Genomic DNA, 144,179 nt, shown 5'->3' on the forward strand with positions numbered 1-144,179 from the left:
GAGAATATCAATGTCAAGGGTTTGGATGGTCAACCTCTGGGCACCAGCAAAATCCATCTTTCCACAAAACCCCTCCAACTTGCGCTAGAAGACAACAATAGGGAACAGCACTCCTTCTGTCTTGCTGATTCACTTGAACTGCTGCTGGTGCTTGGCCTTCCCTACCTATCTCAACACGACCCATGGATCGATTGGTCCCTAAAGGTGCTCCAAACGTGGCTGTCAAATATCTGTGTGGGTCCAGCTCAAACCCCTGTCAGTGTCTCCCCTCCTGTGTCTGCTGCTAGTGCGGACCTGTGTGGCATGCTCCAGCTGAATATGTTGAACTTCTAGAGGTCTCCAATAAGAAAAAGGACACCTCCCTGCTGCTGGACAGTTGGTGCAACACTGCAAACTTCTCTGCTGTGCACTCGGACACAATATGACCAGTAGGCCTCTCAAACCAGGGGTTAAGTTCTGCCTGGCATCTGAAAATCTTCCTTTGAAAGTTGAGAGCTGCAAGTTAGCTCTATGCTATGCTCTATTCATTCGGAACTTCCAGCGTGCACAGGTCTCTGGTGCCTCAGGAGCTGTGCACAGGGAGGAGGGCCCTGTCACAACCACAGACTCTGCCGCAGAGCCTGGGTGCCCTACAGGTGGGCAGCTGAAAGGGATCAGCAATCATACTCATGAGTACGCTTGTTCCAGCCTATTAGGGTTTCTTCACGCTTGTATTTAACTCCCCTCCTTTCATTTCAGACTTGTCAAGTCCTGACTGAAGCACATTAACAGCAACAGTCCCTGCTTACCTTAGTCCTTGTTCCAGGGAGGAAGACTACAGTTCAGATTGACACTGTAATTAATTTAGTTTGAAGGCACTGCTTCTGAGCTGCAGTGCTCGTGTTACCTTTTAGTTTGAGAGATTTAGTTATGGCGCTAGTAACCTAACATTTATTAATTTCCTTTGTTTTGGACAATTCTTATTAAAATCCAGTGAATTGTTCAATTCACTTCAGTGTCTATCCCTCTGCACTAGGGCCATTACAACACAGTATGCCATGGGCACAACAGGTTTTTCAATCAGAGGGAGGATATCTGACCATTTCCTTATGAATGGGCTTCCCATCATCATTGTCTTCATGAATTGCCCACACATTGAGGGCTGTGTGCTTCTTTATTTAGAGCCTTACATTTAATTTTTTTTCTTTTCCATATTCAAGTTTTCTTTAATCCTGACCCGGATCTGGGCCGTACCCTCCAAATATCCAGACCCGCCTCTCGTTTTTTTTGCATTACCTTACTTCACATTTTTCTATTTTCTATTTATGATTTATAATTTAATTTTTTAATATTTACTAATTTTAACTGTTTTTAATATTTAATATTTGTAATCCAGGGAGTGTGAAGCGCAGGATCAAATATCGCTGTGTTGATTGTACGTTCTAGTACCAATTATTTGACAACAATAAAATATAAAGTATATTTTATGAATTGAATGGCAGTTTTTAGTTCCTTCAAAAGACGTTCACGTGCCTGTGGTTGACACGCAGTTATAATTAATAAATCCTTTAGTTGCTAAATAGAGATTACACATGAGTATTGTATTTAGCTGTGAGCTTGCATGCCTGCGTCATCAAAATGCTGCAGTCAGAGGTGAGGCATTGAAGTTTGATCGAGGGTGAAGCTAGGGGTATGAGTAGCAGAGGTGATGCTGAAGCATAAGTCTGAGTGTGGGTCACAGTCTAGAAAGCTTAGAGGAGAGGGAGGGCGACAGACTATTGACTTGAAAGATAGGAAGTCTTGTGACAGGACTGAAATGGGGGAAGGGGTGGATGGGCAAGATTTTTTGGAGCTGGTAATGTTAGTTTTCTGATCCGAGGAGTTTAATGAAAAATGGCATCTGGAGAAGGGTGAGTAATTTATAAGAAAACTAAGTGAAAATAGCAATGGAATAGAAAATCTGAGAGAGAGTCTACTGGTACAGTCGTGCTGTTGTCATTTTGATTTGGATACAGTGCAGGGCTAAACATATAGGTAATCAAACAGGACAATGGATCTACACTGGTGGTATGTCCATGGACATATCAAAGCAAAGTTATCCTGCTCCAGATTTAAACTGATAGTTTGTCTTTGCTTCAGTTCCATGAATTCCTTTAAAAAGCTCCTCAACTACGTGAAGAGGGAAGGTGCATTTGTCCAAACATATTCCAGGAGTAAAAATACTTCTTTCAGCTTCATCAGGTTCTTGAAGGGTGGTTTAATTAAATGCATTCTAGTAAACCATATGGAAACAATAAATACAGTAAAGGAATTTTTCATGTTTTAGTTTTGCTGCCCAAAGCAATGAGAAACTTTTCTCTCCTCCTAAAACTCCCACATTCATCACACCATCTGCTCCACCTCTCCTGCTGCTTTGTGCACACGAACACACACACACACACACAATATGGGCACGTTGTTGTGTATCAGATGTCAGTTGCTTCAAAACTGGATAACAGCACATTCAAAGTCCAGTTTATTGTCACATGCACAAGTACATACATGCGTAGGTCAATGAAAATTTACTTGTGGCAGCAGCACAGGCACATTCACAAGAAACCCATAAGTTAAATATACATTATACACAATTTTCCAAGAAATTACGCACAAATAGAATTTAAAAATTCCATTTTAGTGCAAAGTGGTCAAAGTGTCATAGCGTCTCTAAACCGTAGTAATTAAGATTAATAAACTGTAGTAATTTACTGTGTCTGGTGCTCCCGGTGCCTCCTGTATATCGGTGATCCAACATAGATTGGGAGACCACCTTGCGGAGCACCTACACTCCATTCTCCAGAAGAAGCTGGTGGCCACCCATTTTAATTCCACTTCCCTTTCCCATTCTGACATGTCAATCCCTGGTCTCCCCTACTGTCGTGATGAGGCCACACTCAAGTTGGAGGAACAACACCTTATATTACCTTTGGGTAGCCTCCAACCTGATGGTATGAGCAGCGATTTCTCAAACTTTCGGTAATGCCCCCCACCCCCCTTCATTATTCCCCATCCCGTTTTCCCTCTCACACTTCATCTGCTTTGTCTGCCCACTGCCTCCCTCTGGTGTTCCCCCCCTCCCCCTTTCTTTCTCCCTAGGTCTCCTGTCCCATGATCCTCTCGTATCCCATTTGCCAATCACCTGTCTAGCTCTTGGCTCCATCCCTACCCCTCCTGTCTTCTCCTATCATTTTGGATCTCCCCCTCCCCATCCCACTTTCAAACTCTTATTATCTCTTCTTCCAGTTAGTCCTGACGAAGGGTCTTGGCCCAAAATGTCGACTGTACCTCTTCCTAGAGATGCTGCCTGGCCTGTTGCGTTCACCAGCAACTTAAAAATGAGAGGACATAGTTTTAAGGTGCCTGGAAGTAGGTACAGAGGGGCTATCAGGGGTACAATTTTCACACAGAGAGTGGTGGATGCGTGGAATGCACTGCCGGCAACGGTGGTAGAGGTGGATACAATAGAGTCTTTTAAGAGATTCTTAGATAGGTACATGGAGCTTAGAAAATAGAAGACTATACGGTAGGGAAATTCTACACAGTTTCTAGAATAGGTTACATGATCGGCACAACATTGTGGGCAGAAGGGCCTGTAATGTGCTGTAGATTTCTATGTTCTATGTTCTATGATTTCAATGTTCTAGGCAAGGAAGTTAATAAATCCATGTCCATGCCTAGTTTAAATGACTAATATTCATGATTAATCAAAAATAATGGCTGCCATACTTTGGGGATTCAACACTAGTGTTTCCCATCCTGTTGTGGGGTTTGCTCCTTGCTCCTTGCAAACAGCAATGCAGTTTCTGTAAGCTAGCTGAGCTGGTCACTTTAATGAGGCTATAGAGGGGACCTGTGTCACTGACAACAGCAGCATTGGAGTCATAGATTTATACAGCAGGGAAACAGGCCTGACAGTGCAAATTATTCATGCTGAACTATTTTTCTGCCTGATCTAGTTTCATTTGCCCACATCCCACTAAATATTTCCTCTCCCTATATACTTGCTTAAAGCCATTCTTCTGATGAATACTCTTGGTATTACCCCAACCCCAAACTTTAATAACATTTTGTTTATGATTGAGCCCAATGGATAAAGAATACTACATCTCCAGCTGCATCATCATTGTTTGAAATACAGGTGAACACTGTCACGTTCTTCAAGAATGAAGAGCTTCACAGTGCTACTATGCATAGCTGAAGTCTTTCACTCACTTTCAGTGGTGGCAGTGAAGTTAACATTCTAGAGTGCTTCTCTACCCCTCTTTAGCTGGAATTGAGTCACCTCCACCCTAAGATCAATTAAATTAATAACTTCATGGAAGCAAAAATTGTAGCAGAAGATGTTGAGAAAATAATGTAGCACTTTGGCCTGATTATCGTTTCAAGACCTTAATCAGTTTTGAGCACTAACCAAGAGGCCAGCATGAAGTTCAAAGTTCAAAATTCAAAGTAAAGCTCTTGTCTGAGTATGTATATGTCACTATATACAGAACTACCTTGAGGTTCATTTTCTTGAAGGCATTTACAGCAAATAAAGAAATACAATAGAATTTATGAAAAACCATACATAACAAAGACTGTCAAACAACCAATGTACAGGAGAAGACAAATTGTGCAAATAATAAATAAAATAAAAATAAATAAACAATATTTACTTGAGCACATGTACAGAGTCCTTGAAAGTGAGACTGTGGAGTCAGTTCAGTGTTGAGGTTAAGTGAAGTTATCCATGCTGGTTCAGGAATCTGATGCTTTTATGGTAATAACTGCTTCAGAATGCATGGGACCCAAGGCTCTTTTACTTCCTGACCAAAGGTAATAGTGAGAACAGTGCATGTCCTGGGATGAGGGTGGTCCTTGATGATGGATTTTGCTATCTTGTGGCAGCACTCCTTGTAAATGTGCTCAATTATGGGGAGGATTTTTCCTGTGATGAACAGGGCTGGGCATCGGTGTTTCCATACCAGGTTCGCAAGAACAATACAAAGGAGTGCCACACTGATAAAGCTGACATCTTTTGAATCAGTCATGAAACTGATCTTAAACCATTTGCTCCTCAGATGGATGTAGAAGTTCCATTGAAATTATTCCAAAGAAGCCCAGCAGAAGTACGAATGATACCCTGGCTGATGTCAATCTGCATTCAAAATAGCTAAAACCTATCCAGTAAAATCAATATTCTTTGTAAAAGCTTATTAGATACAAATTGGCTGTACATTTAGAAAATTGTAATAGTGATGGCATATCAATAGAAGTACTTTAGATACCTTAAGTTCATTAACATTGATATATAAAAGTGTCATAATGGGGGTGCTAGTGGTGGACCCAAATGCAAGGCACAGACACTGAAGTACTAGGAACAGGACAAGGTGTGTCAAGAAAGCAAGGGAAGTGGGGAAGAAACGACGCTGGACAAGACACAGGCCCTGGACGAAACTAGGATACAGGACCTGGGCTAGGACTAGACTAGGAAAGCGGGACCTGGACAAGGAACAAAGAACTTGGAACCTGGACAAGGGCTCGGAGCCAGAGACTGGACAGGGACCCGGAACCTGGGTCTTAACTCGGGCTTGGACTCCGGATCCAGGCAAGGACAAGACGTGGCAAGGCAGCAGGACTAGACATGGCGGCAGGACACGGGACTCTTGGGCAGGACGTGGGACCAGAACTGGATGAGGACTTGAAGCTAAGACTTGGACTTTGGGGACTGGAACACAGAGTCTTGGTCTTGGGAGACAGGAACACAGAACACAGAGCCTTGGTAATCTTGGGAGGCAGGAACGCAGAACACAGAGCCTTGGTAATCTTGGGAGACAGGAATGCAGAACACAGAACCTTGGTAATCTTGGGAGACAGGGATGCAGAACACAGAGCCAGGACCTCTCATTGGGAACAGGATATAGGGCCGGGACTCATACACAGAACACTGAACACACAAGACAGTTCCCAACACTAGGTAGCGGCAAACGGCTGGACCTACCTAACGAAGGCGTGGACACAGAGACAGTTCCCAACAACAAAAGACTGTTTCTTATCTAGACACAGCAAGGCTTCAGTCTTGCTCCAGCAGTAGAACTTGATACAGATGAGGATGCAGGCAAGGTTGCAGGCAAGTCTGCAGGCCAAGGCTTCAGGCAAAGGCTTCAGAAGGAAGGGGAAGGGAAGGGAACAGTCCAGCACCTGAAGCTGAACCCAGGAGCTATTTATGTAGCCAGCCCAAAATGAGAATCATGTGCCTCAATTAAGGCACACAACTGGACAAGGGAAAACTGGAAACCCTGGAATATGGATCAATGGACCGGACCATGAACCGGAATGTGGACTTTATGGACCAGACCATGACAAAAAGTCTATAAAATGTGATATGCATACCTGCTTGGAATGGCAACTGAGCTCTGACTGTGATTGCAAAAATCTGCAGAAAGTTGTGGACACAGCTCAGCACATCAAGGGAACTAGCCTCCCCTCTATGGACCCTGCCTATACCTCACTGTCTCAGTAAAGCAGCCTCCATAATCAAAGACACCACACCTGGTATTCTCTCTTCTCCATGGTCCCATCAGGAAGACAATACAAAAGTCTGGAAGTATGTATCATCATGCTCAAGACCAGATTCTATCCTGCTGTTATCAGTCTCGTGAATGGACCTCTTGTATGATAAATTGGACTCTTAACCTCACAAATATCTTGTTACAAACTTGAACTTTATTGTTTACCTGCACTGCACTTTCTCTAGAGCTGTTACACTTTTTTCTGCATTGTTATTGTTTTACCTTGTTCCACCTCAATGCACTGTGATTTGATCTGCATGAATAGAATGCAAGACAAGCAATTCATTGTATCTTGGTAAATGTGACAATAATAAAACAATACCAATACATAATGCTGACACGTGGGAAGATAGTAGAATTTTAAAGTATATTTAAATCAGATTTCATTTAGTTTAGTATCCACCACATTTCATGAACGATCTCCTGGCCCCTAGAAAGGAAATGAAATGGGAAATAAGGAAACTTGGCAACACTAGAAGCTGGCAGGTTTCTCCCAGAGCAACTTACAGTGACTATAGAACTCATTGTCTGAAAGGTTGATAGAAAAGTATCAAAAGTAACTTTAGTAATAAGTTTTGCCTCTGCTATACATTTGAAAGTGAAAAGGGTTTCCAATAACTCTCTCCAGTGCCTAGCACATCAGTCAGTTAGGCTGGGTTGTTCGTTGAAACGACAAGAAAATACCGTAGTTGTCACATTATACTGAAGCTAAAGTACATCAGGAAATTGGTTGATGCTGAAAACACCAACAAACAGGTGTAACACCCTGGGAATGGGAAAGGTTTCACAGCAAACGTAATGGTGTTTATGTGCTTTCTAGCTGCTCTGTTCGCTAAATATTCCAAAAATGCTTCTTTAAAAGCCTCCAGTTGTTGAACCAATAAAGACCACCACATTCGTTAGGAATTTGTTAGGATTTATTTTGGGGGCCACAAGACACATTTTCCCTCTTATTTTGTTCACTTAAGCCCCACCGACTTTTAATTGTTTCTTTTAGTTGTTGGAACCCATTATACTGCAAAATTAGCCCCGGTTCTTCCCTAATGTGCCTAAATTGCGAAGTTCTAAATGAGAACGGCGCGTATTTACGGCTCTGAACTGTCGTGGCGCATTCAGCAGCTCAGTGTCCGAATTAGCAGCAGCTAACCATCGGGGGGAGCCGTCGGCCAACTTTATTTATGTTTATTCCTTGATTGCGGTTAATACAGTAATTTACAGTAAGCGTACACAATCCGTATGAACGCAATTCGTACCGGGGTCATTTCTGTGACATTGTCTGAGGCTCTTTCTTTTCAATCCACCTTACATATGTGTGGAAAACGAAGTTAAAGCAAACCTCCAACATTTGTGACAAAGTGAGAGAGAATCAGCAAACAACCGAAGTAGTTTTTGCATAAAACTTCTGTAAAAAAAAACGACTTCAGCAAATGGAACATAAAATAGTACAGCACAGTACAGGCCCTTCGGCCCACAATGCTGTGCCGACCCTTAAACCCTGCCTCCCATATAACCCCCCACCTTAAATTCCTCCATATACCTGTAAAAGCTGGGTCGACAGAAATAAAGGAACAACAGTACACCCTTTACCCTGTACATCCACACTAGGAGGGTTGTGCAGCTTTGGGACTACTCGGCTAAACGAGATAGTTCACAGTGAACATTCACCTTGCAGACTAACCGCTCCTCCTCCTCCTCACTTCTGGTCACGCTTGTTCAACCTGACCAGTTGGCCGCGATGACACACGGCAGAACTGGTAGAACTGACCTTTTAGATCTGTATACACTCCGTGTACCAAAGTTATTGGCCGTTTACAAGGAACAAAGAGCCATTTGTAAAGCAGGACTGGAAAAACCAGTACAAGATCACAAAAAAATGGTAAATTTAAACCAGTCACTTAAATTAGATCGGACGCTCAGGAGTTAATATCCCATCTTTGCCCCATCTTCCGACCCCACTTGCATTGAGTTTGGAAGCGACTTTGCAGGCAAAAAAGCTCAGATTATTGAATATTTGTATTTATTTCCAATATTAATTAGATTATATTGAGGATTGCGAGAGTTACGACTGACTGGGGTAAATTAACGTTATCTTGTTGGAGCTGTGGCCTTAGTGTCGAATATGAACATGAATGTATCACCTGGGCCCTCAGTTTGCCCCGCCATTCGATATGATCGAGGCTCATATTCATTCTGCGCTCGGCGGCACGTTAGAGCTATTTGCTGGGAAACGTTCTGTCGGAGACTGTCTCACACCCTTTGGATGGGTAGGGTGTAATTATAGTTATATAATGAAGCTTGGCTGACAAGTTGCTTCCAAGATCTTAAACATTGATTTTACTTGTTTTCGAATGTGAACCCCGAACTCTACTAATATTGCATATTCGGCCAAAAAGTAAAGAGAGATCCGCAGATGCAGGAATTCTGAAATAGAAATGCCGGAAGTATTTAAGACGGCATCTGCGGTGAGAGAAAAAGTCAGTGTATCAGGTCGCTGACCTTTCACCGCTTGGCTCTACTACAGATAAAGCCACTCTTATACAGATCTCCTCAGACAGAGCAAAAGTGGCAGCCTGCAGTATGACTCTCATTTTTCGCAGGAGTTGCACATTCTACAAATAATGCTCCTAAAGCCCTCTCCGTTGGTTGGGGTCGGCCATGGATGTTGCGTTCTAGCTGTTTTGCGTCGAAGTCAATGCGCAAGCCCGACGATATGGAGGGCAAGCCGTTGTCCACGAAGCGGACTCCCCCTCTTCACGCCGCTGATGAATCCAAAGGAACGGCAGTGACTGATACAGTTCGGGCGTCGCAGGTGCTGCCAGTTCGCGTTGAACTCAAAGTAGGGGCACCAGCTCCGGATTTTTCCTTGGGGTTTACTCCCGTAGCCTTCCGCATGAGTGGGTATAACCGCAAGGCAGCGGAGTTTTGAGATCAGAGTTTTCCTTTTCCAAGTAATGCTTCACACAGAAGCAAGATGCAACAACGGCCTTTGATGGCGAAAGGAAGCTCCCACCCCCAATCAAAATTGACTGAACTGCGATCGAAACGGTCAATAAACTGAGTGCTATTTTTGTTTATTGTTGTCTGCTAAAACCACGCGGTGATGTAGGATCGCCACAGAGCCCGCAGGCGGTGCATATACAGAGAGAAAAAAAATCAACTAATCCGGCCTCCAATAAAGTCATGTTTTGGGAGACTCTTTTGTGTTTAAGTTAGTAGATGCGTTAAACTTCTGTTGATAAACATACGCACGTGGAATTTATTCAATGTACAAATATTACCTGATTATACTGCAAGTAACCAAATAATACAATAATTGAACAGCATAATGACTATATTTGTCATATAATAATTGAATATATAGTATGCGTGTGCGCGCGTGCGCAAAGTAGTTGAGTTACTGAAGGTTTAACGCTGCAAGCTTTACTTAGTAAGTCACCGTTTTACCAGCATTTCTGCGGCAGTTTAGACCATGTCTGAATTTAGCGAGGAATGTTGGCCCGTGTTATAACGTTGTGTATTCTTGTATTAAGTCTTATTACGCAAAACCATCCCGCAGACAAACTAAGCCAATCCTTGGCCCAGGACAACATGTGTGAACTTTAATTTTCTATCGAATTTCTTTACCTTTTCTTCCCTCCCCCCGGCCCAATGTTTGTTTGCTTTCCTTTCCTCGAAATCTAACGTTTTCTCCTTATGTTAGCTTGTAAGAGACCAAACTGAACACTGGCCTATCGCCAGGGCTGGTTAGAACAGACACTCTGAATTTAGTTGGACAGTGAGGTAACATTAGTCTGCTCAGACCTGTTTTGTTAACCAACAATTAAGTTTTCGTTCCCATATGACTAGACACAACTACACATGACAGCGATTGAACTCGGCTCAAAAATAAAACGTCCTCTCGATCCATAAATTAACACTTAGTCAATAATATCCCACTATGTGTTGGATAGTGCGGTTAATCAAACAAAAACAGTCTTGTAAAAGAAGTAACTTTGAAATAGTTTTTTTTAAATTCTGCTATTAAAGGAACAAATCGGATTAAGGTTTAATGAATCTATTCAAACGTTGCCTTTTGATGCTGTTGGCAGGTGTACAATGGAGGGGCAGAATCGAATGCACTCACGCCTAGGTGTGAGATGATTATTCAAATAGGCTGCAAAGAAATTGGGATTGGAGGTTGGTGTGGCGCGCACACAGCTATATCACAGTTCACCGCCAGCCACCCACGTCACTTCAAGCCACTGTCATCACGAGCTGCCTCTGGATCGCTTTGGGCGGCAGTAAACCAGGAGCCAGCACTTTTCAAATAACCTATTCCGCAATCCGACACAGGGGGTGATCCGTCGCCCAGAATCTTCTTTTAGCAGAAGCGCAGACGCTTCTCTCTCTCTCTCTCTCTCTCTATCTCTCTCTCTCTCTCCCTCTCTCTCTTTCTCTCTCTCCCTCTCTATCCCTCTTTCCCCCTCTCCCTCTCTCCCTCCTCTCCCTCTCTCCCTTCTCTCTCTCTCTGTCTCTGTCACTCTCTTCTCTCTCTCTCTCTCTCTCTCTCTCTCTCTCTCTCTCTCTCTCTCTCTCTCTCTCTCTATCTCTATCTCTCTCACCCTCTCTATCTGCTCCCGATCCCTAATGCATTCTACCTCCAACATGCTGGGTGCAGTGAAAATGGAAGGACATGAACACACAGACTGGAGCTCCTACTATGGAGAGCCCGAGGTAGGTTTCGGCACAAAAAGCAATCCTCTTTATGTACAAGATAATATTAGCCTTAAGATAATATTAACTTTGTGATCAAATATTGACTTGCGGCGCCTCCAATTCCTCCTCGATTTGCACGCAATAGTCTTTAAACAAAGTTCTATTTGGCTAAAATAAAGTTTCAGTTGTGCATTTAAATACTTATAAAGCGCAGGAGACATAACTGATTCGACTTTCCTCCTCACTTCGATATATTAATCGAAGTTTATTAACTACGCGGCGGCTTTTTATTTTTTTTCTTTATCCTCCTCTGGGCTTTACGGTGTATACTTTTGCTGAAATCGCTTATGATAAATTGGCATCATAATATAGTAATCTTTTATTTTGTTTTAAAACAAACCCTTCTGATTATTCGAGAGGTTAAGATAAAAATTGTAAAAAGAATCAATATAATTCATAAAAAAGGATTGTCATTAGTTAGTCAGCAGATGAATGCCTCATTAGTAGAATTATTAGGACGATGGATGAATTGTTATTTCCAAGGAAAAAAAGAATCAATTCAACAAAGGTGCCCCTTTGATGATTATAAATACTGTTAATAGAGTAAAGGATATTTTACATCGGATATCAAAGTAGACTAAGATTAGTGATGAGTTTAACGCCTTGAGTCGTTCCATATTATTAATCCTGTTTTATTTTATTTCTATCAAGGGGTATACCTCAGTGAGCAACATGAATGCGGGGATTGGAATGAACAGCATGAACACTTACATGAGTATGTCTGCAATGGGTACCACAGCCAACATGACAGCGGGATCCATGAACATGTCTTATGTGGGCACCGGCATGAGCCCGGCAATGACTGGCATGTCTCCTGGAGCAGGGGCAATGAACGGCATGGGAGCCGGGATGGCGGCCCTTAGCCCAAGCATGAGTCCAATAAGCGCTCAGGCCGGATCTATGAACGCCCTGACTTCTTACACCAATATGAGCATGAGCCCGATATATGGTCAATCCAATCTTAACAGATCCAGGGACCCCAAGACCTACCGCCGTAGTTATACCCACGCAAAACCGCCTTACTCTTACATCTCCCTCATTACCATGGCCATCCAGCAATCTCCCAGCAAGATGTTGACCCTGAGTGAAATCTATCAGTGGATAATGGATCTTTTCCCTTTCTACCGTCAGAACCAGCAGCGCTGGCAGAACTCCATCCGTCACTCTCTGTCCTTCAACGATTGCTTCCTTAAGGTGCCTAGGTCCCCGGACAAGCCGGGCAAGGGCTCATTCTGGACCCTGCACCCCGACTCTGGCAATATGTTCGAGAATGGTTGCTACCTGCGGAGGCAGAAGCGCTTCAAGTGCGAGAAGAAGCAAGCGCTTAAAAACTCCCAGGATCCCAACAGGAAAACATCGGAGACGGGCTCCACTGGTAGTGGCGGCAGCAGCTCGGAGAGCAGTACCGGCAATGAATCCCCGCATTCAAGCGGCTCTCCGGGCAGCGAGCAGAAGAGGTCCATGATGGATCTGAAGCCAAGCTCGGCTCTCAGCCCGGAGCACACTCATGCCAGCAACGCGGTGTCGCAAGCTCAGCAACACTTGATGCACCACCAGCACCACTCGGTTCTGTCTCACATCCCTTCGGAAGCCCAGGGTCACCTTAAGGCGGATCACCACTACTCGTTCAACCACCCGTTCTCAATCAACAACTTAATGTCTTCCGAGCAACAGCACCACAAAATGGACTTGAAGGCTTACGAACAGGTGATGCATTATTCGAATTATAACTCCCCAATGTCCGCCAATCTACCAATGACCTCCAAATCGGTCCTAGACTCCTCGGCTATAGCGAGCGACACGTCCTACTACCAAGGTGTGTATTCAAGACCTATTATGAACTCCTCTTAAAAATATTTCCACGCACATAAGGACTTTGCCAACTGTGTATATTTGTAATAATAATTAAAAAAAACATCGTTTGTGGCCAAGCATTCGAAAAATATTTTTTATGTTTTCAACCTGTTAGATGTCAAGTTGTTTAGCGATATTTTTTTGTGAAGGGAGGGGACGAGTTGGATTGTATTGTGCGGGGAGCACCGGTTTAAATGTTTTGTTTTAAGTGCAGAGGGGTTCGGAATAAAGGCAACGTAACCATGATATTTCTGTGTACAGTTTTAAATGCACCGTGCAACTTTCCATTGACAAAACGTTTCCTTTTCAACAAAAAAAACCCTTCGAAGGAAGGTAGCTGCCATTTTAACAAAAAAAAGAATCTACAAGTAATTTATGGTTTGTGTATGCTTTATTTATGGCTTGTAAACGTCTGTTTTGGTAGTAGACTACCGAAGTTTCAGAATATATATTCGAAAGAAGTGTTAAGTGTTAGATGTACACAACTAATTCTGTCAACTGCAGTGATAAGACTTCTCGCTGACCCGTTAGCTCCCTTAAGCGAAAAGTTTTAATTGTTCACAAATTGTTGCACTTTTGGTAATTTCCCGTGATCCTGGGAGCCGGCGACTTCATAATTCCCATTTTTGCTACACGACCTGAAAGTGACTTAATTTATTGTTAAAACTGTAGATTTTAGTACGGAGGATTTTTTTTCTTCTGTTTTCCCTTGTAAGAAATTTTAAAAAAACTTTTCTCTTTCGCGTTGCAATGTTAACATTTTATAAAGACAAGTGTAATAAAAACACACAAATAAACGAACATATTTTCCTCCGATATAACAATCTGTGATGCTTTTTTAAAGATTTGTTCGCACATTGTTCATACTATTCAATCCCATCTCATCAGGCGATGAAAACAAGATTTAAAAGGGATTTCCTTATCAATAAAACAACGTGGTTTCAATGCTCCAACGTTACGTACCAAAGAATTTGGCTCTCAAAAGTTACTTTCAGCACTCAAATCGGATGTAAAAGTACGTTCGATGTTTCCTAATTTCATTTTTTCTTGTAAATCATACTGTCAGACGGTGCTAACCGGTTGATACCAGACCAAATAATCCCAGTTTTCGGGGTGACTGATGGAACCGCGTATCTTGCACTAAAAATGGACGGGGTCACCTCAATAGTCTGATGCCGAGAATTTTTGGTCGAATAACCTTGTGTTGTTCCATAGGTAAGAGGTTTTGTGTGGGTTTTTTTTGGAATTAGTGTTACAAGGGTTTTCTGTGTCGATCCTTATTTTTCCTGTCACGGTGCTGTTGCAACTAAGCAGTTTGGCGCCAGGTAAAGGGTTGGTCAGTCTGCTCTCTCTTGTCTTTGGTTCTGTTTTTTTAATGGCGAAGGTTTCCCAATCAGAGAAAGCGTTACCCCTCTTTCAGTGTAAAGGACATTTAAAAGGAATGTTTAACTTGCATAAATATAGAGAGCCAGTTAGTGTTGACTGACAGTTATGCTCCGTATTAATTCACGGCTAAATTTATATAAGCACGGTTTAACATTTGCTCTCCCAAGAAGCTACGCAATTGATACGCTACATCTGCTAATATTTTCATGCTTGCATGAGTGGAAATATGAAAAGCATATTAATGCTATTCCACCGCATTTAGAAAAGATGGTTATATTGGAATGAAAATCTTTATATTTTGGTACACGCACAGTATCTGAACCTTTGAGATTCAGGTGATAATCGGGTTAGTTTCTATGGGCCTGATTGAATTCCCTACATCAGCTGAATGAGATCAGATATAATTGCTTCATTAAATAGGGCCACTTAACCACAATGGACGTTCAAAAAACATAGCCGCAATTGAAAATGTTAACACAATATGCTGGATCTCGAAATCCCATTATAATGTTGCTATTGTAGTCCCTATTAATTTAATTACGAAATGTTCGACTAATCTGGCAACTTTCTTATTTAAACTTGCTTTTTCCGTAATTCGGTAACGTATCTTATGAGAGTGGGAGGCGTGAAATAATTTCAATTGTTAAAATTAAAATTACCTTTCCCGACATATCAAACAGCTTAAAATAAAGCTGCTAAATGGGTGATGGTTATCAATTTTGACCTCATGAAGTTCAGCTACATTAACTTAACTTGGGCTGCGCTTAATTAATATAGTTGTACTCCTATTAGGTAGAATTCTGGAGCTGGTATGAAATTCTAACTGAGGGACAGTCCTCTCTTATCTGTTTCATTCAATCTCTCGGCTGGCATCATTGTTGAGTAAGATATACGTTTGTCAGCTCGCGTCTTGATCTGCACTTATTTAGGCTGACGTGTAAATATGGTAGAAATGAAAACACCAAAGACTCAATTCATTTAAAAAAATGAAAATAAAGATTTGAATTACATCATCCGCAAATCCGGTGCTGGAAGCGAATATCCCATTTACGTCATCCTAGGCACCGTTCAAGATACAAATTGTATGGAATTGTATGATAGTATATCAATGTTAATATATCAGTGTTTTGAACAAAACTGATGTCAGTTTGCAAAGCATCCAACAATTAGGTGGCATTACAAAAGTTTTTTTTTGCCCCGATGAAGGGTCTCAGCCCGAAACGTCGATTATTTATTCCTTTCCATAGGTGCTGCGTGACCTGCTGAGTTGCTCCAGCATTTTGTGTTTGATGTTATTTTTTAATTTTACAGCATTTTGCACGAGCTTATCCGTCGTGCCTCCTGAAGATTGGGGACAAAGCATAATATCAATTTAAGAAGCTAAAACATGTATATTTTAACAAACGCACCTGATTTGGTTGGGGCCTTCCAACATAACACAAATTTTAGAGCAAAGATTTTAACGAACGCATCTAATTGGATTGGGGCCTTGCAATTTAACTCAAATTTCAATGCAACGATACAAGATCCAGGTCTACAGCAAGCTTCAGGAGGTCGCCTTAATCTCCCGGTTATTTCTACATGTTCAGTCTGTTCACCAAATAAACGCATCTCAACCCCAAAGAACAAGACCTCGATCGGTGACGGCTACGTTTTATGCAAAGAGTAGAAGTCATGCCACAATACGCCTCGCAGTTGTTTCAACCAACCCTAATTTCCCCAGTGAGACATTGCAAGCATTTTAAGGATATTAGACCTGTGATAATCGATGACTAGCTGCACACTTCCTTAGTAGACACTGCGATGAATTTAAAAGGCACATCCTACAGCATTTGCCCTCGAAAGACCATCAAGAGAAAGCTCGGAAAATTCCTACTTTCCAGTGTATTAGGATTAGGTTTCAGAACCTTGCGTAAACTTAAGAAGTGGAATTAACAGTGGCGAATCTCAAAACTAAACAGTGAAAATGCAATGTTTTTTTAAAAAAAAGGTACTGGGTTAGATTGCTGTCATTTTCCAATTCCGGATATGCTTTCCCACGCGCCAACGAAGTGTATGGCGTTCTATTCGACCAAAAATAACAACATTAAATCCCCTTCTAATTCCACATTGTTCCAACACACCGTTGCAACTGCAATCGCCTAGGAACAACTTGTATCTCGCTCCAAGGACACACACGTCGCGAACCAACCATGAAATTTGTTTCATTATCACATAAAGGCCTCCCGGAGCGAGAAAGAATACGGCTAGAAATGAGCCAACACCGGCGACAAAGACATGTGAATGCGATGCTCTAACCTGCATGTTCCACATCACAGGACCATTGTCAGGGGGTCGTTTTTAAACTACTTAAAAATGTCTCTCACTTCAATGATCCAGCAAGATAAGTTGCCGTATTACATCGAACTCTGACGCTGAACGATATAATTACACAGTGGGCAAGCTCAATAATTATAGGAGCAATATATACATACCCACGTATCATTTTAAATGGAGAAACGTTAGTAAAACACAACCACGCACACATTTTCACAAGTCAAAAGTACGCGCGCGCGCGCGCGCGCGCACACACACACACACACACACACACACACACACACACACACACACACACAGATATACACATACACAGGCGTGTTCATTTACAAGAACCCATGCGCTGCCATTTATCATAGGTTCCAATATTAAAGACTTTCAGTGTTTTCGATTCTGTTCTATCCACGTTCTGTTCATTATATGCTGATTTTAATAATCATATTAATAATCATGTTACATGTGGTCGGTAAATACATCGGTTAAAGTAAATACGAAAACCTACTTTCTACTGCACGTCACACTTCAATCAGTTTCCACAGGTATCCGTTATTTTCTAATTTTTCGTGCAATGTGTTTAAAGGAATTTTATGACACCGATCAATATCTTAGTAAAATAATCATTTTGGTCCTAGACGGGCAGTGAAATCTTTGCTTTGTGCTAAAGTCAACACTGGCTGTGTTGAGCTCAAATAATCCAGCATTGCTTCGACTTCTTTACAGTCAGAACGCAGCTCCATGAGTTGGACTGTCGTCGTGGTTGGATCCACAAGTTCCAGGTACGTTATCTGCAAAATGCACGTTCATTTAAGGTTTTAAAAATATCCCAGCTAATATCGAATAAACTGATCCTAAATCTCTCTCGGCATTGTCAGCTATTCGAACGAACTATTATTGCTGAAATTTATGTAGATTGTGAGTGGAAAGCGATATGATGGGTCTAGCTATTGAATTAAGATCGTAACTGAAAATAACATTTTCTATTTTATTCTGCTTTTTTGTTTGTTTTAATAGGATTTGTGATCAAATTGAAATCAAATGCAACGAACCATTCAATGTGCATTCAATAAACGTGTTCGCATCTTCGCTTGCAACACGATGCTTTCAATTTGATGGCAGCCAAGTATTACATTTGTCTGTGAGTCATGTAAATCAACTAAGTTACTTATTTTCGAAAGGAGTGCTATTCTCCTTTAATATGCTATTTGGGTCCCTAGTGCTTTTAAATAAAAATGAGCATACAATACTTCCATTGACATCTATAAATAGACAAACTTAATAACGAAAGGATGCCCCTTTTAATTGGATTTAATAACTGAACAATGTTCACTCCTGAGAGTTAATGTTATCGAATTGAATCAAAAATAGACCCGGAATATATCAGGCAGACATAAAACTGTTAATGGAGGTCAGATAAATATATATAACGTTGGGTAGACAATTGGAATGAGATATATGGGTACAACTATTAGAAACAATGGAGATAGGATGGATGCATAGATAATTGAAGATAACAGATTTTCAAGACATCCATCTTTTGGTGAATCGGCCAGTGATGCGAAATGCATTGTTTCAAGTAAGTGGCGCTCGGGGAATTGAAGATTGCTTTATCTGCGAACAATGCTCCGAGAATCATTTTAAAACCGATAAGGCAACTGTAGTTAGATAATGGTGAAGCAGAAAGCAACCCAGGAAGAGTATAGTAAAGATTGGGAAGACGGCTCCTGTTTGCCGATATGCGAGCGATATGGAGAGAACTTCAAATAACAAACAAATCGAATTTGTCTACTGCGTGATCGTCAGAGAAAACACGAGATCTAACTCTGACATCCCAAATCTTAAAATGCCGTTCCTTGACGAATGTATATTTTACGGCTGCATTTGAAAATACAGACTCGAGAGTCTGGTGTCTCGCAGCGAAAACATAATAATCCGAAACGTCTGAATGTTTCTAATCCCCATTGTACTTCCGTTATTTATTCGCCGTTAAAGATGGTTTAAAATCTAGGAAGGAAATTAATTTGTTTGCTGGTGTACAGTGATTACAAAAGCTTTATTACAATGATTTATCAACATTGTTGGCTAATCAATCCGTTGTTATCATGCACGGTTTCCATTTACTGCTTTGGGATAACAATATATTCGCTGCGATTACAATGCGAGCGCTAAAGTACGCTGTGTTTAATTTCTACGTTGCAATATTGTTAGTCTGGAGTTTCTAAACAAAATTCGACAAGTTAGCCTCCAGGATGTTTGAACAGCCATCTCATTATTCACCGTTCTCTGAGATATCGTTTTGATTTATGTTTTTTAAAGTGATTAAAACGGCCGGTAGAATATAAAACTAATGTTTTCACCTGGAAAGCGCATGTAAACAGCGGCGTTGTCACAGCAGGATTAAACATATATGGAAACCCATCAAACCAGAGTGAGATCCGTGGAAATCAATCCATACACAATAGGTCTGACCATATTAATCACACCAAAGCAACGACACGGGCGCAAATGAAACCAACGGCATTCTCTTCCCTAAAATATTATCACTGCGCCACATTTTAATTTCTATAATGTTGCGTTGTCCGGTTGGAAGTAAATAAATGATAACGACAAGCGCGTTTACGTTATAACCATCTTGTAATAATATTGACAGTGGGTTCTCAAATGACGGATAAATAGGCAAATTTGCCTTTTAGTAATATATTACAGTACTTTATATTCGGAAACGAAACACACAGTTTATTTTAATGAGGCATTTTGGAACTTTGGTCAAGTATTCCCAAAAATCTAGAATCAAATTTTATTTCAGTCAATCTAACGTTATAACAGGAATCCGGAACAGGGACAATAACCAGAACAAGATCCAACCAATCAGGGTGTTAGTTCTTCCACAAGCAAAACATTGCTTGTTCGCTTAATTACAGGATCGATTGAGATTGCACAGTTAAAGTTATCACAGGGTATGGGGTCGGAGCGAGCGGATTCAGGATACCTTTAAACACTGTCTCATTGGTGTTTAAGACAACAGGCCCACTCCTGTTCCCTAACAGCTGTTTACTGATATTTTGAGCATGGCAGTAGGCTCCTGGTCTACCGGGCAGCAATGATCGCTATGCTCCTGCACGTTTCTGATACCGATTGCCACAGGCATCGAAGAGATGCCTCAATAATCGCCTCGCAAGTACCCTTCCCCTTTTCGCTAGAAAGCCTGCATCTAGCGTTTATTTATTTATCTATCTGCCGATTTATTTAGCGATAGAGCGCAGAGTAGACCCTTCCGGCGCTTCAACATACGCTTCCCCAGCGTCCCCACAACCCCGATTAACCCTAAGCTAAACAGGGGCAATTTACAATGACCAATTAACCTACCGATACATCCTTAGACTGTGGGAGAAAACCGGAGCACCCGGGGAAAACCCAAGCATTCCACGGGGAGGACATGGAGACTCCATACAGATCGGCACCGGAATTGAACTCCGAACTCCGGAACGCCCTACCCCACCATTGGCTCCAATAGCTGCTTCCGATAAAACGGCCACATAGTTGGTATGACCAACATCAGATTACGGGAGCAAGCAACCCCGTTCTGAGCTTCGGCGACACTGAGAAAAATCACTAATGTTCTCAGAGTCTCCTTAAAAAGTGTGGATTTCCCCACGGACATTTCAGGGAATCCCTGGTACCCAAACACGATCAAAATGGAAGAGGGGCATTCGAGACCACAGTTCCATTGATTGGGCACAAAGAAGCCCACAGTAAATGTCGGAAAGAGCCCCTGCATCTCCCAAACCGCCATATCGTCCGTTCTGCCGGTCATTTCCTGTCCTACTTGTTTCGTAGTCTGTGAATCCCGCATGGGCCTCATCAGTCAGTTCAGAACCCACAGAACCAGAATCAGCCTAGGTCTCTAGGAAACCTCCCACATCTAGGAGGTCTGTCTACTTGGCTGTCTGTCTCTCTCTTAGTCTTTCTAAAAAAAAACTCCATATTCCAGCACCTACTGTTTCTTGTCTCTATGTCTGTCTGTCTATCTAAACATCTATCTCTCTATCGCCATTTGTAGCTATACTAGAATGCTATATGACATTTTCAAACTTCCAGAGGGTGAATTTACGCCAGGAAACATATAATTAGTTTCTAAACCTCCGGCGGTATCGGACGACAGTAGAAATCTTGCCGTGTTTTCCCTCTCGTTTTCTATGGCACCCAAGTGTGATTTAACATGTCATATTTTTAATACATGACCACTTCTGTGCAGGACACGCTGAAAGGGTAATCGTTGTTAAATAATTAATACAGTTCTATTCCTCTAGTAATGCGAGTCTTCGGATTTGTCAATTACTTGTCATTAAATGAGTGTATGCCCACGTACTTCATTTCACATCCTTTGACGGAGAATAACCTTTTGTGAAGCCCACTCCAGCTTTGAATTAAACACAACTGGCCTTTTGATATCTAAGTTCAAAGCAACCCGTTTTTCCACATTTAATAACGCACCCACCCTCCGTTAACGTCGCAAATTTAACAGTAATATTTTGTGAGAACGGGGCGATTTAATTTTAAAACGATCTCCGATAATGAACAAAAGGTCAATCGAATTTCGAAATAAATCTGGATAGAATCAAACACCGATCTTCTGAAGGAGGAACATATCTGATAGTGTAAAACTGCAGCAGTGAACTTGGGGTTCTACTGAACAATTAACGTTACATTGTGTTTAACGTTGATAATATATATATTACGATTTTATTGGCCAAGCTTCTTTTCGGCCTAGGACCAAAGAACTTCTAATACCTTTTGATGGGGATTGCATTAATTAGTCCAAAAGAAGAAAACAGAGGTAGTTCCCGGACAACGAAAAGAACAAAGTAATACCTTCAAAAGCAGAGTTATTTCTTTTTTTAACCCTTCAATGCACTAAACAGAGAATTTCTGTCCAGACATATCTTGCAACCATGGTGCTAAGTGGAACAGAAAACGGGCTCTACGAAGAGCGGGTGTTTTTTTTTCCCTCTCTTTCGCGGAGAAGGGGTGGAGGAGTTTAATTAGGTTATAATGTGGCGGTATTTGTATCGGAGAGCAAATCCATTGGGGGCGGGGGAGGTGGAGCGCATTGTGAATCCCCATCCGATCCACAACATCAAATCTGCAGAGATTCTCACAGAAAGACTTGAAATGTCAGACGAGGCTCCAAAATGCCTTCGTTTAAGACTTGGTACATTATAGACGGTAAGCTCGGACGGTTTACTGTTGTCGTGGCAACACGACACAGCTACCGCCTATAATAGGGCCTGCTTGATCCGTTTACTTCTGCAGGGCAATTTAATTACATTTTGCACTAGTTACTTTATCTACATATAATTTGCAAATGTCGCAGCACATCTTTTTCTCTCTCACTTTCTCGCCTGGGTTCAAAGGCGTGAAATAGCAGCGACTTCAGTAAGAGGCCAAAACATTGAGACTCAATCTGTAAGTGTCTGCATCGGTATTATGGCCGGAGCTGCCTCATATCTTGCCCGCTCCAAACATTAAAGACTACAGAGCTAAAACTTAGTTTATTACCACTTTTAAAATCGCCCTTTGTGAAATTCAGAACAATCGATGGTCAATGGAGAGACAGGTTAAAAACAACATTTTACTGCCTTTTTTTTTCTACTACGGACGTCCAGTTTAAACCCGCTCCTCATAATTAATTACAAATAAACGAGGAAATACAAGATCTTTGGAGGCTTTGCTCTCTTCTGCATGGTTATAAACAATTTTCTTCCACAACAATTTACAATGCTAAACTCGACGTCAATAAAGTACTTCTGGTCTGTGAGCTTTGGAAGTTGGAACCAAGTTTGTAAAGTCGAATGGGTGATCTCGAATTTTAACTGGATAACCGTGCTCGGGAACACCCAAGTTGTGCAGTCTCCCGGGAGACTGAGGGGAGACGAATCATACAAGCTGTAATTCCGCTTTAGCCTATTGCAGGGGTGGGGCAGTTCACACTATACCGCATTAACTGGTCTTTCTTTTGAAATATTGCTAATCCTCTATCTGCTCAGCGGGAGCAGTCGTTAGTACACAGTACATTAAAACCGCGGCGAGGAAGCGGGACCTGCATTAGAACATCCAGCATTTTACATGCATTCTTCCCATTTTACACCCTTCACCATCCAGGAGGTTATCAGTCCACCACTTCCATTCGCCGCTGCGAAATTATGCATTTCTAATATCAATATCAATGAATTCTACAGTTACAACTTGGAGACACGCGTTAACGATGAAATGGCACCAGTTTCATTTCTCTTTTACTGTTTTAAAAATGCGTTTTTGTGTTTCAAAATAAAAAAACCTCGTTGATAATATTATCAATTACTTGATACATTTTTGTTTAATCGTAGCAGTTGACGCCGCTTTAAAATAGACTTATGGCCTTGTTTTGAGCATATCGAGCTTCAAATGCGCTTCGAATGCACCAGTGCATCGTGCCCCGCTAACTATACTTGACCTTTTGGTAATAAGGTAATTAAAGAGTAATTTTTTTGTGCAGAACGATAAATAGAACTATTAACGTCCTGACGACTTTAAAGAGAATCGTATAACAAAGGCGAGAAGGAAGAGAATGGAATTGAAAAAGAGAGTGCTTTAAATTAAAAATATTGAAATATTTCTTGTTTGTTTTAAACGCACCACAGTCTGAGATAGCGAAAATGTGGCCTGTAGCCTCAATGTGGGTGAAATGGGAATTGTTTAAAGAGTACTTCTAGTGATGAAAATTACAGTGAGATATCAATAGGCAGCACTTATACAGATTCTGCACTGAACTCAACACACACTCTACATTGCTTTTTCTAAGTAATGATTACAATTTGCTTGTAGAGCGGCGGAATATGGCACAGCGCTAATTTGTATATCTTATCTTCCTTTTAAGTTATGGCTTTTAATTGATAAGGTGGAAATAGGAACAGTTACATCTAAGTATTTATTGCTGCAGATATACAAAGAGCGACTGTTGCGATATTCTGCATATTGCAAATTTATAAGCTATGGTTTAACGGATGAAACCATAATTAAATGAATGAAACAATAACTATTTAAATACACTGTATTATTAACATTAAGGTGGACATTATTACCCCCTCCCCCACTATCACCGCCAATTTAAAAGACGATGGAAATACATATCACATGTGTTTTAGGTAAGCATCATTACACCGATATCCAACGAAATTCCCCTTTTTTGGTTAAAGACCAAAGGATATTAGAAAGTGCTCGTTTCCATTTGCTGTGAGGGAGTTGATGGATTATTTCGAGACCAGTTTATTGACCGTTTATTTCTGAGTTACTGGCGTTTGATTTGTCGCGGTTGCAGTCGGCCAGGGTAGCGGTGACGCCTCTGCTAGAAATTGATAAAGAGAAATCAGCTTCACTCAACACTTCACTGCTAAACTGTATTCCTGACCAGCCACGTAACATCGTTTCCACGGGAAAATAATTGCAAGGCATTTGATGGGTGGTGGTGGAGGGGGGTGGGGGGAGAGGAGGTTAGCGGCGTGTGTTAGGGATGCTCCTGGATGGTTTGAGAATTCAAGAATACTGTGCAGATGCACTCTATTTTTAAGAACGGTATTACATGCAATTATTTCCATTCTTAACTTGGGAGTAATTCGTAAAACTTCACTGGTAATCTCACTTTCTCGGGTCTCCCTTCGATTTTGCGCTAATAGTTTATTTCGTTGTGGTGACGAAGCCCAGACTTGTGTACCATCAAACGTTTGCAATTAGGGATGGAATGGTTCATATTCATTACTCTTATTTAACCGATTGGTCACGTTTTGGACGTGGTTTGTGTAAGCTTCTTAGAAATAATTTAATTTGCATGAGATACTAAATCTGAGCTCGGGTTTTGATACACTGTGCTGAGGATAAGAGCCTAGTAACGAACAGGTGGTGCGTTTGGCATGTGAATTCCTTTTGATATTTCTGCTTTTCTGGTGTGCAAAGCTTGGCTGCTGTTCAGTTTCGATGTTGCCACATTAAAACTGCACCATGCAAATAGTGTCACGATTAGATACAGATACACGCTGATGTAGACTGTGTTTGGGAGTGCGTGAACTAGTCCTGCGTTGGGGTGCATATTGTGTCAGGGACTATTGTCCCTCTGTTTAATTGTATTAATGCGTGAGTTTTCATATATGTGTTAGTATCAGTTTTATATTTTCATATATGTGTTAGTATCAGTTTTATATTTTCATATATGCGTTAGTATCAGTTTTCTGTGTGTGTGTGTGTGTGTGTGTGTGCATGCGAGTGTGTGTGTGTGTGTGTGTGTGCATGCGAGTGTACGCGTGTGTGTGCATGTGAGTCTATGTGTGTGTGCATGTGAGTGTATGTGTGTGTGTGCATGCGAGTGTATGCGTGTGTGTGCATGCGAGTATGTGTGTGTGTGCATGCGAGTGTATGCGTGTGTGTGCGCATGTGAGTCTATGTGTGTGTGCATGTGAGTGTATGTGTGTGTGTGTGCATGCGAGTGCATGTGTGTGTGCGCGCGCACGCTCTTTGCGACACTACATGCTGCGTATATATCCTTGCGCAGATGTATTTGTGATTATGAACAAATATTTGTAAGAGTTTGCATCAATTTTTGCGCCATGTGGGAATTTGTGAATGATTTATCATGCCGGTACCGTGAAATTCCATGTTAATTAAGTATACCTGTACAGCTTTCCTCCCTATCTGAGCACTAATGCATGTGCTTCATTTTGTGTGCCTAAGTGTTTGCGCTTTTTGTGAGCGTTTATATGATCTGACTGTATATGTATTGTGTACTATGTAAGTCTAACCTTGATGCATTTGCTTGCGTGCTTGAGCGGATATTTTCTGTTGAGTACGTGCGAGTTTGTGTCGTTTGGTTGAATATGCGTTTGTGTTCACATATGAATGGGAGATCCGCGCTTTGCGAAAATACTTGTGTAGATGTACGCCAGTGTTGATATGTGTGTGTGTGTGTGTGTGTGTGTGTGTGTGTGTGTGTGTGTGTGTTGTGTGTATGTGTTGTGTGTGTGTGTGTGTGTTGTGTGTATGTGTTGTGTGTGTGTGTTGTGTGTGTGTGTGTTGTGTTGTGTGTGTGTATGTGTTGTGTGTGTATGTGTGTGTGTGTGTGTGTGTGTGTGTGTGTTGTGTGTGTATGTGTGTGTGTGTGTGTGTTTGTGTGTTGTGTGTGTGTGTGTGTGTGTGTGTGTGTGTGTGTGTGTGTGTGTGTGTACGCGCGCGCCAGTGTGTATTAAGTATTCTGTGCTTCACAGGTCTATATGTTAACGAAAGAAAACCGGATAGCAGTACAATTCTGCGGACTCCGTAAGGATGCGAGCAATGTGAGGGGTGAATCTATGCTTAACAACAGTTTCAGGATGTATAATTTTGGTGTAACATTTCTGTCCATTTATTCAAGTAAAATGAGACGTAACGAGCCTGCATTTGACCCTCCAGCGACCTTACCTGAGATTTTGTAAACTGTTGACTCGCCTCCCATCAGCGACGCTAACAATTTATAGCATCATCCTCGTTTTGCCTCAACTTGCATCTCTTTTGTCATTTCATTTTTATTACATGACAAGAATAACGTACAAAAAACAAAATACGCAAACCACCCAAGAATGTTTAGGATTGACCTTAAAATGCAGTGATCTGCTAAGTACTCGGGTCGGTCCACAGTGATGTATAGGAAAGATATTTCAAGTAGCTTTACTGTTGATTTTCTGAATTTCAGTCAAATGCTACCCGTATAACTTTCTTCCTGTATGTATTGCATTATATTTAATGTAAAGTCAGTGGACGGTCTGGGTTAATTTGGAAGTTTCAAACTTAAAACTAATATTTTTCTTCAGTTGGTACAAAATTTAAATTTGTCTTTCCATTCCCTGCAATAAAACTCGCACTCAATGCAAATTAACTTTATATCCCTTGCCGTTGTTCCAAGCAACGCCAGCTAGCCATCGAATTATTTCTGGTCTTTGTTGTATCCCCCAACAACAATATCTAAATCCATGCTAATACAACGGTATTTGCCCGCCGCATAGGTGTGCCCGCGTCGGGATGATGATAAGGGTGGGGAGAATCGTTTGTGCTGTTTTAATTGTATAGTTGATTCCAGTTACGAAAACGACTAAAGTGGCTGCTCTCTCTTAACTGTGAAAAAAAACCCGTAAATTCTACTTTACAAATTGCATTACTTTTATTCATATATACGCACGAAAAAATCATAGTTTGACAAATAATTACTGATACATGCAGTTTGTTTCACGCTGCGGTGCGGTATTATATTTAAACCTGTCACCTTAATCAAATCGTTGGAATGTCTGAAAAAAAAGTGAAGACTAAATAAGATCCCGTGATAGTATTTGGAGATGGGGAGGGAAGGAAATCAAACCTGGAAAAATGCCCTCTCAGCACCTTACACGACGATGTGTTAATGTTATGGCATTAAAATAGATTATTATTCTGTACTTTAACATTTTCTGAAATACTCACTGTAGGACAATCGTCATTGTAAAAATAGATGAACTATCTCTGGCGGTCAAGTAACATGAAACGTCCCCTTTAGTGCATGAGGCTACACCGATGATCCACAAACGAGTCCTTCTCTAATTCCATCTTATTCTCTTTACACTATCATCGATGCCAAAACTACATTCACAGAGTCAGAATCAGAATTAGATTTATTATCACTGACATATGTCGTTAATTTTTCATGTTCTACGGCAGCGATAAAGTGCAATACAATGATAGATAGATAGACAGACAGACAGATAGATAGATAGCAAAAAGAGAGGCAGTGTTCGTGGGTTCATAGGCTCTTCAGAAATATGATGGCGTGGAAGCTGTACCTAAAACATTGTGTGCGCGTCCTCTGGCTCGGATACCTTGGAACAAGAATGGGAACACTTTTATTGTTTTTGAAGAGGAAATACTTGATGGCGGATAAATCAGAGCCACGTGGGGAGGAGCGAGGAGAATAACATTGGAACTAGTTGCACAACACTGTCAAATTACCGCACAAGAATAGTCATAGAGTCGCATTGGATAGAAACAGGCCCTTCAGCCCATTGCATCATGCCAATTATCAAGCTATATCCCATTTGTCTCCAGCCAATTGGCCCAATTTTCTGCTGCATCGCTGTATAATTCGACGAAATTAGTTCTTGGGTATAACTGCCAGGTAGATCCGAGACGAAGGTATTCACACTGCTTATGTTTTTTTTTCCGTTTCCCAGACAGAGGGAATTTTACACTGACATTTCAGCTTCCGCACTTGGAAAACGAAGGGCAAGCAGGTTCAAGTTATTCTGATGCTGTGCGCAGCCATCAGTTGCAATCGAATCTTGGAAGAGTCAACAGAGCGATGGAACGCGAACCCCTCGAGGCGTGTTTAATGCTGAGCAAACGCTCCAGCTCGGCCAACATGCTCCTCACAGTATTTCTGCACCTCCCTCAAGCTGCAACAGCTGGGCAGGTTCATATTATTCAATCATTTTGGGTGCGGATACTGCGGTACACATGTATTGCCTTTCCACGATAGGATTAAACAATTAATTTTTAAATTAAGCAGTTCTTCCCTGCGCAAAAACATAAAGAGCGTTAACTATTAGGTACCAGAATCTACCTAGTCAATTATTTGGGGGAAATGTTTTGGCAATTCAATCTTGATTCATGCTTGTACCGTAAAGCTATACCAGATTTTTTGCTTGCCTCAACGATAAATTTCACAAAGTATAATCATTGAAAACGTTTCACTTGTAATTTAGGAAAAATTATTACAGTACGAGAGGATCATAAAACATTGCAATATATATTTACGTAGCTGCTTATAATCCGTAGTGTAAAATCAGTTAAATCTTCCTGTTTCAAACCGAGTTGATATTGGTGTTGTTTCTGAATATAAAAAAAAATCAAATTCATTTGCATGTAAGATTAGGTCTGTTAGTGTCATCCTCACTTTATCTAAAAATCCTATTTTAGAATACAGCCAAACTAATCCAGTCGATTTATGCAGTCGATCAATCCGTTTCCCTCTTTAACAGATGCCGCCAGATTTATACTGGGAATACTTTCATTTTTCGTTGTGATTGTTGTGTGTGCTTTCTAGCAGGCTTCTTTGTTCTCTCGTCACGATGTTGAACAACGGCACTTAACTCCGAGAAAATTTCCAGTTGTCAAAGCGAAGGATAAAATTTACCAGCTATAAATACAATAATTTCTACCCAATCATATAAATAGAGAAGTCTTATTGTTGTGGTTGATCGTTTAGTTCCTAATTCACCAACTCTATCATCTCATTCCATCACCTCCATCATAACAAAATACATCACAGCTCAACAAACTTCACTTCACTCAACCCAACTTTCCAAAGCACTCAGTAACATTGTTGTGGACTCCGTAAATATGGTTGCCTGATTGCCGCCATAGATCCAATGGACCAAAGAACCTAATTTCTGTGCAATTTGTCTGTGGGTGTTTTGCATGTAAATTTTTCAAATATCTTGGGTTCACCGGCACCCAGTATTTTCCATCTCAGTCCCACATAGAGAGAGAGAGAGAGAGAGAGAGAGAGAGAGAGAGAGAGAGAGAGAGAGAGAGAGAGAGAGAGAGAGAGAGAGAGAGAGAGAGAGAGAGAGAGAGACAGAGACAGAGAGACTTTCATCACATCCCCAGGATTGGCACAGGTAAAATTCACCCACTGGCCCTGTTTTACTGCACAATGTTGTTCACCCTCTATTACCTCTATAAAGCTGGCTGTCACATAATTGAAAGGGTACCAAACCAATCACAGTTCTCTCTGAATCTCAATCCATCTCTTGACACATAATATAAGATTTTTGCTTTTACTTTCTGCCCTGTATTAGAATATCTTGTTGCATTGCTATGTAAGCATTGGTTGTGACATAACTGTACCAAATCAATCATAATTCTCTTTGAATATCAACCCATCTTTAGCTACATAAGACTTCTGTTTTTGCTTTCTGCTTTTTGTTAAGATACCTTGTTGCCATGCTATGTAATAAGTAGAAAGATGTCTTACATTTATATCATTATAAATTATTACAATGTTTGAAGGTATTGCAATTATATGTTTAAATTCCATAATCTGATGCAATATGTTTAATGATGAATGATCAGAATAATATATACAATGATACTGAACAAATGTATAATTTCTTTATTAATTTGTTTTAAACATGTATTTGCTGTTTGCCTTTAATAATGTATTTTGTTATGCAGTTAGCTAATTTGCTATATGTGCACTATACAGTGGCATGCAAAAGTTTGGGCACCCCTGGTCAAAATTTCTGTTACTGTGAATAGTTAAGTGAATAGAAGATGAACTGATCTCCAAAAGTCATAAAGTTAAAGATGAAACATTCTTTTCAACATTTTAAGCAAGATTAGTGTATTATTTTTGTTTTGTACAATTTTAGAGTGAAAAAAAGAAAGGAGCACCATGCAAGAGTTTGGGCACCCCAAGAGACTTGAGCTCTCAGATAACTTTTACCAAGGTCTCAGACCTTAAATAGCTTGTTAGGGCTATGGCTTGTTCACAATCATCATTAGGAAAGGCCAGGTGATGCAAATTTCAAATTTTTATAAATACCCTCACTCCTCAAATCTTGTCCCAACAATCAGCAGCCATGGGCTCCTCTAAGCAGCTGGCTAGCACTCTGAAAATTAAAATAAATGATGCCCACAAAGCAGGAGAAGGCTATAAGAAGATAACAAAGCGTTTTCAGGTAGCCGTTTCCTCAGTTCGTAATGCAATTAAGAAATAGCAGTTAACAGGAATGGTGGCGGTCAATTTGAGGTCTGGAAGACTAAGAAAACTTTCTGAAAGAACTGCTCATAGGATTGCTAGAAAGGCAAACCGAAACCCCCGTTTGACAGCAAAAGACCTTCAGGAAGATTTAGCAGGCTATGGAGTGGTGGTGCACTGTTCTACTGTGCAGCGACACCTACACAAATATGACCTTCATGGAAAAGTCATCAGAAGAAAACCTTTCCTGCGTCCTCACCACAAAATTCAGCATCAGAAGTTTGCAAAGGAATATCTAAACAAGCCTGATGCATTTTGGAAACAAGTCCTGTGGACTGATGTAGATAAAATAGAACTTTTTGGCTGCAATGAGCAAAGGTATGTTTGGACAAAAAAGGGTGCAGAATTTCATGAAAAGAACCCCTCTCCAACTGTTAAGCACGGGGGTGGATTGATCATGCTTTGGGCTTGTGTTGCAGCCAGTGGCACGGGGAACATTTCACTGGTAGAGGGAAGAATGAATTCAATTAAATACCAGCAAATTCTGGAATAAAACATCACACCATCTGTAAAAAAGCTGAAGATGAAAAGAGGATGGCTTCTACAACAGGTTAATGATCCTAAACACATCTCAAAATCCTCAATGGACTACCTCAAGAGGCGCAAGCTGAAGGCTTTGCCATGGCCCTCACAGTCCCCTGACCTAAACATCATTGAAAATCTGTGGATAGACCTCAAAAGAGCAGTGCATGCAAGACGGCCCAAGAATCTCACAGAACTGGAAGACTTTTGCAAGGAAGAATGGGCGAAAGTCCCCCAAACAAGAATTGAAAGACTCTTAGCTGGCTACAGAAAGCGTTTACAAGCTGTGATACTTGCCAAGGGGGTGTTACTAAGTACTGACCATGCAGGGTGCCAAAACTTTTGCTTCAGGCCCTTTTCCTTTTTTGTTATTTTGAAATTGTAAAAGATGGAAATAACAAAGCAATCTTGCTTAAAATATTAAAGAAATGTGTCATCTTTAACTTTATGCCTTTTGGAAATCAGTTCATCTTTTACTTGCTTAGCTATTCACAGTAACAGAAATTTTGAGCAGGGGTGCCCAAAATTTGCATGCCACTGTATGTGCACTATTTAACATATATTAAACTTTAATATACTTGTAATTATACATGCCTCTAAAATGTACTAATAACTAGTTTATTATGTAAAGGATTATGATGCTGATTTGTTCTGTTTTCTGATAATTTATTAAGTATGGTATATTGAGCAATTTTTCTATCAGCTTCTGGTTATTTCATCCACCTTTGTTTCTTTGAGATTCTGACTTGCCTTTTATAGTTCTTTTTCTATTTTTGTTTCAGATTTCTAGTATTTATAATATTTCTTTATGTACTCTTTCCAGCATTCTAATGGAAAACGCTCAAAGTTTGCTCCCAAGTTATGTCTTCAGCCTGTCAATTAGACAACTGACTTGTCTTTAGTTAGATGACTGATGATTCCAACTGATATCTGTCATACATTTATGCATTTGTCTGTGCAATATTCAATTATCAGTATTCTTGTGGCAGATTATTTCTATTTGCATCTCCACATTCTGTTTACAAAAAGGAATAAAAACGAAGCTGCCACGTTGTATCTGAAACACCTTGCAAAGAACCATCTAAGAAATAGTGTTTAAAGATGGAGAGACATTAATAGCTGCAGTGCATTTAGTCATTGTTTCCAAATGAACAGTTTTAGTTCACTTCTGAATCAGCAAAGATGAGGAACAGAACAGTAACACTTTATGCAAAGGATTTCCAATATAGTTTAACGTTGGAAATAGACTCTTCATGTTACTTTCCAGGAACATTTGTTAACTCAAATTTAATGATCTCATACAGTTAAAATGTATATTTTATGTATTCTATAGCCCCCTTTTACATCAACACTATAGCAAGTATAGTTACAACACTGAACCTGCAGAATGACATTATGTTCTGCCCAAACAGTGAACCCTTCCAATGGAAGGTATTGCTTACTTGCAATCTGACTTAAATCATTATATTTGTAAGCTGATTTTCTCTTTACTTTGGAATAAACTGCTAATTTTGGAAGACATGATTAGATAACTGACTCTGTGGATAGGTTTCATGCTTGAATCATGCAAAGAATTTGTAGCCTTCTTTAGCTTAACACCGATTTTATTAATCCAATCAAGGAAAGATTACCATGGCAACTAACAACAGAAAAGTTGCAGCAATGGCTGCTTTCTGAAAGGGTCTTCAAAAGGAAGATGCTTCAAAGAACATTGAAGGAATAATATGTCTGCTTTTCTTTCAATACGTTTTGCAACAGTGCCTATGCATAGTAACATAAAAGACTGAATTATTCAGAAAAACATTAAAAGAAGCAGTCGATATGGTTCAAATTCTTCAAAAGAACATTGCAGAAGAAACTTGTAGCTTGCTTCGGATATTTATTTGCTGCTTTGGCATGATTTATGATTTCTTAAAAAGAGTTACAGATTTCAAGAGGTGAAGTTGTCATAACATTATAACATTTCTGAAACTGTACCTGGTGCTAGAAGTGATTTATGACTGACACTGTGCCAATGCATGATTGTTTTTCTCCCCATGTATAAACTCATTGTTTCAGATGTAGAGTCATAGAAGGTTGTAAATGCAGGCCAAATAGTTTTTCTCTTAGGGAGCAAGAAGTGAAAATGAAAGAGTTGTATGTAACTTCTAATAGCAAAAATAAGAGTTAACTACATGTATTTCATGTTCTGGAGAAACAGTACATGAAAGAGATGGAAAAGGATTTTATTTGAGAATTATGTGTTCAAGATTAATTGAGAAGGTACTGAGAAGGTACATAGTCAATTCATAGATGGATTATGTATCTTCTTGTAGAATTGGGTATTAACTTCAACAACCATTCCACTTCCCTTTTTTATCGCCTCCAAGAAGATGGCCCTGAATGCTTGGGTAGGAACAGAACTGATTCATCCACATGGTTTTTGAAGAGTTAATACATAGGATAGGTTGAATATATTTGAGTGACTAAAGAAGACCGAGCAGTGTTTAAAATACTAAAAGCAGATGCAGTGCACGTATTTTCTATTTTGGAGGAATCCAGAACACTGGCAATACAAGCTTTTCTCCTAAAAGGTAGTGAAAGTTGTTTCAGTTGAATCTTTCAAGACTAGGATAAATAGTTTATTATAGGGTGAGATATGAAACAAGGGATGTAAATAGAATGAGTCCAACAGAGCTGTTCATTAAATGGCCTGTTCCTGTACCTATCATTTGCCAGAACAAAAGTGAGGAAAATTCTGGTCTAAGCTATAAGATGAAAGGTCGATTAATTACTTCCTGTACTAAATGTTTCCAGTTCAGATAATTTTGATATTGTTCCAGATGCTTAATATAAATAACTAGATGTTAGGTTATGTGTCATCAGAAAAATCTGTTAGTTCAGACCAGTACCATTACTGCCATCCTGATGATAAAACTACATTCTCATAATAGTGTTGTGGCACATAAGGCACCACTAAGTGGATCACCATTCATCCAGCAAATATTGTTGTTTGTGTTGGAAATGCCATTTTCCAAATCACCCATGCGAGCCTTTGTGTGTCCAGAATTAGTACGTGAATGCAGTGGACCACAGACAAATTTAAAAGGTAGCCTATAAAATAGCTTAGTTCCCTTGTTGCTAAATCTGTTGTTAGTCCTGTGGCATGAATTCTGAAGAAACATCTGCTAATGTAGCAGACAAAAATATTCTATCTTGAAACAAATTCTTAAACTGCAAATAGGTCAGAGGTCAAAATTGTGTTTTTGTTTATAACTATGTGGTTTTTAAAAATAAAATTTTTAAAAAATCAATTTGATAGAAGACCTTTTCCCTCCAATACACAATCAGCTGTTATTGAAATAAAAATTTAACTCAAATGAAAGACTGCTGATAAGCCTGAGGTCAAAGGTTACAATAGTTTGCTGAATTAAGGTTCCTACTTTTAAAAATCCTTCACTTTAGACATTACTGTGATACCCCATTCTTGCAAAGATCAATTCCTTTATGAGAGGAGAGAGAAAAAAAAGAATGCTGAAATTAAATTATTGTGAAGATCTGAATGAACTTACCCACTCTTCAGCCACAAGTCAGACTGTGGGGGAGGGAAGAACAAAGCACACACATTCAGCAAATACAGGCCAAGGATTGCTGTTTACAGATTGTCAGGTTTATTGGAAAAGTTTAGCTCTGTAACCTGATCCAATCTGATTTGCTTCTGATAGTTTAAAAGGACCAAGTGATTGTAACCTGCTCTCCCTGGTTGGTAATGACAGGCAGATTAACTAATTTCTGCTTTACCTCCTCAATTCTGATTTTTTGCCCTTTTTCAGACAAAGACCTGTGGCCCGGCTTAGCTATTTCATGTATCGACCTGAGAACAAAGATGTGCCTGAATGATCAGATCAAGTGAAAGTAATAACATACATTATCAAATGACTCTGAAACAAAAGCTACATATAAAGCATATATTTAAAAAAGGAGACGGAACTAAAATGTGTTGCTTATTGAATCTTTCTGAGTGATTAGTCAGCTTCTCATGGCTCATTTTCTGTCTCCCGTGTGGCTGTCTTGCAAACAGGTGTAAAATTCTTGCTTCAATTTTCCAATCCATCCTTCCTGAGGAAAATCCTTTCAGCAGCTGTGTGGAGATGACTGATGGAAAAAGGCTGACCTGTTGAGGTTTTTGCGAATGGGAGACCATTTTCTTTGAACTGCATTCCTCCTTCTCAGCACTTTGTTAAAAAGAAAAGAAAAGGAGGCTTCAGTTTTGGTGCCTTGTATTTTATGCCCTTGGTCATATTCTGGGCAGTCACATCTTGGTGCGAGCACAGACTTGATAATTACCTTTCACCCAGTGCTGCAGAAATCTGGCAGGTCCAATAATGGATGACCCTGGTGATGTGTGTTTAGGCACATCTTCTCTCCTGCATATGGCCTGGATGATCACACTCATTAGCTGAGAATAGGCAGAACACAGTAATCCCTGTATGAGTGGAAAGCAACGTCAAAAGTCGTAAATATATCTTTGAAGCTGGGAAGAGTGCAATGTTTTGGCAAACTGGAATTTTCTTCTTAGCATATCCTGAAAGATATAGTCAAATTTCGTCAGAAGATACCAGGTTATACCCAAACCCTCTTTGACTCCCTTTCATTGGAAAACACTTGAATGCAAATTGGCCATAAATGATGGTGATACATATTCATCAAAGTTTCAAAGGAACCAACACCTTAACTGCTCAAATGAGACTTAAAACATTTAGTGTCAGCCCATTAAACTATTATTAGGCATAGTACGTACAGTCTGTAAAAGCTGTCTGGACTAGAGGGCATATGCTGTGAGGAGAGGATGAACTAGAGTGATGAGAGAAAATACTTCTTACTATGTGCAGTTGATATTGTAGTTTAAAAGCTGACTGATTCATCAGTATCTCCTGTACAAATATAAATGGCGGATCTTCATATCTGGGCTTTCGCTTAGAAGAAAAGATTGATGGCCATGAATAGAAGTTTGGATATATTGCATGCAGGTGCTTATCTTGCTGCCCAAAGTCCCCTGTTTTGCAAGCCACACAATTTGTTTATATTCAATCTACAAACAAGGGAGCAATTCCCAGCCAGTTTCTCTGCATCATTAAAATCTATTTGCATGTGATGAAGAGCAGTAAGAGCAGTAGAGTTGATGAACAGTTAGATACAGGCAGCAGTCTGTGCATGGTGTTGGCAGAGGCACAGTGAAAAAACATAAGATTATCAAATGTCCAAAGGTTCAAGGTAAATTTATTATCAAAGTATATATATGTCACTTACATAGTACCCTGAAGTTCACTTTCTTGCAGTTATTCACAGTGGAACAAGAAAATACAATGAAATCAATAAAAAAAAACTGCACACAAAGTCTGACAAGGAACCAATGTGCAAAAGAAGGCAAAATGCGAAAAAAAACGAATAATAATATATATAAATTCATAAATAATACCAAGAACATGAGTTGTAAAGTCCTTAGAATGTGAGTCCATAGGCTGTGTTCAGTGATCACTTGAAGGGAAATAACTTGGTAGTGTGGGACGTAAGGGTTCTGTACCTCTTTCCTGCTGGTAGCAGTGAGAAGAGAGCATCATCTGGATAGTAGGGTTCCTTGATGGTGAATGCTGCCTTCTTGTTGTACCACTCCTTGTATATATGCTGAATGGTGGGGAGAGCTTTTCCTGGATTATGTGCAAATTTGTTAAGGATTTCAATGTATACTCTTCCAAGAGAGCCTGTAGTTTAAATATCTGAGCACATTCCCGTATGTAGGCTTGCTTCTGTGATCAAAGCATCAAAACATTGGAAGATTAAAACAAATCTCAGAATCAACTATTACTGGAAGATTCCTTATCAACCTTTCTTAATTGACTCAAAGTGAGCATATAACAAGACAAGATGCAAATTGGATTTTTTGAAATGAATGAGACAATAGGTGTTTGCCTTGAAGACAAATGATTGATAAGGTTGCTTGGAGATTGCTAATGTATACAACTGTTTTGTTTTTTTTATTAAACTGAATTAAACAAGCTCAAAATATGTTGGCTGCTATGATGTGATGATGGAAAGTAAAATCAGTTTTGTCTTTGCTGGTGTGAGGGAGAAAGAAGAGCATAAGGACATATGAGCAGAATTAGGCCATTTGGCCCATCAACTCTGCTCCACTATTCATTCATGAGTATGTTTTCTTCCTCATCCCCCTTCCCCACTTACTCATCCTTACCAATCAAGAATTTGTCAATCTCTGCCTTAATTGCATCCAATGATTTATCCTCCACGGCCCTCTCTGGCAACAAATTCCAAGAATTCACCACCTTCTATAGGGATGTCTCTTTATTCTGAGGCCATGCCCTTGGATCTTTGGATTAGATACAATTTTTCCCCCTTCCTCTTTGGAGGGGAAGCTCTTGTTTGTTGACTTTGCACTGTTAGGGTTCACAATGTGGACTGTGCTGCCCCTGGCTGAATGCTACTGTAAGCACGTCACTCTCTAAACATTTGTGAGATGTTATTGGAAGGAAGAATAGGGCAAATACATAACCTTACCAGTCAGAAACTTAACAGAAGCACACTTCAGTCTCCCTCATTGTTGGAATAGATGTTACAGTTAAGGAATGCATACTGGCTGAGGACTTGTTGGAGTTATTTTATCTAAATATTTAGCTGATTTTCTATTTGTTATCTGATTGAATAATAAAACATTGATTGTTGTACTGAAAGTTTCCACAAAATCAGAATAAGGCTTATATCACTGATATATGTGGTGAAATCTGTTGTTTTATTACAACAGTACAGTGCAATATATAAAAGTACTATTAAATTACAATAATACATAAATTGTGCAAAAGAGGAATAATGAATATGATGGCAGAGAGGAGAAAGAGGAGAGCAATGCCTTGCTGAGAGATGTGCTATACAGGGAATAATAGAGAGGTAGTAGGAGACTGAAAGAGGGAAAAATAATTGAAATGCTAAATGAAACTGTAATTGCATAGAAATACACTTAGTTGCTACTTTGCTAGATACACCTGTACACCTGTTTGCTAATGTAAATATCTAACCAACCAATCATGTGGCAGCAACTCAATGCATAAAGGTATGCAGACATGGTCAATAAGTTCAGTTCTTGTCCACACCACACATCAGAATGGGGAAAAATGTGACTTAAGTGACTTTTAACTGCAGAATTATTATTGGTGCCAGATTATATGGTTTGAGTATCTCAGAAACTGCTGACCTCCTGGGATTTTCACGCATAAAACTCGCTGGCATTTACAGAGACTGGTGTGAAAAACAAAAAAACGAATATCTAGTGAGTGGCAGTTCTGTGGGTGAATATGTCTTGTTATTGAGAGAGGCAGAGCAGAGTGGCCAGACTGGTTCGAGCTGACAGTAACTCAAATAAGTACACATTACAAAAGCGACGTGAAGAAGAGCAACCGTGAATACAACACATCGAACCTTGAAGTGAGTGGATTACCACAGCAGAAGACCATGAACTTCACGCAGTGGCCACTTTATTAGGCACAGGAAGTACCTAATGAAATGGTCTCTGAGTGTATGGCAAAATAAGCATTGCTTGATGCATACTTTGCTGGTATGGTAGCATAACGGTTATGTAACTGAACTATTATCCTTTGATATGGAGACTTCAGCTGGTACCCATGGCAACAGCTGGGGAATGGAAACCTGTAAACCTTGACTTTAGAACGTTGTATAATGAGCGGCCAGTCTTCTTAACAGCTTTACTGACTATTTGTGCTGAAGTCAAAATAATCCCCTCCTCATCATACTGCATGTGTGGTGGAGAGTGGAGTGGGGGTGGGGTGGTGGGGAGCAGGTTTGACAGGAGAAGCCACAGCTGTGATGCGCTCAGGAATACATTGACACTACAAGTCCAACATGGGTGCAAAGTGGTTTTGACTTCACAATAAAGTTAAACTTGCAGCAATGGATAGTGAGGAAGGGGGGTGGGGTTCAGTCTACAATATGCAGAAATCAGGACATTTGACTAATGGACTGGTCATCTTCCAATGACAAAATTGGTCCCATTCCCCCAAGTAAGAATGGATCAAATCCCAATATAAAGTGATGTTCCACGTTGTCTTTGAGCAATCACCTCCTAATCCAGGGATCTAAAGTCGCATTGATGTCACAGTCTTGGACAAAGTTACACAACTCTTTTGTGCATCTTTATGCATCTTTTTTTTAACAAATGGTCTCCTAAATGAATTCATTGACATAGCATGCAGCTCTTTCCCAGGGAGCAAAGGATTAACATTCCAGTCATGCCCTTTTAGAGTACAGCCAGAATGTTAGCTCACAGCTGCCCTGGAGAAACACCTGAGCAGACTCAGGCCAGGAGAATACCAGATGCCACCAGTTTACTGGTTGGAGAAACTAGTCATCCAATCTGCAAGCTAAATTCAATTGCAAATTTCAGCCGAATTGCATATCCTGCAAAAGAGCCTCAGTCTTAAAAAACAATACCCCAGTTATGAGAGCAAGGAACTCTCTTTGATGGGTGGAGAGAGAAATTTCATGGTGGGGAAGCACTTATTTGTTGATATTGTTGAAGTAAAAATAGGGAAATACATAGATTTACTGTTTAGAACTTAACAGAAGCACAGAAGAAAATATATGATTAAGCTTTCATGATTCCTCATTACTAGAATATGTGTTCCTATTAGAGAATGTGTATGGGATGAGGAATTGTTTCAGAATCAGAATCAAGTTTATTATCACTGGCATGTGATGTGAAATTTGTTAACTTAGCAGCAGAGTTCAATGCAATACATAATATAGAAGAAGAAGTAGAGAAAAAAAATGAAATAAGTAAATCAATTACAGTATATATATATTGAATTGTGCAAAAAAAACAGAAATAATATATATTGAAAAAGTGAGGTGGTGTTCACGGATTCAATGTCCATTTAGGAATTGGATGGCAGTAGGGAAGAAGCTGTTTCTGAACCACTAAGTGTGTGCCTTCTCCCACCTGATGGTATTAGTGAGAAAAGGCATGCCCTGAGTGCTGGAGGTACTTCATAATGGACGCTGCCTTTCTGAGACACCACCCCTTGAAGATATTTTGTCTAAACACTTCAGCTCTGGTGCAATTCTGAATGCCACTGAGTTCCTCCTGCATTCTGTGCTATTTAGTTGAATATTTATCACACTAACACCAGATATTCACCATCCCCTCCTGTGCAGCAGTATAGCCCCTGCTCATAGAACCATAGAACTGTAGAACACTACAGCACAGAAAACAGGCCATTCGGCCCTTCTAGTCTGTGCCGAAACATTATTCCACTAGTCCCATTGACCTGCTTCCACTCCATAACCCTGCAGACCCCTCCCATCCATGTACCTATCCAATTTATTCTTAAAACTTAAGAGCGAGCCCGCATTTAACACGTCAGATGGCAGCTCGTTCCACACTCCCACCACTCTCTGAGTAAAGAAGTTCCCCCTAATGTTCCCTCAAACCTTTCTCCTTTCACCCTAAAGCCATGTTCTCTCGTATTTATCTCTCCTAATCTAAGTGGAAAGAGCCTATTCACATTTACTCTGTCTAAACCCCTCATAATTTTGTAAACCTCCATCAAATCTCCCCTCATTCTTCTACGCTCCAAGGAATAAAGTCCTAACCTGTTCAATCTTTCCCTGTAACTCAACTCCTGAAGAACCCGGCAACATCCTAGTAAATCTTCTCTGCACTCTTTCAATCTTACTGATATCCTTCCTATAGTTAGGTGACAGAACTGTACACAATACTCCAAATTTGCGCTCACCAATGTCTTATACAACCTCCCCATAACATCCCAACTCCTATACTCAATACTTTGATTTATGAATGCCAGGATGCCAAAAGCTTTCTTTACAACCCTGTCTACCTGTGATGCCACTTTCAGGGAATTATGTATCTGAACTCCCAGATCTCTTTGTTCCTCAATGGCCTACCATTTACTGTGTATGTCCTGCCTTGATTTGTCCTTCCAAAATGCAACACCTCACACTTGTCTGCTTTAAGTTCCATCTGCCATTTTCTGGCCCATTTTTCCAGTTGGTCCAATCCCTCTGCAAGCTTTTAAAGCCTTCCTCGCTGTCCACAATGCCTCCAATCTTAGTGTCATCAGCAAACTTGCTGATCCAGTTTACCACATTATTATCTAGATCAACAAACAACAATACTCCCAGCACAGATCCTTGAGCCACACCACTAGTCACAGGCCTCCAGTCTGATAAGCAATCGTCCACTACCACTCTCTGTCTTCTCCCACACAGTCAATTTCGAATCCACTTTACACCCTCTCCATGGATACCTAGTGTCTGAACCTTCTGAACTAATCTCCCATGTGGGACCTTGTCAAAGGCCTTACTGAAGTCCATGTAGACAACATCCACAGCCTTTCCTTCATCTACTTTCTTGGCAACCTCTTCGAAAATCTCTACAAGATTTATTAAACATTATCTACCACACACAAAGCCATGCTGACTATCCTTAATCAGCCCTCAGCTGTCCAAATACTTGTATATCCGATCTATCAGAACACCTTCCAATAATTTCCCTACTACTGATGTCAGGCTCACCGGCCTGTAATTACCTGGTTTACTTTTAGAGCCTTTTTAAAACAATGGAACAACATGAGCTACCCTCCAATCCTCCGGCACCATACCCGTGGCTAAGGACATTTTAAGTATTTCTGCCAGGGCCCCTGCAATTTCTACACTAGTCTCTCTCAAGGTCCGAGGAAATATCATGTCAGGCGCGGGAGATTTATCTACCTTTATTCGCTATAAGGCAGCGAGCATCTCCTCCTCGTTAATCTCTATAGGTTCTATGACACTACTGCTTGTTTCCCTTCCTTCCATATACGCTATGCCAGTTTCCTGTGTTAATACTGATGCAAAAAAACTGTTTATGATCTCCCCCATCTTGTGAGGCTCCACACATAGACAACCACTCTGATCTTGTAGGGGACCAATTTTGTCCCTTACTATCCTTTTACTCCTAATATACTTGTAGAAACCCTTCTGGATTACCTTCACGTTATCTGCCAAAGCAACCTCATGTCTTCTTTTTGCCTTCCTGATTTCCTTCTTTAGTATTTTCTTACATTTTCTATACTCTTCAAGTACCTCATTTGTTCCTTGTTGCCTATATCTGCTATACACCTCTCTCTTTTTCTCAACCAGATCGCCAATATCCCTTGAAAACCAAGGTTCCCTATGCCTGTTAACTTTGCCTTTAATCCTGGCAGGAACATGCAAACTCTGCACTCTCAAAATTTCGCCTTTGAATGCCTTCCACATACTGATCACATCCTTGCCAGAAAACAACTTATCCAAATCCACTCTTCCTAGATCCTTTCTCATTTCCACAAAATTGTCCCTTCCCCAATGTAGAACCCAAACTTGAGGACCAGACCTATCCTTATCCATAATTAACTTGAAACTAATGACATTATGGTCACTGGAACCCAAATGTTCGTCTACACATACATCTATGACCTGACCTGTCTGGTTCCCTAATAGGAGATCAAGTATTGCATCCTCTCTCATTGGTACCTCCGTACTTTGATTTAGAAAACTTTCCTGAACACATTTGACAAACTCCACGCCATCTAACCCTTTCACAGTGTGTAAGTTCCAGTCAGAATGTGGAAAGTTAAAATCCCCTACTATTACAACTTTCTGTTTCTTACATTGGTCTGCTATCTCTCTGCAACCCTATTAGTGGGGTCACACCGTTCTCATTCCTCAGCTCCACCCATATGGCCTCTGTAGACAAACCCTCTGGGCTGTCCTGTCTACGCACAGCAGTGATATTCTCCCTGACTAGTAATGCCACTCCTCCCCCTTTCATCCCTCTCCCTCTGTCACATCTGAAACAACGGAGCCCAGAAAATTAAGCTGCCAGTCCTGCCCCTCCTGCAACCAAGTCTCACTAATAGCAATAATGTCGTAATCCCACGTGTCAACGCATGCCCTAATCTCATCTGCCTTACCTACAATACTCCTTGCATTGAAATAGATGCACCTGAGAATATTTCTATCACGTACAAACCTTTGATTACTGTCCATACGTGCAGTCCTCGCGTGACCTTTATCCTCCTCCCTCACTATCTGCTCTAACACTCTGGTTATCCTCCCCCTACATATCTAGTTTAAACCCCACTGAGCAGAACTAGCAAACCTTCCCGCAAGGATGTTAGTCCCCCTCCATTTCAGGTGCAAACTGTCCCGTCGGAACAGGTCTCACCTTCCCTGGAACAAAGCCCAATTGTCTAGAAACATGAAGCCCTCCCTCCTGCACCATCTCCTTAGCCATATCATCTGCAGAAACGACTGTCTGAACTGCAGGAGATCTTAGTACAAAATCCATGGTCTACAGGGCAGCAGCGACACCCTTCTTGTGCTTGATTGACTATGTCTAATAGGCACCTCAAAACACTGAAAGGATATCACCAAACCCGTCTCTGCGAAAAAAAAAACTCTTAGTCATTTGGTAGCACAATTGAACAAACGTCAATATCCTCTCCCAGGCTAACATCATCACCACCAAGCTCTGGTTAATCTCATCCAATTCTATTGTACAGGCCACCTTGATTGTATGTTTGGCATCAGAATCATGGTAGATATCCATTATTCTGAGAGATGGCTGAGATAATGTGAACTCTTTTATGCTGTGAAAGCTTTGGCTGTTGACTATCATTACAATCTTGTCATTGGTATTGCTGAGCAGCAGCACGGTCAGGCTACAGAACTGAGGATGAAATTCAGAGGTGAGCCATGTTGACAGAGAAGGGACCATACTGAATTTTTCCACTTCATTATAAATAACAATGGACTGGTGAAAGATTACTTTTTTGCCATACCAACAAATGCTTATTTTATTATTACATTCAGCACCATCTGTCCATCACGAGAAGGTCAGCAAGTATTACTTCCCCTTAATTGCCCAAAGTGGCTTGTGGATCTTTTCTTTGGGCAATTAAGTGTTAACCATGTTTCTGTGCACATGGAGCCACATTTCAGGCTGATTGGTTAGAATTTTCTTTATGGTTATTATTAAACAAGAAGGTAGTTTAAGATAACTCAGTACATGATCAAAACTAGTGTTTTGTTTAACTTATCCAGTTACCAAATACATTCATAATGATTGATGACAGAATCAATATGGCACCGAGGATTCTGAATTACTTGTCCAGTTATAGGACCAATATGGTATCAAACCTTTCAAATGCTACCAAAACCACTCTGCATTCATAATTTGTTCATCTTATTTCAGATCTGTTGACATTTCAAGCATTTTGCTTTCCATTATATTGTTCCAATGTCAATATTGTGTACAGAACAGGGCTGTGATAATTAAACAGAGGTTTGGTTAACCAGATCTGCAGCATCTAATCTGGATCGACACGCAAAATGCTGGAGGAATTCAATGGTTTGAGCAGCATCTATAGATGGAAATGGACCCTTCATCAAACCCACAGAGAGGGTAGTGAGGTAGACTGACCACTGCCTCAGTACCCTTCTCTGATCTACCCTTTGACCAGGATTACACCAATGATTATTAGACATCTATTTCCCAAACCATCACCAACTTCATTAAGAGACCTCCCCTCAACCACCTCTAATCTTACAGTTTCCCCAACCCCACATTGCCCATTTCTAAATCCTACCCAAGATTTACAAGCAAAACTGCCCTTGTAGGCCAATTATTTATGCCCACTCCTGCCCTACCAAGCTTATCGTGTTGTTTCTTGAGCAACACACACAAAATGCTGGAGGAACACAGCAAGTCAAGCAGCTTCTATGGAGGGAAATAAACAATCAATATTTTGGGGCAGGACCCTTCATCAGGACTGACTGAATTGATGCTGTTTGACTTGGCGAGTTTGCCTGTATTTGTGTGTGTTTCTCAAGAATTCCAGCATTGGCATAGTCTCTTGTGTCATTGTTTCTTGATTCCATCTTGAAACCGCTGGTCCAGATCCTTCTCAATTGCATCTATGATACCTTGGGTGTTCCCCACCATCTTGAAGAATGGTACCCTGTCAGCATCTTTTCTGGATTACATTAATGAACACGTTTAGCAGTTCTTTTAAATGAATACACAGTGGGGATTTCAGTTAGTGACTACTTGACTGAGTCAAACCATTCATTATCCTCAGAATATGGATTCCAACCCACAGCAGGATTCAGTAGATGGAAATTGATTTCTAATGAAGGTTTTCCTAATGGGAGGTCAAATATTTTAGAAGAGTGGTATAAACTCTTGAGATACGGTGTGAAAGACTCTTCTAGTTACTCATTTGAACAAATGAACATTTGAGTAGAGTAGACCTCTCAACTCCTGGAGTCTACACCATCATTTAGAAAGCTCATGAGTGACATGGGTGTAACATTAGATCTGCTTTTCTATCAATCCACAATAACCTTTAACCTTCTTGCTTGTCGTACCCCTGTCTTGAAATTATTCTAAGATTCTGCTTTTACTATCCTTTAAGGAAAAGAATGCCAAAGACATGTTGCCTTCTGAGAGAAAATAAAATGGACCAATGAAAATAAAAAAAAACTGCAGGTGCTGGAAATCCGAAATAAAGTTGAAGCTGCTGGAAATGCTTGGCAGGGGAGGCAGCATCTGTGTAAAAAGAAATAGAATTCTGATGAAGGGTCTTCAGCTTAAAACATTAAATCTGTTTTTCCTTCCACAAGTGTTGTCTTACCTGCTGAATATTTCCAGCACATTAAGTTTTTATCTGATCTCTGTCTTAAAGTGTGACCACTTATGTTTTAAACAGTGACTCTAGCTCCAGATTCTGTGCATGGTAATTCAGTGGCTGGTCTCTTGTATCTAAATTGGCACCACATTATGGTTTTGATTTCCAAATACTTCCTCCAGGCTTGACAAGAAGCTCAGAGATCTCAGCCTTCACCCTGCCTTGTGCAACTGGATCCTGGATTTCCTGTCAGATCATTGGCAGGTGGTAAGAGTGGGCTTCCTCACATTTGCCGCTCTGACCCTCAACATAGGTGCCCCTCAGGACTGTGTCCTAAGCGCCCTCCTTTACTCTCTGCATACCCACGATTGTGTCACCACCCACAGCTCCAATCTACTAATTAAATTTGCTGACGATGCTACACTTATTGGTCTAATCTCAAATAACCTCTTTACCTCCTTCTGCAATTGGATCCTCAACTTCCTAACTGGAAGACCACAATCTGTGTGGATTGATGATAATATCTCCTCCTCACTGACGATCAACACTGGTGCACCTCAGAGGTGTGTGCTTAGCCCACTGCTCTAATATCTCTAAACCAAGAACTAGGTGGCTAGGCATAGCTCAAATTCCATCTATAAATTTGCTGATGATACACCCATTGTTGGTAGAATCTCAGGTGGTGACGAGAGGGCGTACAGGAGTGAGATATGCCAATTAGTGGAGTTGCGCTGCAGCGACAACCTGGCACTCAACATCAGTGAGATGAAAGAGCTGATTGTGGACTTCAGGAAGGGTAAGATGAAGAAACACATACCAACCCTCACAGAGGGATCAGACATGGAGAGAGTGAGCAGTTTCAAGTTCCTGGATGTTAAGATCTCTAACCTGGTCCCAACATATTGATGCAGTTATAAAGGAGGCAGGACAGCGGCTATACTTAAAAGGGGTTTGAAGAGATTTGGTATGTCAACAAATGCACTCAAAAACTTCTATAGATGGAGAGCATTCTGACACACTGTGTGACTGTCTGGTAATGGGGTAGGGGTGGGGGGCAACTGCACAGAACCAAAAGAACCTGCAGGGGATTGCAAATTTTGTCAGCTTCATCTTGGGTACTAGTCTACAAAGTACCCAGAACATCTTCAAGGAGTGGTGTCTCAGAAAGGCAGTGTCCATTATTAGGGAGCTCCAGCACCCAGGGCATGCCCTTTTCTCCCTGTTACCATCAGGTAGGAGGTACAGAAGCCTGAAGGCACACACTCAGCAATTCAGGAACAGCTTCTTCCCCTCTGCCATCTGATTCCTAAATGGACATTGAACCCTTGGACATTACCTCACTTTTTTTAATATATAGTTTTTTTGCACTATTTTTAATATACATATACTGTATAAAGTATACTTAATTAGATTTATTTATTTATTTATTTATTTATTCTTTCTTTCTTTCTTCTATATTATGTATTGTATTGAACTGCTACTGCTAAGTTAACAAATTTCATGTCACATGCAGGTGTCAAGAAAACAACCTTTCCCTTAATGCGACAAAAACAAAGGAGCTGGTTGTGGACTATAAGAGGAATGGAGACAGGCTATAACCCCTATTGACGTCAATGGATCTGGGATTGCGAGGGTGACAGCTTTAAGTTCCTCGGCATAAACATCGACCAGGACCTCACGTGGTCTGTACACATCGGCTGTGTGGTGAAAAAGGCACAACACCGCCTCTTTCACCTCAGACGGTTGCAGAAGTTTGGTATGGGCCCCCAAATCATAACAAATTTCTATGAGGGCACAATTCCGAGCATCCTGACTGGCTGCATCACTGCCTGGTATGGGAACTGTACTTCTCTCAATTGCAGGACTCTGCAGAGAGTAGTGCGGATAGCCCAACACATCTGTAGATGTGAACTTCCTACTATTCAGGACATTTACAAAGACAGGTGTATAAAAAGGGCCCGAAGGATCACTGGGGACCTCAGTCACCCCAACCACAAACTGTTCCAGTTGCTACCATCTAGGAAATGGTACCGCAGCATAAAAGCCAGGACCAACAGGCTCCAGGACAGCTTCTTCCACCAGGCCATCTGACTGATTAATTCATGCTGACACAACTGTATTTCTATGTTATTTTGCCTATCCTGTTGTACATACTATTTATTATAAATTACTAAACTGCACATTGCACATTTAGACAGAGGTGTAACATAAAGTTCTTTACTCCTCATTATATGAAAGATGTAAGTAATAAAGTCAATTCAATTCAATATTGCTATCGCAGTTAGTGATTAGCTATGGCAGACACTTTCTCCTCTGTCAAGAGTCTTGATTCAAATCTGACTTCAGAGGTGTCGATATTATAACATGGACTGACAATCTGTTGTAATGTGAAAGGAGCACTGAAACGTAAAATCATGCTGTATTTCAGATCGAAACTAATACAAATTCTGTGTTAGTGAGTTGGTGTGCAGAAACTTGCTGCTGCATTTCTTATGTTACAGATCTGACCACACCTAATCCCTGTGTGCACTTTGGCATTTCCTAAAGTGATGAAAAGTACTATATGTAAATATACCGTAATTTTTCTTTTCCTTTGTTTTTTTTGTGAAGAAGAATGCATTCTAAAAAGCTCAGTTACTGAGCATCATGTTGCCTCTCTAATTGTATTGTCACATATTAATACAGTTGCTAGAGACAGCCTTATTCCTCAACAGAAGTTTATAAACTTTGCCGATAGCTCAGTGCTGTATTGAGGGAATGATGCACTATTGGAGTTGCTGTTTCTTAGATCAAATGGCAAACTAGAGCCCTGCCTATTGACAAGTGTAATTTCATTGGTCCATGAAAGGTTTTCTGTGTCATATTTTGTTTCTTTATTTGGAGAAAATAAAACTTATTGGAAATGTCAATAAAGTTTGTAGATGGTGAGATAAGGTAACACATTCTGCTATTTTGCAGTATCACAGTACTTATTCACAGAGGGAAATCATTCAGCCCATCAGTTCCATGCCATTCAAAAAGGAATTCTGGTTAATTTGCCTCAGTCCAGCCAGTGTTAGCTCCTCAACAACCCATTGATCTGACTTGCATCTATGTCAGGTTATCTGCCCGCTTCACACCTTCAAGTTCTCCCTTCCGCACTACATTAGGCATATATTGAAATATTTTTTTCTTAACTTCCTTCTAACTTTCCTATCAATTAAGATAAACCCGTTTGCCCTGTTCTGTCATCTTGAGCATTGTTTGTTCCTCAGCTAATAACAACAAAATAAAATAAAGCCAGTTGCTTCTATTGTAGAATGCTGTTGTCTGAAGTTCAGTAGGTGTCTAATAAAATATTCTTTGTGGTTCCTCCGCACCCCACCCAACACACCACTCCCGGACAACTGAGTATAGTTTGCTTGGCTACTTTAAATACAGTTAAACATCAACTACATTGGTGTGGGACTAAAGTCATGTATCAGCAGTTCAAGATAAGAATAAGCAGGGTCCTTTTATTAAAGGGGAATATTGAACTGATTTTTTGATTCAAACAGCTTTATGAGTTTAAAATCATATTTTATTTGGATTGTTCATTCAGATTATGACTCAGTGCCATAACCAATACAGAGTCACACTCAATGATGCCCTGGCTATTGAATCTCTAAAGGAATTAATTGGTTATGATTTTGAATGCCATTGAGAAAATACATAGGTGCAAATTATTTTTATATATGTACAAAATTTTTTTTCCTCATGAATGTCTACTGTTGTCTGCAGAAGGAAGTAGAAGAAAGTATCAATTCATTTTCAGAAACAGAAGCAGAATCAGGTTTAATATCACCTGCGTATGCCATGAAATTTGTTGAAATTTTATTTTTCTATAAAGTGTTGCAGGGAGCAGTGTTGATTCTTGGATGTTTCTTCCCCGATTTAACAGCCACATGTCATTAAGTTTTGATCGGCAGCTATCCAGTGATTCCTTTCACCTAAAGTGTGGAAATTTGGTCTTCGAAGATAAAGTTCATGGCCAAAAGACATGGTAAAAATACTCAGCATCATTCCCATGTTTAAGATTTAACTTTCACAGGGCTGGAAATATAATGAAAAGAGCCAACAAATCTGTCCGCACTGGTATTTAGTCTTCACATAGCCCACAGCAGAGCCTCACTGTTCCAGTGACCAGAGTTCAGCCCTGACAACTGGTGCTGTCTGTGTGGTGTTTGCATGTGTGCAGATTTCCTCCAGGACATCCAGTTTCCACCACATCCTAAGCATGTGTAGATTTATAAGTTAACTGGCCACTGTAACTTGCCCCAATGTGTAGGTGAGTGGCAGGCAGTAATGCGAATGTGGGGAGAATAAAGTGGGAGTGGCTTTGGCTAGGATAGGTACGTGCTTGATAATCACATGTGGACTCGGGGGGAGGCGGTGCGGGGAATGTTGAAGGGCTGTTTCTGTGCTATATGATTTGATAAGCAATAGTCCTATTTCAACAATATTTCTGTTCTCTCCTTTCTTTCAGCTAAACAAATTCATTCAGAAATCTTTGCATAATATTTTCCTCATTCACTATCTCTGGTGATGCATTACTTCTGTACATATATAAAAAACTATCACTGATTTGTCTCTTAAATGTCACATGCTCAACCTTGAACTGAATTCTGCCTGTTCCAGACTCAGCTACCCCAGGATGGACTCCGTTTCTATCCCATCCCTTTTCAACAACTCTATCAATTATCAGTAAAAACAGGTACACATTTTTAAGTTCTCCTTCCTATTTGTGTTTTGTCTGAACAAATATATTTCCTATCATCTGTGTTTTATATTGTGAATTTCCTTGATTTTCTTCTTGTAGCTGGAGTCATACTCTGCCCTGGGAACTTACAGAGCAGTTCCATTTCTAGGCTTTCAATCCACCAGAATGTGAGGGAAATCAGAGAGCTAATTTTGGCGAAGAAATCCAACAGAGAATGAGATGGACTTTACTACAGTGTAAACTCATAATAACAACACAACTCTATAGTTTGTCCTTGGCCTCAATCTCCTTAAGTCTGCATAACCTTCACAGCCCTAGCAAGGCTATGCTAGCAAACAACATGTGGCCTCCAAAACCTGACTGCATGAAAGCAAAACAAGCCTCTTTTTGCATCATCTCATCATGGAGACCTCCTTTTCTCACAAGCTGGTGTCAACTTTTTCATGATACACAAGCTTCCGTCTTGGAAACAGATGACTCTCTTATTGGCCACATCAGTGCAGACCAAAACAAAGAATATATTTGTCTCCTTCTGAAAGCAGACTGTTAGATGTGCAACCAATGTACTATAGATACTTCATCATTAGTCGAGACAAATTGAAACTGTCAAGGTACTGATTCACGCTTATAACTGCAGTAACTGTATTAATAATTGAAGATTATTCTGTAAATAATCTCCATGGTAAACTGACCTTCTACTGTCTGAGTGCTCAGTCATCTCAGCACTGTTGAAAGAGGTGCTTGTTTATGACGTAGATGCTCAAAGAAGCCACATAACTAGTAATGAAAAGATTTATAATACTGAGTAGTGTTTCTTCATGCCTTTCCAATTTTCATTTTTGGTCCAGGCTGGAGTAAATGTTTATAAGCAGCTAGATTCAAAAATTAAAGATAATAGAATTAATTATGCATCTGTAAATATCACCAAACCATTATGTAAGCTGATACGGATTCACGATTATGCAGGTCAGCAGCATGTCTGTGCTGTTATTTTATGGTGTGATCTTCCACGGTGAATTGGCTGCTGTGTTCAGTCAGATGATCTCAGTATAAGATCCATTGTAGTACATTGCCAAAACCCATATTACGGCGGGAGGAGAAGATGGCGGCGCGACGCAGCTTGCAGCGGCTACTCCGGTGAATGATATCTGTTATCTGTCAAGTAGGGTGCCATTCACAATCCTGATTTGATGGAGACAGACATGAGAGCACGGAGGAACATCTGTGAAACTTCTGAAATGCCTGCTTTGCTGCCGCTGCTACTGTGTGATCCAGAATCTCCGGAGGGGAAGGCCCCAAGTCCTTAGCTTTGCTTGTTGCTCAGCGGCTGGGACGGTGTTGAAGCGCTTGGCAGAGATGGTGCTCGGTGCTTGGTGTCGGAGGGCTGATCGGAGGCACGAAGTTTTTGGCCGGACTCAGAGTCGGCTGCGGTCGGGTGCTTCCAATGCATCGGCAAGTTTGCGGTGCTTGGAGTTCATGGCAGCGAGAGTTTCTCCCTTCTACCGTCTGCGTGAGATGATGAGGCTATCGGGACTTGAGGCTTTTTTTTACCGTGCCCATGGTCTGCTCTTTATCAAATTACGGTATTGCTTTGCACTGTTGTAACTATATGTTACAATTATGTGGCTTTGTCAGTTTTAGTCTTGGTTTGTCCTGTGTTTCTGTGATATCTTTCTGGAGGAACATTGTATCATTTTTTAATGCATGCATTTCTAAATGACAATAAACGAGGACTGAGTGTCCTCCTAATCTAATCTACACCTTAATTTCCATTGCAGGTATGAGCAGGTTTTGCAGTAGGATTCTAATTGTTAATGGTATTTAAATTCATGAAACCCAGCAAAATCTTAACAGCTATCTTCCCCACCCTTTTCTTTTAATTCCTTGCTTAAACAGTGGTGAGTGATTATAAGATCTGCCTCCAGAAAGAAGGAATGTCAGGCTTGTACTATTTGAAAGGATCACACAGTTGAAGCTTTTTGAGACTTTGGAAGAGATTGACACTGTGACAGATATTCTGCTGTTCTACTGTATGGCTGTGAACTGTGCTGTACCTTCCAGCATGGCCCTATCTCCAAGGATATTAGTTCCTTGTTCACTGGTGAAACAAGCATAGGGCAGCTAGTCGGCTGGAAAATCCATGCATACTTGTGAAATCCTGCTGGAATCCGAAGAATCCAAGTAGGCAGCATTAAGGTGTTGTACACAGCATTCTTTTGAATGGTAGGTTGTACTGTAGCTTCTTTTAGGAGTTGCCCAGATATGGACATATCCATCATCAGATGTACATTGGATCTTGTTGGAAGATTGACTGCAATAATCTTAATTTTGTACAGGTTCTTCATTATGGTCAGTACAGTGGCATAGATGGTAGAACAGCTGCCTCATACCTCCAATGCTCCAATAATCTGAGTTCTTTTCTGACCTCCGGTGCTATTTTTGTGGAGTTTGCACAATCTCCTTGTGACCTGTTTTTTTTTAAATTCTCGTGTTCTGTGATATCCACCCACATTCTAAAGATGAGTGTGTTGGTGGGTTCATCAGCCACTGTAAATATTCCCTCATTTGTAGGTGAGTGTTTGAATCTGGAGAAGGTAATGGGAATTGACAGAGACTTGAAAAACGGGATAAGCATTTTTTTCCAGTGCTGATGAAGGGTCTTGGCCTGAAACATTGACACTTTTCCATAGATGCTGCCTGGTCTGCTAAGCTCCTCCAGCATTTTGTGTGCCTTGCTTGGATTTCCAGCATCTGCAGATTTTCTTGTGTTTTAGCATTGATATTCCTTGATAGTCCACATGGACTAGATGGGCTGAAATGCCAATCTGTGACTGCACAAATCTATGGCTAGGTATTACTTGAGGCAAGTTAACTAACAAGCTAAAGTAGAATTTATTGCGGTACCAAGGTTAACCTTTGACATATTTTATGGGAGCTCAGCGGCTTGTGCAATGCTATTACAACTCAGGGCATACCAGAAGTTGGAGTTCAAATGAGGTACTGTTCTGTACGGAGTCACTGTACGTCTACCCCATGGTTGCTAGGGCAGTGTAGCTTACTCTGTGTTGTATCACTAAATAAAAATAAGTAAATAAATTCAGGACGATTGTAGATGTGCTTCTACAGAAGAAGATGTATTGAAGGAGAGGGTAAGTCAAGATTGATGAGCTATGGAGACATATGGTTTTCCAGATCCCAAAACTCCAACAAGCCCTGGATAGCTGGGAAGAGTGATACAGTGAATTAGCATTTTTGCATCTTGGTGTTTGGCTGTCTTGATGTTGATTAATCTCTGTCTCTGCTGTTAGGCCTAAGTCATGGTTTTAACAAGGCCTCCCCAATATTAAATGTTGAATGTTGAATTTAAGTTGCTAATGCTCCCATACTACTTTAAAGAAATCGTATGAAAATGTTATTATTGTTGTTGAGGAGATCAAACGAGAATAAAACAAAGGGAATTGTGAATATGTTGAAGCCATTCCTGAAAAAATGGCTGCTTATTCTTATATTAAATTTGATTACAATAGTTTATTTCTGCTTATTGGCAAGGAAAGAGTTAAGGAGCAATAGCCATCCCTCGATGATACCATTTACGCTTGGTTATATAAAAATGTTTGTGAGAGCTCCTTCCCAAAAGGGTGGGTGCTAGTACTCTACCTGAAAAATTTGGTATGCTCAGCAAACTGTATCTTATGGGGAAGGGTGCATTTAAAAATGGTGGGGATTTCCCTGTGACAGGAAGCCAGCTATAATTGTATTGCAATTACTGATCTGTTAGGTGGGTATAGGCAGTACCTGCACTGTGGCTGTTATCCTTTGTGCAGGTAGTGATTCATAGTAACCTAGGGTGGCTTATCTCAATACCATAGTACACCAATGGAACAATCCGGAAACGGGAGTTGTTCAATCAAATGTGTTTGCACAACTTCTTGTGGTGTCAGTATTCCGAGATAGGACAAAGATGGGACAAAAGGCAGGCTGATAAATTTATCACAAGGATCATTTATAATGACCTCCTCCAAGGGACCAAAGAGTTGTTTTCTGAATTACAGTGTGGAATCTGTCCAATGTGGGGCATAGAGGAGATTATTTTCGCCATGTGACAACTCCTAGTGAAATCCGGAATGGAAGGTGGGAGAGGCTGCTTCAACTACAAAACTCTCACAAAAGACATTTTACTCCATCAGTCAAGAGGCTGTCTCAGATATGGTTTTCCCCAGAAATTCATTGTGTTCTAATGTTTCTAGCATTTAACCAATCGGTTCACCACAGACCTAATGGTTTCCTCAATCTTTCTTGATGCAATATTGCACCTCACATCCTACATGATTCCTAGTGGAGTGGAGAAAATCTACAGGATAAATGGAAAATTGTTTATCCTCCATTGTGAAGCTGCTGTACACAGATAATGTTTGTGAATGCCCATGTTCTGCTGATGAGCTTCAAATTCCTTTCACAGAAGCATGAAAAGAATGGGCCTCGTACTAATCCTCATCAAGATAAAGTTCTTCAATCTGCCCAGACTGTACAGCATCAACCCTAGCAACAAAGGTTCATAGCAAGACTTTGGACCACATGGATCACATTCCACATCTCAGGAGCCAACTCTCAGCCAAGATAAGACTTAGATTAGTGTCAATGTTCACCTCTGCCTCCTGTATGTCAACACAACCTCTGGCCTTCTGAGCAAAGGCTGAAAATTGAGACCTCAAACCAATGTAACACTTACATTTCAATGGGTGGTATTGATCCTTGCTGCCCATGCACACTTCTGAAATATAGACTATCTACAATAGGCACTGGAGGAAAATCATAGAACACCGTGTCTACAAAATCCTCCAAATCCACTGACAGAATAAGCAAATGAACGTTGGCAGCTGCTTTTAGTCTGATACCCCTAGCACCTAATGACACTCTGTTGACTCCAATGTGCATGTCATACAGATTAGAAACTTGGCATCAGACTCTCAAAGAGACTTGCTATTGCGGCAAGCGATTAGCAGGAAGACAGAGACAACTGGCATTCTAGAGAATGTTACTTTAATGAAAATATTATTCATGAAAATTTATCATGGCAAAATTATGAAAACTCATACTTTAGGATGTTTGATTACTCAGGAGTGAAATCAGGAAGCACTTTTCCACATAAAGGAAGTGGAAGGTTATGGATATTAGGCAAATTGACGCTTTTGGTCCAGTGGCCAGAGTGGAAAATGTTACCATAATACAATTGAATTACAGTTAATGAAAGTTAATAGCCCTGCAGAATGTCAAAACATTAGATTAGGTTATTAGATTATGAGGACACGCAGTCCTCTTTTGTTGTCATTTAGTAATGTATGAATTAACAAATGATACAATATTCCTCCGGTGTGATATCACAAAAACACAGGACAGACCAAGACGGAAAAACTAACAAAAACCACATAATTATAACATATTGTTACAACAGTGCAGCAATACCATAACTTGATGAAGAACAATCCATGGCACAGTAAAAAAAGTTCAAAGTTTCTCGAAAGTCCCACATCTCACGCAGACGGGAGAAGGATAAAAATTCTCCCTGCCATGCCCGACCACAGTCCGACTCTGAGTCATCCGAAAACTTCGAGCTCTGATCAGCCCTCTGTCACCGAGTACCGAGCACCATCTCTATCCAAATGCTTCGACCTCAGCCTCGATCGCCAGCAGCAGGCAAAGCTGGGGATTTTGGGGCCTACCCTTCGGAGATTCTCGATCGTACAGTAACAACAGCAGCAAACCAGGCATTTCAGAAATTTCTCCAGATGTCCCTCTGCTTCTCACGTCTGTCTTCATCAAATCAAAATTGTCCACACCCCCTATATAACAAATACGATTTCATTTCACCAGAGAGCTGCGCACGCTGCATCGCGCTGCCATCTTCTCCTTCCGCCTCCTTAAACATGAATTATAATAAAGATTTAATTAAATTATTAAAATTAATTAAAAATTGCTAGCAACAGTTAAGGAACCTTTCCACGGAAATAAAATTATAACAGGGTCAGATGTATATTCAATCGATGGTATGCCTTTGGATCAAACAAATGGGAGTGTGATTTCTTCCCTGTGAACCACTCAGGTTCATTGTGTTGTGATTACTCTATTCATCTTGAAAACAACAGGAGTCAAGTTGCTCTGGGTCTCCACTCCAAGGGAGGTGTAATGAGCAATAGCCAGTTTTATTGACAAATCTGCAGAGAAAATTCTGTACAGGAAGTGGATCAGATTTCATTAGAGATGGAATATCATAGTTCATTGGGAAGAGTTTTGGGATGGGATGGTTGACCTAAGAAGGGAGTTTAAGCAGTCTACATCTATTTTCTGCAGAGTTTAGAAAAATGAGAGACGGTATCATTGAAACATACAACATTTTTTCTGCTGATGTTTGCTTGTTTTTGCTGTTCATGTTCATTTTTAATATCCAGGTCATTTTCAACTGCAGAAATAATTATAGTACTGTAGATAAGAAATTAATCCGACCAATTGAAATATGCTACAAACCTTTTAATTTTTATTTTTTAACAGATATTCGGGCAACCGTTCACAGGTCCCTCTGTTGATACTTCTCATTCCTGTAACTGTTCACATAGGACATTTTTGTCATCTCCAACAGCTCATTGCTAACTCACTAAAGGCAAACTAAGACCACAAAATCCAGTGGCTTGCACAGCTGTGATGACACCACAGCTGAACCTAATCCTGCCTCAGTTCAGCACCCACATTCAGAAATTTCCAATGGGTATGATTGGATAGCAGATAATGGCCATACATCTCATGCTCAGCTCAGTCAGAACACAGAGCTTCCTTTGCTATCCCTCACCTTATGATTAGACAGCTCAGCACAGGTAATGAGCCAAAGGCTGGTGCATTCCTGACTGTCATTCCTCAGTACAATGTTTGTTCTGTCTGAGCTGTTGGTGAATTAAAGATTTAACTGTTATGTAAAACATCCAATATTCAAATGACTGATAAAAAAAGTGGCAGCTGTTGCTTTTTAACTGTCCTATCTTTACTGCAGCAAATTACCACTGATATGACTGGATCCAACACAGGCTCCAAAGACAGCTTTTGATTAAAATTGCAAGAATAAAAGAAACACGAGATTCAGGAGATGCTGGAAATCTAGGGCAATAAAATCAAGATATTGAATTACACAAGCTGCTGCTGGAACACATGAAAAATAAAATGAAAACTATGTACATTTATTTACAATTTACAAAGTAATTAATTGCTATTGCATTAAAATATTGCTTTCAATGTAGTTGATACTTCTGTGCTCTGTAACTAAATTATACTCACTTGTAAAGAATTCTGTTGATTCACAATGAACTACTTACCCAATTATCAGGAAATAGTCTGGCCATGTAACTTTTTATTTATCTGCATTACTATTGCTGACATTCAAATATCTTAACAAGTTCCACTGAATATTTGTTTACACATGCATGCTAGGAATCTCAAAACAGATTCTCTTTTTAAATGACTGAATGTAAGAAGTGTGCCTTTGTAAGAAGTAAGTAGTTGATGTTTAACGGTGCCCAGAAACAGTCTCCCAACCGTCAATAATGTATCTCTGCCAGGTGGTTCCATTGCTAGGTCCTTTCTATGTATAATTACTGAGCTGCGGGTCTATGTTCAGTCAAGTTCATAGCGAAGAAAGGTTAGATAAATCAGGATGTTGGGTGTATCTTTTTTTCTTGCTTTGTTTCTAATCAAGAAATTATCAACAATGCATTTATCCTCCAGCAAGTTTGGACCTTAACAGGAAGTTTATTGAGGAGCAAGTAGACTCACTTGGCAAATGTAAAAAGAAATCACTTGGATGTAGATTTAATGATGGGAGAAGTAGTGAAAGCTACTTTCAAGGTCAAAAGTATCAGCAGATGAAGAACTCATCAAAGTGGCAACTATTGACTGAATGGGAAAAGTGAATAATCCATGAAGAATTAAGAAAAAAAGAAATATTTCTTAGATAATAAGATATTGTATGGAGTAAAAGAGCAGAATGCCTTTTATGAGGGGCAAGATACTCAGTCAGAAGGGAATACAGAAGCAAAAATGAGAAGCTTTTTTGTTAGGGTAATGGATGACCTATTTGAAGCCTTCAAATTTCGACAGGGTCACACTAGATGACTGATGTCATTTGTGAACTAGTTGGCTGCTGCCTCTACTCTTCTGATAGGAGAATCTGGACCCAATTCTTCCTTTGGAAATCTGAGCACAAAGATCTTGGCTAGTGTTCTAGTGCAGTGTTGAACAAGTGCTATGTCTTTCATTTTTAACCTTAAGTTAAGTTCCTGTCTGTTTTCTCAAGTGGATGTGGAGTGGATTGCTATCTTGAAGGAGAGGATTTGCAATATTCCTTCCTTATACTGACTGCTTGTTAATATTTATGCAGCCTTGCTGTATACATATAGGTTACTCAGTAGCACCCCGACCAGGGTCATGGAAAGAACATGATCACCCACATCTTACAATACAGCACATGATGATGATGATTCAGTATGAAGTACGTACAGCCAACTAAATTCTTCTGAAGTTTAAACACAGCTACATACATGGTACCATGTCTATATTCTGGAACCCCCTGTCAAAAGCAGTGTGGGCGTATCTTCACAAGAAGGATTGCAGCAATTCATGACCAAGGCCTTCCCAAGGACAATTATGGATGGTCAGTAAATGTTAATAAGAGTGTGTAGCTGCCAATGTGAGAACAGGAATTCCTTCCAATTAACTACCCTGCTCATTTTCCAGAGACTGCCTAAGATCATCACATCTACTTGAGAAAGTTGATGAAGCTTCATTCAGTACCCTGTCTGAAAGACAACACCTCCAGTATTTTAGTACCTTACTTTGCTGAGGTCTCATCCTGAAATTTTGCCTTCATACCTCTAGGTTGGCACTTGAGTGCACAGCATTCTGGCTGCAATAACAATATAATTTCTGATCCCTGAATTACTCAGTGCACCACCCTTCCCTTCTCTACCTCTATAGCAAACCTATATATGACATGTTACTCACTCAGCACCTAACAACATGACTTTCCTCAGGCACTTGTGTCAACAGAAACAGCAATAACATTGCACACTTAATGTAGCAAACTATCCTAAAGAAAGTCATGGAAGCATAAAAGAAATGATTGGATAGAGAGCAATGAAAGGAGATAATTAGATATAAATTAAAGATTGTCCACAGTGTGTTTAAAGGCTGGTTTTAATGATCCGTGAAAGAAAAAAAAATGTAAGAAATAATGTTGCACACTAGCTCTGGAAACACTGCATATTAGAAGCTGCCATATACAAGTTGTTAGGGCCATATTAAGTATTGTACAATGACTGAATCATTGCACATTAGGTCTAACATTGACAAATGGAACTTAATGCAGAGAAATGTGAAATGAATCAATCTAGAACAAGGAATCCCAACCAATAGTTCATGGACCCCTTGCTTAATGACATTGCTCCATGGAATAAAAAAGATTGGGGACTCCTGCTCTAGTAGAAGGAATAAAGAGGGGCAATATGGTGACATGGACCAGATCAAAAAGGTGTACAAGAATAAAAGGACATGGGTGTAAATGTGCATAGCTCTTTGAGTGTAGCAGGGTATGTTGAGGGAATGGTGAGGAAAGCATTTGGCAATCTGGGATTCACAAACAGAAGCATAAAATATGAAAGCAGGGAAGTCAAAGTATGGTCCTCAGAATTATAAAACAGTGCTAAATCACCAGCTGACTGATTGTAACTAGGAAGCTCTGGATGCCCTAGAAAGTGTGCAGAAAAGATGTAATACAGTAATTCTAGGGATGAGGGAATTCAGCTGTTTGATGCAAGGATTGTTCGAGGTAAAAATGGTTGAGAATAAATGGGAGAAACACATATAGGATCATGAAAGAATTAGATAGGATACATAGAGTGAAGAAACTGTTCCCATTTGCAAATGGTTCATAGGACTAGGAGACACTGAATTAAAATTTGGGCCAAATGTTTGGTGGTGGAGGGGTAGATTTTTTTTAAAAAGTTGAGTGTAATTCATTTTCTTGTGAAGGCAGCGGAAACAGAAATCAATTAGTACTTTCAAAAGTCTACTGGATTGATACTTGAATGAGAATAATTGATATGTCTATGGGGATAGACAATATGGGATTGGTGGGATTATTCAGCGAGGAGAGTCCTGATAGTCTGATGGTCTCCTCTGCCATGATGATTCTATGACTACTTTCATTTATAGAAACATAGAAACATAGAAAATAGGTGCAGGAGTAGGCCATTCGGCCCTTTGAGCCTGCACCGCCATTTATTATGATCATGGCTGATCATCCAACTCAGAACACCGCCCCAGCCTTCCCTCCATACCCCCTGACCCCCGTAGCCACAAGGACCATACCTAACTCCCTCTTAAATATAGCCAATGAACTGGCCTCAACTGTTTCCTGTGGCAGAGAATTCCACAGATTCACCACTCTCTGTGTGAAGAAGTTTTTCCTAATCTCGGTCCTAAAAGGCTTCCCCTCTATCCTCAAACTGTGACCCCTCGTTCTGGACTTCCCCAACATTAGGAACAATCTTCCTGCATCTAGCCTGTCCAATCCCTTTAGGATCTTATACGTTTCAATCAGATCCCCCCTCAATCTTCTAAATTCCAACGAGTACAAGCCCAGTTCATCCAGTCTTTCTTCATATGAAAGTCCTGCCATCCCAGGAATCAATCTGGTGAACCTTCTCTGCACTCCCTCTATGGCAAGGATGTCTTTCCTCAGATTAGGGGACCAAAACTGCACACAATACTCCAGGTGTGGTCTCACCAAGGCCTTGTACAACTGCAGTAGTACCTCCCTGCTCCTGTACTCAAATCCTCTCACTATAAATGCCAGCATACCATTCACCTTTTTCACCGCCTGCTGTACCTGCATGCCCACTTTCAATGACTGGTGTATAATGACACCCAGGTCTCGTTGCACCTCCCCTTTTCCTAATCGGCCACCATTCAGATAATAATCTGTTTTCCTATTTTTGCCACCAAAGTGGATAACTTCACATTTATCCACATTAAATTGCATCTGCCATGAATTTGCCCACTCACCCAACCTATCCAAGTCACCCTGCATCCTCTTAGCATCCTCCTCACAGCTAACACTGCCACCCAGCTTCGTGTTATCCGCAAACTTGGAGATGCTGCATTTAATTCCCTCATCCAAGTCATTAATATATATTGTAAACAACTGGGGTCCCAGCACTGAGCCTTGCGGTACCCCACTAGTCACCGCCTGCCATTCTGAAAAGGTCCCATTTATTCCCACTCTTTGCTTCCTGTCTGCTAACCACCTCTCCACCCACACCAATACCTTACCCCCAATACCGTGTGCTTTAAGTTTGCACACTAATCTCCTGTGTGGGACCTTGTCAAAAGCCTTCTGAAAATCCAAATATACCACATCCACTGGTTCTCCCCTATCCACTCTACTAGTTACATCCTCAAAAAATTCTATGAGATTCGTCAGACATGATTTTCCTTTCACAAATCCATGCTGACTTTGTCCGATCATTTCACCGCTTTCCAAATGTGCTGTTATCACATCCTTGATAACTGACTCCAGCAGTTTCCCCACCGACGTTAGGCTAACCGGTCTATAATTCCCCGGTTTCTCTCTCCCTCCTTTTTTAAAAAGTGGAGTTACATTAGCCACCCTCCAATCCTCAGGAACTAGTCCAGAATCTAACGAGTTTTGAAAAATTATCACTAATGCATCCACTATTTCTTGGGCTACTTCCTTAAGCACCCTGGGATGCAGACCATCTGGCCCCGGGGATTTATCTGCCTTCAATCTCTTCAATTTACCTAACACCACTTCCCTACTAACATGTATTTCCCTCAGTTCCTCCATCTCACTGGACCCTCTGTCCCCTACTATTTCTGGAAGATTATTTATGTCCTCCTTAGTGAAGACAGAACCAAAGTAATTATTCAATTGGTCTGCCATGTCCTTGCTCCCCACAATCAATTCACCTGTTTCTGTCTGCAGGGGACCTACATTTGTCTTTACCAGTCTTTTCCTTTTTACATATCTATAAAAGCTTTTACAGGCCGTTTTTATGTTGCCTGCCAGTTTTCTCTCATAATCTTTTTTCCCCTTCCTAATTAAGCCCTTTGTCCTCCTCTGCTGAACTCTGAATTTCTCCCAGTCCTCAGGTGAGCCACTTTCTCTGGCTAATTTGTATGCTTCTTCTTTGGAATTGATACTATCCCTAATTTCTCTTGTCAGCCGTGGGTGCACTACCTTCCTTGATTTATTCTTTTGCCAAACTGGGATGAACATTTGTTGCAGTTCATCCATGCAACCTTTAAATGCTTGCCATTGCATATCCACCGTCAATCCTTTAAGTGTCATTTGCCAGTCTATCTTAGCTAATTCACGTCTCATACCTTCAAAGTTACCCCTCTTTAAGTCCGGAACCTTTGTTTCTGAATTAACTATGTCACTCTCCATCTTAATGAATAATTCCACCATATTATGGTCACTCTTACCCAAGGGGCCTCTCACGACAAGATCGCTAATTAACCCTTCCTCATTGCTCAATACCCAGTCCAGAATAGCCTGCTCTCTAGTCGGTTCCTCGACATGTTGGTTCAAAAAACCATCCCGCATACATTCCAAGAAATCCTCTTCCTCAGCACCTTTACCAATTTGGTTCACCCAATCTACATGTAGATTGAAGTCACCCATTATAACTGCTGTTCCTTTATTGCACACATTTTTAATTTCCTGTTTAATACCATCTCCGACCTCACTACTACTGTTAGGTGGCCTGTACACAACTCCCACCAGCATCTTCTGCCCCTTAGTGTTACGCAGCTCTACCCATATCGATTCCACATCTTCCCGGCTTATGTCCTTCCTTTCTATTGTGTTAATCTCTTCTTTGACCAGCAATGCAACCCCACCTCTCCTTCCTTCATGTCTATCCCTCCTGAATATTCCCTCCCTATGAATATGATCATTCATCATATTTATTCCCTCCCTATGAATATGATCATTCATCATATTTATTGAAGGATGAGCAATTATCTTGCTAAGTTAAAGTATAATAATAAATGCTTATGGTATTGAAATGTGCCAGTTATCATAGTTTTGTGTTGCATTAAATGTAAGCACTGCACTTCTGAATATGCCTGAAGCACCTCTCTGGATTCACTACTATGCATCTGACTGAACTTGATAATAATTGCAGAGACAGGAAAATGCCAGCCTTGAGGCTACAGATTGCAGAGAAATAAGAGTCAGAAGCTGTCCCAAGAGCTTTAGTGCCTTGTTAATTTACTTGAAACAGCCTAATGTCTTCTGAATCTATTCTATCTATCTGGAGGGAATCTATTCTATCTATCTAGAGGACGACAGAGACAGATGGCATCAGGATAGCATTCCACCACAATCTCTATCCAAATAGCTCCAATGAAACGCACATGCTATAGAGTCATAGAGGCATGTAGTATGGAAGCAGGTCCTTCAGCTCAACACATCTATGACCCAGAGAGTTTGTTCCACCTGCCCACCTTTGGCCCATAGCACTCTAAACAACTCCTATCTAGGTAGTTAGCTATAAATAGAGCTAAGAGGTCACATAAGTAATGGATCAGATGCCTATTCCACAATTCATAAGAGATGGGAGCAGAATTGGGCCATTCAGCCCTATCGAGTCTGCTCCTTCGTTTCTTCATGGCTGATTTTTTTCCCTCTCAACCCCATTCTCTTGCCATCTCCCCATAACCTTCGAGGCCCCCTACTAATAAAAACTGTTGTAGGATCTATATTTTTGCATACCTGCCTACTATATCCAGTCATAAATAATGAACTGATCAGCGAGGGTTTGGGCCTACTCTGGGCGGATCTGAGACCTCAGTTTTGGTTCGGAATGCTGTTGCCGTTTGCTTCAATTGCTTACATACTTTTCAAGGTTGTGTAATTTGTGCATTCTTTGATAATAAATGAATCTTGAATCTTGGTTCTTAACTAACACATGATGATAATCCCCATCATCAGTGATGGCACGGCCTGGTACATGATACCAAAGAGAAAGACTGAATGAGTTGCAACTACCTTCAGCCAAAACTGTTGAGTGATCCACTTCAGGCTTCTCCTAAAGTCATTCCAATTACAGAAAGGAGACTCAGCCATTTCAAATTACTCTAAGTGATACCAAGTAATGCCTTTAAATATTTGATGCAGCCAGTACAGCATCCCAGCTATGGTAATGAAACTCTGTGTCTCAGAACTAGATACACAGTAAACCAAACTTTTCCAGTGCAGCTGCAAGACATTTTCTCTCCAAGAATAGGCAACAACTTCTTCCCTCCGGGAATCAGGCTTATGAATTCCCTGCCGCATCACATTTGATCTGTCACCGGATAATTTGTACTACAATATTTAGTTTATGCACATTACTTTGTTTGGCATATGTAATTCATTTGTAGATTTAATTCTTACTTTCTTAAGTTGTTGTATGTTATATGTACTACTGTGCTTTAGACCCTGATACAGAGAAATGTTGCCTTGTTTGGTGGTATGTACAGTGGCATGCAAAAGTTTGGGCACCCCGGTCAAAATTTCTGTTACTGTGAATAGTTTAGTGAGTAGAAGTTGAACTGATTGCCAAAAGTCATAAAGTTAAAGATGAAACATTCTTTTCAAAATTTTAAGCAAGATTAGTGTATTATTTTTGTTTGTACAATTTTAGAGTGAAAAAAAGGAAAGGAGCACCATGCAAAATTTTGGGCACCCCAAGAGATTTGAGCTCTCAGATAACTTTTACCAAGGTCTCATACCTTATTTGGCTTGTTAGGGCTATGGCTTGTTCACAATCATTGTTAGGAAAAGTCAGGTGATGCAAATTTCAAAGCTTTATAAATACCCTGACTCCTCAAGCCTTGTCCCAACAATCAGCAGCCATGGGCTCCTCTAAGCAGCTGCCTAGCACTCTGAAAATTAAAACAAATGATGCCCACAAAGCAGGAGAAGGATATAAGAACATAGCAAAGCATCTAGCCATGATGCTCAAGGGCATTGCCATCGCTTGCCACCAACTTCCCAACAAGCACTAGAAACTTCAATAAACTGATTGCACCAGTCCACAGATGTTTCAGAAGTTTGGTATTTTAACATCAGTGACTCAGCTTTTGAGCCTCATGACTTTTTATCATGTCAGAATTGTGATGAAATATTGTCCATCTAGTAAGCTCAGTGAAAGTGCTACGACAGTTTAAGTTCAGATTTATCCAAACAAACAAAACTTGTCAACTTCATCCACTTTGCCTCCAACATCCATCCTGCCCTTAAATATCCTTCCTCTTTCTCAATCTCTCTGTTTGTATGATTGTATCTCTAGACACAGCTTATCTACTGATGTCTGTTACAAACCCATGGACTCTCACAGCTACCTGGACTACACCTCCTCCCACCCTGTTACTTGTAAAAATGCCACCCCCTTCTCTCAATTCCTCTGCTCCACTGCATCTGCTCTCAGGATGAAGCTTTCCATTTCAGAACGATGGAGATGTCCTCCTTCTTCAAGGAAAGAGGCTTCCCTTCATCCACAATCAACACTGTCCTCAACTGCATCTCTTCCATTTCATTCATGTCTGCTCTCACCCCATCCTCCCACCACTCTACCAGGGATAAGGTTCCTCTTGTCCTCACCTACCACCCCAACATCCTCTGTGTCCAGCACATAATTCTCTGTAACTTCCGCCATCTCCAAGAGGATCCCACCACCATGTACATTTTTCCCTCCCCAGCATTCTGCTTTCAGCAGTGATCACTCCCTATGCAACTCTCTTGTCCATTTGTCCCTCTCCACTGATCTCCCTCCTGGCACTTATCCTTGCAAGTGGACCAAGTGCTACACTTGCCCTTACACCTCCTCCCTCACTACCACTCAGGGCCCCAGACAGTCCTTCCAGGTGAGGCAACACTTCACCTGTGAGTCTGTTGGGGTCATTTACTGTGTCTGGTGGCCTCTTGTATATTGATGAGACCCGACGTAGATTGGGAGACCTCTTTGCCGAACACCTATGCTCTGTCTGCCAGAAAAAACGGGATCTCCCAGAGTCCACCCATTTTAATTCCATTTCCCATTCCCATTCCTATATGTCCATCCATGGCCTCCTCCATTGTCGTGATGAGGCCACACAGGTAGGAGAACAACACCTTATATTCTGACTGGGTAGCCTCCAAACTGATGGCATGAACATCGATTTCTTGAACTTCTCCATTCACCCCCTTCTCCACTCCACATCCGCTTTTCCCTCTCTCACCTTATCTCCTTGCCCACCCATCATCTCTTTCTGGTGGTTCTCCCTCCTTTTCTTTCTTCCATGACCTTCTGTCCTCTTCTATCAGACCCCCTCTTCTCCAGCCCTGTATCTCTTTCACCGATCAACTTCCCAGCTCTTCACTTCATCCCTCCCCCTTTAGGTTTCACCTATCACCTAGTGTTTCTCTCTCCCGTCCCACCACCATTTAAATCTACTCTTCAGCTTTTTTTCTCCAGTCCTGCTGAAGGGTCTGTTGACTGTACTCTTTTCCATTGATGCTGTCTGGCCTGCTGAGTTCCTCCAGCATTTTGTGTGTGTTAATTTAGATAGTCATCCCACCCACCGAGCTATACACTCTCTTTTACTTCTGAGGATGTCTATGATGAGTGTGAGATCCTGATGTACAATGGTGTCTCTTTAGGGTTTCTTTAGGCAACATCTCCCAAAAACAAAATCTTTTCTCCCTAGAAGGACAGAACAGCAATAAACTCGGAATGTCGCCACTGAAAACCCCCCTCCAGGTCACACTTCATCCTGACGTGCGGGCTCACCACTATCACCAGTGGTTTCTGGGCCAAAATGCTGGAACGACCCAATAACAGTGTTGTGTAACTTTTACGAGGAGGACCACACAGTAGTTCAAGAATGCAGCTCGCCATCATTTGATCGAAAATAATTGGGGAAGAGCAGAGGATGTAGTCTTGCCAGCAATGCTCACATATCATGAATGAATAAAGGAAATACATTGGGATGTTCTTACACTGTGAAAAGTTTTGTGTTATTCCATCATTTTAATTCCTCATTAGAAACCACTTGAATAACTGTGGACCCCAAATTTCACTATAACAACTTGTCTGGCATCTACAGCTTGGCAATATAGGTATCTGCAAGGAGGATTTAAACAACATTTAGTGATGGGCCTTGGCAAAGTTCGGATAAAAATTACTTTAAGGGCTGTCTGAAAAGAGGAAAGAATTAAATCTATTTCCAAGCATTTATTCATAACATAGTTCCATTTTCCTTTAATTAGTTAAACATATCCTACACCACAGTAGCTGGTTACAGTGCTAAGCGTCAACTTTTTTACTGCTTTGGGAGCTAGAACATCATGAAGCCATCCTCCTTGTGTAAATGTACTCTTGTGGTGCGTCCTGCATGAAGACATCAAAAAGATCATAAAGCAAAGAGCCACGCACTACTGAAACAACGTGATAAAGTAACATTGGCAACACTTCCTGTCTCACTTTATCAATGGATTATCTCTTCCTTTTACATACTGCAGCAGAACCACCGCATTGTTGCTAACGAGGAGAATTATCTTGTGACATCGCTCATGCTACATGGTGAGACCACCACAGGGAAGGTGTCCGCAGCATTTAACAGTGTCAGACCTGAACATTCACACATGCTGTCAACAAATTTAAAAGGACGTCCATATCTGGAAGCAAATAATCTGACCTTTGTTTTATAACCAATCATTTGCCTTTCTTTTCTACTCCCCTGATAGCTACAATTTTCTTGAGTTTATTGCTCAGGAAAAAGAAATAAATGACTGTCCAGTTTGATTTAATTTAATTTTCCCAAGACACTAAAGAGAGCCACATTGTTAAAGTGACAGATAGTCAGCAGGAAGACTGATTTCTTTGTTTTGCAATTTGCACCATAAAGACTCCCGAAGGGAAGCAGCACTGTTGAATTCAATTCTGCATAATTCCGCCACTTAATGATTCTCGCCTTGCAAAAGGGAGCATCTCCTTGTGCGTGGGAGCATCTGTTTTAACCTGTTTGGACATTTAATTGTTTGCTGAAAAGTGAAAATAACAACTGGCTTCAACAAACAAGGGGAAGCACTTTCAAGAACTTAATTATGTCACATAGGGATCTGCAGAAAATGATATTCACTTTAATCATAATGAAGTTTCCATTTATAAGCTCACTATTGAGGACAATAAAATAATAAGATTCTGGTAGCAGTTTGTGATTCATCATATGTAAGTAGTGAAGGCCATGGCACATGCAAAGTTTTAAAGTTCAAAGTTCAAAATAAATTATTATCAAAGTACATAAATGTTGCCATATACAACGTGAGGTTCATTTTCTTGTGGACATACTCAATAAATCCAATAACCATAATAGAATCAATGTAAGACTGCACCAACTGGACGTACAACCACTGTGCAAAAGAAAATAAACTGCAAATACAAAAAGAAAGAAATAACAACAACAACAACAACAGCAACAACAATAATAATAATAATAATAATAATAAACTTTGAGAACATAAGATGAAGGATCCTTGAAAGTGAGTGCACAGGTTGTGGGATCAGTTCAGTGATCGGCATGTGAAATTGAGTGAAGTTCTCCCCTTTTTTTCAAGAGCCTGATGGTTGAGGGGTAATAACTGTTCCTGCATCTGGTGCCGTGAATCCTAAGGCTCCTGTCCTTCTTCTTGATGGCAGCAGCAAGAAGAGAGCATGACCTGGGTGTTCGGGGTCCCTGATGATCATTGCTGCTTTCGTGTGACAACGCTCTGTATAGATGTGCTCAGTGGTGGGGAGGGTTTTACCTGTGATGGACTGGGCCATATCCAGTACTTATTGTAGGATTTTCTGTTCAAAGACATTGGTTTTCCATACCAGACAGTGATGCCCATCAATGCACTTGCCATTGCACACGTACAGATGTTTGTCAAAGTTTTGTATGACATGCCGAATCTTCACAAACTTCTACGAAAGTAGAGGTGCTGCCGTGCTTTCTTTGTATATTGTACTTAGGTGCTGGGCCCAGGACAGGTCCTCTGAAATGACAACACCAACAAATTTAAAGTTGCTGATCCTCTCCAACTCTGATCCTCCTATGAGCACTGGCTCATTGGTTTCCCTTCCTGAAGTCAATAATCAGCTCCTTGGTCTTGCAGTCCCAACAATCTGCACACAAATTGCCCATAGAAATAGCCCAATAACACGCCCAGGAAAAAGTCTCTTGTATTTGAAAGTATCCATCAATCTTGCTGCCTCCTACTTATGTAAAGCTGTGTATGTAAAACCTTCTGTAACTGTTCCAATATGCAGAAATTGAGACTGTTAAAAGCAGGTTAACAGGCTCGTCACTAATTTCTATTTGAGCAGGCTTCTTCACATCCTCGGTCAGCTGGTGGAAAGTATCTGTTGCAGCAACCTTAGAGAAAAATCACTTTCACGTTTGCAGTTTGAATCAACTTCAGTGTTTGTAGGAAGTGGGATGTTGACATTTCTTCAAGCCTTCACCAGAGCCAGCATTCAGCAGCGTTTTTAATTCGTTTGAAATGGAAGCTTATCAGCTCCAGAAATAAGCAGTTTTCAGCCATAATTATGTGGAGGCCTTGCAGTCCCACCAATGTGTATACAAATTGTCAATGGAAATAGCCCATTAATGTGCCCAGGAAAAAGTCTCTTTTGTATTTGAAAGTATTTGTCATTCTTGTTGTCCCCGACTCAAATAAAGCTGTAAAGAGTATCTAGAGAAACAGAATCAGGTTTAATATCACTGGAGTAGGTCATAAAATTTGTTATTTTTCAGAAGGAGTACATTGGAATACATAGTAATCTATATACTACCAAAACTCTCATGCTCTCTCTGTCTGTTTGTCTGTTTGTGACCTCCAATTAGCGCAAACGGTGCATTACAGTGGCACTTTTTTTGGCTAAATTGAATTAAAATGCGTGAACTTACAGAATGCAGGCAAAGTTCAGGGTTATATATTCGTATAAAATTGCTCATTCGCCAAAAATCAATAGGCTGGCTTTCACCTGAGAGCCGATCGGCCATCATGGAAATCGGGACGCGACAGCCCGACACATGCGCATGGCCAGCCTCAGCAGCAACACCTACTAGAGCAAAAGGGCAGGGCAGCACTATTTTGAGGGGTCACATTCTGTTAATCACCAGGATTGGGACAGATCTAACTGCCACCCATCAATAAGAGATAATTACATCTTATTGTAATGTTGTACTTCGAGACACCATAAAACCCTTTGCTGCAGTCGAAGGACAGCGGTGACTATATTACATCCATTCAGGAGAGCACCAACCACATCATCAAGAATCATCAGCATCCTTTGGTGTTAGTGCTTCATATCTTCTATCCAGCATTAGGGTAAAAAAATAGTCAGCCTAATTATGCCACGTGGAAAGGGAAGGGGGACATTATGGTCAAGAGATGCCACCAAACATCGTCGGGAAGTGGCAAGGAGCGGGAGAGAACAAGAATCGGATGACGCCAGGGCCACACGACTTCAGGATCAAAGAGTCGGGGCAAAAAAAGATGAGAGAAGAAGAGACAGAGGAAGAGAGGCATGCACGTCTCCAGGATCAGAGACAAACAACAAATAGCAGAAGAGATGAAGAGATGGGGATGAAAGGGCTGCTCGTCTCCAGAATGATAACGAGAGGCACAAGGGTGGCAGATAAGCCAGAAATGATGCCATCAAAAGTGTCCTTCGTTGAATGAGGAGCAGCTATATTTGCTTAGCTACGTGTTGTTCTTCTTTAATAAACTGAGGTTTTCTACTTCAATTTCCAAAGCAAAGCGATACCAATAGCATTCAGGAAAATTTAATGTTCATTCTGGTCACATCAGACTGCACTACCCTTCTCTCAAAGGGTGCCCCAACAGGTCACCCTGTTGTCTAGTAAAAACTATAAATTACAGAAAGAAGTATATAAAAGATACAGTAAATAAATAGTGCAAAAAGGGAGGGTAAAATACTGCGGACACATTCATTGTTTATTCAGAAATATGATGGCAAAGAGGAAGAAGTTGTTCTTGAAATGTTGACTGTGTGTCTTCAGACTCCTGTACCTCCTCCTTGATGGTAGTAATGAGAAGAAGGCATGTCCTGGGTGATGGGGGTCCTTAATGATGGATGCCGCCTTTATTGAGGCATCAGGGAGGCAGGTGTCCATGATGGAACGGGCTGAGTTTTCAACTTTCTGCAACTTTTTCTGATCCTGTGCAGTAGTTGCTCTATACTAGACAGTGATGCAACCGGTCATAGATTAAAACATTTTAGCTGTGTTGGATTATCCAATTGGAAATATCAAAGGTTTAGCCACAGCAAGATGTAAAGCATTCTCTGTTCACTTCTCCTTTGGATGAAGTAATCACCATCCATATGTAGCGACTAATGTCCTATGGTGGGTGCCTAGATGTGTATGATCACATGAGCTTGGTAGTTTTTCTCTAATGCTCAGACATTGTAAACTTATTGCAGCAAAGTCTGTGTCCATTCTGCCTATGAACTATGCTATCTCTTTCCAAAAGCAATCAGATCATTTTCTAATAGCCATTTCAAGTGTATATCCGATTAGATTTTGAAGAATAATGCAGATCCAGTATTGATTAGCCTCTCAGGAGGTACACAAAAAATCATTATTTGCTGCTTTGTTTTTCCTTAAATTTCCTAAATTCATGTCCTCTGGTTATCCTTCCTTCAGCCAATGGATATAATTTCTCTTCAGTGTTGTCGAAAACTTTCATAACTTTAGGCACCTTTTTCAAATCAATTTCCTTGTAGTCTTTTCTGTTCTGTGGAAAACAATTCCATCCTTGACAGTCTATCCACAAACTGATTTCAACATAATAATCCCTCATTTAATTCTAATTTTATTATGGCTTTCCAAACGCATGATGTCTTCCAACGCTGGCCCTGAATTCAACATGATATTCCAGCTCCATATGAACTAGCACCTTATGTAAGTTTAACTATTGTGTTCTTGTTCTCCATGCTTTAAAGTCCATTATCCCAAATATTTTATCAATAAGAAGTAAGATATAAATGCTTGACAAAAGTTAGTTTTTCTCTCTTTCTGCAGCTTGCCTACCAGGAGCACAATGGAGTTGATGATGCTGTCATCTACCTGCTGAACAGAGCCTACTCTCATTTGGATAAGCAGGGTAGCATTGTGAGGATCATGATTTTTGATTTCTCAAGTGCCTTCAATACCATACAGCTCTCATTGTTGGGGGAAAATCTCCGTTCAATGCAGGTTGGCACTTCCATAGTATCCTGGATAATGAACTACCTGACTGGCAGACCACAGTTTGTGCGGCTTCAGAGCTGTGTGTCAGACATGGCTATAAGCAGCACTGGGGTTCCAAAGGGGACTATATTGGCTCCCTTCCTGTTTACCCTGTATACCTCAGACTTTAGATACAACACTGAGTCATGTCCTCTGTAGAAATTCTCTGATGACTCAGCAATAGTTGGGTGTATAAAGGGAAGAGAGAAGGATGAATACAGGGCCCTGGTGGAAGACTTTGTCAAATCGTGCAAGCTGGGGTGCACCTGAATGACAGAGGCTGTGGACAAGAAGGGCCAGGGTTGCCTCTACTTCGTGAGGAGACTGAGGTCCTTCAGAGAATGCAGGCTTCTCTAGCACATGTCCTAGCAGTCTATTGTTGCCAGTACAGTTTTCTACATGGTGGTGTGCTGGGGCAATGGCATCAACATGTGTGATGCCAACAGGCTCAGTAAACTGCTTAGAAAGACTAACTATGTTATAGGAGTCAAAGTGGACACACTGGATGCTTTGGAAGAAAAGGAAATCCTGGCAATTCTGGACAATGTTTCTCTCCCTCTGCATGCCTTGAATGCCACCTTGGCTGAACAGAGGAGCACTTTTAGTAACAGACTGAGACAACTGCGCTGCTCCAAAGAGCACTATATCAGGTCTTTCTTACCCTTGGCCATTAGGCTCTATAATGAGTCAACCTATAGCCAGGGAAGTGACGACCCCATCCTGTTAGACTATTTGAGGTAACTTAACTTTTATTCCTTCTTACTTCTTTTCTAATATTTGTATGTTTGTGCACTTATAATGCTAATGTGACACTGTAATTTTCTCTGGGATCAATGAAGTATCCATCTGTCTGTCTCTCTATCTAATTGCTTCTCATTCCACAAATGCTGCCTGACTTGCATATTTCCAACATGTTCAAATTTGCAGATTTCTATTTTATTTTATCAATATCATTGTGAGGCTGGCATGTATCCTTCAAAGATTTATGTGTGAATGCTTCCTCTGTTCTTCATCTTTCAATGTCCTATCTAGTACTATTTACCTTGTATACCTTGAGCAGTAGTCAGCTTCATAATAGAAATGTAAGAATCCTAGGCATAAGCAGGCGTGACCCATATGACCTTTTGAGTCTGCTTCCATCCTTCAATAAGATTAGACTGATCTTACACTTCAGCATAATTTTCCTGCAATCACCCCATGTTCTTTGATTCATTCAATATCTGGAAATCTATTGATCCCTGGTTTAAATGAACTTTATGACTGAGCTCTGTTCCCCTCTGGAACAAAAAGTGCAAAGGCTCATCACTCTCTGACTGAAGATATTTCTCCTCTGTGCGATCCCAATAATCTCCCCTTTACTAAGAAATGGATATACATTACAAAGCAGAAATATATTGTGAAATTTTACCTTTGGGTCCCCTATCTGAGGAAAGGTGTGCTGGACTTGGAGATGGCCCAAAAGGGGAGAAGATGGTGGCGCGACGGCAGTGCACGCGGCCACTTCGGTGATGAATATCTGTAATCTGTCAAGTAGGGGACCGTACACAATTCTGATTTGATGGAGACAGACGTGAGAGTGCGGAGGAACATCTGGAAAACTTCTGAAATGCCCGCTTCGCTGACGCTGCTACTGTGTGGTAACAGGAATCTCCGGAGCCAAAGGCCTTGAAATCCTTGGCTTTGCATGTTTCAGCGGCTGGGGAGAGGTCGAAGGCGCTCGGCAGAGGATGGCGCTCGGGAGGCTGTATCGGAGGGGCTGGTTGGAAGCTCGGAGTTTTCAGACGGATGGACTCAGTGTTGGCTGTGGTCGGCTGCTTCCAAGGTATCGGCAAGTTGACGGTGCCTGGAGATTTATGGCAGGGAGTTTTTCCTTTTTGCTGCCTGCTATCGGGGACTCGGGAGTCGATCGACTCAGGACTTTGAGACTTTTTTTTACTGTGCCCATGGTCTGTTCTTCATCAAATTATGGTATTGCTTTGCACTGCTGTAACTATGTGTTATAATTATGTGGTTCTGTCAGTGTTAGTCTTTGATCGGTCCTGTTTACTGTGATATCACTCTGGAGAAACATTGTATCATTTCTTAATGCATGTATGCATTTCTAAATGACAATAAAAGAGGACTGAGTGTTCTCATAATCTAAAAAAAAAGGTTTACAAGAATGATCCCGGGAATGAAAGGGTTAACGCACAGTAGGAGGAGAATTTCATGATTCTGGGCTAATGGAACTCAGAAGGATGAGAGAGAACCTTAATGAAACCAAACTGAATACTGAAAGGCCTGGACAGATTGAACGTTGTGAGGTTGCTTCCAGTAGTAGGAGAGTCCAAATCTGAGGGCACAGCCTCAGAATGATGGCTTATCCCTTTAGAAGTGACGTGACAAGTGATTTCTTCAGCCAGAGTGAGAATCTGCGGAATTTGTTATCACAGAGGGTTCACTGAATATTTTAAGGCAGCAGTTAATAGATTCCTGTTTGGTAAGTGAACTAAGAGTTACAAGGAGAAGCAGGAGAATGGGTTTGAAAAAAAAATCAGCCTTGATTGAATGCTGGAGTAGACTTGATGGGCTGAATGGACAAATTCAAAATAATAAACATACTTTGAACTTTGAATTCTTCTTCTATATCTCATGGTTTTATAAAAGGAAGTAAGAGGAACAGAAAGGACACAGGACTACATTGCCAGCTGATAGAAAAATTAAGCCACGGCTATACAAATAATGAAAGCGTTTTTGCTGAATGGGTACCCAGTGGAGACCTCCCAAAGCAATGCAGAGGATTTAAATGTATGTTTTGCATCAAGGAAGAAGACCTTACTATGAGGTCCTCTGCTGGTTGAACTCGACCACTGATCTTGTGTCCTAGCAGTCTATATGATGTGCAAGCTGGTACCCAAGCCAGGGCAGTATGCTTGGAAGAGCAAGCTGTTGCCCATGCACCAGGCTCCTCCTCTCCAAAGGAACAGCAGAGACTAATACAGTTTGGCACCAGCTGTATTGCAGGAGTTGCCAATCAGCTTTGAACAGCATTAGGGACTCCAGCTCCAGATTTTTCCTTGCTGTTCCCAAAGCATTCCCCATGAGTGGGTATAGCCACAAGGCAGCAGAGGTTTGAGATTAGAGATTTCCTTCTCCTAGATGAGCTGCCAACCACCGTTGATGAGCCCCATTTTCCCAAAGCAACTGGTTTTAAGATGCCAGTAACCTGTCTTTGCCCCTTCTCCTGTCAGTAGAAATGGTGCCTCCAGGCTTAATATCTAAGCCACAGGTAAATGCCAGGAGCTGGATTTAGATGTCAGAGGCTTTTTGAGATTCATGCTATTGAGAGGATTTGGCAGGTAGTTGGAGTTTATCTCCACTACTACCCCCGGCTATAATAAACTTACCGAACCAAGGCATGGCTAAGGCTACAATAAACTAATTGGATAAAAAATCCTGACCTAAATAATAAAATGACAGTACTTCAACTGCATAAGTTAGCCAGACCAATGAAGAATCACCTTAGGTCATTGAAGAAAGCCAGGGAGTAGCACAGCTAGCCGAAGGCTCCTGTCATCTTTTGATACAGATGTAGTGGCAAAACACTGCAGACTGCATATATTACTATTTTGTTCAAAAAATGAGAAGAGCAATTTGGTAAACACAAGTCAGCCAGTTTACCTTGGTGGCAGGGAAGTTATTAGATAGAGGAAACAGAGAAGCAATTAGCATTGATTTGGATAAGCAATTGTTTGGAGAACAAGGAGTGTTAAATGAAATATATTTGTTAAAGACAAATCATGTTTGAACAAACTGAAGCTTTTGATGAGTTAGTAGCAAAAATGGATGTGGATTGTACAGCAGATGTTGTTTATATAGATTTTCAAAAGTTGCTTAATAAAGTGAAGTACATTCAGCTCCTTGGCAAACTTGAAGTGCAAAGGCTGTTTTTGGATAGAAGGGACGTATGCACAGAAATCTCAAGAACTTCCATAGAAAACAGAACAGAAAGAAGAAACATTATTTTGGCCTGTCTCCTGCCACTCATCCCTCCATTCATATCCCGAAGGTATTGAGGCAAGGTGTTTAGAACTGGTGACTATGAATTGGTAGGCAACCAAATTTACATTATTGCAAAATGTCAAGATTTATGCCTAAAACTGAGGTAACTGAGTCATTGGCAATTGGCTGCCTCCTAAGACCTAGACCCTGGTTGCAGTCTTCATATTCAACACATAAAGCATTGATTATTTGCCATCTCATTGGATGTGCAGTTGAAATAGTTCAGTGTGGTGCTGTTCTGATCAGGCAAATTGGGAAATAAGTATGGCTGATTAATCCACTTTATCACTAAAATGGAGGAACACATTATTGCAGTCCATTTGATTTCTACTGCTGCCTGGGGAAAATTTCTGAGCAATGTTTGAATCATTGCCTAGCAATTTATCCTTGACTGAACTCATCCAATGTCCTTTAGCACATTGTCCTCTCTCTCTGAAATTCATTCTGTAATTTCAGAGATAGAGCAGTGTGATGATGTGATTGTATTATTGAGGCTATGAACTCAGTACATTCATTGCCATTCACACCAGAAGGAATATTTCTTTTCTTCCTCAGAATGGTGTATCCCTGCCTATGTCACATTGACGAGCTCCATCGCGGTGAGCTCAAAGTTTAATATGAAATGAATGGCGAGTGATTTCAGTAGGATAATTGAAATGTGAATCCCAATCCGGATCGAAGATAAAAATGAGCATTCAGATAAAGAACTAAAGTGGAAACTTGGCACCAAAGTCTGGATAGCAATTATCCAATTGTGCTGAAGCCTGGTTACCACGGTAGCCAGGATGTGGCCAGATATACATATGGACCCTTTGTTCACTTTGTGAGCCAACCAGTAAGGTCATAAATATTTATGTCACATGGTTCATCACAAAAAATCGAGACACTGAATTATCAAACAGTATTTATCAGTTTTTGCCAACTGAAGAACCCGCAGTACTGTATCTCTCCAGGGTGTGAATATTATGGCATTTACATATTAAACTGCAAAATGGTTTCAAAAACTTGTCAGCTTAATAAATTCAAAATCGGGCAATTATTAATTTGTGTACTCAGGCAGATTTAAATAGGGCTATCAGAAAGGAGAAAAGTGGAAAATTCAAATTGCCATCTAAAATAGAACAACCATGTGAATATCAAGTAATTATGGAATTTAAAGCAGGAGCAATGAAATGCTCATCATGATGCCTGTTCGCAGAGGTTTCTAATAGGATCAGAGATACACCAGCATAATGATGAAAATGCCGTGGAGGTCACTCCTGGGAGGACTTTAAGCCCAGGATAAGGTTCAATGCTATTGCATTCCTGAGGAACAAAACATTCTCATTTAATACCAAGTGACAACATTATTCTTTTGGTAGTTATTTATTACTCAGGGTAAGATTTAGATTACTTTAAATGTCATTGTGTAACACTTGATTTTTTTTTCAGTTGTCTAAGGGCTTGCCTGAGCATCAGTTATAGATCATTGCATTTAATTTCCCATATCCACTAATTTCAGTGAAACCACTAGCACAACTAATACCTGAAAGCTGGTGAGTGACAAAAGATTCATGCTGTAACCTTAAGCTTGATCAAGCTTCGCCTTGTCCTTCCTGATGCTGCACTAAGTTTTTGCAGTCCTAGAGTCTAAATGGAGCTTCCAGTTTGTTCTCTAAGGGAAAAAGTCAATGGAAGATCACTGGAAGAGCCTAAGGTGTGACTTTGGAATAATCTGATACCCTTTTCATGGCAGTTATATTAAAAGTTTTTTTCTCTGTTCTCTGTAAATGGAGACATTCTTTCAGAAAGGAAATAGGTTTAAATACTGAAAAGATTAACAATATTTGAAAAGGAATAAATTAGAAGGAAATAATTTGATTAAAAATATCAATAATAATTACAATAGAAAATAATCCCCAAACTGAAAACAGACTACAGGGAGTTAGGAAGGAAGTTGAGAAGCAGGACGTCCAAGGTAGTAATCTTGGGATTTCTGCCTCTGCCATGCGACAGTGAATATAGGAATAGAGAGAGGTGGAAGATAAATGTGTGGCCGAGGGATTGGAGCAGCAGGCAGGGATTCAGATTTCTGAATCACTGGGACCTCTTTTGGGACAGGCGTGACCTGTACAAAAACGGATGGGTTGCACTTGAATATGAGAGGGACCAAAATCCTGGCGGGTAGGTTTGCTAAGGCTATTGGGGCAGTTTAAACTAGAATTGCTGGGGGGTGGGAACCGAACTGAAAAGGTGGAGGAAGCGGCTGTTAGCTCAAAAATAGAGAAAGCTTGGAGACAGTGCGAGAGGAAGGGTAGGCAAGTGATAGAGAAGGGACCTGCTCTGACCGATGGTTTAAGATGTGTCTATTTTAATGCAAGAAGCATCATGAACAAAGTGGATGAGTTTAGAGCGTGGATCAGTACTTGGGGCTATGATGTTGTAGCCATTACAGAGAGCTGGTTGGCTCAGGGACAGGAATGGCTGCTTAGAGTGCCAGGCTTTAGATATTTCAGAAAGGACAGGGAGGGAGGCAAAAGAAGTGGGGCGTGGCACTGTTGATCAGAGATAGTGTCACAGCTGCAGAAAAGGAGGAAGTCATGGAGGGATTGTCTATTGAGTCTCTGTGGGTGGAAATTAGAAACAGTAAGGGGTCAATAACTCTACTGGGTGTTTTTTATAGACCGCCCTATAGTAACAGGGACATCAAGGAGCAGATAGGGAGACAGAGTCTGGAAAGGTGTAATAATAACAGGGTTGTTGTGGTGGGAGATTCTAATTTCCCAAATACTGATTGGCGTGCCCCTAGAGCGAGGGGTTTAGATGGGGTGGAGTTTGTTAGGTATGTTTAGGAAGGCTTCCTGACACAATATGTAGATAAGCCTACAAGAGGAGAGGCTGTACTTGATCTGGCATTGGGAAGTGAAAATGGTTAGGTGTCAGGTCTCTCAATGAGAGAGCATTTTGGAGATAGTGATGATAATTCTATCTCCTTTACCATAGCATTGGAGAGGGATAGGAACAGAGAAGTTAGGAAAGCATTTAATTGGAATAAGGGGAAATATGATGTTATCTGGCAGGAACTTGGTAGCATAAATTGAGAACAGATGTTCTCAGGGAAATGTACGGCAGAACTACGGCAAATGTTCAGGGGATATTTGCGTAGCGTTTGGCATAGGTCCAATGAGATAGGGAATGGATGGTAGAATATAGGAACCGTGGTGTACAAAGGCTGTTGAAAATCTAGTCAAGAAGAGAAGAAAAACTTATGAAAGGGTCAAAAACCAGGTAATGATAGAGATCCAGAAGATTAGAAGACTAGCAGGAAGGATCTTAAGAAAAAAATTAGGAGAGCCAGAAGGGGCCATGAGAAGGCCTTGGTGAGCAGGATTAAGGAAAACCCCAAGGCATTCTACAAGTATGTGAAGAGCAAGAGGATAAGATGTGAGAGAATAGGACCAATCAAGTGTGACAGTAGAAAAGTGTGTATGGAACTGGAGGAGATAGCAAAGATACTTAATGAATACTTTGCTTCAGTATTCACTATGGAAAATGATCTTGGCGATTGTAGGGATGACTTACAGTGGATTGAAAAGCTTGAGCATATAGACATTAAGAAAGAGGATGTGCTGGAGCTTTTGGAAAGCATCAAGTTGGATAAGTCTCCGGGACCAGATGAGATGTAGCCCAGGCTGTTGTGTGAGGTAAGTAAAGAGATTGCTGAGACTCTGGCAATGAACTTTGCAACATCAATAGGGACAGAAGAGGTTCCAGAGGATTGGAGGGTTGCAGATGTTGTTCCCTTATTCAAGAAAGGGAGCAGAGATAGCCCAAGAAATTATAAACCAGTGAGTCTTACTTCAATGGCTGGTTTGGAGAACATTTGGAGAGGCATAATAAGATTAGGAATGGTCAGCATGACCTTGTCAAGGGCAGGTTGTGCCTTACGAGCCTGATTCAATTTTTTGAGGATGTGATTAAACACACTGATGAAGGTAGAGCAGTAGATGTAGTGTACATGGATTTCAGCAAGGCATTTGAAAAGGTACCCCATGCGAGGCTTATTGAGAAAGTAAGGAGGCATGGGATCCAAGGGGACCTTGCTTTGTCGATCCAGAATTGGCTTGCACACAGGAGGCAAAGTGTGGTTGTAGACGGATCATATTCTGCATGGAAATTGGTGACCAGTGGTGTACCTTAGGGATCTGTCTGGGATCCCTTCTCTTCATGATTTTTGATGTGGATGAGGAAGTGGAGGAATGGGTTAGTGAGTTTGCTGATGACACAAAGGTTAGATGTGTTGTGGATGGTATGGAGGGCTGTCAGAGGTTACAGCAGGACATTGTTAGGATGCAAAACTGGGCTATGAAGTGGTAGATGGAGTTCAACCCAGGTAACTGTGGAGTGGTTCATTTTGGTAGGTCAAATATGATGGCAGAATATAGCATTAATGGTAAGACTCTTGGCAGTGGGGAGGATCAGAGGGATCTTGGGGGCCAGTCCATAGGGCACTCAAAGCTGCTGCACAGGTTGACATTGTGGTTAACAAGGCATATGGAACATTGACCTTCATCAATCTTGGGTTTAAATTTAGGAGCCGAGAGGTAATGTTACAGCTATATAGGACCCTGATCAGACCCCACTTGGAGTACTGTGCTCAGTTCTGGTCAACTCACTACAGGAAGGATGTGGAAACCATAGAAAGTGTGCAGAGGAGATTTACAAGGATTTTGCCTGGATTGGGGTTCATGCCTAATGAGAATAAGTTGAGTGAACTCGGCCTTTTATCCTTGGAGCATCGGAGAATGAGAGGTGACCTGATAGATATGTATAAGATGATGAGAGGCATTGATCATGTTGATAGTCAGAGGCTTTTTCCAGGGGCTGAAATGGCTAGCATGAGAGGGCATAGTTTTAAAGTGCTTGGAGGTAGGTACATAGGAGACATCCGGGGTAAGCTTTTACACAGAGAGTGGTGAGTGCGTGGAATGGGCTGCCAGCAACAGTGGTGGAGGCAGATATGATAGGGTCTTTTAAGAGACTCCTGGACAGGTACATGGAGCTCAGAAAAATCGAGGGCTATGGGTGACAGTAGGTAATTTCTACGGTAAGTACGTCTTCGGCACAGCATTGTGGGCCAAAGGGCCTGAATTGTGCTGTAGGTTTTCTATGTTTCTATGTTTCTATGTTTTTTTTACTTTTGTTTTTTCCTCCCAGGTTGATGACCCATCTCAATGAAAGCAGCTGTGCTGCTTACATTGGTGAGGTGACATCGTTCAGCTTGATAGATCTCTGATTCTGGACTTGCTGCTGAGTTCACTTGTGGAGCAGAAGATCAGGTAGGCTGAAATTTGACCTCCTGCACAACCCCGGCATCCTAATGCAGGCAACGTGATGAGGAGTGTGCTGACCCACGAAGAGGACCTCACAGGCATTTTTCCCGTGTACCATCAGCAAAGAGTGAATATATTTTGGCTCATTGAAATTTCCAGCTTAGTCAATAAAATTGAGGACAGTTATCTCACTCCCATTAAGACATGATTTAACATTCTAGCTTTATTCCTTAATCAGTAAAGTAACCTAAGAATTTAGTGTTAAGATTTCCATCAGTGTTTTCAAGTCCCACTATATTTTCACATCTTTTTCTCTGCAAACCCCTCCAACTCCATGTCTCTATATTTACACACCACATCAATGCTGTTGATTGGATCATCATCAGCCATCATTGTTCCATGAGTGGCCACCATATCTTCAAGTCTCTTTCCAAACTACTCTAACTCTCCTCCATTCTTTCCGATTCATATTTATTTATCACATGCATATCAGAATATCAAATGACACACAATATGCTGGAGCAACTCAACAGGTCAGGCAGTGTCCCTGGAAAAGAGTAAATAGTCGATGTTTTGAGCTGAGACCCTTCTTCAGGAATTTCTTGTGTCAGTGAAATACACAGTTTGTGTTAACGAGCAACACGCCTAGGGATGTCCTGTGGACAGCCACACATTCTGGGCGCTAATATAGCACGCCCACAGTGCTCAGCAGAGCAACTTCCTTGAACATAGATTTCTCCAAATCTGATGGTTTTCCAGGACTGTATGTTTGCCTGCTTTTGCAGGGAGTCCAAGTACAAATTAATATGAGCAAGTGTGTGTACATGCCCATCCTCTCCTCAGATATTTGGGAGGGGGTAGTACCAATGCTTGCCCAACTATCTCACCTTGCATGTCTTAGAATGTATTACTCTACAAATACAAGCTACTGTCTATGACTAACCTGTATGGATTGGAAATTCATGGATACAAAATCCGCTTTATATTGGCAGTTCATAGAGTGGAAATGGTTGGGGTACAATAATTGATTTCACTTCATCTATCCAATAACGCAGGTATTATGCCCTCAATCAAGTGAATCCTGGATGAAAAAGTACACTGAGAACACTATTGTAGGGGAAGGATAAATCTGACTATATGCCCTCCACAGATGAGTAGCTCACTGTTTAAATTCACAAAATGTGGGATGTGATGTCCAAACTGGAATAAACACAACAAAAACTGCAGCTTAAATAGAAGGCCGTACTGGTACACGGTCGTCACTGAACCAAATGTGTTTATATCATCTGACAGCCTGATGAACATTGACTATTGCCTTTAGTATAATCAAATCAAGACTATCTAATTACAAGAATGATTTCTATAGTTGCTCCCTATGCCAGCTCAAATGAAGACTGCCAAATTAGTGCCAATTGTGCCAAATCTGAGAGTAATTTTCATCTATAAATATCTCCAGTGGGAATGTGCATGGGACTGTCCAAACTCATTTTCCTTACAACTCTTAACAGCTCTCCAAAGCACCATTTATGCTACAGCTGGATATTAGCATTTGTTGTGAATTTATACTGTAGCCAATTTATTGAATATCCCCCAGTGTAAATACATGGATTTATTTACTTCTGTCCTAGATCAGATTACAAATTCAGAGGTGTTAAAAGGTGTAATACAATTGAGGTCAGCATGAATTCAGAAGTGCTGTTATAAATCACCTGTGAGTTTTCCTGCTGACTAAACATGGAACCTTCAGCAGATTCCCTGCAGAACTGCCAAGTGAGTCCATGAACTGAATGTGAGAGGGTGTGTAGTGAGCTAAGTTACCATAAATACACATTCAATATTTATCTATGGGTGTTTCTATATTATTTTGGTCCAGTTCTGAAGTCTCAGGCAGTCAAAGTAAATACCAAGCCAATTCACCAAATTTGCAAAGGCCAGTGGCCAAAATGACCCTATCTGGGCACCACCTGTCTTGGTGAGTTCAATGAGTGAGTTAAGAGAACCTGGGAAAGTGATGTTGAAGTCAATGTTGAATTAGCCATGGTTTTATTGAGTAGCACAAGGGGTTATTGACTTATTCTCCTGCTATCTTTGTTCTTACATTCTTTGTCTTTTTACATGTAACCCTCAGGCTCGCCCAGCTCACGTTCGTCTAGGGGAATCAGCCTTTGGCCCCGCCAAACTGGGTAATCACGTTTGTGTGGATGCTGTGTAATGTACCCCCAGTTACAAACCCACAATGCAAAATATCACACAGTACACTATATGTAGTTAAATGATAGGCTTTATGAATCTTAATCCAAAGATAGGGTTAGTAATGAAAATAAACACTACAAAAAAGTGCCCAAGTCAAAGTCAAAGTCCCAGTTCGAGCTCATTCAGTAGTCATCCTTTTACCATCTGTCTCCTCCGAACGTGCCGACTTTCGGACCCTCAGATCCCAGTCCACTCCATCTGACGTTCTACCAGCTCTCTCCACTCGTTTCATCTTTCAACATCTTTCCAGATACACAAGACAAAACAACAATCCCCAATCGGCTAACAGTCCTGTTATCTCCAGCAATAACCCAAACATGGCTGCTACAGAGAAACTGTTACCTCAGCAGCGAACATTACAAAGAAGCCATTACATACAGTTTACCTCCATGTCAGGGAAACCAATGTATAAAACAAACAAGCCTTTGAGATTTGACTTGGATTTCACTAAAAACTGAAAGGTTTCGAATTCCTTAGACTAAAACCCAGAGGTGAAAAAACATTGGTCTAACTCATTACACTCAAGTGAAATTAATGTGTGGACTTTAATAATAACCTGTAAAGATAGATAAAGGAGCAAAGAGAATGCTTCTTAAGATTAAATGGGAGTCTTCTTGTATGTGGGTGATAACATAAAATATGTTCTGAAGAGAAGCAAGAACATGGGAAGTTAATGCTACAAGCACTTAACTTACATTACTTACCATCTTTGACCAAGTTATTGATAACCTGTTCTCAACTTCCTTTCTGAAACAACATTTTTGCATGTCTTAAAAATGTTCCTTGAGGTATTTTCTGTGTAATGGGCATTATGTGTTGCTACAGCAAATGTGACATCAGAGAGCATGGCTGTTTCTTAGCTCAGTGCTCAGTAAAAGACTGCATGCAAGAGTTGCATTGAAACTGGCTTATCTGACATTGGCAACTACCCCTCAATAGTTACTGATTAACCATTATTTGTTTGACAGCATCAATATTTCCAGCTAAGAATAATCACTTCTGTCGCTTGGAGCCACCCGCTTCGTTGCCTCATTTTTCCCCTTCATGAGGTAATTAATTTCAGAAATGTCACTAAAGCACAGAATGAGGCAGGACTCTCTTATCTGGTGGTTGTTTACAACACTTTAAAGCTCTGCATTTATCTCCTGCTATTGTATGATAATCCAGGTTATACGGGAGATTTGGCTTTATTCAGGTGAACAATGCAGAATCAAGAGGAAATCTTACACAATAGCAAATTGGAATTTAGGCTAATGGGTGGCTTTTCCACGCAGACTGTGATTGGTATATCTGATCTCCCTGAACTGATCAATTCTATGCTCTGATACCATTCAATAGTAAATGAGGTCCTCTTGAAGATATTAATACAGTCTTGGCTGATTATTTTTCACTTTGATCTCTCATACTTGAGGATCTTGAGCTTAATTAAATCAGAATTCAGATGAGTGTTATCTCTCCCAGCAACTGGCAATGTACAACTTCACTTCTGAAGCGAATCATTGAAGATTAACATAAAGAAGTAACATGATTCTCCAGAGTGCTGCTCTGGTCTCTGTATTCATGGATGAAAGGCCATATTGCCACTGCATACCCTTGCAGGAGGGTCAAGAGTTAATTCCTTAACTTCAGCAACCGGTCAGTTTCAACGAGTGGGCACTAAACGAGGAGGAATGCTGAAATCAGAAGTTCCTTTTCAAGGATTGGTCCAAAATCCACTGAAAATAGTGTTCCTCACCTGGCAGAGTGCCCCATAACCTGTGGGTATTTTGTTAATACCTTGTCAAGTGAAGAATTTGAAGAATTCTTGAGTAACAAACAACTGGAGATGATAACTTAAGAGTTGGAATCCACAGACGATATTTTAGCTTCAGTTAAAGACCATGGCAAGGGACGTGGGTGGCACGGTAGCATGGCAGTTCAGATAACACTATTACAGCACCAGTGACCTGGGCTCAATTCATCACTGTGCGTAAGGATTTTGTGCAATCTCCTCGTGATTGCGCGGATTTCGTTCCACATTCCAAAGACGTACGGGATACGAGGTTAATTGGGCACATGGGTGTAAATTGGCAGCATGGGCTCGTTGGGCCGGAAAGGCTTGTTACCACACCGTATCTCTAAATAAATATGGCTATGCTTCCCAACCCACAGAATAAATAGCATGTCTCCATCCCGATAGTGAGTTTCAGGAGCACTCTTATCTTGGCTGCATTTGGGAGTTGTTACCCAATCAAGCTCCTTGGATATCTGTAATGAATGCATTGATGTGCCAATCAAACTTTTGTTCTGTGTTTACAGGTGACTTTAATCTGCCCTCTTCTGTTACATAGGGGCGGCGCAGTAGGGTGTGGATGGCGGGAAGGGGTGGGTGCTGGTTAATGTGCAGCGGTAGAAGGAGAACCAGGAGGTTTTTAATCTGGATTGTTTACTCAAGATGAAGCTGAATTACTTTGAATCACAGCTGGTTTAAAATGGGCAAGAGTGAGGCTGGCATCTTTACCCTACGCTAACAGCACAGCAAACAAATCTGCACTGTTTGCGTGGTGCATTTTAATGTGGGCCAGCCACACACTGAGGCTAGAACCAGATGGACAGCTGCTGAGTCAAGGGAGTTGTGGGCCGGATTGGGGGGGTGGGGTGGTGGGTGATGGTGTGGATGGTGCTGGTGAGATTGATTTTAAGCGCAGAGCAAGACAGTTGAAGACGAGCTCTAAATACTAAAGGTGTCTTATGCAACTCCACAAGTTAAAGGGTGTTATCTTGAATTGTCTCCAGTAATTCAGCGTTTGATTATGGGACTTAAAGCAAGATGGATTTAGATGAAGCTATTTACACACAGAAAAAGAAACTAAAAGCCAATATTTTGAAAGTAACCCGTCATGGAGTTGTTAACCTGCAGCAGGATATTTCTCGAATGTTACTTTAATTCCAATCTGTTTTTCCAATTAAGTTTTTATTTGTGTACTGATTATATCTTGAAAAGAATAGGAGGAAATGTGACAATAACATTCATAAAATGCAATATTGTGCTGTATTTTATTTCAAAGATGGGTTTAGTTATTTCAAAGATGGGTTTAGCTGTTGGAATGCTTCTTGCCAGAATCACAGTTCACTTTAGTTTTACATTCATGTTCTTGCTGTGCCAGCCATTCCTCAATCTTTGTCTTCATTATGAACTTCTTCAAATGGTTAAGCTGAAGCAAAGTTTGAACCACCTCCACCATCCTCCCCCCTCTCTACATCTCCCTCCCCACCCCACTCAATAAACCCACCCCCATCTTTTCATTTGCACTAGACAGGAAGCACAACATTGCAAACAAAAGAAAATTGGCTATTGCAAGGCATAAATGCATACATCAGACCTCATTACCATCAATAGTGCCTGAGAGGGAATAGGTAAAGTAAGTGCGTTGCTGAGAAAAGAACAGCGGAAAAAAATATTGGAAAAGACTTTGTTGGACATTTGGTGACAAACGAGGTCTGTCCCTACTTAAAGCAATTAATTCAGGATACTGACATAAACTCTTCAGCTCTCTGACAGCTTGAAGCTGAAATAAAAATGCTAGTTCTCCAGGGAACGGGGGGAAGATAGTTGGTTCTTTTCTGGACTGTTTGCTCACAGGCCCAGGGAGCAATCTTCCTCGCGGAATGAAATGCAAGGACACAAACAATGTACCAGGGAGAGAATAGAAGATGGGAATGAACAGTTTGAACTATTTGCTCAGCACAAGGGCAGTCACAATGCTCGACCAATGGCTTTCCCATGCATCAACAGGGCTTTTTAGGCCCTCTTGTTGCCAAGCACCTTCCTCTGGCCAGATAACAGCACAGCTGCCAAGCTGTGGTGAGCAAGGCCTCATACTTTTCCCTTTAATTCCTTTAATACATTTACTGTATGGCATTTTATTCAACACTCTTAGCTGTTCATTGCATTGGCTTTACTTTTGGGAAGACATTTTCTACTCTTTACCAATTGAAAGCATTTCCATGGATACAACTAAACTATTAGTCTGCAGGGATAAGTGTTCAATTCAATATTGCCCTAAAATCTGAATGGGGAATGGCTTATTTGTTTTTTTAATATAAATGAAAAAGAATGTGGTCTTTTATATGTGGTAAAGGAACATATTATCCTGCAAGTTAGGTAACCAAGCTATCCTTAGCACATCATGGTATGCAAGACAGACCCTTACATTGATGAGACTATCTTTACTTTTGTTGACACTGCAGCCCTATCAGAGATTGCAATCACTTCAGGTCACAATGATCCAAACTGCATGTGCTCTTGCAGCATTCATCTTCACCTCTGCCCCTGTTTAGCTCTTTGTTAGGAAAGCATTAACACTTTATGGTTTGGTAAAGCACTTTTCCACCCTAAAGTAATACTAGCATGTATCGGCCTTTTTAAAGCAACAGCAATGTCCAGATTAATAAAGAAATGTGCAGCGATCTGTCTAGTTTGCCTGGAAACCTGTGAAGGGGTGATAAAAATCATCATAAAACCTATAGTGACACTTTTGTATCATGTCCTTAAGACCAAACACAATTATTCCTGACTCCACCTGCTTATCAAGTAGAAACTATTTTATACCTATTCTAAAGACATAATCAAGCATGGTTTAAGATTACTATAAATTAGAAAATTTCACTTGCATGGGACAAAATTTAATTCTATTCCGGGGTTACTTAAGAGCAGAAATTTGCAAAGACTGCACCTTTGGGGGAAGAAGGCATTTGGCATGAGAAGTTATCAGCCGAGTCAACTCTATGGTTTGATTTTGATTTTTTTTCCTCAGGTAGTGTGTCAGTTTTTTATATCCCAACTCATGTCTCAGCCAGACATGGAACAGAGGTGGGGAATGTGAGCTCTGAGAAAGATCAGAGCAACGCATTCACCATCATTCACTCTGGCCATGATAGTGCAAATGAGTAGCTCAATATCAAAACTTTATAAACATAGCAAACAAGGGAACAATAGAGGGAATGGTTGACTTTGAAAACTAATTTTGCTCAAAATCTTTTATTGTTTCTCTTGAATATTTATAAAAAGCACAGCTAAAGGAAATCCTGAAAATGCAATAAGACATCTGAAATAACGTGATTCAATTAATAATGTTCACTGTAGCACCAGAAAAGTCCACTCATCCTGATTGTTTCAGATGTTGACTTGATTTGTGTTGTACTTTAAAATTATGTCAAACTTATTGGTTACTAACTCTTTCTGTTCCACAGCTCTCTATGAGTTCTTGTTAAAATTTACACCAAAATTTTCCGTTACATGCTTAAAAACTGCATTAACGATGGAGGCTCACTGAGGAAGTTGGTGTTTGGGGAATAATTTTTCCTCAAAAGGAAAACAGCACATTAATTGTACAGTTTACAGCTAACAGAGTTGCGGGCCAGGCACGTTTAATTAATACAAAGAAAGAGCCAAGAATTTGAATTAATTAAATGCTACGTTAATTTCTTCAATCCTTTTTTCACTGCATCTGAAACAACACGTGCCAGACGTTGTGGTAGGAACCCAGTAATTACTTTCCACACAGACCCAGTGCTAGAAACATTAGAAGATAAAAAGTCAAGCGTTATTTGCACTTCAATTAAATCTTATTGAGGATAAAATAATAAAGAAAAAGTAACCTGCAAGCAGTCAGGAATATCAAGCCAATTCCCTTCAGCTGGCCGGACCTTTTAAAAGAAACCTTCAGGATCTCTTTGCTGCTGGGTGGTCAAAGAGTGAATGTGAAAAGCCAAAGGATTCACATTGTCTAAAGTGTAGCCTTAAGAATTGACCTCGCGTGTCTCCAGAGAAGACAAGCACCTGTCTGTTTGTCCTTGGTGATCCGTTGCTCATCTTTGCTCCTTTCCGTCCCACAGTTATCATCATACCAAAAAAAAACACACACGCACACATAGAAAAGCGTCTTCCTAACAAAACACTAACAACAAAAACATTCTCTGTGAAACCTATGGTAATCAAATACATTCAACAGTCAAAGTAAACTTTTCTGTTGGAGTCTCCTTTTGGCAATAACAGGCTGTCATTTAGATGAATAGCAAAGTATACACTGAGACTCAGATAATTACGCAATTGGTTATTGTCAGACTTCAAGATATTGAAGGATTCTGTGCTGATTTGTATGAAGCTAATATTGTTCAGTATAGCAAAGTACTTTCATTGGGAGTAATGAGTAGTACAAAGTACTGTAATTAGTTTTTTGACAAATGAAGTTTTCCCCAGAAACAACTCCTTTCCTGGATTTTTTGTCAGGAAATGTAAAGTAATTTTGGGGCATGCCAGGGATGATTGTATGCTCTGGGTTGATGCAAAGTTATTTCTTTTCATTCCTGACTGAGGTAATAGAAATCACACTCACAACTTATCTAAATATAACAGTGCCTTTGTCTCCTCTTGTCAGTTAGATGCAACTGAACATTGATGTTACTTTCACAAGTTTCAGCAATTCCCAAAACCCTAATAGGACCCGAAATCCTATTGTCCTTTAGTAATCCTGTAGAGTAAGTATCAGCAGTTTACTTTACTTTGTAAAGGGGCAGGGGATTTGATAACAAACTCGATCCAGTCTGCACTAAATCTTGGGCAGTTTACATTTGGGAGTCTGGATCCTTTGGTCCAAATGAAGCATCTCGACACGAAACACGGACAGTCTATTTCTCTTCCTGGATGCTGCCTGACCTGCTGAGATTACCCAGCGTATTATGTATTGCTCCTGATTCCAGCACCTGCGGTCTTTTGTGTCCCCATTTAGTCTTCCATGGCATTCAAACTCCAGCAATGATCACTGGAGTTCATGGTTACTAATATGATCCTGAATGATGCCATTATGCTAATCCTGCCCATACTAACACAAAGAAGAGCAATCCCATCAATTTCATCCCCTCCACTGTCCTAATTTCCCTGTATCTTTGCAAGTTATTCACTTCTTCCACACCTTTGATTATTTTTCTAATTTACACCAAAAAGATAATTTACAATCACTAATTAATGTACTAGGGCACCCTTAGCACTACCCAGCAGATAAAGCACGTGCATTTATGGTAAAATTGTGGAAACTCCACACAGACACTGCCCAAAATCAGGATAGAACCTCGATCCTTGGAGCTGTGAGCCAGCTGCACTAACTGCTGTGTCACCTTACCAGCACAGTGGTTGGTATAACACTTTATAGTACCTGTGACCCAGGTTCAATTCCCACCGCTGCCTGTAAGGAGTTTGTATGCTCTCACTGTGACCATGTGAGTTTCCTCCGGGTGCTCTGGTTTCCTCCCACAGTCCAAAGACGTACCACTTGGCAGGATAATTAGTCATTGTAAATTGTCCGATGAATAGGCTTGGATTAAATTGGGGGATTGCTGGGGGGCACGGCTCAATGGGCCAGAAAGGCCTATTCTGTGATGCATCCAAATAAATAGATAAATAAACAAACAAACAAACATAAATAAATAGAAATTGAGATAAGCACCAGGAAGCTATATCATTTTTCTCTATTAATTTGTGCTATAATTCCTTATGCCCTTTTTGGCTGAAATGACAGAATAAAGAAGGCCTGTATGAACCCTCAGAACCACTTGTTTCCAGAGATCATGTGTACCTCATGGAATGCCCTGAGCGGCAATATACCATAAAGCATTCATGGAATTATATTGTTAAAGGAGGTTTCAGCACGGAAGGAGCATGTTCTGCCCGCTGAACGCATGCTGGTCATTATTGGCTGATCCGTTAATCCTTCACCCAGATCTTGGTTTATAGCATTGTGGATAATGGCTCCTCAAATATTCATTGAGGTATTTCTTTTGAGAGTTCCTGCCTCTGCATCCTTTCATGTGTCAGCTCATTCAGTGAAATAATCTTACCTTAACCTAATAATTAACTTAAATCTTTGCCCCCCCCACTAATGCCCTCTCTCCTCAAGGAAATAAACCCTTCCAGATAACCTTGCTTATTCTCTCATGATTTCACATACCTCAATTAAACCTCCCTTCAGTCCACTTTGTTCCAAAGATAGCAGACTCAAGCACATCTCATAATTCTTCAGCTCTGGCATTCTTCTCTGCACCCACTCCAGTATTACTGTACATGCATGGTGTGCAGCGGAGGTTTATGAGAATGTTAGCATCATCAGTTTAATCACTAAGGATACCATGATGTCTGCCTGATTCTGAACTGAGCCATCTTTGAGGGGAAACATAATAATGAGGAGGATGTAAGTAACAGCTCTGGGGAAATATAAGTAACTTGCCGCTAAGTTAAGCAGAAGGCTGTGGACAGTGTACATATTCATGTTTCATCAAGCCATTGGTAACAGCCTTTCCAGAGTTCACACTATTATGATGTTTTGTTAGACATTTGTTTTTAAAATTGAACCTACATGTTCCTTTTAAATGTGTAAGAAGGACGTAAAGAACATTTTTACATGGCATGTTCATACTCCACCGTCAAGATATTGGACTGGGTGCATCCCTTTGCAATGTACCCTAAGATCGAATTATTTTTTTCTCCTCATACTTAATGTGAGTGAGCACAGCATCTTTGCTGTCCAAATTGGAATGAGAGGTCATGACTTATGACCTTCATAAAGAGCTTCCAATAGAATAACTTGTACATCATGCTGTAAATATAAGATTTTATGTGACGTTGGTCAGTCTGCTTTGGAATATTGCAAGGAATTTTGGGTTCTGTATTTAAGAAAGGAACTGTTGGCTCTGGAGTCTCACAAAAATTATCCCAGGAATGAAAGTTGTAATGTACGGGTGACATGTTATGTCTCTGGATGTGTCCTCATTAGAGTTCAAAAGGTCTCATTGAAATCCACTGGATAATAGAAAGCCTGAATAGAGTGGATTTGGAGAGAATGTTTCCATTGGTAGATGAGTCTAGGATCCAAGGGCACAGGTTCAGAATAAAGGGATATCTTGTTTAAACTGCGAGGAGGAATTTTTTCATCCAGAGAGCGGTGAGTCTGTGGAATTCGTTGCCACTGAAGGCTGTGCAGGCCAACTCATTGGGAGTATTTAAGCTGGAAAAAAAATCTTAATTAATATTTATTTAAAAGGAAATCTATGCTAGCAGACCACTATAAGAATTGGTGTATATCTGAAGAGGTGTTGGGAGGTTTGGGGTTTGCAAGTTTTTGTTTCTTTCTCTTTTTGGGGGGAGGGTTGTTGACTTTTCTTTCAACTACTTCTATGGTTTTTCTATATTTTATGGCTATCTAGAGAAGATGGATCTGTAAGTTGTATTTTGCATACAAGCTTTGATAATAAAAAAGAACCTTTAAATCTTTGAAAACAATCTCCTAAAGCAATGGCATCTCAACGTCATAACCTCTTGTAACTTCTGCTTGATACAATCTCTATATGCATCACCAATTCAAAGCATCAAATCTGTCTAAAAGTTCAATATCTAAGCAATTCCTTTACAGATTAGTCTTGTTATTTTTAATGGGGCAAATCAAAAATCACACACAATGTTGTTTAACACACCTTGCACATTTTTGCAATAAGAGCTTAAAAAGCCTTATGTCTAATTCTTCTATTACCTTTTAAAAGTTTCTGCCTTCGCCATCCTTTCATCTGTCAGCTCATACAGTGAAATAATCTTACCACCACTTTCCCCACAGGAATCTTTCATATTTTAGTGTCAGGAGGAGGAGAAGATGGCGGCGCGACGCAGAGCGCGCGGTCTCTCCGGTGATGAATATCTGTAATCTGTCAAGTAGGAGGCCGTGCACAATTCTGATTTGATGGAGGCAGATGTGAGAGCACGGAGGAACATCTGGAGTAACTTCTGAAATGCCTGCTTCGCTGCCGCTGCTACTGTGTGATCCGAAAGCTCCGGAGGGGAAGGCCCCGAATACTTGGCTTTGCCTGTTGCTTGGTGGCCGGGGCCGGGGTCGAAGCACTCGGCAGACATGGTGCTCGGTGCTCAGGGTCGGAGGGCTGGTTGGAGGCTCGAAGTTTTCGGATGGACTCAGAGTTGGACTGTGGTCGGTTCTTCCAGGATGCTGCATCGGCAAGTTTGCGGCGCTGGAAGCTCATGGCAGGGGGAGTTTCTTCATTCTACCATCTGCATGAGATGTTGGGGCTATCGGGACTTACTTTTTTTTACACTGTGCCCATGGTCTGCTCTTATCAAATTACGGTATTGCTTTGCACTCTTGTAACTATATGTTATAATTATGTGGTTTTATCAGTTTTAGTCTTGGGCTGTCTTGCGTTTCTGTGATATCATACCGGACGAACATTGTATCATTTTTTAATGCATGTATTTCTAAATGATAATAAACGAGGACTGAGTGTCTTCATAATCTAATCTAATCTAATGCAAGTAAATTTGTGCCTTCCTTTCTGAATTTCCAAGATTTTTCCCCAAACAAGACTAAATCCGTACATTTATGCGTTATAGCTTAGCAGTTGATCTGCTGCCTCAAGGTTGCAAACATTGGGGTATGACCAAAACCCTGAGTTCATTCCTGACTTCCAGTGCTGACTGCACATGGAGTTTATATGTCTTTACAGTGACTGCAAGGATACTCATGTTTCCTCCCAGTTTCCAACAATATGCCGGTAGGATAATTGGCCACTGTAAGTTGCCCCTTTGTGAAGATACAGTCATTGACTCATAGAACACTATAGCACAGAAACAGGCCTTTTGGCCCATCTTGTCCATGCTGAACTATTATTCTGCCTAATCTCATCAACATGCACCCGGACCATAGCCCTCCATACCCCTCCAATCCATGTACCTATTCAAATTTATCTTAAATGATGAAATAGTCATTGATATGAAGCAAAAAAAAAAGGGGAGAAAGAATATTGTAGAATGAAAAGACGGGACTGGTGGGATGGCCGACTGGAGTTTTGTATGGCCCAAATGAGCCAAATTGCCTCTTCTATGTTGCAATAAGGAAGGAAAGGATATAACAATATGATGTCTAGGCTGACTTTGCAAAGTAGTTCTAGGATTTTGCTGTCCTTTGGATGTGATCTTCATGGGGCAATATTTTGAAGTTGAACAGACAAGTTCTCTCCAGTACCCTGCAATTCTACCTCGCGAACAACAGCACAAATACCAACTATTTGGTCATAAGCTACTGCATTACTATTATTAACTCTTAAAAATCAGTAAGGTTGGTTAAAAACCTTCAAAGATAATTCTTGTTAGAAAATAGTAATTCTTAATAGAAAAGAGAGGATTTTTCTATTCCTATTTCAATATTCTCTCCTCTGTCTGCCAACAGTGTTAAACTGAGTGATCATGTTTGAAACTCTTCTTAAAAGTGATCAGTCTTTCAGTCCTTTGGTACTGTACCTTTCTCAAATGTCTCATGCAGTTATGGCTTTTGTTATCTTTGACCCTTTGAAAGGGAAGATGCTATGCATGCAGACAAGGGGTTTTATCATGTCTGAATCTTTGGCTCACTTTGTAACATTACTTTCCATTGCTTACTCCAGATGCTGACAGAAAGCACTGTAAACCCAAAACGGGTCAGAGTTGACATTTCAGGTGAGAGACTGGCAAGGAGAGAAAGCAAGTTGTTTTTAATTTGTAGAAACGGTAGTGGAGGTTTGGTCAGGATAATTGGAATATCTCTAATACGGTGAGGCTGGGATTGCTGGGATGAGAATCTATTGATGAAGCTGGCACACTAGTGAGGGTGGCCAGAATGAAGGAACTCATAAGGGATATGTAAGAGCTGAGAAAAGCATTGAGGGCAGGAAATGCCCAGCAAATCAGGCAGTGTCAGTAGAGAAAGAAAAACTATGTTACAGTTGATTAACCTTAGAACACTGGTGGGAGAGCCAGCTCTTAACCCAGCAAGGATTCCAGTTCATCCGTGAGTTTCTGTTCTCTCCCACACCGCCTCCAACATCTCCTCTCCTGGGTAACTGTAACAGACAACACTGTAGCATCGCGTGTTCCAGCCACCCAGTGCCAATTATTACACAAGTGCCAGTATCCTGGTAATTGTACAGTTTCAGCATAATCAATTTACAGCTTCCACAGGGCAAAGTTACCGAATGCATTTAACTACCTGAATTCTAGCACCTTGACAAATAGGACAGTGATTTTGGTGGAATGAAAGAAAGTCTGTTCACCCAGAACATGCTCTCTTCTCATTGCTACTATCAGGGAGGAGGTACAGGAGCCTGAAGCACATTCAGGAACAGCTCCTTCCCCTCTGCCATGAGATTTCTGAAGGAGAAACATTGGACCCATGAACACTACCTCACTACTTTTATGCAATACTTATTTAACTTAACTTCTATATATAAAAAAACAACAAATTTCACGACATATGATGGCGACATTAAACCTGATTCTGATACTGACTCTTAAGTTTTAATATGATTGATGGATTGTTTACCTAAAGTTAATACTCTTGCGCTAAAACAAAACCTCTATCATTCAACAACCTGCGGATGGTGGTTGAACAGCTCAATGTGTGCTTTGTAAGTGATCTGGGAAATTATTTGACAAAATGCTATCTTTCCTGTTTGAAAAACCTTATGAGGCACTGTTTGAGCTGTTGTTATATTTCAACAGATGCTTTTCACAGTCATGCCATGCCCAAGTATTTAGATTGTTTTGAAGTACTCTGTTGATTTGTGGACTGCATACAAACATTATATCTGTAATGTGGAATGATGGTATAACATTAACTGAACAGTGATTGGTGTTAGAATTCACTATCTGCAATGGTACTTTTGATTGCAGTTCATTTTCAACAGAAGCGTTGCTTGGAGACCTGTGCTTCCTGAAGAGCATATGTGTTATGGGATATCTGGGTTCCTTTATTTTCAAACTTGGTGCGCTTCAGTAACAAACTCTTTAGGCTTGAAGTTTTTGACTCTTATTTTTGGTTTTAATAATATTTGAGAAAATCCAGTTAACTTCTACTATTAAGAAACATCTGTCAATAAAGTATATCAGCTTTCTATCTCTGTTAGCACAAGTAAGTCAAAATAATGACATACTGTAAGTACATTTAAATTCTGGTTTACTTATTGCATGTGCCCCAACTTCTTTCAAAAATCTCATCCAAAATACAACCTGCTACAACCCAATTCAACAATGATATCCTCTATATTGTTTAACGAAGCAAAGTCAAGATGATCCTTTCGCACTATGTCTAACAAGTGAGAGAAATCAATACATGTTCTCCCCGGAAATCAGGATAGTACATTTTAATTCACAGGATATCTTCACCATATATCTTGCAGAATTATTAAACTGGCATCCCAAGGTGTGCTGAATGTGTTAAGAACTTTTCCAAAAACTGCAGCTAGATAAAAACTGCACACTTGTAGAGATACCCTTTACAACCACGACAGTATTCATTCTGTTTTGCAATAGGACACATACAGATGGATGAACATACATTTAAAGAGCTTGCATGAAGGGAAATAACTATTTTTCAAAATCACCTGCCAAAAAAACCATGGCAAATGCTTGCTGTAAAGTCTGGTCCATCACAGGTTCCCCACCATTGAGCACATCCACATGAAACCCTGCTGAAGGAAAGCAGCATCCTTCATTAGGGACTCCGCTCCCCCCCACCCCCCGACCCAGGACATGCTCTCTTCTCACTGCTGCTGTCAGGAAGAAGGTACAAGAGACTCACACCACCAGGTTTAGAACCAGTTCAACCATCAGGATCTTGAACTCCACTCAGCTTCACTTGCCCCATCATTGAATTGTTCCCACAACCAATGGACTCACTTTCGAGGACCCTTTGTCTCATGTTCTTGATATTTGTTGCTTATTCATTCATTTATTATTATTCTTTCTTTCTTTTTGTATTTGCACATTTTGTTGTCTTCTGCACTCTAGTTGAATGACCAAGTTGATGCAGTCATGCATTGATTCTGTTATGGTTATTATTCCATTGATTCACTGAGTATTCTCACAAGAAAATGAATCTCAGGTTTGTATATGGTGACATTTATGTACTTTGATAATAAATTTATTTTAAACTTTGAACTACGGCAGAGGTCCCACAGTGAAACAGCTCTTTCAGGGGAAATTTTGTTTGATATAATATGATTCCCCATTGTGCTGTTACCGAACAATGAGAGATTCTTTCTCCTCCTTTACGTCTTTTTAAAAATTTAAATGCACTTTTTGCCAGTGACATCTGCCCTGCTCCAAAAGTTGAGGTGTTTTAGTTTTCTGTGAAAAGGTTTCATTTTGTGACCTGTTCTCTAAAATCTGACAGGTAACTTGATTAGTAACCACAGAATTGGCAAGTCTGCTAAACATACACATATTAGTACTGGATTTCCTTCAATTACTTCTTTGGCATGATCTTTATTTCCTTTCCCATAATGATTATTTTTTTCCCCCTTTTCCATCTGAACTCTTCCATTTCTTTTCTCCTCTATCAGTCCATTGATCAGCACATCCCATAAAAAGTCCAAGAGCGATCTGTGGACTAGCTATGCAGGTGAGAATAGATAATCTGAAGTGGATATCTGGTGGGAAATCCCATTTCAAATATGACACCAATGCAGCGGTTCTGTTCCAGGAAAGGAGCCCACAAAAAAAAAACCTAAAATAATGGCGTTCCGTGAAATCATTTTCATTTAATTTGTGTTTGCTTGAGATCTGGGGAAGGTGGAACTAAATCATCAAAGGGGCAGGAAGATGTTAAAATGTGGAAGGCAGGAAGAAGACTAATATATGGAGCAAATGGATAATGAGGAATCATTTACTCTTGAAAATTGTGAAAGAAAATAAAAATTAAAAAACAACATGTGCAAGTTTGTTGTAGAAATAGTGTGTGTATGTGTGTGTAACAAATGGACTGGTTAGGTGAATGGAAATTAACATCCTTTTGGAATGAAGTGCCATCTTAAATAATAGCGAACAGGAAGAAAAGATCAAAGGAAACATAAGCAGAAAAGTCTATGAACTGCCACACACTGAGTGCTGGAACCATTGAACGTTGGAGCTAAGTTTAAACTTAGTTGCACAAATAGAGACAAAATTGCAAATAGAAGAATGCATGCATTGATTTAAGGAATTGTTGGAAGTATTGGATTAGATAAGAAGGACCGAGAAAAACTAAGAGTTCTGGGCCAATGAGTAGAAGATAGATAGGTTCATGATAGGACTGACGAGCCAAAACATAGTTATGTGACTAAATAGGGTCCATTTGAATGGTGCACTAAAGTCTACAGAGTCTAAGATCATGTACTCAAACTACAACAAATGCAGTTCTGTAGCAAAGCTGTAACTTAATTCTCATAGATGTGTTGGGTGAGACATAGATGTCTCAGAAATCCCACAAACAATGCCAACTTGCCTTTCAGCCTTCTGCTTTAGCTGAGCTAGGAAGTGAGTATTGGAGAGAAAATGCTCTTCCAGAATGTTCATAAGACTGGTAACCAGCATTATCAACAAGTATTCTCATTTCCCAGCCCAGGAGTAACTCAAGGAAAGCCAGACCTGCCTTGGAGATACAGGAGGTTCTCCTAAATCGTTTGTGTGGGGCAGCTGGAACAATGATGGTTCTTTTGAGCTCTCAAAATACATGCTTTCCAACCACTGGCAACTCCTGTCATCACACAGCTCTCAGATGAAGGCCCTGGCCTGAGATCTAGTCTTAGTCATATCTGTGATTAGGGATCAGAGACTGTTCTCACATTTAGTCCCTTGCCATCGGATACTTCCATATCAAAGTCTTTTAACCCCAATATGGGCCCATTGATCTGAATCCCCTTGGGATCGAAGCCCTCCTTGCATTGGAGATGACCAATCCCCCTAGAGAGATAATTGAATCTTCTCCACATTCCTATTAGCACCTGCAGACACTTTATCCGCTCACCTGGCTTCATCTGTAGCTATCTCTGTCAGGCCTGGTGTCCGGAGTTAAGCTCATATCAGGCTGGTCATAGGGTGTGGGATCCTGTTGACAAAATAAAAGTGCAAGCAATGGAATCAAAAAAGCCAACCTTCTGCACACCACCTGAAAACTCATCCCAGTAAATATGAGCAGTCCATCCTGATAAATACAGAATGGTTGTCAAAGAAATACGCCGCAGAAATTGTTAGCATGAAACTACTGGCCATCCTCTCCATGAGCAGACAGTGAACGCAGGTTTGGTATATTCAGATAAATCTCAGTCACTTGCAGCAGTCTGGTTTAGACATCACTGATAGGTATATTGCTCTGATCCAGGAACTAAAGTAAACAGTTTATATATCTTTAGATTGTTTCAAGAGTATTTCAAGTCAACTTTCCAATCTTTGGGCTTGGACATTATTAATAAGTTTTGCAAATTTTACGGTGTTTCTTGAATCCATTAATGAGGTTACAGGTGGTATCATATTTATAAAGCCAGAGGAGGAAGCAGCTGAGTGCATTGAGTCCATGCTAGCTCCAGCAGAGCTATCCCATCAATCCCACACCCCTTCTCCTTCTGCCCCTGTATCTATGCACCTTATTCTCTCACGTTGCCCGTCAAATTTGTGGTCCTTTTTATCACTTACCAACACTAAGGGGTAAAGGGGTAAAATACTGCAGCCGATGGATATCTCACTGTGTTTTTGGGATTGGTGATAAAAACCAGGGCACTCAGTAGAAGTCCTCGTGGTCATGAAAAGGATGTAGGATTTGGATGTACATCAGTCAGGGTGCCAAAATAAAGGGTATTGAGTATAGCAGTTAAAGCAGAATCAGAATCAGGTTTATTATCACTGGCATATGTCATGAAGTTCATCTACCTTCATCTCCTCCATTTCCCAGACATCCGCTCTCACTCCATCTTCCTGCTGCCATAACAGTGATAGAGTTCCTCTTATCTTTACCTACCACCCAATGAGCCTCTGCATCCAACACACCATTCTCCACAACTTCTGCCATCTCCAAAGGGATCCTACCACTAAACACATCTTATCCTCCCCCCATTCTCTGCTTTCCACATGGATTGCTTCCTCCTCTACAGTGATTTCTTTGTCTATTCATCCCCCCAGAGCTTATCCCAGCAAGTGGGCAAAGTGCTACACCTGTCCATTCACTTCCTCCCTCATCTCCATTCAGTGCCCCAAACAGTCCTTCCAGGTGAGGCAATACATCACCCGCGAGTCTACTGTATCCGGTGCTCCCAATGCAACCTCCTCCGTATATTGCTGAGATCCACTGTAAATTGGGGGACTGCTTCATTGAGCACCTTCACTCCATCCTCCAAAAGTGGTATCTCCCAGACGCCCAACATTTTAATTCCAATTCCCATTCCTGTTCCGACATGATGATCCATGGCCTTTTCTTGTGCCGATATAAGGCCAACCTCAGGGTGGAGAAGCAATAACTTATGTTCTGCCTGGCTAGCCTCCAAGCTGATGGTATGAATTACGATTTCTCCTTCCAGTAAAAAAAAATCCCTCCTTCTCCCCTCTTCTTCTATTCCCTAATCAGATCTTTTACCTATTCTCACCTGCCCATCGCCCCCCCCGCCCAGTCTCCTCCTTCTTCCCTTTCTCCTGTGGTCCACCCTCCTCTTCTATCAGATTCCTTCCTCTCCAGCGCTTTACCTTTCCCATCATCTGTCTTTACTAGGTTTCCACCTTTTCATATTGGCGTCTTTCCCCTTCCTTTCCAGTCCTGGAAGGAGTTTCGGATTGAAACATCAATTGTTTATTCATTTCCATGGATACTGCGCCAAACTCTCTGTAGATCGGGACTACAGAGCATCGGGGGAGCTGAATTCTGAAGGAAGGCAGTTTTTTAAAAAACTTCTTCGAGTGCAAGAAGGGCGAGACTGCGCAGGTGCATGACGTCAACAGGACCGCGCGGAGAGTTTAAAAAGGAGACCACCCTATACAGCGGGCAGCTGTTGGAGCAGGCAGCGGAGTGAGTGGGAACAGAGTGTAGGGCTTTGGCTTCAACGGGCTTTGGCGGTAAACGGGAAGCGGCGAGAGTGAAGCGCCAACTCTTTTTTTTCTCCCCCACCTTTCACGAATCGGCCCGGACAGACTGGAACAGCAGGGCTCTCACAGCTAATGGTACGAGCTAACAGATTAAAAAATTCGTCTCTTTGGCGAGGTAAGTGGGTGAGTAGACTTATTTTTCCTGTTTCATTCCTGTAGAATTAGGTAGCATGCCTGCAGGGTTAGTGCTTTGTTCAGGGTGTCAGATGTGGGAATCCTGGGAGACCTCCAGCCTCCCTGATGGCCACATCTGCGCCTGGTGCATCGAGATGCAGCTCCTCAGAGACCGTGTAAGGGATCTGGAGCTGCAGCTTGATGACCTACTGCTTATTAGGGAAAGTGAAGAGGTGATAGACAGGAGCTACAGAGAGGTAGTCATCCCTGGGCTACAGGGGTCAGAAAACTGGGTCACAGTCAAGAGAGGGAAGGGAAATGCCCAGATAGTGGAGAGCACACCTGTGGCTGTCCCCCTCAGCAACAAATATCTTGTTCTGGATGCTGTTGAGGGGGATGACCTAACAGGGGTCGCCCACGGTGACCGGGTCTCTGGCACTGAGCCTGGCCTATTGTGCAGGAGAGAAGGAGGGAGAAGGGAAATGCGGTAGTAGTAGTAGGGGATTCCATAGTCAGGGGAACAGACAGGAGATTCAGTGAGCCTGACAGAGATACCCGCATGGTGTGTTGCCTCCCAGGTGCCAGGGTACAGGACGTCTCGGATCGGGTCCTGAATATTCTAAAGGGGGAGGGTGAGCAGCCAGTTGTCTTGGTACATGTTGGTACCAAAGACATAGATAGGACAAAGGAGGAGGTCCTGAAGAGAGATTTCCAGGAGTTAGGAAGGAAGCTGAGAAGAAGGACCTCCAGAGTAGTAATCTCGGGATTGCTACCTGTGCCACGTGCTAGCGAGGCCAAGAATAGTCGGATCAGGCAGATGAATGAATGGCTGAGAGACTGGTGTAGGGGGCAGGGCTTCAGATTCTTGGATAATTGGGATCTCTTCTGGGGGAAGTATGACCTGTTCAAAAAGGACAGGTTACACCTGAACCCGAAGGGGACCAATATCCTGGCGGGAAAGTTTACTAGAGCTGTTAGGGAGGGTTTAAACTAATTTGGCAGGGGGATGGGAACCGGAGTGATAGAGTGGAGGAAGGGGAAAACAGAAGTAGAAATAAGATAGTGAGCAGTAAAGATGTCAGGAAAGACAGGCAGGTGATGGGTCAAATTTGTAGCCATTGGGATGAGTTGCAGTGCAATAAAGTTGCAGTGAAATCAAAGCAAAAAGTACCAAATACTGGTCTTAAATGCACGCAGCATAAAGAATAAAGTGGATGATCTTGTCATACAGCTACAGATTGGCAGGTATGATATTGTGGCCATCACTGAGACCTGGCTAAAGGATGCATGTCTCTGGGAGCTGAATGTCCAAGGATACATGGTGTATCGGAAGGATAGGAAGTTAGGCAGAGGGGGAGGCATGGCTTTATTGGTAAGAAATGATATTAAATCATTAGAAAGAGGTGATATAGGATCGGAAGGTGCAGAATCTTTATGGGTTGAGCTAAGAAATAGCAGGGGTAAAAGGACCCTGATGGCAGTTATTTATAGGCCTCCAAACAGCTGCAGGGATGTGGACTACAAATTACAACTGGAAATAGAAAAGGCTTGTCAGAAGGGCAGTGTTATGATAATTGTGGGGGATTTTAACATGCGAGTAGATTGGGAAAATCAGGTCAGCACTGGATCTTAAGAGAGAGAATTTGTAGAATGTCTGCGAGATGGCTTTTTAGAACAGCTTGCTGTTGAGCCCACTAGGGGATTGGCTGTACTGGATTGGGTATTGTGTAATGAACCAGAGGTGATTAGAGGGATTGAGGTGAAGGACCCTTAGGAGGCAGTGATCATAACATGACTGAGTTCACTGTGAAATTAGAAATAGAGAAGCCGAAATCTGATGTGTCGGTATTTCAGTGGAGTAAAGGAAATTACAGTGGCATGAGAGAAGAACTGGCCAAAGTTGACTGGAAAGGGACACTGGCGGGAAAGACAGCAGAGCAGCAGTGGGTGGAGTTTATGCGAGAAATGAGGAAGGTGCAGGACAGGAAAATTCCAAAGAACAAGAAATTTTTGAGTGGAAAAAGGATGCAACTGTGGTTGACAAGAGAAGTCAAAGCCAAAGTTAAAGCAAAGGAGAGGGCATACAAGGAAGCAAAAATTAGTGGGAAGACAGAGGATTGGAAAACCTTACAAAAGGAAACCAAGAAGGTCATTAAGAGAGAAAAGATTAACTATGAAAGGAAGCTAGCAAATAATATCAAAGAGGATACTAAAAGCTTTTTCAAGTATATAAAGAGTAAAAGACAGGTGAGAGTAGATATAGGACCAATAGAAAATGATACTGGAGAAATTGTAATGGGAGATAAGGAGATGGCAGAGGAACTGAATGAGTATTTTGCATCAGTCTTCACTGAGGAAGACATCAGCAGTATACCGGACACTCAAGGGTGGCAGGGAAGAGAAGTATGCGCAGTCACAATTACGACAGAGAAAGTACTCAGGAAGCTGAATAGTCTAAAGGTAGATAAATCTCCTGGACCAGATGGAATGCACCCTCGTGTTCTGAAGGAAGTAGCTGTGGAGATTGCAGAAGCATTATCGATGATCTTTCAAAAGTCGATAGATTCTGGCATGGTTCCGGAAGACTGGAAGATTGCAAATGTCACTCCGCTGTTTAAGAAGGGGGTAAGGAAGCAAAAAGGAAATTATAGACCTGTTAGCTTGACATCGGTGGTTGGGAAGTTGTTGGAGTCGATTGTCAAGGATGAGGTTACAGAGTACCTGGAGGCATATGACAAGATAGGCAGAACTCAGCTTGGATTCCTTAAAGGAAAATTCTGCCTGACAAACCTATTACAATTTTTTGAGGAAAATACCAATAGGCTAGACAAGGGAGATGCAGTGGATGTTGTATATTTGGATTTTCAGAAGGCCTTTGACAAGGTGCCACACATGAGGCTGCTTAACAAGATAAGAGCCCATGGAATTACGGGAAAGTTACATACGTAGATAGGGCGTTGGCTGATTGACAGGAAACAGAGAGTGGGAATAAAGGGATCCTATTCTGGTTGGCTGCTGGTTACCAGTGGTGTTCCACAGGGGTCAGTGTTGGGGCCGCTTCTTTTTACATTGCACATCAACGATTTGGATTATGGAATAGATGGATTTGTGGCTACGTTTGCTGACGATACGAAGATAGGTGAAGGGACTGGTAGTGCTGAGGAAACAGAGAGTCTGCAGAAAGACTTGGATAGTTTGGAAGAATGGGCAGAGAAGTGGCAAATGAAGTACAATGTTGGAAAGTGTATGGTTATGCGCTTTGGCAGAAAAAATAAACGGGCAGACTATTATTTAAATGGGGAAAGAATTCAAAGTTCTGAGATGCAACGGGATTTGGGAGTCCTCGTACAGGATACCCTTAAAGTTAACCTCCAGGTTGAGTCAGTAGTGAAGAAGGCGAATGCAATATTGGCATTCATTTCTAGAGGAATAGAGTATAGGAGCAGGGATGTGATGTTCAGGCTCTATGAGGCGCTGGTGAGACCTCACTTGGAGTACTGTGGGCAGTTTTGGTCTTATTTAAGAAAGGATGTGCTGATATTGGAGAGGGTACAGAGAAGATTCACTAGAATGATTCCAGGAATGAGAGGGTTAACATATGACGAACGTTTGTCCGCACTTGGACTGTATTCCTTGGAGTTTAGAAGAATGAGGGGAGACCTCATAGAAGCATTTCGAATGTTGAAAGGCACGGACAGAGTGATGTGGTGAAGTTGTTTCCCATGGTGGGGGAGTCTAGTATGAGAGGGCATGACTTAAGGATCGAAGGGCACCCATTCAGAACAGAAATGCGAAGAAAATTTTTTAGTCAGAGGGTGGTGAATCTATGGAATTTGTTGCCATGAGCAGCAGTGGAGGCCAAATCGTTGGGTGTATTTAAGGCAGAGATTGATAGGTATCTCTGAGTAGCCAGGGCATCAAAGGTTATGGTGAGGAGGCGGGGGAGTGGGACTAAATAGAATGGATCGGCTCATGATAAAATGGTGGAGCAGACTCGATGGGCCGAATGGCCTACTTCTGCTCCTTTGTCTTATGGTATTATGGTCTTATTGTTCATCGTACTTAATGGTACCTTGACATTTTTCTGTACATGACATGAATCAGCTAAAATTGTGTATAACGTGTGGAGAAAAATCAAAATCTTAGCCTGCTCTTCACAACCTCTGCAATGTTTCTTCTGAATTCATTGCGTCTGAAATGCTAATGAACAAAGGAACCCAAAAGCAATGGCAATGAGCAGTGCATTTGTGTTACACAATACACACTGAAATTCAGTGCAACAATTCCAGAGAAGGACCACAATCTTTGGTCCTGCTACTACTGGAAGCTGAATGCATACGTTATGTGTAGCAGCCTCTCAAGCACTTTAAGACGTAGTATTTAAGCAGAAAATACAAATTTTAGGAGAATATATTGATTTGATGGTGCATTGAATGCATATAAAAAGTATATTGATTGTAATTCATTTCCATATTATTACAAATAAAATATATTTTGAAATAAAGTATTATGCACTGAAGCTCAAGTGCAGCCACCACAAAGGTTTCGTAGAGAAGGAGCACTGTTTCGAGTCCTGCGCTACTGAACAGTGAGGGACTGAGTGCATTATATTATGAATGGTATTAAAACATTGTAAGAGAATTTGTTGATGTAGGTTCTCAGGTGTACTTCAAGTTCAAGTCAAACTTAAGTTCAAATTTGTTGTCATGGTCATACATACCCAGGGTATAAATGCCGTGAAAGTCAGGTCTTTATGGCAGCAGTGCAGTAGATTACATGATCAATTAAGTTACATGAGCTTAAATTAACCTTACATACCCTAAACAACACAACAACCAAAAACATTATAACATTAGTGCAAGTTGAAAGAAATATAGTCCAAGTCAAAATTTGAGTCTTTTAGGTTGGTTCAAGAACTTGATTGCAATGGGAAGGAGTGGGGAAAAACTGTTGTTTTATATATATGTAATTTTTTTTTCACACAGCTTTTGTGTATGTGTATGTTTTCCTCAATCTCAGATCATCTACCAGAGGCCTGGGAGCTTGAGGGTTTGGCACAGTACCCTTGCTGTTCCTAGTAGTGCGCTGTTCTGGACTGAGATCTCAGATGTTGTTCCCTGGATTGTTAGAGCCACTTGTCCAGACCAAGTGTCACAGCTCCAAGTGCTCCTATCACCACCAGGATTACTCTGGCTTTAAACTTCCACATCCTTTCTATCTACTCTTTCAAGTCCTGGTATTTCTCTAGCCTCTCATATTCTTTCTTCTCGATGTCACTGTCATTCGGGATTGCCACACCTATTACTATATAGGACCCTGGTCAGACCCCACTTGCAGTACTGTGCTCAGTTATGGTCGACTCACTAAAGGAAGGATGTGGAAACCATAGAAAGGGTGCAGAGGAGATCTACAAGGATGTTACCTGGAATGGGGAGCATACCTTATGAGAATAAGTTGAGTGAACTCGACCTTTTCTCCTTGGAGCGACAGAGGATAAGAGGTGACCTGATAGAGGTGTATAAGATGATGAGAGGCATTGATCGTGTGGATAGTCAGAGGCTTTTTCCCAGAGCTGAAATGGCTAGCACGAGAGGGCACAGTCTTAAGGTGCTTGGAAGTAGGTACAGACGAGATGTCAGGAGTAAGCTTTTTTACGCAGAGAGTGGTGAGTGAGTGGAATGGGTTGCCGGCAACAGTGGTGGAGGTGGAAATAATAGGGTCTTTTAAGAGACTCCTGGCCAGGTACATGGAACTTAGAAAAATAGAGGGCTATGGGTAACCCTAGGTAATTTCTAAGGAAAGGATATATTCGGCACAGCTTTGTGCGCTGAAGGACCTGTATTGTGCTGTAGTTTTTCTATGTTTTCTCTATGTTTCTATTGCTTTCTTCTGTTCCTTCTCCAGTATTACTATGTCTGGTTGGTTTTCCAGTACCTGCTTATCAGTCTGTATTTGGGAGTTCCACAGGATCTTAGCTCTGTCATTCTCTGCTACTTTCTGGAGTGTTTCCCATTTGCACTTGTGGATGTTCAATCCACACTCAGTGCAGATGTTCCTGTACACAATTCCGGAAACTTGGTTGTGCCGTTCAGTGTTTGCTGTCCCTCCCTGCAGCTTGCACCCTGGATGGTTCTGGATGGTTTCAGTGGATTTCTTGCACAGTCTGCATCTTGGGTCTTGTCTGGTGTGATAGACCCCTGTTTCTATTGATCTTGTGCTCAGCGCCTGTCCTTGTGCAGCCATAAGCAGTTTCCATGTGCTGTTCCTCAGTCCTGCCATTTCCAGCTATTAGTCGGACTTTCTTATGTTAGCCACCTCTGATATCTGGCGATGATACATCCTGTGCAGAGGCTTGTCCTGCCATGGCCTCTGATCCTCTGGCTCTGCTTCACCCACTTCCATTTCCAGATCTCCTGCCTGCAGTCTGAGGTATTCTCCTAGCAGGTTGTCTTTGGGGCCATCTTCCTGACATACTCATAGATGTTTCGTATTTTTCCTGGGACTGTGGCCTTGATACTTCCAAGTCCCCATCCTCCTTTATTCAGGCATCGACATTGGACTTTGGATGGAAACCTCTGTGTACTGTTAGTAGTTTCCAGGTCTCGATGTCAGTGGCTTCCAGTTCCTTCCTTGGCCAGGACACCATTGCAGCTGAGTATCTGGTGACTGGTAGGGTGAGTGTGTTGATGGCTCTGATCTTGTTCTTCCCCATTCAGCTGGCTTTTGAGAACCTGTCTCACTCTTTGGAAGTACTTGGACGTTGCAGCCTTCCTTGTGTCCTCATCATTGCTTCCATGCGCCTGCAGGATCCCCAGGTATTTGTAGCTGTCCTGTACATCTGGGATGTGGCCTTCAGGTAACTCAACTCCTTCAGTCTTGATGCGTTTGCTTCTTTTCACTACCATCTGGCTGCACTTTCCCAGTCCAAATGACATCCCGATGTTTCTACTGTACACCTTTGTCAGACAGATTAGTGTGTCAATATCTCTTTCATTTCTGGCATACAGCTTAGTGTCATCCATGTACAGGAGGTGGCTGATGGTCACTCCACTCTTGAACCTGTACCCATATTCACTCTTTGAGATGATCTGCCTGAGGGGGTTCAAGACTATGTAGAACAGCAGAGGGGATAGTGCATCACCCTGGTATATTCCACATTTGATGGACTATATATACACACCAAATAATATGGACATTGAGTATATGTTTATGGTCTTCTTCTGCTGTAGCCCATACACTTCAACGTTTGATGTGTTGTATATTCAGAGATACTCCTCTGCACACCACTGTTGTTACACAAGGTTATAAGAATGACTGCTGCTTTCCTGTCATCTTGAACCAGTCTGGTCATTCTCCATAAAACAGCAAGGCATAGGAGCAGAATTAGGCCACTTTGGAAGTTAGGCCATCAAGTCTGCTCTGCTATTCCAACATGGCTGATTTATTATCCCTCTCAACCCCATTCTGCTTCCTTCTCCCGTAACCGTTGACATACTGACTAACCAAGAACCTATCAGCCTCTGCTTTAAATATAATCAATAATTTGGTCTCCACAGCTATCCATGGCAATGAATTCCACAGATTCACCATCATTTGGCTGAAGAAATTCCTTCTTATCTCTTTTCTAAATGGACACCTGTCTATTCTGAGGTTGTGCCTTTTGGTTCTTGACTCAGCCACTACAGGAAACATCCTCTCCACATTGACTCTGTCTATGCCTTTCAATATTTGATAGGTTTCAGTGAGATCCCCCCTCATTCTTCTAAACTCCAAAACCGTCGCTCACTAGATCTTTCTTGATTTCAGCATTAATCTCTGTAAACTCGAGAGATTGTTATGTGTGAAAACTCTCGCAGATCAGCAGCTTCTGTGATACTCAAACCACTACATCTGGCACCAACACCCATTCCACGGTCAAAGTCATTTAGATCATATTCCTTCCCCATTCTGATGATTGGTCTGAACAACCATGAACCCCTCTTGACCATGTCTGCATGCTTTTATATCTTGAATTGCTGCCATAGATTGGCTGATTAGATATTTGCATTAATAGCAGGGTACAGGTGTACCGAATAAATTGGGCACTGAGTGTATGTAATGTATACACATTAATGTCAATACAGGAACCATGATAACATGAGTATTGTCCCTGTAATGGATAGTGAGGAACATTGTCTAAGGCTACAGCAGAATTACGGATCAGAGTGGAAGTTTGGCAGAGCATTGAAAATTGGAATTGGGATTAGAATTGGTTTGTTCTTCTCACACTTAGCAAGAAGAAGAAGAAGAAGAAAGCCCTTAACTCCGCATGGAGTCGTTGGGACGCCGTCATGACGGCATCTTTTAGCAGGCTTTCTTATTTTTACGGGCCGAGTTGCTAGTTGGATGCTCAACCCAGCACAGATGGAAAGCATGCAAGGGAGCTGGCTGGATTTGAACTCAGGAGCCTTCGCTCCGAAGTCCGGCGCTGATGCTACTATGCCACCAGCCGGCCTTCACATGCACCAAGATACAGTGGAAAGCTTGATTGGCAGATTTAATTTAATCCTGACAATTGTGAGATGGAATTGTATTGCATGCTTAGCCTTATAGGTCAGGGTACAGAATATAAAACTTGGAACGTTAAATTGCAACTGTACAAATCACTGGCTAGGCTGCACTTGGAGTATTGTATGTAGGTCTGGTTGCCACATTATATTGGAGCACACTATATTGGTGTGATGGCACTGTAGAGAGTGTGTAGGAGAGTCACTGGATGTTGCGTAGATTAAAGGATTTTATGGGGAGAAACTGGATAGTCTCTTTTCCTTGGACCAAAGGAGGCTGAAGGATGGCCCGGTAGAAATACAGTGCTCAAAATTATAAGGAGCATAGTAAGCGCAGAAAGTCAAAATCTTTTCCATATTGTAGGAATATCAAAAACATGAAGAATTAAGGTGAGGACGAGTTTCAAAGAAGATTTCATGGGTATTTATTCTTACACAGAGAGTGGATGACATCTGAAACTCACTCCCAGTGGTGGAATCATGTATAATCACAATTTAAGAGACATGTATAGAGGCACTTTAATAGGCCAGGCATAACAGGAAATTGGGACTAGTGTAGTTGAGCAAGAAGTTCAGTATGGATGTTATGAGCTGAGTGGCCCTCTTTTGTGTTGTACAATTCTAAAACCCTAAGCTCCTCAACAGTAAAGGGGTCAAATGAATTTGTTCACATTGTACATCTGTACAGATATATTTCTAAACAAAAACTGAGACTGGTCACCTGGTAGAAGATATTTGACGTATTTTTTCTTATCCTTGCCTGAATATGCTATGGCAAACCTAGGAACATAGAGACCAAACAAGCCGCTCAGTTGCTTATGGAACTCAATGGACAGGATTTCCTCTCCAGTGTTAGTTCCAATAGCCATTAATTTCCGGATCTTTCAAGAATGTATCTACTTTGTCTTTAAATATCCAATGATCTTGCTTCCACAAATTTTCAGGGTGGAGGGTACCAGGGAGCAATATCATGATAAAGAAACCAGTTCTCTCCTGACAGATCTAATCCAGTAATAACCTGCAGGACTGTGGGCCAAGATCTGGAAAGTGGGATCCTTTTTCAGCTGGCATGGACATGGTGGGCAAACTGACTTCCTTCTCTGCCAGAAATGTTTTTGATTGCATGATCATGCAGAAGGCAAGGAGGAAGACCACAAATGAATCAGGAAGCATGGGAAATGAATAACACAGAAAATGAGTAGGAGAATAGCGAAGAAAGAAATTGGCAAAAGTGGAGCAGATCTCAGTAGCTGGCTGAAAATAAAAACTGGGAGACCTGGTATATGGCCTCTGATTGTGCTGCGTGATTCCATAACCCTAAGCTTCATAGTCACCTGTTTTTACACTGTTACATAAGGTCATGATCTAAAAGAGGGTAGCAACTAGCTACTCTGGGCAAATTTTGAATTTGTTTAAATCTCTGAGTTTAGCTCTCATGCCTTGACACCTAGAGAGTCATTCCTCAAGAATCTGACAGTGTAGTCTACGCTGATACAATAGCTGCCCTACAGATTAATCTGCGATATTATTTAAGAAGTTATTGAAGATCTCTAGGCATTACTCGAAGGAAATTAAGACATTCCTTGAGCCAACATCCTTTCCTTAAGCAACATCAAAAATCAACTGAGTAATTTGTTTTATGATTAAGACTCATGGGACTTATTTACGTTTAACAATATTAACAGTGCATCTTGTTCCTTTTTGGGAGGTTCATGAGTGTTACTTTTCATGAGTACTCCTATTTTTCATTTGGAACATGGGAAACAACTGATCATAATACGCATGTTGTTTCAGTAGGTGTCAAACTGTATCTTATGGGTTAAAAATTGCTACTTAAACCCTCATCTTAGTGTACAAAGTTGAACTGTCCCAAGCAGCGTTTGCAGAGCAGCAGAGTTCATCCCTTTATCTGTTATCCAAGGTAAATCAGTTTCCAAGGCTCATCTATCAAAATAGATATCTTTACCAGGGCAAACATTAAAATGCATGGTCTTACTCATGATAGAATGTGAGATATTTAAAAAGCAGTGAATGGAATGTCTAGTACCATCACCGTGGAAATATTATCATATTGAAGTTTAATAAATGATGTAGTTTTGTAATCTGTATGCTCAAAATGCAGGAAGAGAATTGAGAGTGCAGGATAAAATACTAATTAACTTCCTTTACCACAGCCTTGTCTTCTCCAACACCCCTCAACATCCACTCAAAGTCAAATATGCAACCTTCAATTTAGCAAAACATTGCTCACATTGTTCTAAAACATTTGCGTTTACAAATGGAAGTTCACAACTACAGGATCTTCTATACTATTTTGCTATTCTATTTTGATATAGTTCCTGTTGTAATGCAGGTAATTGATGATTAGTTATTAGTTTATTATTGTTATAGAGATACAGAGAAAAAAATTGCCTTGCCTGCTGTCTACACAGACCAATCCAATATAGAAATGCAATGAGGAAGTACTAAGGAAAGACTGCAAAGTATATGTTCCAGCAACAGTTAAAAAGAACTGCAATGCAGGCAAACAAATAAGGTCAGAATCTGATTCAAAGTACATTTATTATCAAGTTATGTATACATAATACAACCTTGAGATTCGCCTCCTTGCAGGCAGCCACAAAACAAGAAAACCAAAAGAACCGATTAAAAAAAAGACTAACAAACACCCATTGCTCAGGGAGAGATTAAAAAGCACAAATTGTGCAGATAGTAAAAGCAAACTACCGCATTCAGAATGAAAGTGAGTCCTCTGGCATGAAGCCCAGAGCAGCTGAAGCAGGCCCACAGCCTCAGCTTGATAATAATAACTGTAAATTACGGGAAGAAATATTAAATAAGTAGAGCAAAAGGAGAGAGAGAGAAAAAAAGGAAGGCAATGTACATGGGTTCATTATCCATTCAGAAATATAATGGAGAAGGGAAAAAAGCTGTTCCTAAAATATTCAGTGTGAGTCTTCAGACTCCTGTACCTCCTCCTTGATGGTAGCAATGAGAAGAGGGCATGTCCCTGGTGATGGAGGTACTGAATGATTAATGCTGCCTTTTTAGGGCATTGTCTTTTGAAGATGTCCTTGACACTGGGGAGGCTATGGAGGTGACTGAGTTTGTAAGTTTCTGCAGCTTTTTCCGATCCTATGAGTGGCCCCTCTGTACCCGATGGTGATACAACCAGATAGAATGCTCTCCACGCTACATCTGTAGAAATTTGCTAGAGGTTTTGAAGACAACATACCAAATTTCCTCAAACTCCCAATGAAACATAACTGCTGCATGACTTCTTTGTAATTGCATCAATATTTTGCTGCTCGGATAGATCTTCAGAGATGTTGACACCCAGGAACTTGAAACTGCTCACCCCTTCCACTGCTGATGTTAGCACTGTGAATTAAGGTGCAAGAACCATGATTTAGTAGATTGCAAGATCAACAGCTTATCTTTATTTTACAAAATGACCATTCAAGTTACTTATAATACTAGGATAGAACCTGCCTTTGAGCCTAGTGGTGTGAGCTTTGAATCTTTTGTACCTTCTGTCTCATGGAAGGGGAGAGAAGAGAGAATGTCTGGTGTGAGAGGGGTCTCTGATTCTACACAGAATGCTTCAGGAACCAGCAAGCCAGGCAGCATCTATGGAAAAAAGTACAGTCGACGGTTCAGGCTGACACCCATTGGCAGGACTGGATAAAAAAGCTGAGGAATAGATTGAAAAGGTGGGAGGAGGGGAGAGATAAACACCGGGAGATAGGTGAAACGTGGAGAGGGAGGAATGAAGCAAAGTTGATTGGTGAAAAAGACACAAGACTATGGAAGAAAGAAAAAAGTGGAGGGGGGAAGGAGGAGCACCAGAAAGAGGCAATGGGTGGGCAAGGAGATAACATGAGAGAAGGACAAGGGGATGAGAAATAGTGGTGGGGGGAAGAGGCATTACTAGAAGTTTGAGAAATTGATGTTTATGCCATCAGGTTGGAGGCTACCCAAAAGGAATATAAGGTGTTGTTCCTCCAACCTAAATGTGGCCTTATCCCAACAGTTGGGGAGGCCATGGATGGACATATTGGAATGGGAATGAGAAGTGGAATTAAAATGGGTGGCCACTGGGAGATCCTGCTTGTTCTGCCTGGCAGAGCCTAGATGTTCGGCGAAGCAGTCTCCCAATATACATTAGATCTCACCAATATACAAGAGGCCACACTGGGAGCACCAAACACAGGTTTGGATTCTTGAACGGTAGTGAGAGAGGAGGTGTAGCACTTCTTCCGCTTGCAAGGATAAGTGCCGGGAGGGGGATCAGTGGGGAGGAATGAATGGACAAGGGAGTCGTGTAAGGAGTGATCCTGCAGAAAGTAGAAAGTGGTTGGGAGGGAAAGATGTGTTTGGTGGTGGGATCCAGTGGAGGTGGAAGTTTCAGAGAATTGTATGCTAGACGTGGAGGCTGGTGGGGTGGAAGGTGAGGACAAAAGGAACCCTATCCCTGGTAGGGTGGCAGGAGGATGGAGTAAGAGCAGATGTGTGTGAAATGGAAGAGATGCGGTTAAGGGCAGCATTAATAGTGGAGGAAGGGGAGTCCCTTTCTTTGAAAAAGGAGGACATCTCCTTCAGTCTAGAATGAAAAGCCTAATCCTGAGAGCAGATGCAGCAGAGACGGAGGAATTGAGAAGAGTCCGTTGGTTTATAATAGATATCGGTGGATAAGCTGTCTCCAGAAATAGAGACAGTGAGATCGAGAAAGGGAAGGGAAGTGTCGGAAATGGACCAGGTGAACTTGAGGACAGGGTGGAAGTTGGAGACCAGGTGAACTTGAGAGCAGACCTCAACCGTATCTCTTCCATTTCATGCACGCCTGCTCTTACCCCATCCTCCTGCCATGTCACCAGATATAAGGTTCCTCTTGTCCTCACTTACCACCACACCAGCCTTCACGTCCAGCACATAATTCTCTGAAACTTCTGCCACCTCCAACTGGATCCCACCTTCAAACACATCTTTCCCTCCCCTCCCCACTTTCTGCTTTCTGCAAGTATTCCTCTCTCAAGCTACTCCCTTGTCCATTCGTTCCTGCCCACTGATCTCCCTCCTGGCACTTATCCTTGCAAGCAGAACAAGTGCTACACCTGCCCCTACACCTCCTCCCTCACTACTATTAGGGGCCCAAAACAGTCTTTCCAGATGAGGCGGCACTTCACCTGTGAGTCTGTTGGGATCATATACTGTGTTCGGTGCTCCCAGTGTGGCCTCTTGTATATCAGTGAGACCTGACATAGATTGAGAGACCACTTCACCAAGCATCTACGCTCCATCTACCAGAACAAGCAGGATCTCCTAGTGGCCGCCGATTTTAATTCCACTTCTCATTCCGTCCACGGCCTCCTCCACTGTCAGGATAAGGCCACACTTAGGTTGGAGGAACAACACCTTATATTCTGTTTGGGTAGCCTCCAACCTGATGGCATGAACATCGATTTCTCAAACTTCCAGTCATGCCTCCCCCCACCCCCTTCACCAATTCCCTTCCCCTTGTCCCTCTCTCATGTTATCTCCTTGCCCGCCCATCGCCTCCCTCTGCTGCTAATTATTCCCCCGCCCCCTTTTTTCTTTCTTCCATGGCCTCTGTCTCTTTCACCAATCAACTTCCTTGCTCTTTGCTTCATCCCTCCCCCTCTAAATTTCACCTGTCACCTGCTGTTTCTCTCATCCCTCCCCCCCCACCTTTCAAATCTATTCCTCAGCTTTTTTTCCTCCAGTCCTGCCAAAGGCTTTCGGCCTGAAACATCACCCGTACCTTTTTTCCATAGATGCCAACTGGCCTGCTGAGTTCTTGCAGCATTTTGTGTGTGTCGCTCAGATTTCCAGCATCTGCAAATTTTCTCTTGTTTGGTCTCTGATTATGTTGGGTGCTATCCTGAGGTTGAAGGAACGGCTAATTGAGTCAGTGGAGCGAAGGCTGAGTTACTTGTGTCCAGAACATTCTGCAATTTCTTATCGTCCTGAGCAGATCTCGGGATAGTGTAGGAATTGATGTTTCCCCTGACTGTGGCAATGACAACCTGGGGCCGTTGTCTCGAATGAGGAGTTGGCCTTTTAGGATGAAGAAGGGAAGAATTTTCTTTTCCCAGAAGTTTTTGAATCCTGTGGGTTGTATTTTCAAGAGTTCTCCACTCAGATGTACCAAGTACGTTCAGTACAGAGGACAACAGATTTTTAAATATGAGCAGATAACGAGTTAGCGCAGTGGTTCTGATCCATGATATTTATTTATTTGAGATGCAGTGCAGGATAAGCCTTTCTGGCCCTTTGAGCTGTGCTGTCCAGCAATTCTCTGATTTAATCCCAGCCTAATCATGGGACAATTAAAAATGTCCAATTCACCTACCAACTGGTACATCTTTGGAATGTGGGAGGAAATGGATCACCCGGAGGAACCCACACGGCTACGGGGAGAATGAACAAACACCTTACAGGCAAAGGTGGAAATTAAACCCAGATCAACTGTACGGTGAAATGTTGTGCTAATCCTACCACTACCTACCATCTTATTGAATGGCTAAACAGGCACGAGGGGCTGAATCACCAATTCCTGTTGCTATTTTGTGATCTTACATAATGGAAACACTGCAGTGAAATATGCAGACAGCAAGCTCCTACTGTATACAAACATGCAAGAAATTCAGATGCTAGTAATCCAAAGCAACACAAAAAAATTGCTGGAGGAACTCAGCAGGACTGGCAGTATCTATGGAAATGAATAAGCGGTCGACGTTTCGGGTGGAGACTCTTCTTTAGGACCAGAAAGAAAGGAGGTACATGCAGTTCTGCATTCAAATGGACTCTCTGACAGCAACCAGTCTTGTCACGAATTGCTGTCTCCCAGTCACGTATGACCCATGATATTGCATGCAGGGGCACATGTTCAACCAAGTGGGGAAATCTGAGGTGAGCCATTGACAAGATTGTGCACCCCGACTGCTTTCCTTCCTGCTCGACTCAGTGTCAGAACGATCAATGGTAGAACAAAGGGTTTGGATGCATTTACATCCAATCCCTTTGTTTTAAACCAAGGGTGGCTGGCAACTGAATGGCACCCCCTATGGACAGAGATCAGTGCAGTTTACTTATTATGTTATTTTACTTCATTTTACCACTGTTAATTATTTGTTAGAATTTTAACATGTTTTTAATTACATTTTGTTTACCCTTACAGCTTTTGAATGTTTTATATTAAAAGCAGTCAAACCTACACCACGTGAATTATTTTTAATTGTCCCAGACCATCAGACACATTTTGAAATCATTCCAAATTCAGTGGTGAGCTAAAAAAAAAAGACCCATCAGCGTGTTTTGAGGAGATGAGAGGAGCACTTCCTTCTCAGAGTCCCCTCGGGTGTGGACGGTTGGCTTGCTCAGCCCTTTGCGTTCGAGAAAGGGAACTACGGAAAAACTGGCATCACTAGAGCCAGGTTCACCACCATCTGGCTTAATAAGCTGTTTACTTAGTGATGGTAATTTAGATGAATCATTTGCTAGTTCATTGGGGATAATTGTCCTGCCCCGTAATTGTTCCTTGGGAACTTTTATGACTTGAACCTTCTGGTTTAGTGGCAAGGCTGTTGTTAATAAAACCACAGCTGATATCATCTAGTTCTGCATTAATTTTAGTACATTTATCAGACGTATTTCTTACCCTCTACAATTTCTTTGGCTTTTGACAAAATTGATTGAAAAATTAATTGCCCAGCTTAAATATCCATTCAGATTCATAGAGTCATCAAGTCATAGAAAGGTATGGAGCAGGAACAGGCCCTTCGGTCCATCTACTCTGTGATGAAACACTTAAACTGCCTACTCCTATCGACCACAGCCCTCCATACACCTACCATCCATGCACCTATCCAATCTTCTCTTAATTGTTGAAGTTGAGCTTCCATGCACCACCCATGCTGGCAGCTCATCCCATTCTCTCCACACTTTTCAGTGTGGCTTTCCCTTGTTGATCAATATAACCTCTTCCGTTTCATTTTTCTTCTGACTGTGTGTCCACGTCTTCAGCTAGCTTAGAATTTTCTTCACAAGTCCTCAAAATTTCTGTCACCTTCCAAAGTATCTACAGAAGTTATTCTTTTGATAATGCTATGAGTTCCTTTCCAACTCTTGGTTCAGTCAAATATTAGACGACCCATGCGGGCTGCCCAGTGTAATCTTTGCTTATTTGTTTTGACATAAACAACACATTTCAATGTATGTTTCGATGTGCATGTGACAAATAAAACTTATCTTTATTCTTTAAGCAGACAAGTGGGTCACTGCATCCACAAGCCTGACAACAGACTCACAATACAGGCAACGTGAGCTCTATTCTAGCAAGGCAAATCAAGGATATTCTTAAAGTCTTCCTGAAATGTTAAAGCATCCTTGCTGGTTCTTGGGAATTTCTGCCCCAAGTTTACTCCTGGCAGTGTAGGCGATTCCACTGTCTGGTCAGTCTGGTTTATCCCAAATCATATGAACTTTGGAATTGGTTGAAGTGGCTAAAAACTTGCACTAATGGTCAAATGAAAAGGTTGGGAATAGTAAGAGAGTCAGAAGGCTGGCGACAATTTTGGCAGTAAAGTGACCTAACATGAAGAATGAAAACTTTGACTTCAATTTACTGAGAAGGAGACCAACCTTCTAGGGCTGTTGGGTAAGCAGAACCTGGTGTGGCACAATCTTATATAGAATATAAGATGGAAGGACAGAAATCAGAACACATTTTGACACTTAGTTTGGTTTGATTTAAATTAAACAACTTCTTATCACTTGAAAGCAGAAGCCATGGTTGCTAATGGTCAACTAAATGTAGTAGAATGTGCACTTCCTTAATGGGTAAGTTTATGTTATAGATGTACTCAATACAGGAACAAGCCATTCATCCAAATTCACCCTTGCTGACTGAGGTGCCTTCCTGAGCTAACCCCACTTGCCTGCATTTGGATGATATGCCTTTAAATCTTTCCCATCCATGAACCTGTCCAAATGACTTTTAAATGTTGCAATTGTACCCTCTTGAAATACATTCTCTCACAGCTCATTCCATATACCCATGTGAAAAATTTGCCCCTCAGATCCCCGTTAAATCTTTCCCCTTACATCTTAAGCCTATGATCTCCATTTCTCTGTGTGAAAAATTTGCCCCTCAGATCCCCGTTAAATCTTTCCCCTTACATCTTAAGCCTATGATCTCCATTATTTGGACTCCCCATCCTGATAAAAGATTGTAACCTTCCATTTCATCTATGTCCCTGTTTGTTCTATAAACCTTTACAAGGTCATCCCTCAGCATCTTTCACTGCAGAAAAACAGTCACAGGTTACTGAGAATCCCTAAAGCTCAGCAGCACCTTTGTGAAACTTTTTTGCATCCTCTCTGGCTTAGGCATATCCTCCTGTAGTATGGTGACTGTAAGTGCACACAATATTCCAGCTACAGTCTCACCAACATTAATTTTTATTTTGAGGTACAGCACACTAACAGGATCTTCTAAAAGGCCCATGCCAACCAATTACACCCATGTGACCAATTAACCTATTAACTCGTACTGTATGTCTTTGGAATATAGGAGGAAGCCAGAGCTTCTAAAGGAAATCCATGCAGTCACGGAAGGAATGTACAAACTCCTTACAGACAGCAGCAGGAATTGAGCCCGGGTCCCTGGTGCTTATTGTGTATTTAATATTTCAGTAATATTGTAAATAAGTTTTTTCATTAAGCATTCTTTGTTGTTTACATACTGCATTGTGGGTTATATGTAAAAGTATATAAATGACGTATGTCATTATGCGCCATGTGATAAGAGCGCGCCTCGCTGAAAGTAAAAATGAAAGTTTATATGTTTATCTCCCAGCTCCTTGTTTTGCTTTCAATTAGTTTTAATGTATTGAAATTACAAAACATAACAGTGGTGACAAGGAGGTTTTAAGCAAACCTGAAACAATTACTTACCTGTTGAAGTGCGGCGAGATGTTTAAGTTTAAGAAATAAAGCAGCATGAGTTTCTTTTGCAAAGGAGTTAAGACTGCCAAGTTAAAAAACATGGCACAAAATGGAAGAATTCTTGGATTTATAAACAATGAGAACTAGGGGGTAATAATCACAAAAAGCAGAGCAAAACTAGCTGGCTACATCAGAAAGACTGATGCATTTGATTACACAAGAGATGACTGGGTTTTATAGACTGAATGGACTGAGCTGTATTTTAAAACAAAAGCAATAGCTAATGGGAAACAAGTACCCATTTTGTTGATTGCATTGGATTTAAAGGCATACAGTTTTTTCAGAAGTTTAATTGCTCCAATCAAACCAACCAAAATGAAGTTTGCTGATTTTGTGAAGTAATGCAGGAACATTTAGTCCCATAGGAACATTTGTTGATTGCAAAATACTTTAGGTTTCGTTAGTGAAACCAAAAGGAAGAGGTGTCTATTTCAGTATAAGTGGGTGAATTGAAGTAGGTGTCTGAGCATTGTCGGTTCAGTAATGGGCTTAATGATGCACAGAGAGATGGCTTAGCTTGAGGAATCTTGCTTCAAAAATGGTTCCTTGCTGAAGCATATCATACATTTAAAAGAGCAGTTGAGATTGCTGTATCAGTGGAAACCTTAAACAGAGATGAAGTTGAGTTGCATTCAAGAATGAAACGGAGTGTGTACAAGATTGCAGAATCTAAACAGAAACCTGCCAGGCCGAACAAACTGTGTTACCATAATGACAGGGGCTCACATTCATGCGGCCAATGCAATTTTAAAGGAGAAGCTTGCAGGAAATGCAACAAAGCAGGACACATACAACAGGTATGTCAGGGAGACAAAAATAAATGGACTGTACAGGGAAAAGAAAAAGATAAAAAAGTCATGTTGAAGTTTGAAAAAGAGTACTAATCTCCATGTTGTTAATGAAAAATCTGAAAATGATGAGAGTGACACAGGACTGCTAGCCTTGAGATTTACAGTGAGAAAACTGAGAAAAACAAACAATATGGCTTATACCAGAAGTGAATAGCAAATTAATTAAAATGGATAGATCACTGTCTCAGCTGTTTCAGTCATTCAACAAAATAGGTCTGAACGGCATTTCAAAGATACTGAACTGAAGCCTGTAGATTTTACCACCTAGTACTCATTGTTTATAAATCCGGGAACACTCATTCTGGAGAAAAGGTAATTCCTGTGGGAACAAAATTTTGTAAAAGTGAAATAAAATAACCAGCAAGCCATATTGAGTGTGTATGTGGTAAAAACAGGAGGACCAACATTGTGGGGTTGTGATGGGTGGGACAACTACAACTTGATTGGAGAACCATCCACTATTTGCATGCCGCATCCCCAGCAAAGAATCAATTGAAAGCAAATTAAGAAAGGTACTGGATGATGCCGTAGCAGTTCAAGGATGGCATTGGAAAACTCAAATATATCAAGGGTAAAATATTGTTAAATGAAAATGCCATACCCAAGTTTTACAAAGCCTGTCCAGTTCTTGATACCATCTGTGATAATGTAGCCAGTGAACTAGACTGAATGGAGGCTGAAGGAATTCTTTCCAAGGTTAAGTGGAGCCCATGGGTAATGCCACTGGTTCCAGTAGCCATGCAGGGTGAGTCTGTGGTGATTGTAAGGTCACCTTCAACCCAGTACTGAAAGTAGATCAATACCCTCTTCCCAGGACAGAGAACATTTTTGAAAACCTTTCTGGAGGGAAACACTTCAGCAAAGTGGACTTAGCTGAGGCCTACTTACAGATGGAGATGGAAAAAGAGTCCAAAGTTCTTCTCAACATAAACACTCACAAAGGTCTTTATCGATATAAAAGGCTTATTTTAGGAGTAGCATCTGCACCAGCATTCTGGCAGAAAGGTATGGATCAAGTGCTGCAAGGCTGCTCAGCACTCAATCTTACCAAGATGACATCATTGTTACCAGTAAGGATGGTAAGGAACATCTCTAAAATCTCTAGAAAGTGTTGGAAAGATTAGAAGATTATGGGTTCAGAGCACAACATCACAAGTGTGAATTCTTTAAACCATGCATCACTTACTGTGGTCACACCATCAGCACACAAGGATTACACAAGTGCAGTGAGAAAATTCAAATACGGGGGGATGCCCATGGCCAATTGCTGTCTTTTGTTAGGATTTTTCAGTTATTATAATAGGTTTCTGCCAAAGCTGGCTCTGTGCCCTATCCCTTGACAGATTGGGAAGAAATGGCAATGGACAAAGTTGTGCGAACACGAGGAAATCTGCAGATGCTGGAATTTCAAGCAACACACATAAAAGTTGCTGGTGAACGCAGCAGGCCAGGAAGCATCCATTGGAAGAGGTACAGTCGACATTTCAGGCCGAGACCCTTCATCAGGGCTAACTGAAAGAAGAGCTAGTAAGAGATTTAAAAGGGGGAGGGGGAGGGGGAGATCAGAAATGATAGGAGGAGACAGGAGGGGGAGGGATGGAGCCAAGATCTGGACAGTTGATTGGCAAAAGGGATATGAGAGGATCATGGGACAGGAAATACCCCTTGCCCATCCTCTGGGTTTCCCCCCACCTTTCCCTTTACTTTCTCCCTGGGCCTCCTGTCCCATGATCCTCTCATATCCCTTTTGCCAGTCAACTGTCCAGCTCTTGGTTCCATCCCTCCCCCTCCTGTCTTCTCCTATCATTTTGGATCTCCCCCTCCCCCTCCAACTTTCAAACTCTTACTATCTCTTCTTTCAGTTAGTCCTGACGAAGGGTCATGGCCCGAAATGTCGACTGTACCTCTTCCAACAGATGCTGCCTGGCCTGCTGCGTTCACCAGCTACTTTTATGAAAGTTGTGTGAGGTGGCTTTCCAAAAACAAAGGAAATACTGACATCAGATGCTGTACTGAGACATTATGATCCACATAATCCAGTGAAGCTTGCCTGTGGTGTCTCACCTTATGGTATTAGTCATGTCACATGTTATGATTGATGAAAGTGAACGCCCCATAGCATTTACATTCTTAGCCTTACCACTGCAGAGAAATATTATGCACAGATTGACAAACAGCTTTGAGTCTGGTTCAGGGTATACATTTCACACAGTACTTGTATGGGAGAGAGTTTACCCTGATTACTGATCATCAACCACTGGTGTCCATTTTCAATCCAAAGAAAGGTATTCCACGAGCACAGCAGAAGCACAAAGGCAGAGATGGGCTCTTTTTCTTGGAGGACTCAATTACATGGTTGAATTCAAGAAGGCAACTCCATCATGGAAATGTGGATGGATTGTCCCATTTTCCTTTGGAAAAGGAAATACATGAAAATTCCAAAAGAGGACACTGCTCTTGACATTTTTTCCCTGACAATTCAAAAGTCTCCTTATTACGGCAGAGATGATCAAAAGGAAATCCAGAAAAGACCCCACATTTGTCTCTGGACTACATGGCAACCCAAAGAGGTTAAAATTTGCAGCGGAAACTCTAGTTCCCGTATTTTTACCATTGCCAATTTCAGCCAATTTCTCCTTGACGGAGGTTACCTTATGTGAGGATCAAAAGTTGTTGTTCCATCTCAGCTGAGAGCTGAAGTGTTGGAGAAGCTACATGCCGGTCATCCAGACGTAGTCAAGATGAAAATGCTGGCTCAAAGCTTTGTCTGGTGGCCTGTGATAGATCAGAAAATCAAACAGCTTCCCATGCATCATGCAAGATACCCACACATCCCGAAGATGCCACAAGTAGTATCTCTCCATCCCTGGGAATGACTTGTATTGCCCAGGCAGAGCATTCATGTAGATTTATGGGCACAGATTTCTGGGTAGTACTGACTCAGCTACAAAGCGGCCAGAAGTGGTAAATTGGATCAGCAAATTTGCTGATGATACAAAGATTGGAGGTGTAGTAGACAGCGAGGAAAGCTTTCAGAGCCTACGGAGGGACTTGGACCAGCTGGATAAATGGGCTGAAAAATGGCAGATGGAGTTTAATACAGACAAGTGTGAGGTATTGCACATTGGAAGGACAAACCAAGGTAGAACATACAGGGTTAATGGTAAGGCACTGAGGAGTGCAGTGGAACAGAGGGATCTGGGAATACAGATACAAAATTCCCTAAAAGTGGCGTCACAGGTAGATAGGGTCATGAAGAGAGCTTTTGGTACATTGGCCTTTATTAATTGAAGTATTGAGTATAAGAGCTGGAATGTTATGATGAGGTTGTATAAGGCATTGGTGAGGCCGAATCTGGAGTATTGTTTAAAAATGCAAACAACAGGAATTCTGCAGATGCTGGAAATCCTGACTCAGTCCTGACGAAGGGTCTCGGCCTGAAACATCGACTGCACCTCTTCCTAGAGATGCTGCCTGGCCTGCTGCGTTCACCAGCAACTTTTATGTGTGTTTCTGGAGTATTGTGTTCAGTTTTGGTCACCAAATTACAGGAAGGATATAAATAAGATTGAAAGAGTACAGAGAAGGTTTACAAGGTTGTTGCCGGGACTTGAGAAACTCAGTTACAGAGAAAGTTTGAATAGTTTAGGACTTTATTCCCTGGAGCGTAGAAGAATGAGGGGAGATTTGATAGAGGTATATAAAATTATGACGGGTATAGATAGAGTGAATGCAAGCAGGCTTTTTCCACTGAGGCAAGGGGAGAAAAAAGCCAGAGGACATGGGTTAAGGGTGAGGGGGGAAAAGTTTAAAGGGAACATTAGGGGGGGCTTCTTCACACAGAGAGTGGTGGGAGTATGGAATGAGCTGCCAGACGAGGTGGTAAATGCGGGTTCTTTTTTAACATTTAAGAATAAATTGGACAGATACATGGATAGGAGGTGTATGGAGGGATATGGTCCGTGTGCAGATCAGTGGGACTAGGGAGAAAATGGTTCGGCACAGCCAAGAAGGGCCAAAAGGCCTGTTTCTGTGCTGTAGTTTCTATGGTTCTATGGTTCTAAGTGTTCCCGTAGCCTCTACTATAGTCTAGCGCAGGGGTCCCCAACCTTTTTTGAGCTGCGGACCGGTTTAATATTGACAATATTCTTGCGGACCGGCCGACCCGGGGGTGGGGGGGGGAGCGGTAGGGTTGCCAATGGACAAGAGTAGCAGTCAAAAAATACGTTGTGTTTACCCCGAGAAAGACTACAATGACCATGAAGCCTTGCGTGGGGACCAGTTCGCATGCGTCACCTGTGCATGCGTGTACCTGCCGATATTATTCTCTGCAAATCGTTTTTGGCGATTCTGTTCCGGGGGGGTGGGGGGTGTTAATCACGACTGGAATATTGGTAATAAGGGGCTAATACACTCAATTTCGTTTCTAAAAGGGTTTATCTAATGAATTTAATATTAAACACACAGCACATATTTTCCTCGCATGAATATAGTGATAAGTCAATCATCAGGGGAGGATGGGGAGCTTGAAGTAAGTGTTGAACGAACTTCCAGTAGAAGTGGTAGAGGCAGGTTTGATATTATTTAAAGAAAAATTGTACAGGTATATGGACAGGAAAGGAATGGAGGGTTATGGGCTGAGTGCAGGTCGGTGGGACTAGGTGAGAGTAGCTTTTGGCACGGACTAGAAGGGCAGAGATGGCCTATTTCCATGCTGTGATTGTTATATGGTTATATAATTCACTTATCAGTCAATAGCATCATAACATTTTAAGTAATGTTTGGATTTTAAACACACGGCACGTATTTTCCCCGTATGAACATATAAAATCATTGCAACACACCAATATCGCTGAATCAGTGGGAGCCCTGGGCTTGTTTTCCTGCAACAAGACGGTCCCATCGAGGGGTGATGGGAGACAGCGATATTCGAAGGGGGTTCCTTATGTCCAGTCTATTCCGCAATTTAGTTTTCGTTGCATTCATTGCAGAGATATGTTGGAAATGGAAGCAACGTTTTCAGTGCTTTCGTGGCTATCTCAGGATATTTAGCCTTGACTTTGATCCAGAATGCCGGCAGAGATGCTATGTCAAACATACTTTTCAGCCCGCCGTCATTTGCAAGCTCGGGGAGTTGATCTTCTTCCCGCGCTGACATGGATGACGCGCTGTTAATGACCTTGCGTGTGTTCAAGCTCAACAGTGGGCGTGATAGGGAATGAGGAAAGGTGCAACTGACTCATATCGCCAAATCATATTGTTTCCTTGCGGCCCAGTAGCAAATGCTCTGCGGCCCGGTACCAGTCCGCGGCCCGGTGTTTGGGGACCGCTGGTCTAGCGTATTGTTGGTGTGTTGAGAAGCCTCTTCGCAAGCACTTCTGTTCCAGAACACTTAGTCAGTGACAATGGATCACAATTTGTTGTCATGGTCCGGTCCGTGAAGTCTGCATTCCGGTTCACGGTCCGGTCCATTGACCCTTGCTCCAGGTTTTCCTGGCTACCCTGTTTTTGTTCCTGTTGAGCACTAATTGAGGCAGCTGACTCTCATTGGGGCTGGCTGCATAAATATCTCCAGAGACCAGGGCATGACTGCTGGATTGTTCTTGTCCTTACTTCTTGTATCCCTGTCCCTGCCTTGTCTTGCTGGTAACTCTTGCCTCGCCTGAAGTCCTTGTCTCGCCTTGCATTGCCTGAAGCCTTGCCTTGTCTTGCTGGTAACTCTCGCCTTGTCTTGCCTGAAGCCTTATCTTGGAGCCACCCTATACCTAGCTCTCTTCCTGTCCTTTGCCTCCGCCGGGTAAGTCAGGCCATCTTGCCGTTACCCTGTGGTTGGTTCTGTCCCTTCCTGTCCCTTTCCTTCGTCGGGTAAGCCATGCTGTATTGCCGTTACCCTGTGGTTGGTTCTGCCTCTTGCCTCCATTGGGTGGAGATCCGCGCCCTGCCAGGAGGAGCTTCAAGACCCCAAGCCTCTAGCGCAGACTCGCCCTGAGACTCTGGTGTCCAGGCTCGCCCCGAGACTGGGGTCCAGCCTCGCCCCGAGTCTCTGGTCTCCAGCCTCGCCCTGCCTGCCAGCCTAGTCTCATCCTTGTCTAGTTCTGGGGTCTGAGCCAGAGTCAAGACCCAGGTTCTGGGTCCTTGTTCAGTCTCTGGCTCGGAGTTCAAGCCCAGTTTTCGTGTCCATGTTCTAGCCCTCACCCTGTATCCTAGTCCTGTCCCTAATACTTCAGTGTCCGTGTCTTGCACTTGGGTCCGTTCCCAGCCACCACTTTATGACATTTGTGGGGTAACAGCTTCAGTCGTTCCTAAAAATGAATGGAATAAGCCATATTGCATCTGCATTGTACCATTCAGTTACGAATGGCTTGGAGAGAGGCTTGTCCAGAGACTAAAGAACACACTGTGAGTAAAGTCAGTAACACTGAACCAGTAGTTCGCCAATTTTCTCCTTGCCTATCACAATGTAGCACATGCCACAACCAACAATTCACCAGCTATGCTATTCCTGGGTTGACCTTACTCTCAAGCTTGGATCTGTTCAGACCCAATCCCAATACAAGGAGTATGCAGGACAAACAGCTCTGACAAACTGAGGGCTCCTCAAACAAGGAGGTTTGATATTTCACTCCTGGACAAGCTGTCCTGGCAATGGACAACAGAGGTGATCAAAAGTGGGCACTTGGAAAGTTTAAGGATAGAACAGGACCACTCTCCTGCACAGTGGACATTGCAACTGATATCATCTGGAGACAATACACAAATCAGTTGAGGACAGCAAGAGTTATTGTTAGAGAAGATAGTTGGCCAGAGCTGTCAGAGCCACTTCCTGCAGTCCCAGCACCAATGCTCACAACCACCCCAGAACCTGAGATTGTTTCACAGCCACAAGTCTCACTTGCTAAGCAGAGTGATCTAACTTGTCAGGAAAGATGTTATTACACAACAGTAAGAAATACTCTACAGTGATTAAATCTTTAGACCAGAATGGGACAATGTAAAATGTACTATGCAGTGGATGCCTATATAGTAGTTGTATTATATAGCATAGCTATATATAGTTGAGGTGCATTTTATATTGAGTTGTTTATTGCTAAAAAAGGAGTGTCATTTAATATTTCAGTAATATAAGACCATAAGACATAGTAGAAGTCATAAGGCGGTGGCTAGGAACGGACCCAAATGCAAGACACAGACACTGAAGTACTAGGGACAGGACTAGGATACACGGTGAGGGCAAGGACATGGACACAAAAACCAGGAACCCGGAACAGGACTGGACAAGAGAGCTAGGAGCCCGGGCTTGGACTCTGAGCCAGAGACTGGACAAGGACCCAGTTTCTTGGTCTTGCCTCTGGCTCGGACCCCAGAACTAGGCAAGGACGAAGCTTGGCTGGTAGGCAGGATGAGGCTGGAGTCTTACAGACTTGAGGTGAGGCTTGGCAGGAGGCAGGAGACTTGAGGCAAGGCTTGGCAGTAGGCAGGAGGCTGGAGTCCAGGCTTGAGGCTAGAGACTAGAGGAGAGGCTTGACAGGAGGCAGGAGACTAGAGGCTTGGCTGGAGGCTGAAGGCTAGAGGCTCCTCCTGGGCAGGGCGTGGATCACCACCCGATGGAGGCAAGGGACAGGAAGGGACAAAACCAACCGCAGGTAACAGCAAGACGGCTTGGCTTACCCGATGGAGGCAAGGGTTAGGAAGGGACAGAACCAACCGTAGGTAATGGCAATACGGCCTGACTTACCCGACGGAGGTAAGGGGCAGGAATGGAGCTAGGTGCGGGGTGGCTCCAGGACAAGACTGAAGGTGAGATGAGGTGAGAGTTACCAACAAGACCAGACAAGGCGAAACGAGAACTTCAGGCGAGGCGAGAGTTAACCAGGCTTCAGGCGAGGAAACAGAAGGCAGAGGAAGGGATACAAGGAGTAAAGACAAGCACAATCCAGCACCCACACCCTGGTCTCTGAAGGTATTTATGCAGCCAGCCCCAACGAGCATCAACTGCCTCAATTAGAGCTCAACAAGAACAGAAGCAGGAAAACCTGGAGCAAGGGGCGATGGACCGGACCGTGAACCAGAATACGGACTTCACGGACCGGACCATAACAGTAGAATTAGGCCATTTGGCCCATCTAGTCTGCTTCACCATTTCATCATGGCTGTTCCATTTTTCCTCTCAGCCCCAATCTCCTGCCTTCCACCTGTAACCCTTCATGTCCTGACCACTCAAGAATCTATCACACTCTACCTTAAATATACATAAGACTTGGCCTCCATAGCTGCCTGTGGCAATGATTCACATTGGCTGCCAGTAGGCACAGATTCACTACTCTCTGGCTAAAGAAATTCCTCATTATCTGTGTTCTAAAAGAATGCCCCTCTTTTCGGAGGCTGTGTCCTCTGGTCTTAGACTCCTTTACCATAGGAAACATTCTCTCCTCATCCACTCTATCAAGTCCTTACACCATTCAATACGTTCAATTAGGTCACCTTTTCATTCTTCTGAGTTTCAGTGAATACAGGCCTAGATCCATCAAACGCAGTTCACATGACAAGCCAGTCAATCCTGGAATCATTTTTGTGAAACTTCTTTGAACCCTGTCCAGTTTCAATGCATCCTTTCTAAGACAAGGGTCCCAAAACTGCTCACAATCCTCCAAGTGAGGCCTCACCAGTGCTTTATAAAGTCTCAACATTACGTTCTTGCTTTTATATTCTAGTCCTCTTGTAATGACTGCTAACATCGCAATTGTCTTCCTCACCACAGACTCAACCTGCAAATTAGCCTTTAAGGAATCCTGCACAAGGACTCCCATATCTCTTTGTGCCTCTGTTTTTGTACTCTCTCTCCATTTAGAAAATAGTCAACCCTTTCATTTCTTCTACCAAAATGCATGACCATACATTTTCCAAAAGTGTATTCCATCTGCCAATTCTCCTAATCTGCCTAAGTCCTCATGTAGCCTCTCTATTTCCTCAAAACTACCTGCCCCTCCACCTATCTTTGTATTGTCTGCAAACTTTGCAATAAAGCCATAAATTCCATCATCCAAATCATTGACGTGCAATGTAAAAAGAATCGGTCCCAACACAGACACCTGTGGTACACCACTGGTCACTGACAACCAATGAGAAAAGGCACCCTTTATTCCATCTCTTTGCTTCCTGCTAATCAGTCACTGCTGTCTCCATGCTAGAATATTTCCTGTTATACCATGGGCTTGCAGCTTCTTAAGCAGCCTCGTGTGTGGCACCGTGTCAAAGGCCTTCTGAAAATCCAAGTATATAACATCAACAGAATCTGCTTTGTCTATCCTGCTTGTTATTTCTTCAAAGAATTCCAACGTATTTCAGTAATTTTATAAATATATTGTTTGATTAAACATTATTTTTGCTTACATTATTCATTGTGGGTTATATTTAAAAGTATGTAAGTGGCATACGTCATCACACCACCACAGAATAAGTGCGCACCTTGCTTGAAGAAAAAATAAATGTACACACATTTATTTCCCAGCTCCTTGTTTTGCTTTCAATTAGTTTTAATATTGTGAAGTTTCAAAACATAACAGCATTCTAGATGGGTTACACTAATGCTGACATGACTCTGCTGGCCACATCTTGTACAGCAATAACATTATGTCCCAATCCTTGTACTCAACGCTGCATGTGTGATGGGTACTGAAGCACTGAACTGTGAATGTTTAAGTTTAATAGTAAGTTGATTGATATCAGCTTGGACAACACATCAAATTTGGTAGATAGGATCTCCTGTCCACATGACTCAAAACAGGTCACTGAAGCAAATACTCAATTCGGAACTCTCTCTTGTCAAAGAGGACAGAAAAATATTTTAGGGGCATTCTCAAAACCTCCCTGAAAATGTGTAAGAACTTCACTCTCATGAGAATCCCTGGCTTGATACTGCTCAGTTTAGCAAAGATACATCCACTGGAGTTAGAATATCAGAACATTGAAAATAGATCAGAACAGTACAGGCCATTTGGCCCACAATATTGTGCCGACCTCTTAACCTATTCTAAGATCAGTTTAACCCTCCCTTCCTACGTTACCCTCCAATTTTTTTTCTATCATTCATGTACCTATCTAAGAGTTTCGTAAATTCCCCTACCTCTACCACCAGTCTGGCAGGGTGTTCCACATTGTGTAAACACTTACCTCTGACTTCCCCCTTATACTTTGTTCCAGTCACCTGAAAATTATGCCTTCCATTTGACCTTTCTATCTTGGGAGGAAGTATCTGGCTGTTCGTTCTATTAGTTACTGACTGTTACACCACTGGCGTTTAGGACAGCTGTCTGCTTTATCAATGCTTCTTATATTAATATTATGAAGTTAGAAAATATAGCAGCATTCTAGAAGGGTTACACTAATCGTGACATGACCGTGCTGGCCACATCTTGTACAGCTATAACATTATGTCCCAAACCTTGTACTCAATGCTGCAAGTGTGATTGGGACTGAAGCACTGACCAAGGGGAGGGTTATTTCTTCAGTGGTTTGATCAGGGCACGAGTGCGCAAACGCGTGGACATCAGCCAGTGAGAACAGCAAGAAGAGTTTAAAAGGAGTCAGATTTATAGAGTGGGCAATGGCGTAGAGAGAGACAGAGTAGGAAGGCTTTGGCTCAATGGGGCTTCTGCAATAACGGGTCGAGGCAAGGTAGGTTACCTGTGTAGAATACAGACAGGAAGAATGTGCGTGAGGCTGGTGTTCTGTGCATGGTGTCAGATGTGGGACTCCCAGCCTCTCGGACGGCCACATCTGTGCCAGGTGTGTTGAGCTGCAGCTCCTTAGGGACCATGTTAAGGAACTGCAGATGTGGCTCGATGACCTTCGTCTGGTCAGGGAAAGTGAGGAGCTGATAGATAGGAGCTATAGTCAGGTTGTCACATTGGGGCCTGGGGGACAGATAAGTGGATAACGGTCAGGAGGGGGAAGGCCTAGAGTCAGAGGCTAGAGGGCACCCCTATGGCTGTACCCCTTGACAATAAGTACTCCTGCATGAGTACTGTTGGGGGGGATGACCTACCTGGGGGAAGCAACAGTGGCTGTGCCTCTGGCCCTGTGGCTCAGAAGAGTAGGGAAAGGAAAAGGATGGCAGCACTGATAGGGGACTCTATAGTTAGGCATTCACACAGGCGGTTCTATGGACACAGGAAAGAAGCACAGATGGTAGTTTGCCTCCCAGATGCCAGGGTTCGGGATGTTTCTGATTGTGTCCATGATATCCTGAAGTGGGAAGGAGAACAGCCAGAGGTTGTGGTACATATTGGTACCAACAACATAGGCAGAAAAAGGGAGGAGGTCCTGAAAGCAGACTACAGGGAATTAGGAAGGAAGTTGAGAAGCAGGACCACAAAGGTAGTAATCTCCGGACTACTGCCTGTGCCATGTGACAGTGAGTATAGGAATAGAATGAGGTGGAGGATAAATGCGTGGCTGAGGGTTTGGAGCAGGGGCAGGGATTCAGATTTCTGGATCTTTGGGACCTCTTTTGGGGCAGGAATGACCTGTACAAAAAGGATGGGTTGCACCTGTATCCCAGGGGACCAGTATCCTGGCAGGGAGATTTGCTAAGGCTATTGGGGAGAGTTTAAACTAGGATTGCTGGAGGGTGGGAACCAAATTGAAGAGACTGAGGAAGAAGCGGTTGGCTCACAAATAGAGAAAGCTTGGGGGCAGTGTGAGAGGGAGGATAGGCAGGTGATAGAGATGGGACATGCCCAGACTGATGGTTTGACGTGTGTCTATTTTAATGCAAGGAGTATTATGAACAAAGCAGATGAGATTAGAGCGTGGATCAGTACTTGGAGCTATGATGTTGTGGCCATTACAGAGACTTGGATGGCTCAGAGGCAGGAATGGTTACTTTGAGTGCCAGGCTTTAGATGTTTCAGAAAGGACAGGGAGGGAGGCAAAAGAGGTGGGGGCGTGGCACGGTTGATCAGAGATAGTGTCACGGCTGCAGAAAAGGAGGAAGACATGGAGGGATTGTCTACTGAGTCTTTGTGGGTGGAAGTTAGGAACAGGAAGGGGTCAATAACTCTACTGGGTGGTTTTTATAGATCACCCAATAGTAACAGGGACATCAAGGAGCAGAAAGGGAGACAGATTCTGGAAAGGTGTAATAACAACAGGGTTGTCATGGTGGGAGATTCTAATTTCTCAAACATTGATTGGCCTGTCCCTTGAGCAAGGGGTTTAGATAGGGTGGTGTTTGTTAGGTGTGTTCAGGAAGGTTTCTTGACACAATATGTAGATAAGCCTACAAGAGGAGAGGCTGTACTTGATCTGGTATTGGTCAAGTGTCAGGTCTGTCAGTGGGAGAGCATTTTGGAGATAGTGATCACAATTCTATCTCCCTTACCATAGCATTGGAGAGGGATAGGAACAAACAAGTTAGGAAAGCGTTTAATTGGAGTAATGGGAAATATGAAGCTATCTGGCAGGAACTTGGAATCATAAATTGGGAACAGATGTTCTCAGGGAAATGTGCGGCTGAAATGTGGCAAATGTTCAGGGTATATTTGCGTGGAGTTCTGCATAGGTACGTTCCAATGAGATAGGGAAAGAATAGTAGGGTACAGGAACCGTGGTGTACAAAGGCTGTTGTAAATCTAGTCAAGAGGGAATGAAGAACCTACAGAAGGGTCAAAAAACTGGGTAATTATAGAGATCTAGAAGATGATGAGATGAACAGGAAGGAACCTAAGAAAGAAATTAGGAGAGACAGAAGGGGCCATGAGAAGGCCTTGGTGGACAGGATTAAGGAAAACCCCAAGGTATTCTACAAGTATGTGAAGAGCAAGAGGATAAGATGTGAGAGAATAGGACCAATCATGTGTGGCAGTGGAAAAGTGTGTATGGAACTGGAGGAGATAGTCGATGTACTTAATGAATACTTTGCTTCAGTATTCACTATGGAAAAGGATCTTGACGATTGTAGGGATAACTTACAGTGAACTGAAAAGCTTGAGCATGTAGATATGAAGAAAAAGGATGTGTTGGAGCTTTTGGAAAGCATCAAGTTGGATAAGCCACTGGGACCAGAAAAGATGTACCCCAGGCTTCAGTGGGAGGTTGAGGGAGGAGATTGCTGAGCCTCTGGCAATGATCTTTGCATCATCAGTGGGGACAGGAGAGGCTCTGAAGGATTGGAGGGTTACGGATATTGTTCTATTATTCAAGAAAAGGAGTAGAGATAGCCCAGGAAATTATAGACCAGTGAGTCTTACTTCAGTGGTTGGTAAGTTGATGGAGAAGATCCTGAGAGGCAGGATTTATGAACATTTGGAGAGGCATAATATGATTAGGAATAGTCAGTATGGGTTTGTCAAAGGCAGGGCATGCGTTATGAGCCTGATTAAATTTTTTGAGGATGTGTCAAACACATTGATGAAGGTAGAGCAGTAGATGTACTGTATATGGATTTCAGCAAGGCATTTGACAAGGTAGCCCATGCTAGGCTTATTGAGAAAGTATTGAGACATGGGATCCAAAAGAACATTGCTTTGTGGATCTAGAACTGGTTTGCCCACAGAGGGCAAAGTGTGGTTGTAGACAGGTCATATTCCGTATGGAGGTCGGTGACCAGTGGTGTGCCTCAGGGGTTTGTTCTGGAACCCCTTCTCTTCGTGATTTTTATAAATGACCTGGATGAAGAAGTGTAAATTTGCTGATGACACAAAGGTTGGGGGTGTTGTGGATAGTGTGGATGGCTGTCAAAGTTTACAGTGGGACATTGATCAGATGCAAAACTGGGCTGAGAAGTGACGGATGGAGTTCAACCCAGAGAAGTGTGAAGTGGTTCATTTTGGTAGGTCAAATATGATGGCAGAATATAGTATTAATGGTAAGGCTCTTGGCAGTGTGGAGGATCAGAGGGATTTTGCGCTCCGACTCCAAAGGACACTCAAAGTTGCTATGCAGTTTGACTCTGTGGTTAAGAAAGCATACAGTGCCTTGGCCTTCATCAATAAAGGGTTTGAGTTTAGGAGTCGAGAGGGAATGTTGCAGCTGTATTGGACCCTGGTCAGATGCCACTTGGAGTACTGTGCTCAGTTCTGGTTGCCTCACTATAGGAAGGATGTGGAAACCATAGAAAAGGTTCAGAGAAGAATAACAAAGATGTTGCCTGGATTGGGGAGCATGTCATATAAGAACAGGTTGAGTGAACGCGGCCTTTTTTCCATGGATGAGAGGTGACCTGATGGAGGTGTACAAGATGATGAGAGGCATTGATCGTGTGGATAATCAAAGGCTTTTTCCCAGGGCTGAAATGGCTAGCATGAGAGGGCACAGTTTTAAGGTGCCTGAAAGTAGGTACAGAGGAGATGTCTGGGTATGTTTTTTACGCAGAGAGTGGTGAGTGTGTGGAATGGGCTGCCGGTGACAGTGGTGGAGGCGGATACAATAGGGTCTTTTAAGAGACTCCTGGACAAGTACATGGAGGTCAGAAAAATAGAGGGCTATGTGTAATCCTAGGTAATTTCTAAGGTAAGGACATGTTCAGCATATCTTTGTAGACCGAAGGGCCTGTATTGTGCTGTAGGTTTTCTATGTTTCTATGTTTCTATCTTATACCAGTCTATCAAGTCACCTCTCATCCTCCTTCAGTCCAAACAGAAAAGGCCTAGCTCACTCACCCTGTCCTCATAAGATATGCTCTCTAATCCAGGCAGCATCCTGGCAAATGTCCTCTCTAAAGATTTCACATCTTTCCTGTAATGAGGCTACCAGAACAGAACACAATATTCCAAGAGCAATCTAACCAGGGTTTTATAGAACTGTAACATTATCTCACAGCTCTTGAACTCAATCTTCCAACTAATGGACGCCAATACACCATATGCCTATTTAACAGCCCTTCTAAACTCGTGCGGCAATTTTGAAAGATCTTTTGACATGGACCCCAAGTTCCCTCTGTACCTCCACACTGCTAAGAACAATGCCATTAAACCTGTATACTATCTTCAAATGTGACCTTCTGAAGTGAATCACTTTTCACTTTTCTGTGTTGAACTTCATCTGCCACTTTTCAGCCCAATGCTATACCCTGTCAATGTCCCGTTGTCACTCATTGTGTTTTGTTGTAAGTTATTGTGTATCTTTCTGACAGTAACGTAAAGAGGCAGATCCAAAACAGTAGGAGGATTGTGCACAAGTCCACTTAATCTCATCAATCGCCTCCTTCCCCAAACGTGTTAGAGTTTGTGGATCCTACGTTGGTGTCATCAGCCACCTGAGAATCCACAGAACTGGAATAGATGCAAGTTGTCCTCAATCCTGAGGTGTCTTGGTGTTAAAATTGCTACCGGAAAGACAGGTACAAGGAACAAATGCTGGATAGCTGTTGCCATGTGGGATAGTTGGGCTGTCAACATTTCTGTTGCCTTTCAAAGCAAAGTGGAAAATATTGGGGGAGGAAGGAGCTGTGTGTGGGGGGTGGGCAAGGATGTTTAACCAATAGATCAGTAGTTCAATCTTTGACTGTCACTTAAATGCTGTTACATCATGTGTAGGAGGAAAGGAAGAAGTGGCTGTCCCTGGCTATGGAAGAAAACATGTTATCAGTCTACAGGGCCACAATAATTATGAGCAAACGAACTGTGACACATTTTCCCAGACCCATGAAAATCATGTGCTAGGGCAGAAGCAATGGTAAGATTAATGGGAGAGAGCAAGAGGGAGAAACCTATAAATTTCAGCATGCTCAAAAATTCTTTACACAGTCTAGTTTTAACAAGTATATCCCAGGTAAACAACAGATAAGCGTTTAAATCAAATTTAGTAGCATAAAACAGGCCTTTTATCTGTGCTGTAAAAGATGCCTTATATCAATAAGCTTGAAGTTACCTGTTTATTTACAGCATAATTGAAAGCTTTAAAATGATTCAGGATTCAGAGATGCCTTAAACAAAGCAATTTCACTTAAATAAAGTAGCTTTCAGGCAATGTTCTGACCTCTTTCACTTTATAGTTAGCAGAATATAAAGCATAAGACAAGCTAAACTATTGGAAAAGTAGTAGTTTCCCCTTGGCTCTCAGCTGCTAGTTATCTTTTGCAGTGAAAGACTTTATAGTAGTAGTATTGACTTCTATGGATGTTGAATTATGCAATAATTATAAATGCCAGTGCATTTTTTTGAGTGTATGATGTTCAATAGCATTGGCACACATTAGATCCATTTATGTCAAGTGGTTAATGTTTTCTTTGCATGACTAAATCAGGTATATAAATGCAAAGATCAATACCCAGCCAGCTCTCTGTCAGCTAGTTTTGTGCTGTCAAAAAAATTTGTTGACAAATCTCACAATATACACATCATATAAAAAGTGAGCAAACGTGAAGGCTATCTCTCACAAACAGTATCTGACAACTAATGAAGGAAACCTGTGCCACTATTTGAGACCTTTATCACCTCTCTTAGAAGGATCGTGAAAAAAGTCCACATGTTATGAATTACTCTGCAGTGCTGTCTATTATTTTGTAGGTAATTTGGCACCAATTCTGCACGTTCTTGTAAACATAAGTTCAGCCAAATATTCCTTGCTTGCATCCCCGCTAATCCCAAGTCGTGTTCTCACAGCACTAACCTATATTGCTTGCTGTTTCTCACTTCTGAATATTCTGTGTCCTATTTTCTAATACCTCCATGGTCTTGCTCTTCCTGTCTCTGCAACTTCACCCAACCCTGTAACCCTCTGAGAAATCTGTAATCCCCAAATTCTTGTTTCTTGAATATCCATGAATCCCTTGAGTATTCATTATACTTTGGAGGTTATTTTAGGGCTTTAAGCTCTGGCAAATTCATCAAAGATCATCACTTACCATCTTGCTTTATAAGATATTAAAGACCCACTTGTCTGTTGATCTGTTCCTGTATCTTATTATGTGGTTGGAAGTCAAATGTTGTTTGTGACTTAAGACATTTTGATACTTTTAGATGTTATTTAAGTATAAACTTTGTTGTTAGTATTTTGTCCTGAAAATGGCATTCGTACTCTACAAGGCAAATATTGGATAGCATTTATTAATTAAAGTGTAAATGAGTGTCCTTCTGCCGTCTTCTTCACAATTAAATTATTAGATGCCAAAGTAAAAGAGATAGATAGCTAATGGCCTTGTCAAAATTTTTCACTTCTCCTCTTGTGATAGTTGCATAGAATATGGTATGACAGCACAGTAGCGTAGTGGTTAGCACAATGTTTCATGATGCCAGTGATCAGAGTTCAATTCCTGTTGCTGTCCATAAGGAGTTTGCATGTTATTTCAGTGACTGTATATGTTTCCTCTGGATGCCCCAGTTTTCTCCCACAGTTCAAAGACATACTGTACAGGTGAGTAAATTGTGGGCATCTTATGTTAGTGCTGGAAGCATGGCAACACTTAAGAGCTACCCCCAAGTCACCCTTGGGCTGTGTTGGTCATTGATGCAACTGATGCATTGCACTATATATTTTCATGTTTCAACGTACACATGACAAATAAAGTTAATCTTAATCTTCATGTCATGAAATCTTTTGTGCTCATTTGAGCCACCAAAACGGGCTTGTCTTTTCGTATAATGTTTCATTCATAAGAGCTTTCTTTTCACTAGTGACTTAGATGATGTGCATGTAGTCTAATCAGCTGGTGTTTAAGATGAGGGATAATGCTTAGGGCTATAGTTAAGCAACTATGGTCTATCAGTGGTGGCATCTGTTAGTCTCGCGAGACCATGGATCTGCGCCTGGAAAGTCTTGCTTCAGTCTGTGTTAGAACAGCATCTGTTGTGGCTGTAGAGGCCCACATGGGAGTGACAGTCTCGGCTGTAGCAACTGCACTTGAAGGCACTGTCCTCCAGTGTTGTCTTAGTGCTGTTTTTCCGACGAGTGCTCTTTTCTTCAGCAGCAAGCCTCAGCTTCTCTTCTCCTCTTTTTAGACCTCTGCGTAGTTCCAGCCTCCAGTGAGAGCGATCGCTTGCGATGTCTTGAAGAAAATAAGTATTATGGTGCATGGTACTGATAGACCATAGTTGCTATGATTAAGCAACTATTGTCTATCAGTACCATACACCATAATGCTTATTTTCTTCATGTACTTCTTCCTTATGTTTATGTCTGATATTGATATTGCTCCATAAGAAGAAACACTTCTATCACTTGGTTCTCAGATGGTCTCATTTCAATGCTGGACTTGGGCAGTGACAGCCACTTTGAAAAATAACGTCAATCTCTGTTTCACTCAATTGCTTACACAGACTGATAGATTGCCTTCACAGGACTTATCAGGTAGCAACTAGGAAAGGTTTTCTACTCACCAATTCCCTAGCCAAGAGAACCAAGGCCAATTGCAGTGCATCTACCACATCCCCAGCGAGGATTAGCTAACCAAACACAGATACGGAGGAACAATGTTTGTGCCATTTTTGCTGTTGAGCTGATTAACTGCTTATGGTGCATTGATGCTTCAAACTATATGGAGTGTACCATTACACATTTTACCATTTCCTTAAAAAAAGGACATTTCTAAGAAGACCATAAGACATTTGAGCAAAATTTGGCCACTTTGCCCATAAAATCTGCTCCACCATTCCATGACTGATTTATTATTCCTCTCAACCCTTTCTCCTGCCTTCTCCTCATGACCTTTATGCCTTTACTAATCAAGTACCTATCAACCTCTGCTTTAAATACACCCAAAGAATTGACCTCTATAGCCATCTGTGGCAATGAGGTCTATAGATTAACCACCCTCTGGCAAAAGAAATTCCTCCTCATTTCTGTTCTAAGGTGACATCTTTATATTCAGAGGCTGTGCCCTCTGGTCAACACTCCTCATTTATTAACCTTTAATTCCCAGGATCATAGAAACATAGAAACCTACAGCACAATACAGGCTCTTCGGCCCACAAAGCTGTGCCGAACATATCCCTACCTTAGAACAACCTAGGCTTTACCCATAGCCCTCTATTTTTCTAAGCTCCATGTAGCCATCCAAGAGTCTCTTAAAAGACCCTATCGTTTCTACCTCCTCTACCGCCGCCGGCAGCCCATTCCACGCACTCACCACTCTCTGCGTAAAAAACTTACCCCTGACATCTCCTCTGTACCTACTTCCAAGCACCTTAAAACTATGGCCCCTCATGCTAGCCATTTCAGCCCTGGGGAAAAGTCTCTGACTATCTACACGATCAATGCCTCTCATCATCTTGCACACCTCTATCAGGTCACCTCTCAACCTCTGTAGCTCCAAGGAGAAAAGGCCGAGTTCACTCAACCTATTCTCATAAGGCATGCTCCCCAATCCACGCAACATCGTTGTAAATATCTTCTGCACCCTTTCTATGGGTTCCACATCCTTCCTGCAGTGAGGCGACCAGAATTGAGCACAGTACTGCAAGTGGGGTCTGACCAGGGTCCTATATAGCTGCAACATTACCTCTCAGCTCTTAAACTCAATCCCACGATTGATGAAGACCAATACACTGTATGCCTTCTTAACCACTGAGTCAACTTGTGTAGCAGCTTTGAGTGTCCTATGGACTTGGACCCCAAGATCCCTCTGATCCTCCACACTGCCAAGAGTTTTACCATTAATGCTATATTCTGCCATCATATTCAACCTACCAAAGAGAACTACCTCACACTTATCTGGGCTGAACTCCATCTACTTTCATTCTTGTGAAGAAGACAAATAAGACAAATTATTGTTGTTAATGAAGCAGACTTTCCTTACCAGGTGATTCCAGCTCAAGTAGATATAGAAGATCTGTTGTAGGTTTGCATTTCAATAGCATTGACCTCGCCTTTTATTTTTGACAGAATAATGCACACAAACAACATTTAGTTGATTCCAGAAGTGTGGTAACTGCACAGGAAATAAATTAAGCTTTTTAATATAATGCAGAAAAAAATCAGCTTTCAATAGGATAAAATTTATTTAAATCAGTAGAACTTGCTGTTCTCTGAGAATTATTAAGTATTTTCCTGTATTTTGGGAAGGAAAGAGTTAATGTATGAGGAGCATTTGATGGATTTGGGTCTGTACTTGCTGGAGTTTAGAAGAATGAGGGGAGACCTCATTGAAACTTATCTGAATATTGTCAGGTCTAGATGGAGCGGATGTGAAGAGGATGTTTCCTATAGCAGGGTACCAGAGGGTACAGCCTCAGAATAGAGGTATATCTCTTTAGAACAGAAATGAGGAGGAATTTCTTTAGCCATAGGATGGTGAATCTGTGGAATTTATTTTATCTGTGGAATATGGATGGCTGTGGAGGTCAACTCAATATAAAAAATTAAAGCAGAAGTTGACACGTTCATAGTGTCAAAAGTTATGGGGAGGAAGCAGAAGAATGAGGTTGAGAGGGTAATAAATCAGCCATGATGGAATGGTGGAGTAGACTCAATGGGCCAAATAGCCTAATTCTGCTCCTATGACTTATAGACTTCCTATTAATGCTTAAGGCTTAATATCTTAAAGGCTTTCCGGGTTTATGAAACTTTGTCCATTGGTCAGGTTAGGTGCTGAGTTGGAGGACAGGATTAAATAAACGATGTTATTCGAAGAGTTGACAGAAAGCATATCATACCTATGACTAAACAGTAAATGAATGACATACTTAGGAGTGAACATGAATGGGGATCTAATAAGCAGGAAGACACCACAATGCACTTTGCCCTCACTAACAGAACAGTACGGGTTTGAAGAGAAATGAAGCCAGTGCATCTGGCTCAACTTTAATTCAAATAACCTCAAATAATATTTTACATTTTATTGACTCTACACCTATTGTTTGGCTTGAATGATTCTTATTCACAAGCTATCTCTTGTAAGTTATAAAACTGGGACAGCTTACTAAATATAGGTTCCAATAGTTACAAATGGATTTCTAAAACCATTACTGTAAAAATATTAGTAAAATACTAATAACTGGACTGAGAGTAATACCAGCAATTATTTAAAGAATAAAGATGAGCTTTCTTTGATATGTGTATCTCGAAACATACAATGCAATGCTTTGTTTTGCATTAACTCAAAACAGTGAGTATTGTGTTGGTCAGTGGTGGGAACTGACCCCAGTCTTACAGCTAGTGCTGCAAAGTGTTGCACTAACTGCTGCACTACCATGCTACCCTGAACAAATATAAATGTAAGAAGCTTCAGAACGAAGCTGCAGAGTCTATAGAAATGGGGCAAAATGGCATCAACTGCATGGACCCTGTGCAGATTACAGGGGAGGTGTATGCTGTCCAGAGGCAAATCAGAGCGGATAAATCCCCAGGGCCTGATGTCGTGTTCCCTCAGACCCTACTGGAGGCAAGTGTGGAAATTGCCAGGGACCTAGGAGAGATATTTAAATCATCCTTAGTGACTGGAGAGGTGCCAGAGGATTGGAGGATAGCCAAAGTTGTTCCATTGTTTAGAAAAGGCTCTAAACGTAAACCAGGAAATTATAGGCCAGTGAGTCTGACATCAGTTGTGGGAAAGTTATTGGAAGGTATTCTAAGGGACTGGATATATACTTTATACTTTATTGTCGCCAAACAATTGATACTAGGATGTACAATCATCACAGCGATATTTGATTCTGCGCTTCCCACTCCCTGGAGTACAAATCAATAGTAAATATTAAAAATTTAAATTATAAGTCTTAAATAGAAAACAGAAAATGGAAAGTAAGGTAGTGCAAAAAAAAACGAGAGGCAGGTCCAGATATTTGGAGGGTACGGCCCAGATCCGGGTCAGGATCCGTTCAGCAGTCTTAACACAGTTGGAAAGAAGCTGTTCCCAAATCTGGCCGTATGAGTCTTCAAGCTCCTGAGCCTTCTCCTGGAGGGAAAAGGGACGAAAGGTGTGTTGACTGGGTGGGTCGTGTCCTTGATTATCCTGGCAGCACTGCTCCGACAGCGTGCAGTGTAAAGTGAGTCCAAGGACGGAAGATTGGTTTGTGTGATGTGCTGCACTGTGTTC

General features: G+C 41.4%; 1 protein-coding gene and 2 long non-coding RNA genes across 4 annotated transcripts; all 3 read left to right on the forward strand.

Annotated features, from left to right (window-relative positions):
* The first annotated feature begins 10,809 nt into the window (after positions 1-10,809).
* foxa2 (forkhead box A2) lies at positions 10,810-13,421 on the forward strand. The gene is made up of 2 exons (XM_072267097.1): positions 10,810-11,279; positions 11,973-13,421. Exons 1-2 carry the CDS (start codon positions 11,193-11,195, stop codon positions 13,170-13,172), a joined length of 1,287 nt encoding a protein of 428 aa, XP_072123198.1. The 5' UTR covers positions 10,810-11,192; the 3' UTR covers positions 13,173-13,421.
* Positions 13,422-17,350: 3,929 nt separating this feature from the next.
* Positions 17,351-94,407, forward strand: LOC140202229 (uncharacterized). 2 transcript variants are annotated; one of them, XR_011887045.1, is made up of 4 exons: positions 17,351-17,416; positions 17,598-17,653; positions 82,345-82,466; positions 94,355-94,407. It is a non-coding gene; the product is annotated as an uncharacterized lncRNA (long non-coding RNA). The 2 variants fall into 2 exon arrangements; XR_011887044.1 differs by lacking the exons at positions 82,345-82,466; positions 94,355-94,407 and adding an exon at positions 35,058-35,158.
* LOC140202228 (uncharacterized) lies at positions 49,947-58,081 on the forward strand. Its single transcript, XR_011887043.1, has 3 exons — positions 49,947-50,001; positions 50,637-50,712; positions 57,758-58,081. It is a non-coding gene; the product is annotated as an uncharacterized lncRNA (long non-coding RNA).
* Positions 94,408-144,179: the final 49,772 nt, after the last annotated feature.

The sequence above is a fragment of the Mobula birostris genome, chromosome 8 (assembly GCF_030028105.1).
Source record: "Mobula birostris isolate sMobBir1 chromosome 8, sMobBir1.hap1, whole genome shotgun sequence".
In the NCBI taxonomy this organism is placed as follows: domain Eukaryota; kingdom Metazoa; phylum Chordata; class Chondrichthyes; order Myliobatiformes; family Myliobatidae; genus Mobula; species Mobula birostris.

What these genes read in the sequence shown, in the direction of transcription:
- foxa2 (XM_072267097.1), top strand. Translation starts at nt 11,193, where the DNA reads ATGCATTCTACCTCCAACATGCTGGGTGCAGTGAAAATGGAAGGACAT. An exon ending in CCTACTATGGAGAGCCCGAG is followed by an intron (nt 11,280 to 11,972) that starts GTAGGTTTCGGC and finishes ATTTCTATCAAG; the next exon opens with GGGTATACCTCAGTGAGCAA.